The sequence below is a fragment of the Cornus florida genome, unplaced genomic scaffold (genome assembly GCF_030987335.1).
Source record: "Cornus florida cultivar Cherokee Brave unplaced genomic scaffold, ASM3098733v1 CherokeeBrave_3.0.0_Hap2_Chr02, whole genome shotgun sequence".
NCBI lineage: Eukaryota > Viridiplantae > Streptophyta > Magnoliopsida > Cornales > Cornaceae > Cornus > Cornus florida.
In genome coordinates, this window is record NW_026775572.1 from 91,361,864 (window position 1) to 91,482,736 (window position 120,873).

At 37.7% G+C, this 120,873-nt stretch overlaps 6 protein-coding genes across 6 annotated transcripts; 4 read left to right on the forward strand and 2 right to left on the reverse strand.

The window, feature by feature from the left end:
- Window positions 1-48,701: 48,701 nt before the first annotated feature.
- Window positions 48,702-49,214, reverse strand: LOC132296531 (secreted RxLR effector protein 161-like). The gene has a single exon (XM_059794722.1). It carries the CDS (start codon window positions 49,212-49,214, stop codon window positions 48,702-48,704), a length of 513 nt encoding a protein of 170 aa, XP_059650705.1.
- A 524-nt stretch (window positions 49,215-49,738) lies between these two features.
- Window positions 49,739-52,931, forward strand: LOC132295459 (F-box protein At3g07870-like). Its single transcript, XM_059793735.1, has 2 exons — window positions 49,739-51,080; window positions 52,660-52,931. The coding sequence occupies exon 1, from the start codon at window positions 49,887-49,889 to the stop codon at window positions 51,057-51,059; it is 1,173 nt and encodes a 390-aa protein (XP_059649718.1). The 5' UTR covers window positions 49,739-49,886; the 3' UTR covers window positions 51,060-51,080; window positions 52,660-52,931.
- Window positions 52,932-71,699: 18,768 nt separating this feature from the next.
- On the forward strand, window positions 71,700-75,628 carry LOC132296532 (jacalin-related lectin 3-like). The gene is made up of 4 exons (XM_059794723.1): window positions 71,700-71,858; window positions 72,585-73,028; window positions 74,866-75,303; window positions 75,440-75,628. Exons 1-4 carry the CDS (start codon window positions 71,700-71,702, stop codon window positions 75,626-75,628), a joined length of 1,230 nt encoding a protein of 409 aa, XP_059650706.1.
- A 4,650-nt stretch (window positions 75,629-80,278) lies between these two features.
- Window positions 80,279-80,788, forward strand: LOC132296533 (F-box protein At3g07870-like). The gene has a single exon (XM_059794724.1). It carries the CDS (start codon window positions 80,279-80,281, stop codon window positions 80,786-80,788), a length of 510 nt encoding a protein of 169 aa, XP_059650707.1.
- A 425-nt stretch (window positions 80,789-81,213) lies between these two features.
- Window positions 81,214-81,726, reverse strand: LOC132296534 (secreted RxLR effector protein 161-like). Its single transcript, XM_059794725.1, has one exon. It carries the CDS (start codon window positions 81,724-81,726, stop codon window positions 81,214-81,216), a length of 513 nt encoding a protein of 170 aa, XP_059650708.1.
- A 2,381-nt stretch (window positions 81,727-84,107) lies between these two features.
- LOC132296535 (F-box/kelch-repeat protein At3g06240-like) lies at window positions 84,108-84,975 on the forward strand. Its single transcript, XM_059794726.1, has 2 exons — window positions 84,108-84,123; window positions 84,410-84,975. Exons 1-2 carry the CDS (start codon window positions 84,108-84,110, stop codon window positions 84,973-84,975), a joined length of 582 nt encoding a protein of 193 aa, XP_059650709.1.
- The last annotated feature ends 35,898 nt before the right edge of the window (window positions 84,976-120,873 follow it).

Genomic DNA, 120,873 nt, shown 5'->3' on the forward strand with positions numbered 1-120,873 from the left:
TCTAAAAATGGCAGAAATCTAGGTGGAAGAAAGAATGTCGGCTTATATCATGTTAACAATCCTAATAACATAGCCGCCAAGGTGAAATCTTTATCTCAAAGGTTTGATCAATCTTTGATCAACTAAAATTCGATGAATCAAGTGTCTTCCTCTCCTAATCATGTTCATCATGCATCTAATGAATCATGCATGACTTGTTCTAGTGTCTTACATTCTACTTCCAATTGTCCCCATGGACATGTGCAAAGTGAAAACCATGAACAAGTGAATGCCGCATTTGTCAACCAAGGGAATAATCCCTATGGACACTATAATCTTGGGTGGAGGAACCATCCAAACTTCTCTTGGAAAAGCCATAGGGAAGGCTCAAACCCTCCCCAATGTGGTTTTCAAGGCAAGTATGTTCCACCCCCAATACAAGGCCAAGGTTCCCAAGGTTATAGATCATCTTTTCAATCACATAGAAATCAATTTTCTAATTCTCATTTCCCTAACCAATCATCTTACTCTCAAGGAAATTCTAGGAGTCCCGCTTTTGAGGAGAAAGTGTTGACCGCTTTGGGTACTCTAGAGGCAAACACTCAATTGCTTCACTCTCATTCCTAATCCATTGCGAAGCTAGAAACCCAAGTCGAGCAAATAGCTAGCACATTGAATGCTAGGAAAAAGGGAGGATGCCTTTAAATGCCCCACTAAAGCAATAATTTGTAGTGGAGTCAAATTCTTCATCGGAAAGTCCCACAATTGAATATGTCAATGCGGTGACAACCTTAAGAAGTGGAAAAATTATTGACAATCAAGTTGGCGTCCAAAATGAAGTGAGTGAACCGATGTAACCAAAAGTTGACACCCATACCTTTTCCTCCTTCATTGCATGTGCATGATAATCTTGTTGAGAAAATTGTGAAACATGATTTGAAAAATAACTTGAAAAATTCTTGTGGTGAAAATTTTGTGAAGAAAGATTTTGACAAAGATTTTGAGCCAAGAGCTCCATTTTTGGATGCCTTGAAACGATCCAATTCTCTTGAAAAACAACAAGGCAAAGCCAACGAAATAATTAAAATGTTTAGGCAAGTGAAGATTAACCTTCCACTCTTGGATGCAATTAAACAAATTCTGGCTTATGCCAAATTCTTGAAAGATCTTTGCACCCAAAAGAGGAAGAACAAGAGCCAAACACCAAAGAAAGTGGTTTCGACCGAGCAAGTGAGCTCCATTTTACAACATAATACACTTTCAAAGTTCAAGGACCCTCGTTCACCTACCATGATGAGCGCTGAAAAGTGTGTATTTAAACCCCTTAAGCTTAGGTATTCTAGAACTTTTATCTATCTTATTTTCCCGCTTTGTATTGATTTCGGGTTATTTCCATTTTTAGGTACTTATCCCTAAAATAAGCTAACTCAGCCAAATTAGAGCAAAAAGGAAGCAATTTTGGGATGAGTGAAAGAAAGGAGCAAAGTAGACCAAAAGGAAGTAAAGGGTGGAATTTCAGCAACTTCGATCGATCTCAAGAAAAGATCGATTGATCCAACTTTCATTGATCTCAGCACTTTAACATAGATCTGAGCCATGTTTGTCCCTATTCAAAGATCTCAAAAGTTCGATCAATCCAACTTCATTCTCTGATCGATCGAACATTCTTGTCCTTATCCAAATGATTGATTTTATCCAGTTGTACCACCCTACCAACCGCTTTTGTCCTTTTCCCAAAAAATATCTCTCAAAATATCTCAGACTTGTCCTTATCCAAAAAGGCGCTGCCATCATGATCGATCCAACCTAAGTTTGATAGATCCCAGCCATGTTCGATCAATCCAAGTACAAGGTTCGATCGATCGAATTTCCTCCAGTGCGAAAAAGTTAAATTTCCAGCTCATAAAAAGTTGTCCTTTATCCAATCATTGGGGAATATTTGTTGTACGACCCCAGCTCATTTTGTGTGTCATTTGACCTACTTATATAAGGATAAGGATTACTTTTTACATCATATCATATCATACCTTGTAGATTCATCTAGAGAGGATTTTAGAGAACTCTTAGGGAGGAAGCAAAGGAGAAGAGGAGGCAAGAGACACCATTGGAGGCTTGATAAGCGCTGAATATTGCATATTCAAGCGCCCTTTCTTGTTTGAGTTAGGTCCGTTAATGAAGTATAATGTACAGTTTTACTTTCATTGTGTATTTTTGTCTTGTTTCAGGTTGGTTTCCCCGATTATGATTAAAGAAGCGGTTTTGGTATCATTCTTCTTGAAGTAGGTGTGCCGTTGCTGAGGACCGTCTTTTGGGCCTGGCCTCTTGAGTCCTCATATGCATGGAGTTCGTGCCTTAATGTTCAAAGTGGAGACCGCGTCAGCGCTTTGACTCGAAGAGGCTTACAAGAAGCCTTGATGAAGTTGCAGCCACAAGGCCTCGCGGGAGCCCGCAACTCCTCAACTCTCTGCTTAGTTTCACGGGGCCCCGCCACAGGCTCGCGAGCCCCCGCCTAGCTCCAGTGGGCTCCTGCCGTGCCACCGTAGGGGCCCGCCAAACATGCCAGTAGCCATCTACGAGGTTGAAAGCCCACGAGCGCCCGCCAGCGCACCACTGGCGCCTGCCGATCTACAGAGAGTAACCCACCTGCTCTTTTTTTGTGCTGAACGTATCCCATCTGCATTTTTTTTGTGGTTCTACTTCCTTAGAGTGGTTGGAGCTCATGATGGAGGGTGAGGAAAGGGGTTTTTGGCTAGATAAGAGCCTTGATCATTATTATTAGATATATCTCATTCTTGAAAAGTTCTAGAGGGAGAAAATAGAGTTCTTGAGGTTTTGGGTATCTTGGGTCCTCTAAGCATGAAAATTGAGGGGGTTTTCATCTCTTCTCCTTCATTCCTTGCATCTATGAGCAACTAACTCCCTATCTAGGGAGGTGATGAAACCCCTTTTTGTAAGCATGTTCTAATTTTGATTCTATTTTGGGGAAAATAATGTATTTTTGTGGTTATTCTATAGTCTAGAACTTATACTTGATGTAATGAACTGCTATTGATATAAATAACCATGTTAAATTTATTTTCTTGTCTTATAATGTATATTCTCATGGTTGTATGGCTTACATTTTCATGGTGACAATGAAGATGAGATTATGGAATGGTTTTAATGGCATATTGTTGAGAAATTTGATAGGCCATAACTTAGGTTTCCCCTTTTGATGGTTTATTCTTGATTTTCAGCTCCATGTGCTCTTACTATGTGATTAAGGACTTGATGATCTCTAGCTTAGTGAGCATGTATGAAACTACACTTTAGTTTAGGTGGCTAAGCATGTACATCTTTGAGAGATTATTCTTGCCTATTGATTTCATGAATTTCTTGAGGATAATGTGGTAACAATGAGTAACTACATGTCATGGCCATTAATTTATGTTGTTCTTCCCCAACTGAATCATATTCTAGCATGTTTATATTGTAGGTGGTGAATTCATTTCCCTAGTCCTCTCTACCTAGATCTCCTTCTTTTAAACCAATTACAAATTAGTGTTTATTGCATTCTTCAATTTATAATTTTAGTGACAAACCAACAAATCTCTATACCCCTTCATCATTCTAAAAATGATTCTAGACACCTAGGTTGCCATAAACTAGTAGTCCCAGTGGTTTGACTTACCTGACCAATAGCCCTATTTTACAATGATTTGTGCTATTGCAAAGGCTGATGTATAATTGTCATACCGATCAATTTTTGGCGTCGTTGCCGGGGACTGCAAACGGTTTTGCAACCGAGGTTTTAGGATTACCTTTGGATTGATTGTCAATATTGTGTTTTGTGAATATTTTCTTGTGTTGTTTTGATCATTGTGACATTTTAAGTGTTTATGAGATTCTAGATATTCAAAGCCTGCGGAGGAAAGCTAGCAAATTTGTAAGTCTAGACGACTTCATGTAAGTTTTTGAAACTCAAGTTTCAAAGTTGTGAATATATTGCATTTGTTAGTTTAGAGATAGTTAAGTTGTGAAGCCCTTGTCGAGACTATTTATTTTTCTTTTCAATTGCAAGCATTGGTCCTTGTCATGGCCATTTACATTTCTGTCTTGATAGTTGAGGAGAAAGGGAACATCGTATGTGGAGTTGATGGTGATGAATTGTTGTCTTGATTATGCTATGTGTTGTTGATGTTTGGCTGTAGGTCACTTTCCTTACCAACTCTTGACTTGCCAGTTAACATAAATTCACTTGAAAGAACTCTTAAAAGAAACCTTAGGGAATCTACTAGCATAAGAGAACTTAAAACTGAATTTAACACAAGGGCTGAAAATGTTGGAGATGTCGGAAATGAGGGAATCCATAATAATAGAGCTAAAATTCCAAACACGGTCCCTATAACTCTTCGGGACCATTTCATCCTTACCACTTATGCTTCTCCCTCTTGCATAGTGATACCAAATATTGAGGCTGCTCAATATGAAATCAAATCTAGCACCATCCAAATGCTTCCATCTTTTCATGGTTTTAAAAATGAGGATCCTTATAAGCAGCTTGATGAATTTCTTGAAATATGCTCTACCATCAAGCTGAGGGGCTTCCCTGACAATGCTCTCCATTTGCAACTTTTCCCATTCTCCTTAAAAGATAGGGCAAAATATTGGTTGAACTCCCTTGCTGCAAATTCTATCACTACAAGGGCTCAATTGCAATAAGAATTCTTAAAAAAATATTATCCAGTGAATAAGACTAATCTAATAAGGCGTTCTATTCTTAGCTTTTCACAAAGCGATGGGGAATAACTCCATGAGACTTGGGAAATACTACAAGACCTCTTTAGGAAATGTCCGCGCCACCTAATTCCAAAATGGCAATTGGTGCAAGCTTTCTATGCTAGTTTGACCGACACCCATAGATTCATGGTTAACTCATCATGTGGAGGGATGTTCATGTCTAAAAGTGTGGATGAGGCATGGACCTTACTAGAGAATTTGAGTGAGAATTCATTGCAACACAATTCTCATAGAGCTCCAGCCTCAACCAATGCCAAGAACACTAACCCTTGTCAACCGAAGACAATGAGGGAAGAATCATCTCAAGTGGATGCCATAGCTCATAAATTCTATCAATTGATGGCACCACATCTATCTCCTTCCTTGTCTCAAAATTCAGCTAATATGGTGTGTGCATCAAGCACTAGTCCTTTCCATCTCTCGGAAGATTGTCCCACACCGGAGCAATTTTTTAATCCCAACCAAGAGTAAGCCAATGCCATGTTCTCAAGACCCGAAAATAATCCATATTCCAATACTTACAATCCGGGATGGAGAGATCATCTGAATTTCTCGTGGAGGCAACAAGCCCCAGAAAATTTTCAATTTCAAAATCAAGGGCATCAAAATCAGCCCTCTTCTCAATTTCAAAATAGGCCATTTCAGGCCTTGTCAAGCTACCGCCCTCCGTATAATCCAAATGTCCCTAATCAACCTCCTGCTTTCCCAACTGATGAGATTTTGGCTGCAAACAAGCAAATGATGGAATCTCTAAACAAGCAAATGATGGAATCCAACAAGCAACTCTTGTCATCTTTGCAGCCCACTCTCCAAATGGTTCATTCCCACACTCAGTCTATTGCTAAACTTAAGAATCAAGTGGGGCAAATAGCCACTTCAATGAACCAACTCCTTCAAAGAGATAAAGGGAAGCTTCCTGCTCAACCATTTGAGAATCCTAGAGGGATTCATGTGATTGACAAAACCCCTCCTCGGAGTGGGCCTACTCATGAATAAGTCCAAGCAATCACCACCCTAAGGAGTGGTCGAGTTGTGGACAACAAGGTTGATGGAGAGAAAGATGGAACAATCCTTCCTTCCAAAAATCTAAATCCTCTCTCTTCTAATCCAAAGTTCACTCCGAAAAGTCCAAATTCTAGCACTCATGAAAATCCCAAGCTTGTCAACCCAAATGTGGAGATTTCTCATGAGCCCAAGGCTCCGTTTCCTCAACGTCTCCAGAAGTCGACACATTTTGGGAACAAGAATTGCAAAATTCAAGATATGTGGGAAGTTTTCAAGCAAGTAAAGATCAACTTGCCTCTCTTGGATGCTATAAAGCAAATCCCTCTCTATGCAAAATTTCTTAAGGATTTGTGCACTCAAAAGCGTACTTCCAAAAATCATTTGCCAAAAAAGGTGAGATTAACTAAGAATATTAGTGCAATCATTCAGCACAGCACTCCTCTCAAGTATAAGGATCTGGATGCCCCACAATATCACGTGTCATTGGTGACAACAAGATAGAGAGGGCCCTCCTTGACTTAGGAGCTAGTGTGAATTTAATTCCATACTCAGTCTACTTATAGCTTGGGTTGGGAGATCTTAAGCCGACTTCCGTGGTCTTGCAACTTACCGATAGATCGGTCAAGCATCCACGGGGTATTCTTGAAGATGTCATAATCAAAATGGCCAAATTCTACTTCCCGGTAGATTTTGTGGTTCTTGCATAAAACCGGTCCATGATCCAAAAAAGCATATTCCTGTGATCCTTGGTCGGCCTTTCTTAGCTATGGCTAATGCTTCCATCAATTGGCGAACCGGGGTAATGGACATTGCTTTTAGAAACATGCAAGTCAAACTCCACATTTTCCATGCCACTCAACATCCTTCCAATGAGGATGATTGTTTTCTTATCGATGTGGTAGATGAAGTGATTGAGGAATCTCTCCCCTTCATTCTAAGCAAAGATCCTCTCGAAACTTGCATGTCTCATTTCAACTTCTCGAACTTTGATATTGATCAAGCCATCCAAGAAGTAAATTCGTTGCTTGACATAGGTGCTATCATGGATTTTCCTCCTTGGAAGATGCCAAAAGAACCACTTCCTCAACTCTTTACTATTCCTCCGGTCCCTTCCTTGAAATCTCCACCATAACTTGAGTTACAGCTGCTCCCGGCCCACCTCAAGTATGTGTTTCTTGGTGTCAATCAAACTCCTCCGGTCATCATTGCATCGAACCTTTTACAAGACCAAGAAAATAGCCTTTTAGCGGTGCTTTAAGAGCACAAAGAAGCTATTGGCTGGGCATTGGCTGATTTGAAAGGAATCGACCCCTCTATTTGTATGCATCGCATTCATATGGAGGACGACGCAAAGCCTACTAGATAGGTCCAGCGCCGGTTGAATCCTAACATAAAGGAAGTGGTCATGAAAAAAGTGTTTAAATTGCTAGATGCGGGAATCATCTACCCCATCTCTGATAGCAAATGGGTAAGCCCCACTCAAGTTGTCCCCAAGAAATCCGGTCTCATTGTTGTTGAAAATTTAACGGGTGAGCTTATGCCACAATGAACCACCACCGAGTGACGTGTGTGCATTGACCACCGGAAACTCAACTCTACCACTAAGAAGGATCATTTTCCACTCCCATTCATTGATCAAATCCTAGAAAGGCTAGCCGGCCAAAGCTACTATTGTTTTCTTAATGGTTATTCTGGCTATAACCAAGTGGCAATCGCCCCCCAAGATCAGGAGAAAACAACTTTCACATCTCCCTTTGGAACCTTTGCCTATCGACGCATGCCTTTTGGGCTATGCAATGCACCGGCAACGTTCCAAAGGTGTATGATGTCCGTATTTTCCGATATGGTTGAAAAGTTCTTGGAAGTTTTCATGGACGATTTCTCTATCTTTGGCTCCTCCTTTAACTCATGTCTCCACAATCTTTCTCTTGTACTCCAAAGATGTAAGGAGACAAATCTAATTCTAAGTTGGGAGAAAAGCCATTTAATGGTCCAAGAAGGCATTGTTCTAAGACATATCATTTCTAAACGGGGAATTGAGGTAGACAAAGCCAAAGTTGAGTTAATCTCTAACCTCCCTCCTCCAAATTCTATCCGTCAAATCCGTTCCTTTCTTAGCCATGCCGGCTTCTATCGTCACTTCATCAAAGACTTTAGCAAAATTTCTCGGCCCTTGGGTAATCTTCTTTCCAAGGATGTTCCGTTCAATTTTGATGAAGCTTGTATGGACGCTTTCGTGAAACTTCGCACTCTTCTCTCATCCGCCCCAATCTTGAAACTGCCTAATTGGTCTCTTCCATTTGAAATCATGTGTGATGCATCTGATTATGCATTAGGTGCGGTTTTGGGCCAACGTGTGGATAAACTTCCATACGTCATCTATTATGCTAGTAAGACACTCTCTGACGCCCAGTTAAATTACACCACCACTGAGAAAGAATTGCTAGCTGTGGTGTATGCCTTGGATAAATTCCGTTCCTATCTTCTTGCATCCAAGGTCATTGTTTTCTCGGATCATGCCGCTCTTAGGCATTTACTCTCTTAAAAAGAGACCAAACCCTGCCTAATTCGATGGATACTTTTACTTCAAGAGTTTGACATCAAAATCCGAGATAAAAAAGGGACCGATAATGTTGTCGCAGATCATCTTTCTCGCTTACTCATTAAGAAATCCTCTAAATTTGCTACAGTCCAGGACTCCTTTCCAGATGAGCAACTTTTTCAGATTTCTCATTCAAGTCTCCCTTGGTTTACAGATATTGTCAACTATCTAGCGGTAGGCAAAATTCCACCCAATTGGTCCAAACAAGAGAAAGATCAGTTCTTCTCCTAAGTCAAGCATTTCTTTTGGGAAGATCCTGAATTGTTCAAGTACTGTCTGGATCAAATCATCCGGAGATGCGTTCCTGACAATGAAACCACAAGTGTCCTAAATTTCTACCATACTCTTGCTTGTGGGGGACACTTTAGTGCTAGAAGGACCGTTGACAAAGTCCTTCAAAGTGAATTTTATTGGTCATCCTTGTTTCGGGATGCTTACAGTTTCTGTAAATCTTGTGAGTATTGCCAAAAGCTCGGATCCATGTCTAGGAGAGACATGATGCCCTTCACTCCCATTCTCATTATTGAAATTTTCGAAGTGTGGGGGATCGACTTCATGAGACCATTTTCATCTTTTTATGGCTATGAGTATATCCTTGTAGCAGTGGATTATGTTTCCAAATGGGTTGAAGCCGAGGCTACCAAAACTAATGATCATAAAGTTGTGATCCAGTTCATTCAATCTAACATTTTTAGTCATTTTAGTACGCCCCGAGCAATCATCAGTGACGGTGGATCTCATTTCCGAAATCGTTACCTTAAATCCGTCCTCTCCAAGTACTCGATCATTCATAAGGTTGCCACACCTTACCATCCTCAAACGAGTGGTCAAGTGGAAGTATCTAATCGGGAGATTAAGCATATCCTAGAAAAAATGGTTCGACCAGACCGCAAAGATTGGTTATTGAGACTAAACGATGCGCTTTGGGCTTACCGGACAGCTTATAAGACACCAATTGGCATGTCACCATATCGACTTGTCTTTGGTAAAGCCTGTCATCTTCCCGCCGAACTAGAGCACCGTGCTTATTGGCCATAAAAAGGCTAAACTTTGACCTCAAACAAGCCGGCTCTACTCGCAAATTGCAGCTCATTGAACTTGAGGAACTTCGCAATGATGCGTATAAAAGTGCCAAAATCTATAAGGCAAAGTCTAAAGCTTTTCATGACAAGCACATTATCAAAAAGTCTTTTACCCCTGGACAAAAAGTTTGCCTTTTCAATTCTAGATTGAGACTCTTTCTCGGTAAACTCTGTTCACGGTGGGATGGTCCATATGTCATCACCACCGTCTTTCCTCATGGTGCAGTCAAACTCCAAGATCCTACCAATGGATCTTTCTTCAAGGTTAATGGCCAACGACTTAAGCCTTACGTCGATGGCATAGTCCCTATTCGAAAAGTTGAGAAAGTCTTATTGACGGACCCAATCTACGAGGATTAATGCGCCATGCAACGCCTAGTTCGTCTAGCTATCGACATTAAATTTAGCATTCATGGGAAGCAATTCTTCCATCTTCCGAGCTTCCCTCTTCCAAGTGTCAATTGCCTAGAATTTTCTGGGAATTTGCTAAGTTTAACCAAATTGTGCATTTTTTCGGAATTGTCTAATCTTGCATTCCGTGGTCACATTCAATTTTCTTAGTCGTTTTCAGGTCTCCGTACCACGTCCAGAATTATTCATGGTCATTTAGGCATTTGGCTCTTCTAATCCAAAATTTTAAATGCCATTCGGGTTTCGTGACTCTTTCTTGGGCCGTTGATACCAAATCCCATTCCGACACAGCAACTAGAATCCTCCACAATTCAAATTTCCTATCTAAGTTGCTTTTGATCCCAACCTGGACCTTGCAAGCAAAATTAAGCAGCACAAGGCAGCTGCTGAGTAGCCCTGCGGGCGCCAGCTGCAAATCCGCGGGCGCCCGCCGTAGATCCGCGGGCGCCCGCCAAAATAGGCAGTGGCCATCGATCATCCATGGAGCCCCCATAGCATCCGCGGGGCCCCACAGAGCCCCTGCTCCTCTCCCGCGGGCGCCCGCCGTTCCTCGCGGGAGCCCGCTATTCTTGACAGTGTGTGCGTGCCATCCCGCGGGCGCCCGTCGCTGGCACATTAAAATGGGTTTCCAAGCCATTTCCCCCCCCCCCCCCGGCCATTTTATTTCATTTTAAACCCTCCCTTCTCTCAACCCTCGCCCCTAACTTTAATCTTGCCCTCTCTCCAACCTTCCATCTTTTTCCAATCTTTCTCTAACTCTCTCATTCATCCATCTCCCCATTCATCCTACCATCCCTCATCCCTCATTCTCTCACCATTCAAGCATAAGGGGATTTTGTTTCTCCAAGTTTGGGTACGTCTTTTTCCCTTTCTTTTTCTTTAAATTTTCCATTTCTTGTGCATGCTAGGTGTTTGTAAAAAGTCCTGAACCAATTCTCTTCCTCCCAATGGCTTTTAGAGTGGCCTCCAAGCGTGCTAGATTGTCCGAGGGCCCTTCTAATGTGCCTCCAACCCCAAATTGGGCTGAATGGCCAATCGTTCCCGAAGCCAAGTTCGCTATCAAAGATGGTTTTGAGCATAATCATGAGACGGCGTGGTCCGTCCGCAAATTGAAGAAGCGTGGTCTTGAAACTCTCTTCAAACTACGTGCTCACTCCTACTACCCATGCGTAGTCCGTCTCTTCTATGCCAACATATTCTATTCATGTGCGGAACCGGACAAAATCAAAACCACCATTGATGATTATGAGTATGAGCTCACCATTGATAACCTTGCTATGGCTATGGGCTGCCCATTGGAATCTCCCGTGGATGGGGCGGGCTTGCCTCTCTATGTTGCTCCTCCCGATACCACCTTGTCTAACATTGTGGGGGAGATTTGCCACAGCCAATTCACCGGCACTCGAACCACAAGCACCCACAAGTCCTTTTTGCCATGCCGGTTGTGGTTTCTTGATTCGGTCCTCACTAAAAATGTCCTTCCCGTGCCGGGCCATTCCGAGCGTAAGGGGGATTTTCTGAAAACCCTCTACAATGCTGAAAAAGGGTATTGGTTTTGTGTCCCACAGCTTGTCTGGGACCAAATGCTAAAAATTTACAATGAATTAATCTTGGTTAGGTCGCGCACTACCACCACATGGGCATTCCCTTTTCCTTACCTTATCACAAGGATGCTTAAAGATGCCGGATTCAAAGCACCCCGGGGTGAAGCTAAAGAAAAAATGGTTCTTGATTTTTCTCTTGGGGTCTGGAAGTCGAGCACAGCTCAGCTTCAGACATCCCGTCAGGCCCGCATTGGGGGCGAGTTGGATTGGGTCCAGCACCCCCTGTGGCTCCTGCTTCGCCTGTTCATGATGCCCCTGCGTCTCCGCCGTTAGATGTCATGACCCGAGCTGACTATCTTGCCCTGAATGCTCGTCTTGATGCATTTACCTTATGCTTCGACGCCATAGAGGGCACCATCCAGAAGACTCAGGAGAATCAAGAGATTTTACAGGCTATGCTCCAGTCATTGATTGACCGTGCGCCTAGCGCACCTGGTGCTTCCTCCTCCACTCCGATGGTGGAGTGATTTTATGCTTTCAGTTTGATTTCCCTTTTCTCGTAGTACTATTTTAGACTTCTTTTAGGCCGCGTTTGGCATTTAATTTCCAGTTTCTTTTGAACTTATAATTGCATTCCATTTTGCTTCTTTGCATGGATATTAGCTTTGAAATAAATTACAGTTATCGTAGTTGATTTTTGGATTCATATGATTTCTTGCTATGTATAGATGCTTTTGACAGGTTTTTGAATTCAAGTTTGGGGGTATGCTCATGGAATTCATGAAGTGGCCTATTTTTGCACCGCTGCTCCATTCCTCCTCAACTTGGTACTATTGTTCTTGGCACTCTCCTTTTTTGTTTTTCTTTTCCTTTGTCGTCTCACATTGAGGACAATGTGATATTCAAGTTTAAGGGTGCATATACTTACATTCTTATGATTTTTGTTCATTTTTTATGCATGTTAATTATTAAAATCATGTTGATTGGGAGCGATGATAGTGTAATTTGGAACTTTTGGAATCGAAACATGTGTTTAATACTTTGCATATAGAAGCCAATAGATTTTTGAAAATAAAGAAAATTTTTGAAATAAGCATGTTGGTTCATATCGGTCTGTATAAGTACTTCAATTAGATTTTCGCGGGACTTCATACTCTTTTACGCTTCACATTACACATATGCACATAGGAAATCTAATTGTGAGGTATGTAACCCAATTGACCTTGACCGGGACTCAGTTGATCTGAATTGATGACCCTAATAAATGGATACCCTTGGCAAAAAAAAAATAATAATAATAATAATAATAATAATAATAATATGACCAGTTTGAGTTCATAGCCTTTCCAATTCGAGTTATTAAGCCCTAGGAGTGTCTCTACACTTAACACCCTAAAGCCATTTGGTTTAGGAGTTGTTAGCCTAACACTTGCTACATGGGTTGGTTAGAAAGCTTAAAGGACTTAGACATTGCACGGTCATTCAAAAATAAATAAATATGGTTCGTCGAAGTTCGTAGCCTTTCCAATTCGAGTTATTAAGCCCTTGGAGTGTCTTTACACTTAACACCCTAAAGCCATCTGGTTTGGGAATTATTGGCCTAACACTTGCTACATGGGTTGATTAGAAAGCTTAAAGGATTTTGACATTACACTACCATAGTAAGTGATCTTTTGAGTTGATCAATAAAATCGTCATTAAGCAACAAAAGTTATTTTGTGAGCAAAGTTAAGCCTTGGGGACCTCATTTAGAAGAAGATTTAAGGATTTGAAAGCTTGTGTTTTTGGGATTGGAAAAAGAGAGTAAAAGCCACATATTGGGAATCTAGTTCACTTTCACTGAAGTGAGAGTTAAATTCCATTTTAGAAATGACAATTGAAGTGTTTATATAGGTCTTAATGAGTAGTGCGTAAAAGTTGAAACTTATTTTGCCATTTTGAGTATCAAGGCTTTATATATGTAAGGTAGTTTGCTTAATGAGTCTATTTCCAAATTTTTGTTGTTCCAAGTTACATTTGAGCTTCTTAGATAATTTCTTGCTCCATGATTGATGTGGGTTGATGGCATTTCATTTGTTGTCATTTTGGTTAGGTTCTATATTTTGCTTTACTAAGGGACTAGCAAAATGTAAGTTTGGGGGTGTGATAAGCGCTGAATATTGCATATTCAAGCGCCCTTTCTTGCTTGAGTTAGGTCTATTAATGAAGTATAATGTACAGTTTTACTTTACTTGTGTACTTTTGTCTTGTTTCAGGTCGGTTTCCCCGATTATGATTAAAGAAGCGGTTTTGACATCATTCTTGTTGAAGTAGGTGTGCCATTGCTGAGGACCGTCTTTTGGGCCAGGCCTCTTGAGTCCTCGTATGCATAGAGTTCGTGGCTTAGTGTTCAAAGTGGAGACCATGTCAGCACTCCAGCTCGAAGAGGCTTACAAGAAGCCTTGATGAAGTTGCAGCCACAAGGCCTCGCAGACGCACACCGCACCACCGCGGGCGCCCGCCAACTCCTCAACTCTCTGCCTAGTTTCGTGGGGCCCCGCCACAGGCTCACAGGCCCCCACTGAGTTCCCGCGGGCGTCCGCCAAACATACCAATAGCCATCTACGAGGTTAAAAGCCCGTGGTGGCCCGCCGATCTGCAGAGAGCAGCCCACCTGCTCCTGTTTTTGTGCTGAACTTGTCCCCTCTGCATTTTTTGTGTGGTTCTACTTCCTTAGAGTGGTTGGAGCTCATGATGGAAGGTGAGGAGAGGGGTTTTTGGCTAGATAAGAGCCTTGATGCATTATTATTAGATATATCTCATTCTTGAAAAGTTCTAGAGGGAAAAATAGAGTTCTTGAGGTTTTGGGTATCTTAGGTCCTCTAAGCATGAAAATGGAGGGGGTTTTCATCTCTTCTCCTTCATTCCTTGCATCTATGAGCAACTAACTCCCTATCTAGGGAGGTGATGAAACCCCTTATTGTAAGCATGTTCTAATTTTGATTCTATTTTGGGGAAAATAATGTATTTTTGTGGTTATTCTATAGTCTAGAACTTACACTTGATGTAATGAACTGATATTGATATAAATAACCATGTTAAATTTATTTTCTTGTCTTAGAATGTATATTCTCATGGTTGTCTGGTTTACATTTTCATGGTGACAATGAGGATGAGATTATGGAATGGTTTTAATGGCATGTTGAGAAATTTGATAGGCAACAGCTTAGGTTTCCCCTTTTGATGGTTTATTCTTGATTTTCAGCTCCATGTGCTCTTACTATGTGATTAAGGACTTGATGATCTCTAGCTTAGTGAGCATGTATGAAACTACACTTTAGTTTAGGTGGCTAAGCATGTACATCTTTGAGAGATTATTCTTGCCCATTGATTTCATGAACTTCTTGAAGATAATGTAGTAACCATGAGTAACTACTTGTCATAGCCATCTATTTATGTTGTTCTTCCCCAACTGAATCATATTCTAGCATGTTTATATTGTAGGTGGTGAATTCACTTCCCTAGTCCTCTCTACCTAGATCTCCTTATTTTAAACCAATTGCAAATTAGTGTTTATTGCATTCTTCAATTTATAATTTTAGTGACAAACCAACAAATCTCTATACCCCTTCATCATTCTAAAAATGATTCTAGACACCTAGGTTGCCATAAACTAGTAGTCCCAGTAGTTCGACTTACCCGACCAATAGCCTTATTTTACAATGATTTGTGCTATTGCAAAGGTTAATGTATAATTGTCATACCGATCAAGGCTTTTCATAAATCAAGGAGCAGATTTCTTCCATGGAGCTTGCCCTTGAGGGTTGGAGGACATCATCCATGAGTGGCTAGACATCTTCTTGGGGCTAGAGTTAGCCCTAAGCATGCTTTCTACATCTTGATTTGTGTATTATTGAGGGATTTGTATTGTGACATATGTTTTGACACTTTTATATATATAGATTTTATTTATTCAATGATTTGTATGGTTTAATGCTTCCAATTGATCATTTTATTCTATCCATACGTCTATGTATGCTAGAATAAATGTTCATATGTTGTCTCTATTTCTTGTGTTGTTAATGCATGTCTATGTGTATTGATGCTATAGATCTAGAAATTATCAAGACATAGTGCTTAATGGAATGCTCTTATGGTTTATTTGATGGTTCATACTCATTTCTTGATGGATTGTGTCTCTCCCTTAGGTTAATTAGTTTAACTTTATGTCATTAACTTAGTCGTAGTGTAGTTGTTAAATGGGAGGACAATCCATACTTGTTGTTTGATGTTCCTTCCTTTTGAATGCAAGTAGCATATGTCTCTAACCTTGTGATGCGTTTGGTTGTGAGCTTAAAGAAGGGATTAATGGCTTCATTTGATATGTTGTGCTATCCACCATGTTGCTTAGACAATATATGCTTAATTTGTCATCCATGCTTATTGAAACAACCTCACACACACTCTTTGTTGCAATACATGTTTTTCCCCTCATTATTCATTCATTAAGGGTGTAGAAAAAGTATGCTTAGTGGTGATCTCTAAACCCCAAGATCTCTCTCTCTTTTATTCTCCTTATTGCATTATTGTTTACTTTAGTTTAAATTGCATCTTAGTGTAATTCAACCACCAACCACTATTTTGATCACTCGACCTACTAACCCTAATCTTGATTCCTCAACCTAGTACGACCCTCAATCCCTTGGGATGATCCCTACTTGCCCTAGTTATATTTTTAGTAAAAGGTAGTAGTGGCAATTCTAAATGTAAAGCTTGGCTATATTCATCATAAGCTCCACATCATTATCTTTTGGTGCATAAACTTTGGGTTTGGATTGACGACACACCAAGTTTTTGGCGCCGTTGCCAGGGATTGATTGATTGGCAACGTCGTATTTGTGGAATCAATTAGGAATTAGTACTCTTTTGATCGTGTCTTTACTTTGTTTTCAATTTTTGTTACTCATTGTATTTGTTTTTGTTTGACAAGGTGCATTGGGCTAGGAAGGTGAGCAAAGGAGCTAAACAAGCAAGGAAAAAGGCTAAAATCATTATAAAAAAAAAAAAAAATTGCTAAGCTAAATGCTAAAATTTGGAGTTGAAGTGCTAAAGGACCTTTGTGAGCTTTTCTTTACCCAAACCCTTAGTTAAATCGTCGGCTCGCGTGGAGGCTTGTATTTCAATTCTTAGATAAATCGTGAGCCCACGTGGAGGCATTTTATTGTTCTTTGCATATTATTAAGGCATAGGAGTATGGGAACATTGTATGTCGAGGAAGTTTGTTGATTATTGACTTGTTGTGAAGGTGAAGTGTTTGTCATTATTTCTTGTTGTGTTGCATTGTGCATGCATAGTCGTAGATCATTGAGACCCACTCTTGTCCCTTTAAATTTTCATATTGAATCCATTGTTCGAAACCCTAGGGGAAGAGGAAGTTCTAGTCAATCCATTTCATCAGTGGAAGTTAACAATGAGGACCATGTGGAGGATCTTGGTCACATTGACCAATAAGGTATCCTCCACCCCAATGTGCATCATGATAACATGCAAGTTCCATTAGGCATGCCAAGGCCATTCGTTCATCCACCACAACAACAATGCCAAGTTCCATTGGGAATGCCAAGGCCAATTTATGCTCCACCACCTCCCATCATTCAAGGCAACCAAGGTGCCCATGTTGCACCTCCAATTGCTAATCCACCTCTTGTTTTAAGAGATCACTATGTGCCTAATGAATATAATGCACCCATATACATTCAATTGCCACCATTTAGAGCACACCACTATGAAATCAAACCACAAACCATTCAAATGCTTCCTAACTATCATGGACTTCCAAGTAAAGAACCTTACAAGCATTTGGATGAGTTTCTTGAAGTATGTTCCACCGTGAAATACACGGACATGCCAAAAGAGGTCTTAAGGCTTAAACTTTTTCCATTCACCCTTAAAGACAAGGCAAAATATTGGTTTAACAATCTTAGGCCTTTTTCAATAACTTCTTGGGTAGAAATGCAACAAGAGTTCTTGAAGAAGTACTATCCAGTTTCTAAGACCAATGCCATGAGAACTTCAATTAGGGAATTTTCACATGGGGATGGGAAAACATTTCATGAGGCATGGGAACGCTTTAATGAATTACTTAGGAAGTGTCCACATTATGATATGCCTAAATGGCAATTAGTTCAATATTTCTTTAAAAGTTTATCGGATAATTACAAGGGCATGGTTGATGCTTCCATGGATGGCTCTTATATTGATAGGCATGAGGATGACGTGTGGCATCTTTATGAGAGCATGACTGAAAATTCTTTGCATCGTACTTTATCTTCGAAGAATGGTAGAAATTTTAGTGGTAGGAAGAGTGTTGGCTTACATCAAGTCGACCACTCCAATGAAATTGCCGCCGAAGTGAAATCATTATCTCAAAGGTTTGATCAATTTTTTATCAACCAAAATTCGGCAAATCAAGTATCTTCCTTCCCTAACCATTCTCATCATGCATCTAATGAGACATGTATGACTTGTTCAAGTGTTTTACATTCTACTTCCAATTGTCCCCATGGACATGTGTAAGGCGAACATCATGAACAAGTAAATGCAATATTTGTGAATCAAGGGAACAATCCTTATGGCAATCATTACAATCCTAGTTGGAGGAATCACCCAAATTTCTCTTGGAAAAACGAAGGGGAAGGCTCAAACCCTTTCCAAGGTGGTTTCCAAGGGAAATACATTCCACCTCCACTACAAGGCCAAGGTTCCCAAGGTTTTAGATCATCATACCAATCACAACGAAACCAATTTTCTAATTCTCATTTTCCTAATCAACCATCATATTCCCAAGAAAATGTTAAAATTCCCGCTTTTGAGGAGAAAGTTTTGACCGCTTTGGGCACTTTAGAGGCAAACACACAATTGCTTCATTCTCATTCTCAATCCATTACAAAGCTAGAAACCCAAGTAGGGCAAATAGCTAGTACTTTAAATGCTAGAGAGAAAGGGAAAATGCCTTTGAATGCCCCACAAAAGCAACAATGTGTTGTGGAGACTCATTCCTCATCGGAAGGTCACACAATAGAGCACGTTAATGCGGTGACTACCTTGAGAAGCAGAAAGATTGTGGACAACCAAGTGGGTATGTCCAATGAAGAGAGTGAACCGGTGCAACCAAAAGTTGACACCCGTCCCGTTTCATATCATATTCCTCCTTCATTGCATGTGCATGACCATATAAATGAGAATGTATTGAAAAGTGATTTGAAAAGTGATTTTGAAAAGAAAGATGTGCAAAATTATTTGAAAACTTCTTGTGTTGAAAAAACTTCAAAGAAAAATTCTGAAAAGATTTTTGAACCAAAAGCTCCATTTCTGGATGCTTTAAAAGGATCCATTTCAATTGACAAGCAAAAGGCCAAAACAAATGAAATTATGGATATGTTTAGGCAAGTGAAAGTCAATCTTCCGCTTTTGGATGCAATCAAGCAAATTCCGGCTTATACCAAATTCTTGAAAGACTTGTGCACCCAAAAGAGGAAGAACAAAAGCCAAGCACCTAGAAAAGTGGTCTTAACCGAATAAGTTCAATTTTGCAGCATAACACTCTCCCCAAGTTTAAGGATCCCGGTTCACCCACCACTTCATGTATCATTGGTGATCATATCATTAATCGGGCTCTTCTTAACCTAGGAGCAAGTGTTAATCTTCTTCCATATTCGGTATATGTCAAATTAGGCTTAGGAGACTTGAAACCGACGTCGGTAGTTTTACAACTTGCTGACCGATCCATCAAAAAGCCTAGGGGTATCATTGAGGATGTCTTTATTAAGATTGATAAATTCTTCTTTCCCGTTGATTTCGTTGTCATTGACACGAAACCAGTCCCAAATCCTAAGAGCCAAATTCCCATTATCCTTGGCCATCCTTTCTTAACAACCGTGAATGCCAACATTAATTGTAGGACGAGGATAATGAAGATTTCATTTGGCCACATGAAGGTAAAGTTGAATATTTTTAATCCAACCCCCAATTCATTTGACAAGCATGAAGAAGTGAATGTTGTAGAGAAATGTCATGACCTTAAAAATGAAGGAATTGAATTTTTGTGTGAGACCAAAGTTTCAAAAAGTCCATCTTCAACCTTGAAACCAAAGAAAATTGTTTCAAAATCATGTTTTGAAAGGGCGTGGAAGCCCAAAGATTGTTTTGACCAAGGACCAAAAACATCTTTTGAGCTTAATCCAACAAGTTCCTTAAAGAACCATTTGTTGGGTGGAGTTCAAAGCACTTATCACCCCATTGAGGAGGGGATGCATTATAAGATGTTTGATCCGGGCTAAAAGAGCCCAACGTCTTACTAGAGACGTTAAAGACTAGCAATACATTTCGTAGGGTATCAAAACCCTATTCCTCCCTCATTTCTATCTTCAATTTCATTTCTTGCGAAGTCTAGATACTTGTTTTTTATTCATATGCATTGTTAGGAACAGTGATTAGGATTGCATGAGCTTTCATGTTGGAATTGAGCATTTTGTATAAATTCGATCGATCTCCAAGGAGGATTCGATCGATCGAATTTCTACCTGCATCCAACACTTAGAAAAATTTTCGCCCTGCATTCAACCTGCATCCAATCACCTCTCTGTCAGATCGATCTAATTTGTTCCCAGATCGATCAGAAGTAGTTAGATCGATCTAAACTTTAAGTTAGATCAATCTTCAGTTCCAACACTTAGAAAAAAATTTGAACCCAAAAACCTGCATATTTTTACCTCTCTGTCAGATCGATCAAACATTTTATTCAGATCGATCTCTATTCTTCATCTCACTATCTTTGACTTTGTTTTGACTTTCAATATTTTCCATTTTTAATTTTTTTTTAAATTCTATTTTTTTTTTTTATTTAAAAAAATTCAAAAATTTCAAAGGAGAGATCATTTCAGTTCGATTGATCTGAGGTCTCAGTTCGATCGATCGAACTGGTTCGGGGAAGTTTTAAAAAAATAGAACCGAAGGTTTATAGATCGATTCCAAAGATTGATCTAACCCTCTCAAAGCACTAACCCTCTCATTGCCGCTACACCCATCTACTCTCCCATCTCCGGCGAGACCTCTGGCGAGCATCTAGAGCGTCGTTTCTCTCTCTCTCCTCTTGGATTTCGCATCTCACCCCTTTCGATTCTCCACTTCTCTCTCTCAGTTTTTAGGTGAGATCTGAATCCCCCTTTGTGATTCAAGCATCCATTTGATACATACATGTTTTAAATGTTAGATCCATGTTATTTTGATGATGAAAATCTCCATTTATGAAGCTTCGACTCACTTTGTATATATATGTATACATGTGTATATATATTTTGGTTAGATTTTTAATTTTCAATTTGATTTTGGGAGTATGGGCCTCATTAAGTGATTAAGATTGATGCTATGTTGTGTTGATAGGCCCATGACCATGTTCGTGAAGGCCCCGTGCCATCCACGTCACCGATCTGTGACTGTCCACGTTTTTCGTAGAGTTCGATCGATCAAACATATTTCTCAGATCGATCTAGTGAGATCGATCTCAAAATTTTCTGTGATCAATCGAACTTCACAGATTTCATATTCACATTCCATTCATCATATCTTGTGTTCATGCTATCTCATATATGCCCAATGCTTGTGATTTTCCACATTAGATGCATTTCATACTGATACTGCTTAGCATGTTTCACATCCTGTCACTTATATAGATTCATGTCTTTATCTGTTTTGTCCATCTTACTTGACATGCATGCTTCTATTTTATACTTTAAATTTCTTATTCTAGCACTGACTTCCATTGCAAGTTTTCTTTTTCTTTTGCAGGTAATAACTCGATACAAGACTATTGCCAAGAGGCAACACAGCCCATAGAGACGAGTCAGGCCTCGGACAATGGAATAAGCAGAGCCCTCACATGTTCAGGAGGAGCAAGCAGAGCCCACACAGTCTCCACATTCTGATAGCAGAGTACATTCATCTGCTGAGGCTTCACCTTCTCATTCAGCTGAGGCTGAGCCCACACCATCACCATCTCCACCAGCTCAGCCAATTCAGGAGCTCGACCAGCCATTACGTAGATACACACGCCTTGCAGTGGCTCACGAGTCAGTCTTCGACACAGATTTCTTTTCCCGATCGGTGCTTACCCGATCCGCATATGACGATATACTACGGAGGGGCCTTGCAGCCATTCTTGCCCCTGTCACGTACCCGGTGTACCCGAGGCTAGTACGGTTGTTCTTCCAGAACCTCCGGCCTGCCCCGCATAACATGGCGAAGCTGAGGACCTCCATTAATGGCCATCTGATTTCTATCACTGTGGACACATTATCCAGATCGTGCCATTATCCACATGACTACCCTCTAGAGCTACAGGAGACATATCCCAGGCTATACCAGCCTTCATATGCAGATATGGCCATTTTCCTTACATGACATTATGCCGATGGCAAAATCTTCGCCACCCGCCCCTATTTGCCAGATGACTTGTGGTTCTTTGACTCAGTCTTGTTCCGCAACGTCTTCATAGCTGGCCATAAGATTCAGCGGAGAGGCGACTACTTGACAGCTCTATACACTTTCTATACAGGGCATTGGCTGTCTATCCCTGTGCTCATCTGGAACGTGATAAGGAAGCTCTATGATGATCACATTAGCAAGGAACGGCTCAAAAGGGATAAGTTTCTCCCATTTAGCCACCTCATCACCCAAATCTTGCTAGACCAGCGCTATCCTTTCCATCCACAGGAGTGCCCTGAGAGAGGATCCTCTTCCTTCAAGAAGAAGGATTGGGATAAGAGCTACAAGGCTTTTATCAAGAGTCTTCAGGATTATGCGGCACAGGCGGCAGAGGACCTTGAGGCCGAGGCAGCAGCAGCAGCAGACCCGGTAATGGACGATATACCAGTCAATCCGGCTACCGTACACATGGACATTGATTTGGAGCAGCCTGCTGAGGACCCAAAGCAGTACTCTCTAATTCGATCGCCCATTCACGATGAAGAGTAGGCTCAGGATCATTCTTCAGATCCAGCCACACCTGAGGCTCCTGCTCAGACACCCAGTTTTGGAGAGCAACTCCAGGCTTTCAAGGATACTGTAGTATCTATCCGTGCTGACACGGTCTCTCTCCGAGAGGATGCTGTCTCCATTAGAGCTGATATTGCTTCCCTCCGTACGGATGTCATGACCGCATTTAGAGATCTATCCAGAGACATCCGCGGAGCGCGACCTACCCGTCCTACCTCTTCTTCCTGATCTCTCTATCCCTTTCCTCCTGTCATTTTATATATCTGTCATCTCCGCATATTTTTGATACTGTTATACTATTTTTACAGCCGTGTCTGTCGGCTCTAATACTGGATGTACTATACTTTATTTTTGATTTCTATATGCTTTCTTTATGGATGTCTTATTTCCATATTCTTATATCTATCTATTTGACTCCCTTAAGTGCATCCCAGTGACTTCAGTGAGAGAGAGTACTTCCCAATTTTCAGGACCACCCCTTTTACCTCTCTCTATTTTCAGTTGCTATCCCATTTACACTTGCATGTCCACTGTGCACTGTTATTATCCCTTTTGTTATCTGATGAGTTTATCCAAGTGCCAAATTTCAGGACCACCGTTCATCCTAAGTTTGGGTGGGCTATGCCACCTACTTTAGATACTTTTGTCCTAGCCATTCTTTGTCTTAGTTGCACTGGTATACTCTTTCTTTGTGTTCTCTTTGCACATTAAGGACACTATGCCATTTAAGTTTGGGGGTAATGGTGCTTTGCAATGTTTGTTGTCAAATTCAAAATTTTGAGCATGACTTGTGTATTTGAGAGATTTTATATGATTGGTCCATGCTAGTTATGATTTTGATCTTTTGAGGACTATATTGCTTAAAATTTAAAAATTACTTGACTTGAGAGTCTAATACTCCTTATATGCCTTATGGATACCATTTAAGAGTAAATTTTTTGAAAGATTGATATCTTGCTTGCATTTGTGGTCCACATCATCCTGATTTTGTGATTGTTTTGAGATTCATTCTAGGATTCTACACTAGCACAGGCGCACACTAGCATTCATTTATGGGGTACATGCTTTGTTGATTATTGAATTGGTTATATCCCAATTGGGCTAGTAGTGCATTGAAAGCTTTCATTCTTAATAAAGGTGGATAACAAACCCTTTTCATTGAGTATCCGGGATTCTAGCCTCATCAAGCATTGAATTTCTCACACCGAAAGGTGGAGGGCCCAAACTTTAGGTTAATAATTGAATTCAAAAAAAAAAAAAAAAAAAAAAAAAAAAAAAAAAAAAAAAAAAAAAAGAAGAAGTTGCAAAAGCAATAAAAAGTGAGGACTTCTCCCAAAAGGTGAGACGTGGGAAATGATTAGATGGCGGTTGTTTTGATTTGTAGCCTAGTTGATTTGAGCTTGTAAGTCCGCAAGGGTGTTTGAATGCCTAATGCCCTAAAGCCATCTGATTTGGGAGTCATTGACCTAACGCTCGACCTCATGAATCGCTAGAAAGCTTAATCGATTAACACATTGCACCATGCTTCCATCTTTAATCCTATAAAAATAAAAATAAAAATAAAAATAAAAAATCGAGTGAAAAGAATAAGCGCACCTAGAACAATAAAGCTTTAATAAAAGGTCCACTCTTTGTCTTGATGATCAGTACTAGATTTGTGTGCTAGTTTGAGGGTAAGGATGTGATTAATTCTTTAGTTGGCTTAGATAGCAACACATTTTATGCTGGTCCACTCAAAAAGGATTCTAGAGTTGTTTTGATTTGCATGATCATTTTCTTGATGTATGGAGGACCATACTTGCTTGCTTGATGTTGAGATTTCGGGAGATTACTTGGAAATGGTTGAAAAATTGCATACTTGAGAAAGTTTTCTCCCAATGCTTGTTTGCAATATTGGTGCCTCTTTTGTGAAAATAAGCTTAATATTTATGGGTATCATTTCTGGAAACCCTCACGAGACTTCACTCGTCCACTAGGGGTAACCTAGGGGTTTAAAAGGCTTGTTGCATGTGCTAAGGGCAATCGTGTTCCCTACTAAAGTGGCACTATCCATTTATTGCTTCTAGTTCATAGTTATATAGTTGTTCATTTCATTCCTTTACTTTCTAGTTCATTGCTAGGGACTAGCAATATTTAAGTTTGGGGGTGTGATGAGCGCTGAAAAGTGCGTATTTAAACCCCTTAAGCTTAGGTATTCTAGAACCTTTATCTATCATATTTTCCCGCTTTGTATTGATTTCATGTTATTTCCATTTTTAGGTACTTATCCCTAAAATAAGCTAACTCAGCCAAATTAGAGCAAAAAGGAAGCAATTCTAGGATGATTCATAGAAAGGAGCAAAGTAGAGCAAAAAGAAGTAAAGGGTGGAATTTCAGCAACTTCGATCGATTTCAAGAAAAGTTCGATCGATCCAACTTTCATTGATCTCAGCACTTTAAGATGGATCTGAGCCATGTTTGTCCCTGTTCAAAGATCTCAAAAGTTCGATCGATCCGACTTTATTCTCTGATCGATCGAACATTCTTATCCTTATCCAAATGATTGATCTTATCCAGTTGTACCACCCTACCAACCACTTTTGTCCTTTTCCCAAAAATATCTCTCAAAATATCTCAGACTTGTCCTTATCCAAAAAGGCGCCACCATCGTGGATCGATCCAGCCTCAGTTCGATAGATCTCAGCTATGTTCGATCGATCCAAGTACAAGGTTTGATCGATCGAACTTCCTCCAAAAAGTTAAATTTCCAGCTCACAAAAAGTTGTCCTTTATCCAATCATTGGGGAATATTTGTTGTACGACCCCAGCTCATTTTGTATGTCATTTGACCTACCTATATAAGGATAAGGATTACTTTTTACATCATATCATATCATACCTTTTAGATTCATCTAGAGAGGATTTAAGAGAACTCTTAGGGAGGAAGCAAAGGAAAAGATGAGGCTAAAGACACCATTGGAGGCTCTTCATCAATCAAGGAGCAGATTTCTTCCATGGAGCTTGCCCTTGAGGGTTGGAGGACATCATCCATGAGTGGCTAGACATCCTCTTGGGGCTAGAATTAACCCTAAGCATGCTTTCTACATCTTGATTTGCGTATTATTGAGGGATTTGTATTGTGACATATGTTTTAACACTTTTATATATATAGATCTTGTTTATTCAATGATCTATATGGTTTAATGCTTCCAATTGATCATTTTATTCTATTCATATGTCTATGTATGGTAGAATAGATATTCATGTGTTGTCTCTATTTCTTGTGTTGTTGATGCATGTCTATGTGTATTGATGCTATAAATCTAGAGATTGTCAAGACATAGTGCTTAATGGAATGCTCTTGTGGTTTATTTGATGGTTCATACTCATTTCTTGATGGATTGTGCCTCTCCCTTAGTTTAATTAGTTTAATTTTATGTCATTAGCTTAGATGTAGTGTAGTTATTAAATGGGAGGACAATCCATGCTTGTTGTTTGATGTTACATGCTTTCGAATGCAAGTAGCATATGTCTCTAACCTTGTGATGTGTTTGGTTGTGAGCTTAAAGAAGCGATTAATGGCTTAATTTGATATGTTGTGCTATCCACCATGTTGCTTAGACAATATATGCTTAATTTGTCATCCATGCTTATTGATATAACCTCACACACACTCTTTGTTGCAATACATATTTTTCCCCTCATTAATCATTCATTAAGGGTGTAGAAAAAGTATGTTTAGTGGTGATCTCTAAACCCCAAGATCTCTCTCTCTTTTATTCTCCTTATTGCGTTATTGTTTACTTTAGTTTAAATTGCATCTTAGTGTAATTCAACCACCAACCACTATTTTGATCCCTCGACCTACTAACCTTAATCTTGATTCCTCAACCTAATACGACCCTCAATCCCTTGGGATGATCCCTACTTGCCCTAGCTATATTTTTAGCAAAAGGTAGTAATGGCAATTCTAAATGTAAAGCTTAGCCACATTCATCATAAGCTCCACACCATTATCTTTTGGTGCACAAACTTTGGGTTTAGATTGACGACAAACCACTACCACTTCTTGCATCATTGGTGACCATGTCATTAATTGGGCTCTTTTTGATTTAAGAGCAAGTGTGAACCTCTTTTCATACTCGGTATATGTTAAATTGGGCTTAGGAGATTTAAAACCAACGTCAGTAGTTTTGTAACTTGCCGACCGATCCATCAAAAAGCCCCGGGGTATTATTGAGGATGTCTTGATTAAAATTAATAAGTTTTTCTTCTCGGTTGATTTCATTGTCATTGACATGGAACCAGTCCCAAGTCCCAAATCCCAAGAGCCAAATTCCCGTCATCCTTGGCCGTCCCTTCTTGGCAACCTCTAATGCCAACATCAATTATAGGATGGGGATAATGAAAATCTCATTTGGCCACATGAAAGTGAAGTTGAACATCTTTAACCCAACCCCGAATTCAATGGATAAACATAAAGAGGTTTATGTTGTTAAAAAATGCTTTGAGAATGAACTTGAAAAACATGAGTCTTTGCTTGAATGTGGAATTTCCAAAAGTTCACCTTCCACAATGATTTCAAGGAGTGTTTTTGTGAAAACAAGTGTTAAAAGGGCATGGAAGCCCAAGAGTTACATTAACAAAGGATCATCAATCTCCTTTGATTCAAATCCGACAAGTTCTTTAGGGAACCATTTGTTGGGTGGGATTCAAAGTGCTATTCACCCCGTCAAGGAGGGGATGCCAAACAAGATTTTTGATCCGGGCTAAAAGAGCCCAACGTCTTGCTAGAGACGTTAAAGACTAGTGCCTCGTAGGGTTTATAACCCTATTCCTCCCTCATTTCTATTTTACCTTTCACTTCTTGCGTCGTCTAGATATGTTGTGGATTCATACACATTGTAAAGAACTTTGATTGAGAATGCTTGCACTTTCATTTTTGAACTAAGCATTTTGTGCCTATTCGATCGATCTCAAAAAGAGGTTTGATCGATCGAACATCATCTCTGCATGCAATCACCTCTCTGTCCCATCGAGCGTAAATTTCCTACATATTTCAGTTCTCTGTGTATCGTGCGAATTTTATTTCTGATTGATCTGAGTGTTCCAAGATTAATCTAGATTTTCCTCAAATCGATCTGTGCCCCATACTTATAAAGTTTTGAACCATGAAAAATTCACCTCTCTGTGTATCATTCGAACATGTCTACAGGTTTTTCACCTATTGGATCGATCGAGTTCAGATCGATCTATATTCGATCGATCTATGTGCTTCCTGCTAATTTTGACTTCTTTTTGAATTTTGAATTTAATTCTAAATAAAATTAATAAATAAAAATCCAAAAATTTTTTTTTTTTTCAAAAATACAAAAAATTTCAAAAATACTGTGTCGTTTTGTAGGTTCGATCGATCTGAGTTCTTTTTGGATCGATCGGAGTTGGATCGATCTGATTCCCAAGTGATCAATCGCACTCGTCGGAGATCGTTTTTAAAAATGTGACCCAAGGGTCATTTGGATCGATTTCAACATTGATCTTAGACCCTTCTTCTCTTCCACCACTATTCCATCTTCTTCTCTACCTCTAGCAAACCTTCGGTGCCTTCCCACGACTTCAAAACTCCAAACTCGATCCCGATCTTCTTTCTCTCTCGGTGTCTACTTCTCTCCTTTCGATTTAGTAAGTTTTGGATTTTGTTTTCAATTTTGAGCTTCAATCTCGAGTTTTCCATGTTTTCCATATTTAGATCTAAAAATTCCATGCTAATTATTGCCATTTTTGAAGCTTCGAAAAAAAAAAATATATATATATATATATATATATATATATATATGTAAATATTTTTGTATATATTTTGTTCTGATTTTGATTTCGGGAGTCAAGTGCCAATTTAAGTGACCAATATTGACTTGTTGAGGTGTAGAGGGGCCCTTGAGCACATTCGGGTGCCCCCGTGTTGTCCACGTCACAGATCTGTGACTGTTCGAGTTTTCTATAGAGTTCAATCAATCACACTCTTTCTCTGATCGATCAAAGAAAGATTGATCTCAACTATATCCTGATCGATCAAACTTAGATCGATCCCATCTTTTGCATGATCGATCAAATTTTAATACTTTGCATATTCATACCCCTGCATCCTCCATAGTGTTCATGCTAGTTTATTTATGCCCAATGCCTGTGTTTTCCACATTAGATGAATTCCATACTTATAATGTTTAGCATGTTTCACTTATTTGAACATTTGATGTTTATCCTTAGCTGCATTTTCATTTGCATAGATTCATGTGATTCATTCTGAGTTGTCTATCTTAACTTGACAAACATGTTTCTATTTATTATGCTTTAATTCTATATTTCACATGTTATTTCTTTTTACTGACTCTAGTTGCAAGTGTTTCTTTTCTTTTTGCAGGCCATGTCTCGAGTAAAGACAGTTGTCCGCCGACAATATCAGCGCCGAGTGAGACAGCGAGTAGAGGAGCCTAAAGAGCCAGCTACAACTCAGTTCGAGCACTCCGCTTCTTCTGATTCTGTATCTTCTTCTTCATCAGCCGAGGAGGCTCAGCATATCCCATCACCTAGTCCACCACCAGCACAGCCCAGCCAGGTCTGAGATAGACACTTCAGGAGATATTCACGCCTTTCAGTGGCGCATAAGTCTGTCTTTGACACTACTTTCTTCTCCCGGTCGATTCTGACCAGGGCAGCTTATGATGATATTTCTCATCATCGCATTTCAACTATTCTAGCCCCGATGGCCAATCCGGTTTACCCGCAACTCATCCTGTTGTTCTACCAAAACCTACGACGGACCCTGAGTAATCTGTCGGAGTTGCAGACCACCATTGACGGCCACCTCATCCGCATTACAGTTGAGACATTGGCCATATCTTCTCGATGCCCACACGTCTGCCCTCCCAGCCTTGACTATCCTATTCTCCGGAGGCCATCTGACGCAGACATAGCAGCAGCTCTGACTGGCCCTTATAGTAAGGGTGAGACATTTGCTACTCGGACTTACTTGCTGGATGATTTATGGTTCTTTGATTCGGTACTATACCGAAATGTATTTATGGCGAGCCATAAAATTCAGCGCCACTCAAATTTTCTTGCTGCCCTCTATGCCTTCTATACAGGCCATTGGTTTTCTGTTCCTACACTCTACTGGTGTGTCATAATAAGGCTGTACGCGAGCTATATTAGCAAGGCAAAGCCCAGGTGATCCACATTACTTCCATTTACACATTTGATTACTCAGATCCTCCGGGACTAGCACTGTCCTTTCCACCTGGAGGAGCATCCTGAGTCAGGGGCTTGCCACTATGGCAAGAAGAATTGGAACAAAAGTTACAATGCTCTGATAAAGAGTCTTGAGAATAAGGCTATATTGGAGGCTAAGGAGGCAGAGGCAGCAGAGATGGAGGCAGTAGCAGTAGCAGCAGCAGCAGATGATCTGGCAGACCCACCGGCGGCTGCGAATGCACATATGGATATGGACCTGGAGTGGGAGCCTCTAGCAGAGTCACCACATCTCCCTCCGGCAAGGTCACCATTACATTCTTAGGAGCAGAGTTAAAATGAGCCTCAGTTTTATGATCCAGTTATCCCTGACACTCCAGCTCCGACACCCAGCCTAGGAGAGCGTATCGAGACCTTGGAGGATACAGTTGTCTCTCTCCGACCGAACGTGACTACTCTCCGCACAGACATCTTGACTGCACTGAAGGGCATTTCCAGAGACATCCGGGGATCACGCCCTGCTAAACCAACTTCCTTTGCTTGATCTCTATATTTCTTCCCTTATTTTATATCTATGATATTTAACTATTATTTTGAGACTGTTACTATATTTTTGTGGCCAGTCCGTTGCCCAATACTGTGTTGTACCTTATACTGCTTTTATTTTCTTTATCATATGCATGCTATTTTTGGATGTCCGGATATTATATTGATATATTTATCTGTGATTGACTTCATTATCAGGTACATCCCCGTGACTTCAGTAAAAGAGTGTTGCCCAAATTTTTCAGGACCAACGATACTTTTCTCTTTACTTCATTTCCTATCCCATTTACACTTGTATGTCCACCGTGCACTGTTATTATCCCCTTTGTTATTTGATGAACTTTTATCGCAATGCCATCTTTTCAGGACCACAGTCTATCCTAAGTTTGAGGGGGTTGTACCACCCACTTTGGATATTTATGTCCCAGCCATTCTTTGCCTTAGCTGCACTGGTATACTCTTTCCTTTTGTTCTCTTTACACATTGAGGACACTAGGCCATCTAAGTTTGGGGGTAATGTGTGTTCTTTACAGTGTTTACTGTCAATTCAAAATTTGGAGCATGACTTGTGTATTTGAGGGATTTTCTAAAGATTTGTCTATGACTAGCTATAATTTTGATCTTTTGAGGACTATATTGCTTAGAATTTAAAAATTGCTTAACTTGAGAGTCCAATACTCTTTGTATGCCTTGTGGATCCCATTTAGGAGTAAATTTTTCAAAAGATTGATATCTTGCTTACCTTTGTGGTCCACATCATCCTGATTTTGTGATTGTTTTGAGATTCACTCTTGGATTCTACACTAGCACAGACGCACACTGGTATTCATTTGTGGGGTACATGCTTTGTTGATTATTGAATTGGTTATATCCTAATTGAGCTAGTAGTGCATTGAAAGCTTTCATTCTTGATAAAGGTGGATAACAAACCCTTTTCATTGAGTAGCCGGAATTCTAGCCTCATTAAGCACTGAATTTCTCGCGCCGAAAGGTGGAGGGCCCAAACTTTAGGATAATAATTAAATGCTTACAAAAAAATAAATAAATAAATAAATAAAATAAAAAAGAAGAAGAAGAAGTTGTCGCAAAAGCAAATAAAAAAAGTGAGGACTTCTAAAGGTGAGAAGTGGGAAATGATTAGATGAAGGTTGTTTTAATTTGTAGCCTAGTTAATTTGAGCTTGTAACTCCTTAGGGGTGTTTAAACGTCTAATGCCTTAAAGTTGTCTGGTTTGGGAGTCATTGTCCTAACGCTTGACCTCATGGATCGCTAGAAGGCTTAATAGATCAACACATTGCACTATGCTTCCATCTTTGATCCTTAGGATTAAGGGAAAAAAAATCGAGTTAAAAGAATAAGCGCGCCTAGATAAATAAGCTTCAATAAAAAGTTCACTCTTTTTTTGATGATGGGGACTAGATTTGTGTACTAGTTTGAGGGTAAGGATGTGATTATTTCTTTAGTTGGCTTAAATAGCAACATAAGTGATGCCGATCCACTTAAAAGAATTCTCGAGTTGTTTTGATTTGCATGATCATTTTTTTTATGTGTGGAGAACCATACTTGTTTGTTTGATGTTGAGATTTTGGGAGATTGCTTAGAAACAGTTGAAAAATTGCATACTTGAGGTCATTTTCTCCCAATGCTTGTTTGCAATATTGGTGCCTCTTTTGTGAGAATGAGCTTAATGTTTGTGGGTATCATTTCTGGAAACCTTCACGAGACTTCACTCGTCCACTAGGGGAAACCTAGGGGTTTAAAAGGCCGATTGCATATGCTAAATGCAATCGTATTCCCTACGAAAGTGGCATTATCCTTTTATTGCTTTCTAGTTCATAGTTGTATAGTTGTTCATTTCATTCATTTACTTCGTAGTTCATTGCTAGGGACTAGCAATATTTAAGTTTGGGGGTGTGATTTGTGCTGAAAAGTGCGCATTTAAACCACTTAAGTTCGAGTATTCTAGAACCTTTATCTATCTTATTTTCCTGTTTTAGTCTAATTTTAGGTTATTGCCCTTTTTCAGACGCTTACCCCCAAAATAAGTCAATTCAGCCAAATTAGAGCATAAAAGAAGCAATCTCAAGCTAAATGGAAGAAAGAAGCAAAGTGGTGAAAAACAGTAATTTTCGATCGATCAGACCTAGCCCAGATCGATCTCATAGTGATCGTTCCAACCATTTCAAGATGGATCAAGCCTTTTGTCATTTTCCTCACCAAAGTACCTGCTTCGATCAATCCAAAAATTCTCTGATCAATCGAACCTCTTTGATCTTATCCCCACATACCACTTTTGCCTTTTTCCTAAAATATCCCAAAAATATCTCAGATTTGTCTTATTCCAAAAAGGTGCCGCCATGGTTAGATCAATCTCATCAGAATTCAATTTATCTCACCAAAGTTCGATCGATCTCATAAGAATTCAATCGATCGAACCTCCTCAAATTCGAAGAAAAACATAGTCCAGCTCATTAAAAGAGGGCTCGTGGTGCAATCATTGAAAAGCCCTAGTGCACGAGACCTGACCATTAGGTGTGACACTTGAGCTACCTACATGAGGATTTTGAGCCATTTTTACAAAAGAAGAGATAGACAATCATAGAGCTACACAATCTTGGAGAGGAGTCTGGAAAATTAAAAAGATATACACCATTTGGGAGTTCTTTCATTCATCTAGGGTTTCCATCCAGAAGAAGATCATTCCTACTATGGAGATAGCCCTTGAGGGTTGGATAAATACATCAATGAGTGGCTAAACATCTTCTTGGGGCTAGAGTTAGCCCTAAGCATGCCTTCTAGATCTTGATGTTTTGTATTTTGAGGGGATTTGTGTTGTAATTCTTGTCTTGACATTTGATTTATATATAAATCTTGTTTCTACAATGATTTATGTTGCTTACTACTTCCAATTGGTCATTTTATTCTACTCATATATCTATGTATGCTAGAATAGATGTTCATGTGTTTATCTCTAGGTTTTGTGTTATTGATGTATGTCTATATGTATCGATGCTATGGATCTAGAGATTGTCAAGGCATAGTGCTTTAATGGAATATTCTTATGGTTTGTTTGATGGTTCATACTTATTTCTTGATGGATTGTGCCTCTACCTTAGTTTAATTTTCATGTCCTTAACTTAGTTGTAGTGTAGTTGCCTTACTTTCTTAGATGTGAGAACAATCCATGCTTGTTATTTGACGTTCCATGCTTATGAGTGCAAGTTGTATAATTCTCTAGCTTGTTAATGTATTTTGATTGTGAACTTAAAGGAAGGAATAATGGCTTAGTTTAATATATTGTGCTATTCATTAGGTTGCCTAGACAATGTATACTTAATTAGTCATCCATGCTTGTTGATTCAATCAATTATACCTTTTAGTAGCAACACATATTTCCCGTCATTCATTACACATTGAGTATCTAGAAAGGTGATGTTTAGTGGTAACCTCTAAATCCCAAGATCCTTCTCTCTTATTCTCTACCATTTATTTACTTTAATTGCTTTGTATTGAATTTGTTTACATTGTAGTTTAATTAACCAATCAAACCACCTTTTGATCACTCAACCTACTAATCCGACCTTGTTTCCATTTCAAATACGCATCCAATCCCTTGAGACGATCCCTACTCACCCTAGCTATTTTAGTAGTTAGAGTTAGTAGTGGCATTTTATAAATTCAAACTTGGCCACACTTACACAATTTGGTGCATTGACACAACCGCACACCAGGTAGATGCTTTGTTGATTATTGAATTGGTTATATCCCAATTGGGCTAGTAATACATTGAAAGCTTTCATTCTTGATAAAAGTGGATAACAAACCATTTTCATTGAGTAGCCGGGATTCTAGCCTCATCAAGCACTGAATTTCTCGCGTCGAAAGGTGGAGGGCCCAAACTCTAAGTTAATAATGTTTTTACAAAAAAAAAGAGTCCTTAGGGGTTATAAGAAATGATTAGATGGAAATTGTTTTGACTTGTAGCTTAGTTAATTTGAGCTTATAAGTCCTTAGGGGTATTTGAACACCTAATGCCCTAAAGCCGTCCGGTTTGGGAGTCATTGACCTAACGCTCGATCTCATGGATCGCTAGAAAGCTTAATAGATCAACACATTGCACTATGCTTCCATCCTTGATCCTTAGGGATAAAAAAAAAAAATTAAAAAAAAAATTTAGTGAAAATAATAAGTGCACCTACATCAATAAAGCTTTAATAGAAGGTTCACTATTTATCTTAATGATCGGTACTAGATTTGTGCTAGTTTGAGGGTAAGGATGTAATCATTTCTTTAGTTGGCTTAGATAGCAACATATTTGATGTCGGTCCACTTAAAAATGATTCTAGAGTTGTTTCAATTTGAATGATCATCGTCTTGATGTGTGAAGGACCATACTTGCTTGCTTGATGTTAAAATTTTGGGAGATTGCTTGGAAATGATTGAAAAATTGCATACTTGAAGTAGTTTTCCACCAATATTTGTTTAAAATATTAGTGCCTCTTATGTGAGAATGAGCTTAATATTTTTGGGTATCATTTTTGAAAACCCTCACGATACTTCACTCGTCCACTAGGGGTAACCTAGCGGTTTAAAAGGCTTATTACATATGCTAAATGCAATCGTGTTCCCTACAAAAGTGGCATTATCCATTTATTGTTTTCTAGTTCATAGTTGTATAGTTGCTCATTTCTTTATTTCCTTTGTAGTTCATTGCTAGGGACTAGCAATATTTAAGTTTGGGGGTATGATAAGCACTGAAAAGTACGCATTTAAACCCCTTAAGTTTGAACATTCTAGGACCTTATTCTATCTTATTTTTCTGTTTTAGTCTAATTTCATGTTATTTCCCTTTTTAGGAACTTATCCCTAAAATAAGTCAATTCAGCTGAATTAGAGTATAAAAGATGCAATCTCAAGCTTAATGGAAGAAAGGAGCAAAGTGGAAGCAAAGTGGTGGAATTCAATATTCTTCAATCGATCGAACCAAGCTCCGATCGATCACATAGTGATCGTTCCAACTATGCCAAGATGGATTAAAGCCTTTTGTCCTTATCCTCAGAAAATATCATCTTCAATCGATCCAACATATTCTTCGATCGATCGAACCCTTTTGATCTTATCCCCACCTACCACTTTTGTCCTTTTCCCAAAATATCCCAAAATATCTCAGCCTTGTCCTTATCCAAAAAGTGCGCCACCTTAGTTCGATCGATCGAACCAACCTCGTAATCGATCGAACCGCCTTAAGTTGCGAGAAAAGTTGGTTTCAAGCCAAATTAAATATGGGCTCGTGGTGCAATCATTTGGAGGTCCTAGTACACGAGGGCTAACCTTGGGTGTGATATTTGAGCCATCTATATAAGGATTTTGGCTATTTTGAGTAAAGAAGGTTGATTGTCTTGAGAGACTTGGCTAGAGATTAGAGAGAAAAATACACAAATTGGGAAAGTTCTTCCTCTTCTCTAGGGTTTTGACAAGGAAGAAGATGAGCTCTACCATGGAGTTAGCCCTTGAGGGTTAGATGACAACATCAATGAGTGGCTTAACCATCTCTTGGGGCTAGAGATAGCCCTAAGCATGCCTCCTAGACTTTGATGTTTATAATTAATGGGGATTAGTGTTGTAATGTTGTTTTGACCTTTGATATATATAAATCTTGTTTCTATAATAATTTGTGAAGTTTATACTTCTAATTGATCATTCAATTCTATTCATATGTTTATGTATGCTAGAATAGATGTCCATGTGTTTAACTCTAGATTTTGTGACATTGATGCATGTCTATGTGTGTTGATATTATGAATCTAGTGATGGTCAAGGTGGTGCTTAAATGGAATACTCTTGATGTTTATTTAAGGGTTAATACTCATTTCTTGATGGATTGTGCATCATCTTTAGTTTAATTAATGTAATCTTCATATCACTAGCTTAGTTATAGTGTAGTTGCCTTACTTTCTTAGATAGGTGGACAATCCATTCTTATTGTTTGATGTTCCATGATTATGAATGCAAGTAGTATTATTCTATAATTTGTTGAGTGTGTATTGATTGTGGGCTTATGGAAGGATTAATGGCTTAAATTGATATGTTGTGATATTCACTAGATTGGTTAGACAATGTATGCTTACTTAGCCATCCATGCTATTATTTCAATCAATGACACACATACTTTCATTTACAACTCATATTTCCCCTTAATTGATTAAACATTGAATGTATAAGAAGGTGGTGCTTAGTGGTGAACTCAAGGTCCCAAGACCTCTCTCTTATTCTCTACACTTTACTTACTTTAATTGTTTTACATTGCCTTTATTTAGTTTAAATTGTAGTTTAATTAACCAATTAAACCATCTTTGATCACTAGACCTACTAATCCGACCTTGATTTCCAAGCATAATACACTCCAAGATCCCTTAGGATGATCCCTACTCACTCTAGCTATATTTTAGTTGGAAGCGACAGTGGCATTGTCTAAATTTAAACTTGGCCACACTACACATTTTATTGCAATTTGGTGCACACCCGCGACACCACACCAATACCAAATCTGTAACGACCTAAACCCGGGGTCTGGATCACTAACTGGGTCCTTACCCAGACCCGAGATGACACAGGGGTACTATGGCCATCCCACACTAATTTAATGATTTAAGGCCCACAATGGGTAAAATCGTCATTTACTAGAGTTATTCCAAGAAGTACATGAGGTCCGGAGGCCTTATAGCCATACCACGTCATTCTAACTCTCCTAGAGTTCATAGGGGTATAATGGTCTTTTTGCATGGTCCAATAATAATAATAAACCCAAAAGGGTAAAATAGACTTTTACCAAATTCAAATAGTGATATAAAAGCCCTTGGGGGCAAAATAGTCATTTTCTGGTCAAAATACAACAGTCACACCCTTCAGGGGTAATTATGTCATTTTATAGGGTCATTCTGCACTTTGGTTAGGGTCTGGTGGTCATTGGGTAATTATATTGAATTATGAAGTCATTATGCAAACATCAGTTCATCTAACCGGTTAGAAGATTTCTTTTAACCGGGTAAATGAATGGTCCAAAAGGCTTACAAGAATTCAGATCAAATCTAACCGGTCTTCTAACCGGGTACATGAATGGCCAATAACTAAGCGAAGTAACAAATCTCATCTAACCGGTTAGAAGACGGACACATGAATGGTCCAGTGGAAAAATCGTAAAAAAAATCATATCTAACTGGTTAGATAACTATATCTAACCCATTCTCTACCCCATACATCTAACCGGGTACATGGAATCTTCTACCTGGGTAGATGAACACCCCAAATCCTATCTAACAGGTTAGAGAACTCTTTCTAACCGGTTAGATGGGAAAACCCCATCAAACCAACACACTGTCCATTCATCTAACTGGGTAGGTGTTCCCATCTAAATGGTTAGATGATGCCCAAAGATGAATCTAATGAAATTCCTACTTCCCAAACCCAAACAAGTGCAATCCCCAAACACCTAAGCATGAAATTAAAGCTCCATGAACATCATCAACCCTTAAACGTTTAATAAAATCTACAAATATCATCATTCATACATCTTCAAAACATTTATACAAGTGCAAAAGAATATGCTTACAAGATGATAAGGCCTCCATGGCCATAATTACAAAGGCTTCGCTTGAAGCTCACGAAAGAATATTGTTACCTAAGTAATGACCCTAGAGGGGGGTTGAATAAGGTCATTGGCAAACTATGGAACTTTTTCCATTTAGCTTCTCTAAGCTCATTTTCTTTATCTCTAAACTTTAGAGCCTAATATGATTTATTGTGATGAATGCTTTTCTAATGAGTTGTAGTGTAGATATCACCAAGTACTTGAAATATAATCCAATGAGATTACTACACATGAGTAGATTGCTTTAGCAAATGACCAATTCATTTTGTACATTGAATCATGGTTATTAGTCATGCATCTAAGTGTGATTATCATTGATTCAAATAAATGAATTACTTTAAGCTTCATTGCATTCAATTCAACTAACCATTTAGAATTAGCATTTGCACAATATTGATGTGATTAATGTTCAAGGTGCAAATAACATGAAACACATAGTTATAGAGTTTATTACAAATTTATCAAACACTTGGTATGTATATAAACTCTAAAGATGAAGGATGTGTTGAATATGCATTTTGTCAAACACTTGGTATGCAACATCATTTTAGCTATATATGAATCAAATATAGGACATATAATCTAAGCTAAAATCAATCACTCAACTCAATTTAATCCAAGCATTCATCCCATCCTCCTCATATACAAATTAATATATCCATCTCATAGCATTCATAAATAAAGCATTAAGATTATGAAATGGAAAATGCTAGGGAAATAAAGAGAGTAAGAGTTAGAGAAATTGCAAACCAAAAGACACACGATGTACATGGTTCGGCACAACCTCGGCCTACGTCCATGCCTTGAGAAAACCTCTCAAGGATTCCACTATGGCTCCTCCTTACGGGTGGAGAGCAAACCTTTACATGTTCTTGCTTGCGGGTGAAGAACCGACCTTGTAATGAAGCCATCTCGCTTCTCCTTCTTTTGACGACTAAGAAGGAACCATTGCTCACTCTTGTAAGTGGAGAACTCTACCAAATCTTCTCATTAGAGAGACACCTTCTTTCTTTTATGGGTTGAGAAAGAGAATCCTTGCAATAGCTTAAACAAGCTTTCCCTTGCCAAGAGCACCTTTTGGTCTTCTTCTCTCAAGAATGGATATATAATGAAGCTTACATTGAATGTCTCTCAAATAGACAAATCTACAAATCAAAGCTCTCAAACTTAGAGTTACAATTGAAATAATCAAATGAAAGCTCAACTCTAAGTTTGCAAGATGAATCACATGAATGATATGCAATGTATTTCAATGGTGATTCCTTGTGTGGACATCTAAAGCAAAAGTAAGAAGAGGGAGGAACTAGAGCAAAAGCTCTGTAGAAGTTCCTTTTAAAAGCCTCAACCCGAAACCAGAAAACCCCAACTCTATTTATAGAGTTTCAGCAGTTAAATCAAAAATATAGCTGTTGTGCACACTGCCCGAAAGGAAATAGCCGTTCAGATTCAGATCTGTGCAGGTTCGGTCGACCAAAATGAAACACCCTTGTGTTTCGGTTGTCTGAAATGGTTTAAAGGTTGGTCGTCATTCTCAGTATCTCTGTTTCGGTAGACCGAAGTAAAACTCAGAGTTATTTCGGTCGTCCGAAATAACTAGGAGTTGGATTTGTGTATTCATTTCGGTAGACCGAAATGAATTGATGTTCTATTTCGGTAGACCGAAATAGCTTGAGGCTTGGTTCCAAGCTCCTTGTTTACATCGGTCGACTAATTCAATATTGCCTATGCATTTCGGTCTGCCAAAATGAAACTGCAGATTCATGAATTTTGTTCTAAGTTAACAGATGAAACAGTCTGTGCACAGGACATCTGCACATACCTTATTTACATTGAAAACATTCATTAAAGTAAATGTCTAAAGTAAATGTCTTTACTTTAATTTAATTTAAAGTAAATGTCTTTACTTTAATTTAATTTATATGTCCATTTACTTTAAGTTTACAATGTAAATAAGGAAGTACCCCTCATTTGGATTCAATAAAAAATACTAGAAAATTGAAATCCAACTAAATCAAAATGTAGAAATTCAGTTTTAGTACAAATTTGGATTTCTGACAGTTTTGGTAAAATTGAATCCTTATGTAGACCAATGTAGACTTGGTCAAAAATTCTGATAAAATCAGTTTAGGCTAGTTTAAGTATAAAGAGTTATTACCGGGAAAAATTATTTTGAAATAATCATTATTTTAAAAATCCATTTTTCACACTTAGCCAAAAACACAGTTTTTCATGACGCGCATTCTGGGGTCCTAATGTCCGTTATCAACTCATGGTAATGAAGGCTTCTTATGCCTCAATTGTTAACCAATATGAATAATATAATTGATGTGTATGGTCTTAGTATTTCTAGCACAAGTGATGAGTTCTTTCAAAGCTTATGCAAGCTTGAACTAACTCACTCTTTAGCAAAGACTCCATATGTTAATTGTATATGAATGAAGTGCATAGTCTATTGCTAATGGATATAGGAGCATATGAATGATGATGTGATATGTATGGTCCTATAGAGATGAGCTTTCAAATGAAGTTACTTCAAAAATAACTTTACAATTTAAGCTAACACTCACCAAGCTATCTACCCCTTTCTTCAAGTTTTGTTAATGATCTTTTAGGCTTTGAGGCATTCTTGCTTTCTTCCTTTCTTTAAGTTGTTTTCTTGATCATTGATGTCCAAGCTATCTTTGGATAGACTTTGCATTTGGTTCCTTGCAACTTTATGTTCCTTTTGTCTCCTTTGCTTTCCATAAATGTGATCTTGAACTAATGGAATACTTGGAATTGACTCTATGATCGTCATTGAGGTCATCCTCTGAATGTGAATAATCTATAACACTTAATGTAAACATTAGTCCTTAAATATCATTAATGGTTTGTTATCATCAAAACCTCTAGATTGTCCTTGGATGGAATCCTTAAGGTCAACAAATATAATTACATTACAAAATCATCGTCTTTGCTAATCTATTACAAAAGATGTCAAAAGTCCATTTTACACTTCTAAGCTTGTGAGGGTGCGTCGTCTACAATATCCTTGCCATGTCCTGAAAATGATAAATATGGGGTGAGCACGATGGCTCAGTAGGGGATGCCTAAAGCATTAGCTTTGGGCTCCCTTGAGTTAACATACAAAGAATAGTTAAAAGAAATTAGGGTCATGCGCGGGAATACCAATAAGCCACAATCAATACAAACACACCATCATGCTATGAAATGTCATGCTTTCCAGACGACAATCCCAGCCCAACTCAACTCACACCGAAAATCGCTAACCGACTTTACCGAGGCAAGATTGATTAGTTATCCCTAGTTCCAAATCCGGCAACTATTTGGGGCCTAGCAATCAATGTTACACATCCAAATCCGGCACGTGCTCCCTCTAGGTCGAATTAGCCCCGGGCTTGCGAAACCTGGTTCATTTCATAAAATCACTTTCCCAACCATTCCCAAATTACTTTCTTTTTAAAAACATTTCAACCACTATTCCCCAACCATGCTCGTGCCATAAATGAAATCATGCATTATAGAGATCAATATTTTCATGTTTTTAATGTCATAGCAACCGAATTACACATATAATCAACATCACATTTAGATATGTTTTTTCTATTCAACATACAACACCATTTCAACTTAAAATTTAACATTTAGAGCAAGTAAAACATGGAATCAAGAAAAGAAACTCAACAAGAGATAAAGCATGATACTTTAAATATCTCTCCTCAAAGATACAACCCAAAGCCTCTAGCTCCCAAGCTCGAAAATCCCCAAATGGAAGCAAGACCGGAGTAAAAATGTAAACCTTGAAGAGTAAAAAAACATTTCCTTCTCGCTCCCCACCTAGATCTTTCTTTAGCTAGCTCAAATCTTAGATAGATGCTTGAGATTTAAAGAGAGTAAGTGAAATAGATGAGAGAGAGAGTGTGGCCAAAAGTGAGGGAGAGGAAATGAAATGTGGTCTAAGCTTAGCCAATTTTCTCTTCAAAATGTATGGCCTAAAATGGGTCAAAAGTCCACCCAAGCTCAAATACCATAAATGCCCTTTAAAGCTCACTAAAACTACACAATGCCACATAATATCCATATCCACCCACATGACACATATATCTATATACACATACACAACTAATACATTAACTCATAAATAGATAAATGCATGGTAATGGAATAATAACACCGAGACCCACACGGCACGCAAAACGATGCACAAAAAATAAATAAAAATAAAAATAAATGCCGAAAAAATCTGAAAAAAATTCGTGATACTACACTTGGTTCCTTTCGCGATGGCATCGTGCTATAAAACAAGAAAACAATTCAACAACAATAACACTAAGGCCCACCTGAGAACAACTCAACACAAAAAGATATTATACTAACGCTTAGCATGCAAGGCTATGCAATAAGCACATTAACATAAACACATAAACACGTAAGCAAGTAGACAGTTAAGCATGCTTTTTTCACGTAGCAAAACACTTTAGCAAGTAATCAAATAACAATGCAAATGACTTCCCAGACAACCCTAGGTAGGCCTCTACCCGTCGTTCTAATGGTTTTTCAACCATGGCTCTGATACCAAGTTTGTAACGACTTGAACCTATGAGTCCGAACCGCTAACCGGGTCCTTACCCAAACCCGAGGTCACCTAAGTCAATCCCCATCATATCTAATGTCCAAACATCATCCTTATATCCTAATTATGTTTTGAGAAGGCTTTAAATGACTATATAAGGCTCGGGGTTAATTATTCCAAAGAAGAAAACAAAGTGCACCAGACAGCTATAGTTCAGTCGACCGAAATGGAGTTTCAGTCTGCCGAAATGATCCCCCTATACCAGTCGACCGAAATGGCCATTCCGGTCAGCCGGTTATGGCCCAATTTTCAAGTGATGCTACTGGAAGTTTCGGATGATCGAAATGCCCATTTCGGTTGGCCGAAATGGTCCTACGAAGTATGGTTCAGCTACTAGACTGCAACAAGTAAGAAAATGATTAATTACCTATGCAAAAGTTTTGTAAACTACACAAAACATGATCTAACACCTTATGAAGATGGTATACTACATCCCATGGTTAAAAACATCAACATTATACCACAATGCAACTTCAGTAACTCCATTAAATTAAAAACAAGGTATAGTCTTTACAATTAGTCCAAGTTACATCAAAATAGAGTCAAAACTCATAGTTAAATTACATGGCCAAGCTATATGATAAGCGCCGAATATTGTATATTCAAGCGCCCTAAATTGCATTAGTAAAGTCCGTTGTATGTTAATTTATGTAGATTATCTTCATTTCTATGTTTTTATGCATTTTCAGGTTCCTTGGCCCAAAAGGAGCAAAAATAAGGTGTTGTGGATTTTTGACCATCAAAAGGCACAAGGCTGAATTTCTGGCAGCAGTGGAGTCAGGACTTTGATCGCCATTTTGACCTTGCAAACTTGAGAACTGGACTTCTATTATAAAATGGCATAATAGCTCTGAATTAGCTTTCTAAATCTTCAAACAGTTTGTCATTCGGAGCTCGGAGAAGAGAGTTATGGCCTTGTTACCAGAGGTGCGCAGAACTTCCTGGCAGCAATGAAATTCTGCCTTGATCTTAATTTTCGACCAACCATACTTGAGAATTGGATCTCCACCAAAACATGAAGTATTTAAAGCTCGGAATTAGCTCTCCAAATCTTCAAACGGTTCATTATTTGGAGTTTGGAGCGCAAAGTTATGGCCATTTCATCAAAGTAGGTCTGGGCGGAGCAAGTGAAGCATGGAGCTTTTTACACTAAATTTGAGTGCTCGAGGCCTTGCTTCGAGTGCTCGAATTTTGGGCAGAATGCCCGTCGGAAATGGCTCATTTCAGCCCACTTGCACCTTGGTTTCTTCATTTTGTTTTCCTCTTTAATGAAGTGGTTGGAGATGTTGGTTGGTAGCCTCTTTGAGTGGATAAGATATCTAATAAAGGGAAGCAAGGCCACACAAAATCATTAAGCTTCATTCTACAAGATTAGAGGAGAGAGAAGAGAGCAAAGGGGAGGAGTTCTTGAAGCTTCAAGGAGGAAGCTCGAAAATTGAGGGGAAAGCCTTGCTTCTTCCTTCATCTAGGGCCACCATGGGTAACTAAACCTCTTTTAGGGAGGTGATGAAGCCTCCCCTTTTGTTCATGTTCTAGATTAGGTTCTATTTTGGGGATTATAATGTATAAACTTTGGTCTTTTCATAGTTTAAGAGCTTATTACTTCTTGTAATGATTATTCATGTTTAAATGATTGATGTGAGTTATTTAGCTTGTCTTGATAATTCTTACATTAGTCTTATTGCTTTTATTTTCATAGTGACAATGAAGATATTAACTATGAATGGTTTTCAAGGCATGTTGATTTTGAAACTTGATATTCCATTGCTTAGGTACCTCCTTTGATGGACTATGCTTGATTCTTACCTTCATGTGCTTCATCATTTGATTAAATGCTTGATGGTCTTTTGCTTAAGTTAATGTATTTGATACTACACCCTAGTCTAGGTAGTCCAAATGTGTTGTCTTTTGATAGACCATTCTTGTTTTAATCTCATGAACTTTTTATTGGTTATGAAGCAACTATGTGTTGCTACATAATTTTTTATCATTGCTTATATAGTGTTTATCCCCAATTTAGTCTTGATTTAGCATGTATTTAGGGCGTAGGTGGATTCACTTCCCTAGTTTCCCCTTTTATTATCTCTAACTCTCATTTACTAGCACTATTGTTTTATGCACATTTGAATTCCAAGTTTAGTGACAAACAAAACAAACCCTCTATGAACACCCCTTATCACTCTAAAATGACTCTAGACACTTAGGTTGCCATAGATTAGCGCAGTCCCAGTGGTTCGACTTACCCGACCAATAGCCCTATTTTACAATGATTCGTGCTATTGCGAAGGTTGATGTTTAATTGACCAACCGATCACTATACAAGGTTTATACATTTTTAACGTGATGCTATACAAAAGAATGGCCCAAAATACAAAAGGTTACTAAACACCCTTCTAACCCCTTCATGCTTGTAGTGGATTGTCATCTACCACCTCCTTTCCGTGACCTGAAAAATGTTAAGATGAAGGGGTGAGCATAAGCTCAGTAGGAGGTGCCTAAGGTACACCTCTTGAGACCCCGTGAATCCACACAATGAATAGGAATAAAGGAATTGGAATCATGCCACTTCCGGGAAGAATATAACTATAATATCAATATCAATAATCTGAGTCATGAATGAATTATGCCGTGCAATAGGATGCAATGCCATGTAATGTCGCTCCTCATTTCCAAAACCTTGTCCATCATCATTTCTAAACTGTTTGTGAAACCCATCCCTTGGCAACTCCATGGCGACACGAAAGGAGAATTGGCTAACTGTCCCGACCTATGCAACTCCATGGCGTCATTTGGGCCCAGGTAACTCAACCACGCTAAGGTAATCTCCCTAATCCCCTCTAGGCCACACTAACGCCACGGTCCCTAGGCAACTCCTAGGCGGCCTGGTTTTCGCAAACCCTTTCAAAAGCTTTTACCCAAAACCCATTTTCATTTCTTTCAAAACCACATTCCCATTTCTTTCCCAATGCTTATGCATGAATGCATTATGCCATTTCATGCCATGCCAATACTCATTATCATACATTTAATTCAAGTATAAACCACTTAACATGCTTTACATGAAATACCAAAAATACATGCTTTCATTCATCAATAATTCTAGCATGATTAGCTTATAAAACATGAATTTATTTCATATAAGCATGCATAATCATAATATATCATTTAACACATAATTACACATTTCATATACAACATTTAAACAATTTTGCAAGAATTCATACCAGATAGGCATACTAGATAATAATTCATACAAGGAAAATTTACAAAAGTGCAAGAAAATGTGAATTAGAAACCCCTACCGCAAGCTAGATGAAAAACCCCCAAAAATTCCTAAATTTTTAAAAATCCAATGGTTGGCCAAACAAGGAATTGCTTACATCAATGCATAGATCCCAACGAGCTCTCCGATTTGCCGCAAACGGCTCCCACAAACTCCCAACTATTAAAGATTAATCAAAGCTTGAAGTTTTGAAGAAAAAAAAAAAAAAAGAAAAAAGAAAAGAGAAGAGGAAGAAAGAGAGAGTGTCGGGGAGAGAGAAGAAAATGAGGCCAAAGTGGCCTCTTGGCCACTAAAAACAAATGTTAGTGGTGGTGGGTCCCACCACTAAAAAAAATCTTTTTAACTTTTAATTTCCACCACATATATATATATATATACATATATATATGTATATATACACTAACCATACCACATCCACATAAAACACAATAAATAAAAATGAATGAGATGCAAATGGATCCAAATAAAACTCCCGTACGCGACAATTTCGGTAGCGGGTCCCCCCGGGACTTTCCGGCCCGAAAGACGGAAAAATGCCAAAATAGCAATCGGTGCATTTCCAAGAATCCTAAACTCAAGGAAATGTCCCAACCAACTCTCGAACACACCCGACATACCCCACGATGTATGGCACGCAAAATGAAAAAATACGAAAATACCCTTGCAAAAACAGAAAATTCTAGAAAAATAAAAAATGGTGAAAATCGAAAACATTACAAGACCTTCCTTTTTTCCTTCTTCTTCTTCGCCTCAGACCGCTGTTCTTCAATTCTTCTTCTTCGCCCGCCTCACAGCCTCACATGTAAGTAAATGTAAAAATGAGGGAAGATGTAAATGTCAAAATGAGGGAAATTACCACCAATATACGGTATTATACACTATTTATTATATAATATATGGCCCTATACCGTATCAGTTAAAAAAGTTTCAACCCAAATTTTAAATGACGTGGCCAGTTCTGAGCCACTTATTTTAAAATGGAGGAAATGAGCAACTGTTGGACTAGAGGTGATTTTTACCCCAGTATATAATATATAACAAACATATCTTTGTCATTTTTCCATGTGTGTAATCTAAATATTGGGGCGCAAATCATCTGCTGTGCGATTCCTATGCGGTCCTCTGTTGTGAGTTTTAAGTGGCCTATATTTTGCCACATCATTCTTCATTTAATAGCTCTTAAGGCAACGTTTGAGTGGAATTGAGACAGCATTTGGATCCTTCTTCACCACCATTTATAAGTATCTTTACACACAAAATAAATTATGCACATAATACAGACTAAGTAATGTCACATACAAACGTTACTCAATTCAACATACTGTGTTTGTCAATTACACTACCATTTATAAATAACATTTCACCACCACTATTTGTAAGTATTTTCACCCTTAAATTAAGGTATGCACATAAATGGTGATGTTACTTTTAGATTCTTGTGATGTTATTTTTTAGATCCTGTAATGTTATTTATAAATAGTAGTGAAATGTTACTTATAAATAGTGATGTAATTGTCAAATACAGTCTCAATTGTCAAATGATGGTGAATGAACGTGACCAAATATACACCACAAAAAAATTTACTACAAGAGACAGTTTGAGAATCTACAGCTGGGATTTGCGCCCTAAATATTGAACCTAAAATTGGTCGACATTTCAATGTTGGATTGTTTGAAAAATAAATTTAAATAGATTAGCGGCAGGAATCAAAACAATTAAAAATCAAAATACTCCTAGGGAACAACGACACTTGGGTTTCGAGACGAATCGGAAGATACATAAAAGATTTTATTGAGACGAGATCACAAAGAATGAGACGTTATAGAACGGAGAGAGAATCAAACGACACATCTTTACGAGAGGATCAATTTAGAGAGAGAGAGTGTAGCTTTTCACCTGGTAGCTAGGGTTTTCTAGAGAACAGAGAGAGAACAATCGAAGCAAGGATACAGGGTAGTGTTCTCTAAGATTGTTGCTGGATCATTTTGACACCGCGCCTTGGAAAGGCGCAGAAGAAGACGCAGAACTGGAGGTTTAGCGACAAGCAATTGCAACGAAGAACAAACAACCTCTGGTGTTTGTGTTGGTGTTGGTGTTCATCTTCCTTCGCCCATTATTGTCGATATTCTTTCAAGGCTTCCAACCAGGAGCCTCTTGAAGTGCAAGTGCATTTGTAAAAACTGGCAATACTTAATTATGCATTACCTTTATTTTCGTAAGATTCGTCTCGCGAGGGCGGACATTTTAGATGATATTGTGATATAGGTTAACGGTTCTCGTTCTCGAAAACTATTCTATTTGTTGGAGCTCGGAGAAGACTCTAATTATGTTCATCGAACTCACTGGCCAATGAGGTTCAAAATCAAATCTAATAAAAAATTGATGGATTCTTGTAATGGTTTGTTTTGTTTATGGGATGACGATAGAGACACTGTTCATATAAGCAATCCCATTTTAGGAGAATTTGTTGCCCTTCCCAAACCCAAAACTCTTGAAATTCAAAGATAGAATATGAGAATTAAAAACTGTATTTGATACTTTCATTGATGGTGTTACACTCAATTTATAGAATAGAATTTAGCTAAAATAGGTAACTAATTACCTACCAAGTAGCCCTAAATTAAGGAGTAAATAATTCAATCATACAGCTGTATTATGAGATAAAATCTCAACACTCCCCCTCAAGTTGGTGCATAGATGTCACACATGCCCAACTTGTCTAAAAATTTTGAAAACACTTGATTTGAGACTGCTTTTGTGAGAATGTCGGCTAGTTGATTCTCATATCAAATCTTAGGCAACTCCACAATTTTCCCATCCAACTTCTCCTTAATGAAGAATATGTCTATTTCGACATGTTTCGTACGATCATGTTGAACTGGATTATGGGCAATATCACATGTTAATTTATTGTCACAATATAGTCGAATAGGTTATCCAGGTAGATAACCCAAAGCCCGTAAGAGAAGTCTTAACCACAATGTTTCACAAAGTGCAAGCGCCATACTTCTGAATTCAGCTTCTGCACTCGAGCGAGCAACAACATTTTGTTTCTTGCTTCTCCATGTAATAAGATTACCTCCTACAAAAGTAAAGTAACCAGAAGTAGATCGTCTATCATCAATAGCTCCAGCCCAGTCAGCATCAGTATATGCATCTATGTTTTGATAACCAGCATTTTTAGTGAACAAAACTCCTTTTCCAGGATTAGATTTCAAATAACTCAAAATCCGCATAACTGCATTCATATGTTGCTCTCCAGGATCATGCATAAACTGGCTAACAATGCTCAATGCATAAGCCAAATCCGGTCTCGTGTGTGCTAGGTACATCAATTTCCCTACAAGTCTTTGGTATCTTCCTTTATTAGTAGGTACTTGGTTGAACTCAACACATAACTTCAATCCTTCTTCCACTTGTGTCTCAGCTGGTTGACATGTTGTCATGCCAGTCTCTTATAATAGATCTAAGGCATATTTTCTTTGAGATAGAAAGATTCCTTTATTAAATCGAGATACTTCGATCCCAAGAAAATATCTCAAAGGACCTAGATCTTTCATTTTGAATTCTCTGGATAAGTACTACTTGAGAGCCTTCATTTCTTCAAGATCATTCCCTGTAACCACCATGTTATCTACATATACAATGAGTGCAATGATCTTACCCTGTTGTTTCTTCAGAAAAAACGTGTGGTCTGAATTGCTCTGACGGTAGCCAAAGGCTATCATAGACTTAGTGAATCTTCCAAACCATGCTCTTAGAGATTGTTTGAACCCATATAATGATTTCTTTAACCTGCAGACCTTCCGATTATATTTTTCGGGTATCATGCATCCTGGTGGGAGATCCATGTATACTTCTTCAAATAATTCACCATGCAGAAGGCATTCTTCACATCGAATTGTTGCAATGGCCAATCTAAGTTTGCAGCTAAAGACAACAAGACTCAAACTGTGTTGATTTTGACACATCTTTATGAGAGGATCAATTTAGAGAGAGAAAGTGTAGCTTTTCACCTGGTAGCTAGGGTTTTCTAGAGAACAGAGAGAGAACAATCGAAGCAAGGATACAGGGTAGTGTTCTCTAAGATTGTTGCTGGATCATTTTGACACCGCGCCATGGAAAGGCGCAGAAGAAGACGCAGAACTGGAGGTTTAGCGACAAGCAATTGCAACGAAGAACAAACAACCTCTGGTGTTGGTGTTGGTGTTGGTGTTCATCTTCCTTCGCCCATTATTGTCGATATTCTTTCAAGGCTTCCAACCAGGAGCCTCTTGAAGTGCAAGTGCATTTGTAAAAACTGGCAATACTTAATTATGCATGACCTTTATTTTCGTAAGATTCGCCTCGCGAGGGCGGACATTTTAGATGATATTGTGATACCGGTTAACGGTTCTCGAAGACTATTCTATTTGTTGGAGCTTGGAGAGGACTCTAATTATGTTCATCGAACACACTGGCCAATGAGGTTCAAAATCCAATCTAATAAAAAATTGATAGGTTCTTGTAATGGTTTGTTCTGTTTGCTGAATTATTACAATAGAGACACTGTGTACATAAGCAATCCCATTTTGGGAGAATCTGTTGCCCTTCCCAAACCCAAAACAGATGCAAAACCCTTTAGAGTGACTTATTGTTTTGGATTTAGTCCAACAACAGAGGAGTATAAAGTCTTAAGATTTAGATTACTTCCCGCTGATTACTCAACTGTTGATGTTCATACTCTTGGAACAGATACATGGAGAAATGTTGGGGATGCCCCTTATCCAGCCCATGATTATGGTGTTAACCTAAATGGCGCTGTACATTGGATAGACAAGAGGGGTACAAGTATCTATCCGTTTGATATTGATGAAGAGCAGGTCCATCCTATCCCACTTCCTCTTGAGTTGAGAAACACCTATTTGGATGAGGTTGATTTGGGGGTGTTGGGAAATTGTCTCTCTATATATCAAAATTCCATTAATTATCTTGATATGTGGTCCATGAAAGATTATGGAGTAGCTGAGTCTTGGACTAAACTCCGTATTCTAAAAACCTCAATTCTACACGAGGCGCGGCTTTTTCCAGTCACATTTTGGAGAGATGGAGAGATCTTGATTTCATGTATGAATGGCCTTCTAGTTTCCTATAATCATGAAAAAGGGAATTTTACTGCACTCAAGGTTTATTACCCAAAAGAAAAGGTATATGCGTTCCATGCGTTTTCCTACCGTTCAAGCTTTTTCTCACTTAAAGATGTTGCAAGCAAAGGAGGTTTGAGGGTTGTGAATGTCAAGTCCAAAAAGTAATGTACCACTCCCAATTCATCAGTAAGTTCTATTAGTGCTTAATAAGCCTTACTTATATCCATTTATGTGTAGTGGAGTTCGCACTATCAGTTGAGTCGTCTTAGAATAAGTCTACTTGAAAAGTTTTGATTGCAACAATGTCTAAAGTAGTATGCTTTATTTTTTCTTCATTTATTGGGTTCCAAACTTGGATACAGTTGTGAATAATGTTGTGATTGAGAAAGTTTTTACTGAACTTTTTTAACCAAATCTTATATTTATGGTTAATATGGACACTCAAAGGAAACTTTATAATTAGTAGCTCTTAGGATTTAGAAATTGAGAAGAGTATGTTGTGCTTTTACAGCATTTAAATATGAATCTGTTTTTACATTTCTGCTGCTACTTTTTTTAAAGGAAGACATTGGAGGATTTCTTTTGCTGTGTTGGTGTCTCTCTAAGGTCTCATGTCAAATATATATTCAATCATTCTTAGTCCCTAGCACTCTCACATTTTTTTGGTTTTCGATGCAAACCTTCTGGGTTTTTTTTTTTTTTTTTTTTGCTCTTTTCTTTCTTTCTTTTGTTTCTTTAACTAAGAATTTTCTTGAATACTTGTTAAAAAACATGCTTATTGTACCTCTTAATTTTCAAAAGTATACAATATTATATGTAACTATGCACTCATAATTTTATATTGAATTACCATTTGAAGTTCCATCAATATGTTCTCAATTTTTATTGCGACTTTTTCTGTTACAATTATTGGCCTTGTTTCCTTTCATACATTTAAATATATTTTTTTATTGAATTTTAAACAAGTCATACACTTAGAATCTTTAATAAGACATTGAAATTTCCAGGTAATGGAATATTTGTGAAGTTGCTCTTAGAATTTGAGAAGTGAGATGAATCTATTGTTCTTGTCATACACTTCTTGCAGGATTGTGTGTGTGTTTTTGTGTTTTTTTCCCTTCTTCATACAGTACTATTTTAAAATAAGGTATTTTCTTTTTGGTTTTCTTGGTTGTTCCTAATGTATCATACTCAAATTAGATTCAATTCTGTTTGGTGCAAAATATGATTAAAATCCTCTTTGCCTTTTGATTAGAGTTTGTAGTTTTCAATATTAAAGATTTTCCTAAATACTAGTCAAAACATATTTACGTAATTTATTTATGTTTTATATAACTCTATGACCATAAGTTTCTACTAAATTTTGTTTCCTTGTCGGGTTGAAAATCTCAGTTGTATATATTGTGCATTATAATTATTTTTATCTTTTGATTTCATGCCATGCTTATTTCAGAATTTGAATTATTGCGTCACTTTCTCTTTGCACCAAAAGAGGGTAAAGGAACTCTTGGACATCTATATATTTCTCATTGTTCTCTAGTCTTGTTTAATTTCATCTTTGCTTTGGCCCCTCAACTCTTTACCCTTTGTCCCACCCCAACTCTCACCAGAAAGGGCAGGTTGGGTGGTTTGCGGTGGGGAGGGGTTGAAGGAAAAATTCCCAAAGTATCAAGGTTTTGTGCTTTCGAAACTGGATTAATTTGCTTAACAATTTTTACAAACTTAATGCTCGAATATAACGTTCTCAGCTCTTTGATTGCACCAGGAAAGAATAAAGGAGATTACTCTACAAAGAAGCGATTTTTTGTGCGCATGCTCTTGCAAAGGAAGAATGTGTTCTTGTATAAAATCCGTCATCTATGTGGTTGCTAGAGGTCCCTGTATGTTCTTTTAGATTACTTTTGTATACCCTTAATCTGCTACAAGGCAAAGAAAAATCTTTTTGCAACTACTATAACTGCTGGTAATATAATCTCTTGCTTAATTACTTGAATGCACATTCTTTGTTTTTCATATTTATATATATGTTTCCCCTTTTAAAATGGCTATTGGGGCATTTTTACTCTTTTGCATAGGTAGGCCTTTGAATTTTTTTCATTTTAATCTTTCTCAATTATTTGTTGCCTACTTCCTTATTTCTTAAAGAAAAGACATCATTAAAGAAAATGATGTCGAACCTCAGTTGTAATATTTTTTTTCATATGCAAGAGACAAACACACCCCTTTTGCCCTCACCTGGGCTGGAACCTCTCCCCTCCTCTTTGAGGATGGGAAGGTTATACCATTGGGCTAGATTAGATGCCCTTTGGTCCTCAGTTGTAAAAATAGAAATACGTATCTTTTTTGTTTTCCGAGAAATTGGGGATGCTTGGCTTTTGTAGAACGACATTTCTGCCTTACTTTAACTTGAAGATACTGCCCTACAGACATAGAGTGGGTTGGAGAAGACAGATCTACAGAGTTATTTATATTTCAAGTTTCTTTCACTCAGGGATTTTCCAGTAGCACAATCTTTGAGTTGATGTTTGAATAAAGTACATGGAGATAAAGTAGGAGGCCAAAGGCCACTAAAGAGAAAACAATATTGTAGTCTTGGGCATACCCTTGACTAGAAAAACAGAAACCTGCTAGAGCATGGTCTCTATACAAGCTTCCCTAGCAAACTTTGTAGCAGTAGATGGATCCCCTCCATGAAGAACTCTGTTTCTGTGACAACAAATGATGGAAGTGAAAAAACCACCTTGCTCCTTATTGAATTATCAGCGCTGATAATGAGAACTAAACCGCTCTACAACTGCTTCAAATGATGTGAGCCCCATCCCATTTGCCGAAATCATAAAACCAAAAAACCATTGGTGTCTTCCCCATGATAGCAGCCGTGAGAAATGGACGTGTTGATGCACCAAAGGAGATTTATTTGGTTCTTGCAATACTAGGAAAGCAAGTATACATACCCTGGGTCTGCTGCCATTCCGGACCAAAGAAACTTTGTTGTCTACACAATTCCAAGCAGCCTTGAAACTGAATTGCCCGTATTTCCAGCTTATAGCATCCGGATTGTTGTTTGCATTTAACCAATTAGAGTTTTCTGTAGGCCAAGTAAGTAGGTAGGTTGGACCATGCATCAGTCTGCCACAAGACACTCACAGTATCTTCTTTATGGTTGAAACCTGCAATGAGTCTTCTTAACCCAAACCTAACCTCCGTTGAATAGCGACTACATCCATCCATTGTTCACTCTATAAGCCAGATGTGGAAGTATGTGGTTTCGAACACACACTGGGTCTTTCCAAACTGAACAATACTCGAAGATTTACACCATATTTACCGTTAATGTAGACTAATAATAAATGAACGCCAGATGTGGAAGTATGTGATTTCAAACACACAAAGTGTATTTTCAAACTGAACAATACTTAAGGTCCTCACTGGTAAGGATTTATACCATACTTACTGTTGATGTGGACCAATAATAAATAAACATATCATCTTTAATTTTCAAATCAAATATGGTGGGATAGATATCCACTTATTAAATTAGAGATGGTGATTTGATTATCATCTCTGATTTGATAATTAAAATAGGATGTATCTATTTATTATTGGTCACATTCGAGTATGGTGTAAATGTTCACTAGTGAAGACCTAAGTATTGTTAAAACAAACTCTGCTCCTGGATCTGAAGACAAAGAAAAATTGGCAATTGGGTAATCATTTTGCGATGGGATTTATGGTCTTGGCTATTAGTCTCACAATTTATAAATTTTCACTACATGTTTGTTTCTTTATTTGAAATAATCATCGGACAGGAAATGATATTAACTAATTCACATTTCATAATTGCAAATTCTACCAGATGTTGTCAGCCTGTCATTTAGAATATTTGCTTCAAAAGTGAACAAACTACTTTCATTTAGATTAATGCTATACATGTCATAATTTTGTCGAGATGCCATAAATTTATAAGGGAAAAGTGTAAAAATTTCTCCTGAACTATTAAAGAATCAGCAATTAACCCTCTGAACTATTAAAATTACAACTAACTCCCTAAATTATGCATTTTTGTGACAGGTAGCCTCATCCTTCACTATTCCGGTTAAATCCGTCACTATTCCGATCGGATCTTACCCATGTGATGGCACATGACATACACTATAATTTTAATGACTATATTACCCTCCTGGGCATGAAAAGACACTAATATCACTTATTGTAACTATTAAACCCAAACAACTTTTAAACACCCCAAACACACCCTTATGATATATATATATATATATATATATATATATATATATATAGTTACTGTTTATCTTCTTCACAAAGCACATGATTGAAAAAAAAATTAAATAATTCCTGTTCTCCTGTTCACACCTTTATCCCTTATATCTACAGACATAAAAACACAGAAAGAAGGGGAGAGAGATAAAATACTGAGAGGGGGAGAGAGATAAAATACTGTTCATCATCTTCTTGGCATATTTTTAATAAATTAAAAAATCTTTTTTTTTTTTTTTTCCAAAGTTTTTTCTATAATTCATAAAATGGGGACAAGAACCCTCCGGCCGCTTCAAGGGGAGGAGCTACCAGGTCGTGGGGCACCACCGTTTCGGGCCAATCGGTGTCGACCAGTGGCAGCGTCGGGTCTCCGTCGAGCCGGAGTGAGGCAGCTTTGGCGACGCCAGCCAGTGAGAACACTTTTCATAGGTTAAACCATCTAGATATTCACGGGGATGATGCCGGGTCTCAAGGGGTTGTTGGGTGAGCCTTCAATTCTATTATTTTCTTCCAGTTCTGTAACAATTCATATAATGTTGTGTTAATTTTGGGCCTGACTTCTTGTTGTGGGTTTTGGATGGAGTGGTGACACCCCATAAATTGTTTTTTTATTGTAGATTGGGGAATTGTTGAAATGGGTTAGTAGTTTGACAGATTTCGCCCTTCAACACAAAGGTTGATAAAGTAAAAAATCTTGCTGAGTCGTTGCAGAATTAGGAGCGCAATAGATTAACGGGAACTTCATAATTTTTTTTTCCACCATTCGAATTGAACCTTGTTGGCCAAACTGAATCCATATATACATATATACACACACATCGATTCGACAGGGCAAACTGAACATCTCTCTCACACTGTCTATAGAGATCTATATATATTGCTTATCTCTCTCCTTCTCCCTCTGTATATATATATATATATATATATATATATATATATATATATATATATATATATATTGGACATACTTGTGATCGTTGAGGAATAATCGGTGATGACCCTGTGGGCGGGTGTGCCATGGGCGGGTGCGAGAGACACTGTCAGGCTACCACACTAGCGAGCTACGAGTGCACAGTCCCACATCGCCTGGGTAGAGGAAAGGTGAAGTGCTTATATGTAAGTGTGTCACCTCCAATTGGTATGAGGTCTTTTGGGGTGAAACCCAAGAGCAAAACCCTGAAGGCTCAGGCCCAAAGTGGACAATATCATACCATGTGGTGGAGTGGGTCGTTACAAATGGTATCAGAGCCTGATCCAGCCGGAAGTGTGCCGACAAGGACGTCGGGCCTCCAAGGGGGTGGATTGTGATGACCATGTGGGCGGGTGCAAGAGACACTAACAGGCTACCACACTGGTGAGCTACGGGTGCACAGTCCCACATCGCCTGGGTAGAGGAAAGGTGAAGCGCTTATATGTAAGTGTGTCATCTCCAATTGGTGTGAGGCCTTTTGGGGTAAAGCCCAAGAGCAAAACTGTGCGGCCTCAGGCCCAAAGCGGACAATATCATACCATGTGGTGGAGTGGGTCGTTACAAATGGTATCAGAGTCTGACTCAGCCGGAAGTGTGCCGACGAGGACGTCGGACCTCCAAGGGGGGTGGATTGTGATGACCCTGTGGGCGGGTGTGTCGCTACCACACTGGCGAGTTACGGATGCACAGTCTCACATCGCCTGGGTAGAGGAAAGGTGAACTTACTTATATGTAAGTGTGTCACCTCCAATTGGTATGAGGCCTTTTGGGGTGAAACCCAAGAGCAAAACCGTGAGGGCTCAGGCCCAAAGCGGACAATATTATACCATGTGATGGAGTGGGTCGTTACAAATGGTATCAGAGCCTGACCCAGCCAGAAGTGTGCCGACGGGGACGTCGGGCCTCCAAGGGGGGTGGATTGTGATGACCCTGTGGGCGGGTGCGAGAGACACTGTCAGGCTACCACACTGGCGAGTTACGGGTGCATAGTCCCACATCGCCTGGGTAGAGGAAAGGTGAAGTGTTTATATGTAAGTGTGTCATCTCCAATTGGTATGATGCCTTTTGGGGTGAAACCCAAGAGCAAAACCGTGAGGGCTCAGGCCCAAAACGGACAATATCATACCATGTGGTGGAGTGGGTCGTTACAAATGGTATCAGAGCCTGACCCAGCCTGAAGTGTGCCGATGAGAATGTCGGGCCTCCAAGGGGGGTGGATTGTGATGACCCTGTGGGCGGGTGCGAAAGACACTGTCAGGCTACCACACTGGCGAGCTACGAGTGCACAGTCCCACATCGCCTGAGTAGAGGAAAGGTGAAGTGCGTATATGTAAGTGTGTCACCTCCAATTGGTATGAGGCCTTTTGGGGTGAAACTCAAGAGCAAAACCGTGAGGGCTCAAGCCCAAAGCGGACAATATCATACCATGTGGTGGAGTGGGTCGTTACATAATCGATCAATCTCTACTGAGGGATCGAGCGATGGTGAAATCCCTTTTCCTGATTACACTGTTCGACTCTAATTACAGGGCAGCAAGAATAAGAGATATTGTAGTTGCGAATTGATTAACTGAAACTGAGTGGTCAATTTCAAAGTTGGGTGAGAGGGATTGTGGTGGTAGTGATGAGCACAAGCGGAAGATCCACTTTGTTAGGTCTCTTAATGGCTGAATAAGAAATCCAGATGTTTCTACTGTGGCGACGCCATCCACGACTTGATCACTCCAAAATTCAAAACGAAGGAGTACAACGCCAGCAACCCAGAAGAAGAAGATGATGTGATTGAAGAGGCTGATTCGTACCAAGAGAGTATGGATTTGTGGAGGTTCTATAAAAGATGATGATGGTCTCTCATAGATGTTGCCTCTTTGTGGTTCTTTTTCTTCTGCCATGGACATCGTTTCTTGATTTCTCTCTCTGATCCCTTCTTTCTCTCTCTATCTTTACGCATTTCTCTGTCTCTCGATCTCTCCTTCATGGCAGTACATAGAGGGCCTCTTGAATTTTTCCAATCATTCTGAAAATTGGTGAGTTATACATGCCAATCAGCTTTTGAATTCTGCCGACGCGGGAGATTTTGGAAAATCTGGTGAGTTTCGCCGTTGAAAATGGCGGTAAAGGATAAGTTTGACGGCAAAATGGGTTTATAAGGATTTGTTTTCCCTTTTTTTTTTTTTTTTTTTTTTTTTTTTTTTCTCTCTGAAGATAAGGTTGCTTTGTTGTCGCAATTTGATTGGTGTCTGAAATTATCATTGCCATGTCATCAAGTTAAGGGTATAAGTTTCAAAACTACGTAGTTTTAAACAAGGGTAAATTAGTCGTTTACTATTTCCGTCCAACTTAGCTACCGGAATATAACAAATCAATAGTTTTGGGGTTTCTTGTAACAAATTAATAGTTTAAGAGGGTTTTTTGCAGTTCAATGGGGTTTGTTGCGATAGGTCAATAATTGGGTAAAGTGCAAAAAACCCCCTTGAAGTATTGGCCATGTAGCAGAAAACCCTCCCGATCTAATAATTTGACAATTAACCCCCCTGAACTAGGGATTTGGTAGCAATTTACCCCGTCCGGCGATCTGCCAGTGGATTTTGAGCGCGTGCAAGTCACCTAACAACCCAAATATAATTAAATGACAATATTGCCCTTTAATATATAATTCATTTTAATAATAAAAATAAAAATAATATCTAAACTAGGCCATCGCCGTGAGTCAACCATGGCCGAACCAGCCCATCACCGTTCAGCCCACCATCCAAGCTCGTCCCCACTGCCGTCTCTTCATCCGCAAGCTCACCGCCGAAGTCGCAACCAACCCATCGCCGTTCAGCCACAACCAGCCCATCGCCGCGAGTCAACCATGGCCGAACCAGCCCATTGTCGTTCAGCCCACCTTGCTCGCCGGTCCTCTCCACAATCCGAGCTTATCCCCTCAGTCGTCGCTTCATCTGAGCGCCGCCGAGTCATCCACGGCCGAGCCACCGCTGAACCAGCCCGCCGAGCTCACCGCTGTCTTCCCCACCGCTGCTGCCGCCACTTCACTGTCGGTCCATTCCACCTCCGCCGTTGTGCAGTACCTCCATCACCGGCCGATCTAGATGAACCGCATAAGAAATCTAGATGTTTGGATAGTGGTGACACCATCGACGACTTGATCATTGCAGAATTCAATTAAAACTAAACAAATTGCTCCAGATTTAATGCCCGCTGCCGCCATCGGCGCCAACTACAACCTCTTAATCATCGACGAGTACCGATCCATCATCGGTTCCAAATGCAACACTGTGTATGCCCTAATTGACATCATTTTATAGCTATTATTCGAATCTTTCACCGGATTTAATGGTAGTACGTTGTTGGGTCTTGCCGGAACTGTTCTCACTGGTTAATTGCTGAAGTTTCTAGGCTCACACCGGCAATACATTGATGAGCTTTCTGGTCTCTCACAGTTATATGTATATATATATATATATATATATATATATCAATTTAGTAGCGACTCTTAAATCTATGCTGCGGCTGTCACCAGTTGGATTTGTCTTCACCGAACTGAGATGTGTTCTAAAGCTCTCACCGGAACTGTGTGGACAATCGCTGTAGCTATTGGATTTATTTGGAGCCCATGGTTGAGGTCACTATAGTTATGTGCTCTCATCGAATTAAATGGATCTTAAGTCCGGCAACAATGGAGACTTCAACTCCGGTCAATTCTCAGTCCGATCAGGCTTCTTTCAGGCAACAATTGAGACTACAACTACTCCGATTGATCTTCAATAATAGCTTTGGCTGACTTGGGTTCTCTATATGGATCTCTTGTTGCCAAAGAGAATAGATGAAAGGGTTATGTTGTGTCTGTATTTAATCTCTGGACCTATCAACATAAACAACTCAAATTGCTCTGAACTTGCCCCACCTCTTACCACCACGCACAACCACGACAACGACCACCACTACTCATCACCCTCCATGTCAGACCATGATTTTTGTTGCTGATAATTTAACTGAAACGGCGTAGTTTTTACAAGGGGTAAAATTGTCTTTTACTATTTTCGTTTTCATCAATTGGCCGGAGATGTTACATTGGGGGTTAATTGCACCAAATTTAATAGTTTAAGGGGGCAAATTGTAGTTCAAGGGGGTTAATTGCACATGGTCAATAGTTGAAGGGGGTTTTTTTTGCACTTTACCCTCAATAATTTAAGGGGGTTTATTACACTTTTCCCAATTTATAATCAACCGGTCTCATGTTATATAAAATTTCCAACTTTAAAACACTCAAGTTCAAGAAGACAACATACAACACCAAACTTGAAGAATATACTCAAATTTTTAATTTCTTTTGTAGTTTGGATACCGAAAAACCCAATATAATAACAATTGGTAGGAAAAAAAACTTGAAGAATATACTCAAATTGAGACAATATCCAAGCAAGTAATGTTACAAGCTGTTTGAATAGTAGTTGCATTAATCATTTTTCTTTACCTTGCTGCAGGATAAACTCAACTTGGCAAATTATCCATTACCTAGAAATGTCCATATGCCCTATTCATATATAACTAGTTTAAAGTTCAATAAATATTCTCTAAACAATTGCATCGTCATTGGAAAAAAGCTTAGTTTGCAATTTAATCAATTAAATTTAACCCTTGCTAGCTAAAAGTTTGTAGACTATATATTTTCGTGTTGAAGGCTAGAATTTAAAGTTTAACAAGACATTTGTGAAAGGATATTTTTTGCAAGCAAATAGGGCAACGACCTATATAATACATATGGATTTTTTAAATTATTTTTACATATATATAGAAATTTATATAACATTCACCCCTTAAAAATATTAGTTTTCAAAATTTTCTTAACTTTTTCCCTTTTTCTCCCTCATTTACTCTTTAAATTTCTTTAATTTCCATTTTAAAAAATGTCAAAATTTCATTCTACTTTGTTTATGTCATTTTTCTTTCCCTTTTTCTTCTTCTTTGATTTTTCCTTCTACTTAAAATTATTCATTTTCTTCTTTTATTTTTTTATTATTATTTTTGCACTGTACAGTTATACCCCTGAATCTAAATCCTGGCTTCGTCCCTGCATAAAGGTCTTGTTTCATAAGAGGTACACAATAAGCTTGTTTCATAACCAGATTTCAAGAAACAATCCCAAAAGGTTTACATCAATCGAAGACCAAAAAAATGTGATAGTCGTGGAGACTGAGAATTACTGAAAGTTAGCAATTGTACCTTTTGTGTTGAAGGCTATAATTTAAATTATGTATTGACCTGCCTTCCCAACGCCAAACTTGAAACCTAATTGGGCTTTCTAGAATCCAAGTAAACCACCACAACCAACAACCAGAATGGAGCTGATTAGGAAACCACATGTCTTATCCAAATTTATGAACACCCAACTAGTTATGAAACATAAAATTTACAAAAAAAAAAAAAAAAAAAAAAAAAAAAAAAAAAAAAACTCTTTCTGATAATTAATACATTTAACAAACGGATCTCTTGGTCACGGTGAACAAGATCTTATCCACACCTTTTATAGTGATCGTTAGATTAAATCTAACGATCACATTTCAATCTCACTTATCTCATTTCCAAATACAATAAAACCACATTCTCTCTATTCTAAATTTTCAAAATTAATATTACTACTTAAAAAATATAAAATAATTACCAAAAATGCACTAGAATACTTTCAAAATCTTATTTGTGTCAAACCTCTTCTCATCCAAAATCTTCATTCTCAAAATTCATGGTCACAATAAAATTAGAATTATGAGAATTTTGAGAAGAAGTTCTTTTCTCACTGCAAAAATGTTGGTCCCAGCCTTATATGAGGGCTTGTTCTTTAAATGTCAAAAGTGAACTCACAGGTCCATTACTATGATATTCCATCCTTTCTAGTGTGTGCAAAATGAATTTGACATACACAGGGGTAGTATGGTCATTTTCATATGAGAGAGCTCATGTTACATACAATGAGTAAGGTATATTGTATTACAGATCATATTTTCTGGCCATCAAAGTCACTTTTCTGGTGTATTGTGTGTAGTGTGGATTTTGTCATACTCAAGGGCAATTTTGTCATTTCAAGCATGAGTATGATTATTATATATATGATGATGATAACGCTAAATATTTCATATTCGAGCCCTTAAACGTGCGTATGTTAATGCTTTAGCGATACCTTTATCTTGATTTTTATGTTTATTTTTGTTTATTAGCTATTCGTAGGTTTTTACCCGGAGATTCAGACAATTCCTTGGATTTATGCTTGGAATGGTTTTCTCGATGCTTTAAGAGATGCTCCGGACTTTTCAAGTCAATTTGGGATTCAACCGGGAAGTTTTGAAGAAAACAAGGCTTCAGGGCTCAAGCACAGCTTCTGTGATACCCTCCACTTTCGGAGATATTGGTTGATCAAATCCGCGCTCAAAACCAAGAGATACAAAAACAAATTGATATTTAAAACGAACACAGAATACAAATGGAATAAATAAGAAATAAATAATACCGCTAAAAATGGAAAATAAATAATTCATCCTCTGAATAAAATTCAATAATTCCCAAATATAAAGAATCCTCCAAAATACAAGGAATTTGTATCATAAACCCCTAATAAAACCCCATAACTGAAATAATAATAAATGTCCAAAAAAATAATAATAAAGACAAAATGAAGAATCCTATGTCGACGACACCGGAGGAGTGATAAAGAGTACTCTCTACTCAGCACGAACAACCTCTAAGTCTGCTACTGACGAGTACTTGAAAAAATATAACAAAGGCAAAACTTATGAACAAGTCCTTTCTACTACAACCCAAACAGAGGTCCGATGAACTATACATCCTTAGCTAACTTATGCAATATCTACGTAGTCGATAGATATATATATACACACACTAAAGAATCTCACTGGACTAAGGACAGACTCAACTGGATGGTAAGTATCTCATGCAAAGCGCACACAAGGTGGTCAAGAGTCATCCTTCTAACAGAGCACACACATCTCTATATCCAGCTACCCATCTCAACCGGTAATATATGTCTCAATCCTAACCACTGATCATGAGACCTTAAGCTCGTATCATGGCACACTAAATAATACATATCTATCTAGCCACACCCTAACAATGGCACAACCCCGTAAAAACTACGGTAACTATATCCTGACAATGGCCCAGGCACATATAATATATTGTAATCATATCTCGACAATGACACAATAAAATATCATAGTCATATTGTAATACCCCGATATTTTAAATGATTTATTAATTGTGATTAATTTATTTTATTTTATTTTTAAATGATTTATTTGTTTTAATTTTAATTAATTGCGTTTATTTTAATTTTTAATTGATTTGTGTTATTGAGTGCTTAAATTAATTGTTTTATTTTATTTATATTTCGTGAATTATTGATATGATGATTGTTGTGTGTGTGCTTAATTAGTGATTGAATTATTGGCGTATTGATTTTATTAGTATGGTATGACTTAGTTATAAATTCTTGTTTGCTTATGTGCTTTAGGTAATTAGTTATTTTAATTTAAGTGGTTATTTAATTATTTTATTTATTTAAATTAATTGGTCTGGGTTTAAGGGAAGTTGGACCAAAGGATATGGTCTTGGGCTTGAAGGAAACCTTATTGGGTTAAATAATAAAGGCCCATAGTTATTTGATTACTAGAATGATCATTTTTTTATAACTATAAATATATGTATTTAATTATATATAAATATAATTAATTAATAAATGTTATGGAATGATATATATATATAGATATATATATGATTTAATTAACCATTGTTAATTATGAAAGATATATATATATATATATATATATATATATATATTTATATATATATTATATTATTTAAAGATAATAATTATTATTTTTATTTGGTAATTCTAATTGGAATAGGATTAGGTAATTAATGTGTATAAATATACACATAAGGTTTAGGGTTAAAAAGTTTACACGTTAGAAAAATAAGAGAGACAGAAAGAGAAGAAGAAGAGAAGGTTGACAAAGAGGAGTCCGGATCGTAGAAATAGGATGCCGAAATTGGAAGAGACAATCAAAACTTGAAGCGTCGGTTTCGTTTCGAAGCCTTCAGGCAAGTTCTTTTCTAACTCTCCTCTTAGGATTTATAAGTTTATCACCTTGAGTATCAATGTTTAGATTAAATTTATTTGTTTAAAAATCATGGTTAGATCGGATTAATTAAATGAATAAATTATTATAATTGATCTTTTGGAATTTTGGATTTTAAATTGATATATATATATATATTAGGTGCTGTATATATATTTTAAAATCAATGTATAGGTGAATTTGTGACTCAAAATGATTAATTAGTGTTTCTATATTTTCTGGTATTTTTCTGGAATTTTCTGGTATTTTTTTTATATTTTTCTGGAATTAATTGGATTGTTTTTTTTTATATTAATTGCTTGGAAAAAAAAAATTACATTATATATATATATATATATATATATATATATATATGCACGCTGGGAATTTGGATTCGGAGCCTCCAATAAGGGGCGCGCTACAGTGCGGCGCGACATACAGTGCTACAGTGCGCTCAAAATCAAGACCTTAGGATGGTCCTGATAATAGAAGGAGGATTCAGTGTGGTGCAACGCATTGATTGAGGGTGTGGATGCCAACCTGGGCCGTGGATGAAGATGAATAGATGAGTGACAGTCTCCCAACTGCGGATCCTCAACCTCGAGATTGGAACCTCTAATAACCTGAAAAATAAATTGTGGGTTAAACCCTACGAGCAAGTTATCTCTACCAGACCTCTGAAAACCAATAAGTAGATCATCTCTGATCAAAACCAAACCTAGTAAAGTTTTAAATTTAATATAGCATGATATACGTATATATAAATAATTATATATACTACACTAATTACATCCATTAATAAATTTATTAAATTTCCAAACCTATTAAACAATGATTAAGATAATAATCATACCTAGACCAATCCACCATTTCTTTTTTAAAAAAACTCCTGTAACCTTAATCCCATCCTAGTCAGTTGCTTAATCATTTAAATAATAAATTATAATAAAAGGAATATTATATTTATTCCCAAAACCCGATAATGATTTTAGTTATTTAAATCGCATAACCAAAACCTAAGCTTAATTTGACAAATCATCCATGTCTCCACCAATATTATTTTATTAATATAAAATAATATATTAACCAATAAGTACTAGATTATTCTAATTTAAGAAGATCTAACCCTAATCCAATATATACATACAGTAACCATATATGATATTTTAATCAATCTAACACATAGGAATTTAATTACGTTTTGGCAAATCAACCATGCCATTATAAATATTTTCATTTATATATTGGCAACTCAACCATGCCTCCTTAAGTATATTTATTTATAATTTGGCAATTCAACCATGCCTCCATAATGTATATTTATTCATACACTTAATTAGCAACTCATCCATGCTTTCCATGTATGTATTCTATTCATACAAATATTTAGGTAATATATTTAATCCTTTGGCAATTTATCCATGCCTACACTTTAACCATGAATCAACTTTAAACTTAACAATACGCTAAATCATACATAGTCATCTTATGCATATTATACGTATATCATTAATTTAATAACCAACCTATCAAGATATACCAAATAAGAATGATAATATTAATCCTCTTAAATGATATATATATACATACACATATGTTATACAATATATATATATATATATTACCTTCCATAATAATTCTTAATTATTTAAAACATATACATATATATGTATAAATATATATATACCTCCCTCCAAACTAATCGCATATTAGTTAATTCATACGTATACGTATATAAAAATATATATATATGTACACTTCCTTCCATAATCAAAATATTAATTAATTAATTACGCTAATTAAATGCACCTAATTATTGTAGTAGCATCATATAACCCTAAACACCTAAAATATATCTTCTAATAATTAATTTTAATATTTAAAAAACTTGAAATCAATTATGGGACATCACGGGACTCCACAGTAACTTCTCGAGACCTCAAACACATCTGCACGAGCCCCCACGCTCCGCCACACTCACCTAGAGATGTTGTACGTGCCTGAACGCGCTTTCACTCCTTGGCAGGCGCGTCCACGCGCCTACACACGCTTGTTGTACTCGCGGAGTGTGATGGCTTGCTCCTATTGGCCATCCCTGTGTGTTCTGGTGCGCTTGGCCGCACCAGATTATTTTAATGATGACTGGACCACATCTATGGTCCAAATCAATGATTGCAACCCCTTCCCATGCTTACGCCCCTATTGAATTATTCCATCATCCATCATCTTCATCCACAACCCAGGTTGGCGTCCACACCCTCACTCCATGTGCCGCACCACACTAAATCCTCCTTCTATTATCAGGACCATCCTAAGGTCCTGATTTTGAGCGCACTGTAGCACTGTATGCCGCGCCGCAGTGTGGCGCACCCTTTATTGGAGGCTCCGAATCCAAATTCCTAGCGTGCATATATAAACCATATATATATATATATATATAATGTAATTTTTTTTTCCAAGCAATTAATAAATAAATAAATAAACAATCCAATTAATTCCAAAAAAATATAAAAAAATACCAGAAAATTTAGAAACCCTAATTAATCCTCTTGAGTCACAAATTCACCTATACATTGATTTTAAAATATATATATACAACACCTAATATATATATATATATATATATATATATATATATATATCAATTTAAAGTCCAAAATTCCAAAAGATCAATTATAATAATTTATTCATTTAATTAATCCGATCTAACCATGATTTTTAAACAAATAAATTTAATCTAAACATTGATACTCAAGGTGATAAACTTATGAGTCCTAAGAGAAGAGTTAGAAAAGAACTTGCCTGAAGGTTTCGAAACGAAACCAACACTTCAAGCTTTGATTGTCTCTTCCAATTCCGGTGTCCTCTTTCTACGATCCGGACTCCTCTTTGTCAACCTTCTCTTCTTCTTCTCTCTCTGTCTCTCTTATATTTCTAACGTGTAAACTTTTTAATCCTAAACCTTATGTGTATATTTATACACATTAATTACCCTAATCCTATTCCAATTAGGATTACCAAATAAAAATAATAATTATTATCTTTAAATAATATAATATATATATATATATATATATATATATATATATATATAAACATATACTATATCATATATATATATATATATATATATCTTCCATAATTAACAATGGTTAATTAAATTATATATAGATCTATATATATATATCATTCCATAATATTTATTAATTAATTATATTTATATATAATTAAATACATATATTTACAGTTATACAAAAATGATTATTCTAGTAATCAAATAACCATGGACCTTTATTATTTAACCCAATAAGGTTTCCTTCAAGCCCAAGATCACATCATTTGGTCCAACTTCCCTTAAACCCAGACCAATTAATTTAAATAAATAAAATAATTAAATAACCACTTAAATTAAAATAACTAATTACCTAAAGCACATAAGCAAACAAGAATTTATAATTAAGTCATACCATATTAATAAAATTAACAGGCCAATAATTCAATCATGAATTAAGCACACACGCAACAATCATCATATCAATAATTCACGAAATATAAATAAAATAAAATAATTAATTTAAGCACTCAATAACACAAATCAATCAAAAATTAAAATAAACACAATTAATTAAAATTAAAACAAATAAATCATTTAAAAATAAAATAAAATAAATTAATTACAATTAATAAAACATTTAAAATATCGGGGTATTACATTCTTCCCCCCTAACAAAAGGAATTCCATCCTCGGAATTCACGAATCCATGAAATGAAAAACTTTGACTATGTAATTTCAAATTTCCATGTTACCTTTATTCGTGTGGAAATTAATCCATCCACACATACTCATAATTAGCTGGCATATCACGTAATTTATTAAAACGATGCTAAGCTAATCCATACTTGTTGCATTTATTTGCAACCTAAACTCACCAACTTACATGCATCTTGTGTACTTTTAAGTAGCATTGGATTATTGGATAATGTTTTAAGGGGTCCTTGAGTTATGGGATTCTCGAGTTGTAATTATTGGAGAATTATTAATTAATATTTATTTATTAGTTTTCTTCAACGGTTTATTTACTTCTTATTATTCATCTTTATATTATGTGTTCGTTTTAAATACTTTAATTATTTGATATTCCCTCAGGTTCGGACCTAGGCCTGATCAACCCGTGTCTCGAATCCGAGGGGTATCACACATATTCTGACAATGGCATAAATAAATAGGGATCTAACTTAATAGCCGGTCCATCTATATTAATACAATACTAAAACCATATCCTGACAATGGTCTCTCATAACCACAGAGATGGATAACATATTAGATCATACAAATAGCCATGGATACCAAAGGGCCTTTGACCAAATGGTATAACCTCCCCATCTTTAAAGAAGAGGGGAGGGGTTCGAGCCCTGGCGTAGGCTAAAAAAGTGTGTGTGTGTTTGTTTTACCATCCAAAAAAAAAAAAAATAGCCATAGACTGATTAAAATAACATTAATTTCTTAATAAGAAAGAGGAAGGAGAAAAAAAATATGCTGATATGGTTGGCTGTAAGATTGTCTAAAAAAAATTACACATCATATATGACTTTATATATTTTACATAAAAAAATTATTTTAAGAGACTCGCGGAGATACTCTTAAGCCTTTTTTAAAAATTAAAATGAGAAAGTGTGATATATTGAAGCTTGTTGATAATAAATAATATTATGCGGTAAGGGAATCTTGCGCACGTGTCATTTTCCGTCCAATGTGGATCATGTCTAGTTTTAGCATCGTGGCTTGTGTTGGACCGACCTCCTTGTGAATCATGTGATTCGCTCTGAATGTTGGACGTCATGTCTTGTTTGGCTTTTTGATTCTTTCTTTTAACTCTGCAAATATTGGTACTTAATTTCTTTATTAATTTTTTTTTTAAAAAAATAAAAATAAAATATCATCCAACGTGAATGTTAAAAAATTAAAAAGATTCTCACTTGTGACAAATTGTTAATAATAAATAAAAAGTAAAAACTCAACCACGTGAATGTTAAAAAATTAAAAGGATTCTCACTTGTGACAATTTGTTAATAATTGATGCTTTTGTTTATTAAGTACAAATTATGGTGGTTGGTTTTATTTTATTTATTTATTTTTTTAATAGTCAATTTGGGGTGTTCGGAATGACATGAACTCTTAGAGCCCCTCGACAATTCGATTAATTTCTGAGGATCTGAAAGGGCACCTACTTATCCGAACCGGGTAAGTCACAGCAGGGCAGCCGGGTAAGTCACTGCGGGGGCAGTCGGGACTAGTCACAAAGAACACCTAGAGGGACTCGAACTCCAGACCTTGAGCTTACTAAGTTTCAAAGTTCAGTGAGTAAATCGCTGGGCATATCCGAAGTGGATTCTTTAAGTCGAAAGTTGCTGGCTTTTAATCAATGAGCCAAATAAAAAATAAAATTTTAAAACGAACCCAATTAAAATATTGAGAAAAAAAAAAAAAATTTGCACTGAAATGGGATCAATAAAGTTTTTCGGAATAAAAAAATGTAAAAACGAAATCTTCTTCGTTCCACCTTACATCTGGCAATGTGAAATTAAAATTTACTTAAGTTCGATGTAGTTATTGAAAGCCTAGAAAATTTTAAATTCCTTAATTAATACGTTTAGAACAGCATCATAGAGCTTCACTCTGCTGATTTTGAATGATCAGAAGTGATGAAATCTAATTATGAAAAATAAAAAGAAAAATAGAGAAGAGGAGGCAATAAATTACAGGTAACGAAGTTGTAAAGAAAAGCACTATTCAAGAATTAAATTTATCAAACAATTTTTAAATTTTTCAAAAATTCAATTTTTGAATTATTATTTTTTATTACTTTGATTCTACTTTAATTTTGAATTATTATTTTTTATTACTTTGATTCTACTTTGAGAAATATATTTCATTATTATCATAATGAAAGATTAAGAGAAAATATGTAACATTTTATTGAACTGGTGTTTTTTATATATATAATTTGTCATCTAACATGTGACAACTAAAAATATTAATATATAAAATATTATTGTTATTGGCATTCTTGTCATCTTGGTCTAATGATATTATAATTTTTGTACTTTCCAATGCTCCCACGACTCGGCCATAGAAATTGGTATAGATTTTTAGTTGATTTTTTTTTTCTTTTTTGTAAACATCATTAAACGAATGACTGGCAAAGAAAGTTCATGTATTTTTATTAATTATAAGGACCTATTAATGTAATTTTTATTTATCTCATTTGATTTCATATGTTGAATATTGAAAATTATAAGTTTGTATATATAAAAGAACTACTATAACATATTTTATTTGACAAGATTGGAACTTTTAAAAGTAATTTGAAAAAATTCAAATTGAAAATTTTTATAAGTTTTGTGGGACACAAGTTATACTTATTTCTAAACTCATTTTATTCAAGCAAATAAATAAGTGCTTTGAATTTATTAAATTTTTTTTTTTTTTAAAATCAAGAGGCACTGGCACGTTACCGCACTGTATGAGCTACAAGTGCACAATCTCATATCGCCTCAATGTAGAAAAGGAAAAATGTTATATATGTAGGCGTATCACTCCAATTGGTATGAGGCCAGTAAAACCCAAGAACAAAACCATGCAAGTTCGGACCCAAAACGGACAATACTATACCATGTGATGGAGTGAATCTTTACATTAAAAAAATAAATAAAAAATTATGAGACTTGGGACCATTTTTTTGGCATTTTTTTGGAGGCATAAAGACGAAATTTGAAATTTTTTAGGGGCTTAGCTTCGCCACTTATGATTCCATTGGCTATATATTCCCATGCCATCTCCCTTTCATTTCAAGACAATTGTTCCTTCTTTTCCTAGTAGCTATTCATTTTGTTCCCTTCATCTCTGTCCTTTCCAATCTCTTCCTTTTTGGTATGTAATTGTTTTTCATGTTTTTGGCTATTACATTCTGCAACCTTTTTCTTTTCTATTTTTGTTTTATCTATATTGATCCTCAAAAATATTTACTTATCAGCAGCAATTTTATAGCCAGAAATGAGTAACTAATTGTTGTTCATAGTCACACCTGCAATAAATAATTCTCCACCTATAATATTCTTGAGTGATCTTGGTCTTTCATTTTAGCTTTTTATTCCATAATCTTTACGCACTATTCTATTCTCGAGTGTCATTTTGTGAAAAGTTAGCAAGAAGTTAATGTCCGATAAGGGGCGAATATGTTGTGGATAATGAGTGTGTGTTTATTAATTAAAAATTCATATACATCATAAAAGAATTATGCCTTTCTACATTTTAATGAATTGCATGCTTGCACACATATAATATACAATTTTTGATCTAATTACTTTCTCATGCAAACTGAAGTACTATTTACACTTCTATATCTAGAGCTTTAAGGACTCCATGGCAAAAGAGCAAATTGTTCTTTCTGGACCATATGGTGGTGGAGGAGGACAGCAGTGGGACGACGGAACTTACAGCACGATAAGAGAATTAACTATACACTCGGAATTAGAAATTATTTCCATCCAAGTCGTCTATGATGATATTGAAGGAAAGCCAGTACTATACACTCGGAATTAGAAATTATTTCCATCCAAGTCGTCTATGACGATATTGAAGGAAAGCCAGTACTGGGGAAAAAGCATGGTGGTGACGGAGGAATACTGAACAAGGTAAAACACACACACACACATATGTGTGTGTGTATATATATATATATATATATATATATTTGTTTCATTTGTTGCTTCTACGATTGGTTATTTTAATCATTGAACATATATGTGTATTATCTTAAAGAAAAGATTCAAATCTTATCCTATAAATGATATACGCATATCTGAACACTCCACCATCTATATTATGAAGCACACAAACTATATATACATATGATAACATAGAAACCTGCAAATTTGTAACCCAAATTTTGTTTTGACTCATGTCCCGTTGCAACCTAGTTTAATCCATTCTTGGGCTTTGCCTTCAATGTATATTTTTTTCACACAAATTTTTTTTTTACGTGGACCCCAATCCTAGTCTCATTGTAACCGAGTTTTTCGTGTCATATGAGAAAACACTGAAAGACGGAATAGAGAATCAGAAGAAAGATTGGGGGCTTGAAAACTTGTAATTTCTGTTATTTTTCGCATATTTATTAACTGATCCGGGAAAAAAAAAAAATCTTCACCATGAACATTACGTTTTTCTGTCATTTTTTATTGTGTTTGTGGTTTGCCGTATTTGTCACAATACTTGTTATACCAGTTGTTAATTGAAATCTTACAGGTGGAATTAAGCTATCCTACTGAGTGCATCCTTTCAATATCAGGGCATTATGGGTACAATGCTAAAAAATATCTTATAGTGAAATCCCTTACAATCCAAAGCAATATGAAGCAATATGGACCATATGGCAAAGAAGAAGGAACACGTTTTACAACCCCGGTAGCTGCTGGCAAGGTTGTTGGACTTTTTGGACGTAGTGCTAATCTTTTGGATTCGATTGGAGTATACCTTGAGCCATCCCACCAAATCCATGCCACAACACCTTTTGGTCCATTTGGAGGTGCTGGTGGGCAGCACTGGGATGATGGAATCTATAGTACGGTGAGGGAACTAATTATACACTCAACAACGGACATTATTTCCATCCAAGTTGTCTATGATGATATTGAAGGAAATTCAATATCAGGAAAAAAACATGGTGGTGACGACGGAACACCAAACTCGGTAATTTATATATCTATGTGCAATTTGATTTTCAAATCTGAAATTCGCTATTTCATTAATGACTATACTACATTATATGGGTATATAAATTTTGAAGAAATCTAGTAATCAAGCCACATTAGCATTTCAAGTTTCTAAGTATAATAATTAAGCCAACATAGCATTTCAAGTTTCAAATCTTCAAGTGACATTCTCTCAGGACTCGCTCACCCTTTGTAGATATTATCCGTTTTGCACCTTTTTAGTGCTCATGGTTTTCAACACGCATATACATAATTAGTAAGTGTCTACACATGTTAGTGCCATCAAAGCTCTTCCCCTTGGCGACATGGGACGTCACAATTACTTCCTCTTGGGACCTAGCATCCTCGATGACGTGACCCTCATAGGCTTGTTTACGCTATCCCATTTTTAGCTGGGGATTGGATCTTAATCCATATGTTACGACTGACTCCACCCTGTGTAGACATTTTTTTAAAAAAACCGTGAGCACCTAGAGATATGTAAAAAAATTGTCAAATTACCACTAAAGCTAATTAGGTTGATCCTCCCCATTCCTTATGTTCTCTTTGTCATGCTCATCAGGAACAAAAAAAAATGTTGGAGATTTCCATGGACGTAGCCTAGAGGTTGGGTGAATCATGTAAAATTATTGCGTCCTAAGCTTGAATGTTGTATGATTGTATCTCCATGCTACGTGTGATTCATGATGTAATGATTGTATGCTTTTGTTGTGACTGAATTCCTAGTAATCGGTATCAGAGATTATGGTTGTTGTGTCTCTGTCCTAACAACTCGTATCAAAGCTAATTGGAGGGGTTAAGTTCCTTACAAACATGTTAATTTAACATGGTACTAGATCTTACATTTGATGTTAAATGATGTAGTATAATGGTTAATCAACCCTGAACTATGGTATAACTTGTATGTTGAAGTTCGGGTCTGACACATTCACATCACATTACTCGTGAAAGTTACATCAATTAATTATTGCTACTACAATGATTTTTTTATTTGTTTGCTTTTTATTTTTATATTTCACTTATATGCGTATGAACTGCAAGTATTAAAATAAGTTCCAAATCATACTGGGGGCATTTGCTTCCGCTCTCCCAGCCCAGGCCCCGTCTGGTAAATGTATGTATGCCCTTTTTCTATGTACATATATCTATAATTTTTTTTTTTTACAAAATATCTCCCTAAAATTTTCAATTACTGAAAATATCTTAATTTTCGCTTTCATTTCTCTTTTACTATTCAAATTCCTTTAATTTTCTAAGAAGAAAAAGTTATAATTTCCTTTTTCAATCAAATCCTATTTTCTTCCAATCTAGTTCTCTTATTTTCTCTCCTCCTTCTCCTCCTCATTATTATTATTTATTTTATTAATTTATATTTTTGAATTTTTCTTTATTGTAATACTTTTTTATAAATAATGACGTAATATTTGAATGTTGACTAAATGCACTGTTATTGCACTTCTATTTTTTGGATTATTACGAGTGTAATGTTAGTTGTCATGTTAATCTAGTTGTAATGTTAGATTTATGTCTCCATTACTGTTTCTATATTCATTCATGTCTCCGTCACTGTTCTTATTTGTTTTTCATGTTAGTTGACTCTTTTTTTTAATTGACAAAAGATTTGGGCTTGAAAACTAGTATTTTTTTTTTTTTTTTTTTTTTTTTTTTTTTTTTTTTTTTTTGGCATAGTGAAATCTTTTTGCCGAACTTCAACTTGAACTTTACATTTTTTTGTCCTTTCGTTATTGTGTTTATGAATTTGCCGGTGTTTATTGTAATACCTAAGTTTATCCTTATTAATTGTAATCTTACAGGTAAAATTAGACTATCCTTCCGAGTATCTCCTTTCAGTACCAGGGTACCATGGGTACAGTACTGCCCATAAATATCATGTAGTGAAATCCCTTAGAATCCAAAGCAATATGAAGCAATATGGGCCATATGGTGAGGAAAAAGGAACTTATTTTATAACCCCAGTAACTACTGGCAAGATTGTTGGATTCTTTGGACGAAATGGTAGTCTTTTGGATTCAATTGGAGTATACATTAAGCCATTCCAAACTTCAACACTTGTTGGTCCATTTGGAACTACTAGTGGACAACAATGGGATGATGGAACCTACAACACAGTAAGGGAATTAATTATATACTCCGGATGGGTAATTGATTCCATCCAAGTTGTCTATAATGATATTGATGGAAAGCCAATATCTGGAAAAAAACATGGTGGTAACGGCGGACAACGAAACGAGGTAATATATATTTACTACATAATGGTAAAAAGTTTCCTCTTTTTTATTGAAGATTTTAATATTCAAGCTTATATTAACGCAAATATGAATGCCATGCATATATACTGACCCTTCATCATCGATATAACTTATGTAGGTCAAATTCGACAAACCGGATGAATTTTTAATTTCAGTTTCGGGATACTTTGGACAAGTAGATAACATGGTTGCTATCCGATCGCTTGAATTTCAAAGCAACAAAACAAAGTATGGACCGTTTGGCATGGAGAAGGGAGAGAAATTTGAAGTCTCATCCACTGGTGGCAAGATAATCGGATTTCATTGAAGGTCTAATGGGTATCTTAATTCAATTGGAGCATATCTCGACAAGTGAGGATAAATTTTAGACAATGATCATATGCTATCTTGTAGTAGTTTTTCAATCATTAATAATTAACTGCATTTGCATTCAATGCAATTACAATAATGGATATGTTGTCCTTAGAGCTTGGTGAAAGTGGTTAAGGCAACACAAACTTAGTCTGTGTGTAATTTCATGTAATTTTTATTATTTCTTGTGCTAAGCCTAAGAGTTTGGGTTGGTTATCTCTGGTGTTTCCTTATAAGAAATTGGTGGTTGTACCTACAAACAAGAATCTTGTTGATTGGGAAAAAAATTATGCTATCTATTTGGAATAATAATTATTTTTATTTGGTTTAAATTTATGGTTTATTATTTCTTGTGCTAAGCCTAAGAGTTTGGGTTGGTTATCTCTGGTGTTTCCTTATAAGAAATTGGTGGTTGTACGTGCAAACAAGAATCTTGTTGATTGGGAAAAAAATTATGCTATCTATTTGGAATAATAATTATTTTTATTTGGTTTAAATTTATGGTTTGATTAATCATCATACGTCATTGGATATATTTTGTAGATGGATAGCTAGTATTGCTTTATCCGAGATTCCAAACTCTATTCTAGTCATAATAGATCATTCATATCTCAGAGAGGAAAATATATATTTGATATTAAGAAAAATTTGAATAATTCTTGTATTTTGGATAAGGTTGTAAACAAAACTTTCACAGAAAAATTGCAACTAACAATGATAGTTTACTAACACCATTAAAATGTTACTATAACAAATTCAAAATCATGAGTAGAGTGAGTGTCACAACCCAATTCGGTGGATCCGAGTCATGACCGGAAACGGTTATGAATCGGACTCTTACCTGATCCGTAAGGCCATCTAAGGGTTCTATATTAATTCAAACAAGGAAGGAGGTTGAAAGGACTTAAATTAAATCAAATGAGGTTTATTCAGGTCATTGTGAACATTTTAAAACACGAGGCCCTAAGTGCTGCTACAATAGTTTTCCTAAAATTGCACATTTTTAATTTAGGAAACTCATGACCTTGCCTGACTCAAACAATCAAAACTCCTTGTGTGATTATAATTTTTGAGTGAAACCAATTCCATTTGAAATTAGACTTAAAAACCTTGACATTTAGCTCAAAGTTGACCTCATTTGGATAAAAAATGAAGGAGTTACGGCCATTTGAAGCTAGCAAAACAAATCTGAGGGAAGTAGGAATGTGAGTCAGCTCAAACTGAACGTGAACTGGCTCAAACTGAAATGTGAGTCAGGTAACATCTCTGCATGAGCTGTGATGCGTTCATTATGGGTGCGTCAATAATAAAACCACTGACTAGCACGAATTCACAAAGAAAGCGGCTAAGTAGGGATATCGATCCACGAAGATTGCGAAGCTTATGGCAATCAAGTTTCAAAGACTAATTTCGTGTTTGTTAATGTCACAAAAGATGATTGGTTTGTTTGTTTGTCGCTTGCATAAAAATTAAAATAAACTAAATTGAATTCAAAGAACAATTAAAGGGAGGCTAGGGAATTGAGTTCACCAAGATCTCGTAATCATGCATACTTGTAAGTAACTTGGGGATACATTTACGTGTGATGTTTAAAGTGTAGAAGTATAAAATAACCACAACAATTTTTCAGAAATTCATGTAAGACAAGACTAAGCATAACCCATCTGCGGTTGGCATGACACATCCACCTAAACTAGGGTGTGGTATGAGTCATCTTCCCTAAGCATGACCTATCAAGGTTTTGACATTACAAGTTTTAGCATATGAAATCAATTCTCTAGCATAGATTATCTTTGGTTGGCATGGACCATCTACCTAACTACATTAATTTAGGAGTGTAGCATGGTCCATCTTCCCTTGGCATAATTTATCTAAATTCATATATAACATGTCTATAATCCCATTTCATGAATATCAATCTTCATTGTCACATATGAAAATATTAAGAGTATAAGTATATAATCATGCTTCTAAGACAAGAGTTGCTTGGTGTATACACCTAAACATATAAGTATTTGGCCTAGATTGTAAATCAATTCAATGTAAATACACAAATTGAATAATACATCATCATCTTTATTCATGAAACACATCACATACAAAAGTTTTCCCCAAATTAAATTACAAAACTAGATGATTACTTAAGTTTTCCAATGGTGTGCACGGTAACACCCATTTCTGGGTGAATTGACTATTCTACCCTTGGTCCTTTTCTTGTATGGTTTTGAAACCCTTGTCCCCATTTTGTTTCCGTTGAGTCTCAAAACTCCTCGAAAAGCTACTTTTGTATCTTAGGGATGACGTACATCTCCACGTATTTTGGGATCCGTATCGGGTCATCTTTCGGGTCATCACTGACACACCGAGTTTGCAAAACTTGGGTCGTCACAGGTTACCCTTTCTCTCTTGTGAATTTTTTAAATTCATTTTTTGTGTTTTGATTTTTTTTCTTTCAATAATTTATTAGTAACCTTTTCTCTATTATGAATTTTTTTACTCAAAAATTTTAATTTTTTTCAATTAACAAATTTAATTTTCTTTTTTTAAAAATTTTAAATTTCTCTTATTTCAATTCATTTATCTATTTTGCTTCTAGGGTTTCAAGAGAGAAAAGAATAAATAAAAGTTGGTTCATGTTACCTTTCTATTCCATACAAAGTGTGGATTTTTAATTTTTTCAATTCTTTTTCTCTATTAAGAGAATTTTTGTAATTAATTAGCAACTTGATAACAAATTAATTCTTTTTTTAGTAATTTAAAATTTTCTTTTAAGTTTTAATTTTTCTTATTTCTTTTCAATTCTTTTTCTGGTACCTTCTATTTGTTATGAATTTTTTGAATAATGGATTAGCAACTTGAGAACAAATTAAAATTTTTCAATAAATTAAAATTTTTGTTTAATTTTTAATTGCTCTCATCTCTTTTTAATTTGATTTCTGTAATTGATTAGAACCTTAATAAATTACTACAAGTACAATTAAGTTTTTCCACACATATAGAAGCTATATTATTTTTGCTTCATTATTGTTTTGTTTAGTTTTGGATCACAATGAATTTTTTACGTATGATCACAACAAGTTTTTTACATATAGAAACTATATTATTTTTGTTGATTATTGTTTTGTTTAGTTTTAAATCACAATTAAAATTTTATTATTTTTACAAATTTTTTTATTAAAAGAAATAATAAAACCGCAATTTTAATTAATTATTTATAAAAATAATTTTTTATTATAAAAGTTATAAATTAAATTTTAAATTTTGACTACGTTCATACCACTTATTTTTTACTAGTGTCATAAAAGTCATTATAACTCTTAGTATAAAAATTAAAAATAAATTAAAATTTTATAACACTATTATTTAATATATGTAACAAACATATCTTTGTCGTTATTTCGTGTTTGTAATCTAAATATTGAACCTAGAGAATTGGCCGACATTTCAATGTTGGATTGTTTGAAAAATAAATTTAAATAGATTAGCGGCAAGAATCAAAATAATTAAAAAATCAAAATACTCCTAGGGTCAGTTTGGTGCAATGGAAAAAGGAGGAAAAGAAAGGAAAAGTGATGGAGGGTGATTAAAAATGTGTGTTTGGCATAAATGGCTAGAAGGAAAGGAAATAGAAGGAATGATTTTGGAAGGATAACACAAGGGTTGCACAGTAACTTTTTTATCCTCCCAAAAATGGGAGGAAATGGAAGGCTAGGGTTGATGTATAATTTCTAATGCCAAATTTACCCTTACACAAATTAAGATTACACTTGATTTTAGGATTTAGTTTGCAAAACAAGAATTACAGACCTTGATTAGTTGATTTAGAAAAAAAAATTAAAACAAAACCCATACATACAAGTTAGCAGTTGCAGAGAGAAAGAAAGGGGGGCAAGCTTGAGAGTTGAGAGACAGCGGCTGAAGCTTGCGAACGGAGAACCCAAACTGGAACCGCAGCGATGGAAACTGAAAGATATGGGTTTTGATTTTTTGAACAATATGAAAGATATGGGTTTTGATAATAGGTAATAAGTTTTGAACTTTTGATTCTTGCAGACGCAAACGGATAGATAAACTAAAATATATGGGTTTTGAACTTCTAATTCTTGTAGATTTTGTAGTTTGCAGTTGGAGAGAGGGAGAGAGAGGGCAAGTTCAGAGTTGAGAATAGGAATAGAGATGGAGGCGATTGGGGAGACTAAAATGATTTGCCCTAAAAATATTATTTTTATATTAGAGAGTTAAATCAATAAATTTATTTTCAAAGTTGAGAATAGTAATAGAGAGGGAGGCGAATGGAAAGGCTAAAATGATTTGCCCAAAAAATATTATTTTTATATTAGAGATTAAATCAATAAATTTATTTTTTTAAATATAAAAAAGTATAATAATAAATTTAATTAAGTAATTTTTTTCCTTCTCTTTCTATCCTTTAAGCCTTGGGTTTCGAGAAGAATCAGAACAAACATAAAAGAATTTATGAAAGAGAGAGTGTAGCTTTTCACCTGGTAGCTAGGGTTTTCAAGAAAACAGAGAGAACAATCGAAGAAAGGATACAGGGTAGTGTTCTCTAAGATTGTTGCTGCGAGGATCATTTTGACACCGCGCCATGGAAAGGCGCAGAAGAAGACGCAGAACTGGAGGTTTAGCGACAAGCAATTGCAACGAAGAACAAACAACCTCTGGTGTTGGTGTTGGTGTTGGTGTTCATCTTCCTTCGCCCATTATTGTCGATATTCTTTCAAGGCTTCCAACCAGTAGCCTCTTGAAGTGCAAGTGCATTTGTAAAAACTGGCAATACTTAATTATGCATTACCTTTATTTTCGTAAGATTCGTCTCGCGAGGGCGGACATTTTAGATGATATTGTGATACAGGTTAACGGTTCTCGTTCTCGAAAACTATTCTATTTGTTGGAGCTCGGAGAAGACTCTAATTATGTTCATCGAACTCACTGGCCAATGAGGTTCAAAATCAAATCTAATAAAAAATTGATGGATTCTTGTAATGGTTTGTTTTGTTTATGGGATGACGATAGAGACACTGTTCATATAAGCAATCCCATTTTAGGAGAATTTGTTGCCCTTCCCAAACCCAAAACTCTTGAAATTCAAAGATAGAATATGAGAATTAAAAACTGTATTTGATACTTTCATTGATGGTGTTACACTCAATTTATAGAATAGAATTTAGCTAAAATAGGTAACTAATTACCTACCAAGTAGCCCTAAATTAAGGAGTAAATAATTCAATCATACAGCTGTATTATGAGATAAAATCTCAACACTCCCCCTCAAGTTGGTGCATAGATGTCACACATGCCCAACTTGTCTAAAAATTTTGAAAACACTTGATTTGAGACTGCTTTTGTGAGAATGTCGGCTAGTTGATTCTCATATCAAATCTTAGGCAACTCCACAATTTTCCCATCCAACTTCTCCTTAATGAAGAATATGTCTATTTCAACATGTTTCGTACGATCATGTTGAACTGGATTATGGGCAATATCACATGTTGATTTATTGTCACAATATAGTCGAATAGGTTATCCAGGTAGATAACCCAAATCCCGTAAGAGAAGTCTTAACCACAATGTTTCACAAAGTGCAAGCGCCATACTTCTGAATTCAGCTTCTGCACTCGAGCGAGCAACAACATTTTGTTTCTTGCTTCTCCATGTAATAAGATTACCTCCTACAAAAGTAAAGTAACCAGAAGTAGATCGTCTATCATCAATAGCTCCAGCCCAGTCAGCATCAGTATATGCATCTATGTTTTGATAACCAGCATTTTTAGTGAACAAAACTCCTTTTCCAGGATTAGATTTCAAATAACTCAAAATCCGCATAACTGCATTCATATGTTGCTCTCCAGGATCATGCATAAACTGGCTAACAATGCTCAATGCATAAGCCAAATCCGGTCTCGTGTGTGCTAGGTACATCAATTTCCCTACAAGTCTTTGGTATCTTCCTTTATTAGTAGGTACTTGGTTGAACTCAACACATAACTTCAATCCTTCTTCCACTTGTGTCTCAGCTGGTTGACATGTTGTCATGCCAGTCTCTTATAATAGATCTAAGGCATATTTTCTTTGAGATAGAAAGATTCCTTTATTAAATCGAGATACTTCGATCCCAAGAAAATATCTCAAAGGACCTAGATCTTTCATTTTGAATTCTCTGGATAAGTACTACTTGAGAGCCTTCATTTCTTCAAGATCATTCCCTGTAACCACCATGTTATCTACATATACAATGAGTGCAATGATCTTACCCTGTTGTTTCTTCAGAAAAAACGTGTGGTCTGAATTGCTCTGACGGTAGCCAAAGGCTATCATAGACTTAGTGAATCTTCCAAACCATGCTCTTGGAGATTGTTTGAACCCATATAATGATTTCTTTAACCTGCAGACCTTCCGATTATATTTTTCGGGTATCATGCATCCTGGTGGGAGATCCATGTATACTTCTTCAAATAATTCACCATGCAGAAGGCATTCTTCACATCGAATTGTTGCAATGGCCAATCTAAGTTTGCAGCTAAAGACAACAAGACTCGAACTGTGTTGATTTTGGCTACAGGTGCGAACGTCTTTGTGTAATCGATTCCATAGGTTTGGGTGTAACCTTTCGCCACCAATCTTGCTTTAAAGCGTTCAACTGTGCCATCAGCTTTATATTTTACAGTGTAAATCCATCGACATCCAACTGGTTTCTTTCCTGGTGGAGGATCAATGAGTTTCCAAGTTTCATTTTTCTGCAAGGATTTCATCTCCTCGTTTATGGCTGCTTTCCACCTAGGGTCAGCTAAGGCTTCCTGCACACTATTAGGAATAGATACAGTAGATAATTGATTCACAAATGACAAATTTGATTCTGACAAATGATGGTTCGACATATAATTGATCATGGGATACTTAACTTTACTAGAAAGTTTGGGTTCATATGCAGGTTTACGAATACCTTTAGTGTGACGCAGTGGTAGTTGTTTCCTGAGTGGCTCAGGCACTAAAGCAGGAACATCCTTAGCAGGCAATTGGTTTGATATATCAGTTGTGAGGAACTCGAACTCGGACGATGATGGGGTTGGCGTTGGCGCCATACTTTCCATTTCTGGGCGTTCATCACCACTTTGATCAAAACTTATACCACTCGAATCCTATTCGCCTGACTCCTAATTGGTTGGTCCAACTCGTGAGTCATCAACACTAGAATCGCCGGCCTCAAAAGTGTGATAATCATAATCTAGAGTCTGAATTTCGTTCTGGTACTCCCCTTAAAGTTCAGACGCAGAGGAAAAATACATTGAGTCTTCATGGAAGACAACATCCATTGTGATAAACATTCGTCGAGTTGGAGGGTGATACAGCAATATCCCTTTTGATGAGTAGCATATTCGAGAAAAACACATCGCAATGCTCGAGGAGTTAGCTTGTTGCGTTGATGTTTATGGAGGTGTACAAATGCTACACAACCAAAGACATGAGGAGGTAGATTTGGGACGGTTGGGGCAACAACTGCGTCAGTGAGAGCCTGTAATGGTGTCCGGAAGGCAATAGAGTTGGAAGGTACTCGATTAATTAAATATGCTGCAGAGGTAAGTGCATCTTCCCAATATGATAATGGCATATGCGCTTCTATCAGTGAAGCACGAACAACCTCCAACAAGTGTTGACTTTTTCGCTCTGCAACCCCGTTCTGCTGGGGTGTATTGGAACAAGTGGTTTGATGAATAGTTCCATGTGCTTCCAAATATTGCTGAATGTCAAAACTCTGATATTCTCCACCATTGTCACTACGGAGAACCTGAACATGTGCATTGTATTGAGTTTCAATCATTTTATGAAACTTCTGAAACAATAAGTTCACTTCACCTTTGGACTTCATCGAGCACAACCAAGTCATCTTGGTATCAGAGCCATCATTGAACCATATTTTTGAACCTCTTTGAATTTTTTTTTTTTTTTTTTTTTTTCCTGTGAAATTCACAGACCCATACACCCATACATACATATAAATTCAGAGACCCATACCCGTACACATACAATCACCATAAACCAGATTCACAGACCTATACCCGCTGTCAAACCGCTGCCGCTCTTGCGGCCTTCCCAGATCTGTCGAACCGCTGCCGGCGATCTTCCAGTGATCTTCCATCGATGACAACGCTGCCGAACCGCTGTACCGTCCATAGCCAGTCGCCGATCTGAACTAGATTTGGACTCGTGGCGCCAATCTGCGCACGACCATTTACGTTCGTTAACTTCGTTGTTGCCGTCGCCGGATCTGCAGTCGTTATCACTGCCGTTATTCATCAATCGGCCATCTATAGTAGCCCATCCACCGTCCGAAGCCGCAGTTCAGCTACCGCCCGCCGTCCGCCGCTGTAATCACAGCCGAACAAGCCACCTCTCCGCTACCGAACCAAAGATAGAATATGAGAATTAAAAACTGTATTCAATACTTTCATTGATGGTATTACACTCAATTTATAGAATAGAATTTAGCTAAAATAGGTAACTAATTACCTACCAATTAGCCCTAAATCAAGGAGTAAATAATTCAATCATACAGCTGTACTATGAAATAAAATCTCAACAAAAACAGATGGAAAAGAAAATCGCTTTGAAGTGACTTATTGTTTTGGATTTAGTCCTACAACAGAGGAGTATAAAGTTTTAAGATTTAGATTACGTCCCTCTTATTACTCAAATATTGATGTTCATACTCTTGGAACAGATACATGGAGAAATGTTGGGGATGTACCTTATCCAGTCTATGATTTTGGTGTTAACCTAAATGGCGCTGTACATTGGATAGATTACAGTCATAAGAGGGATACAAGTATCTATTCGTTTGATATTGATGAAGAGCAGATCCATCCTATCCCACTTTCTCTTGAGTTGAGAAACACCTATTTGGATGAGGTTGATTTGGGGGTGTTGGGAAATTATCTCTCTATATATCAAAATTCCATGAATTATCTTGATATATGGTCTATGAAAGATTATGGAGTAGCCGAGTCTTGGACTAAACTCTGTATTCTGAAAACGTCAATTCTACACGAGGCGCGGCTTTTTCCAGTCACATTTTGGAGAGATGGAGAGATCTTGATTTCATGCATGGATGGTCTTCTAGTTTACTATAATCAGGAAAAAGGGAATTTTACTGCACTCAAGGTTTATTACCCAAAAGAAAAGGTACATGAGTACCATGCGTTTTCCTACCGTTCAAGCTTTTTCTCACTTAAAGATGTTGCAAGCAAAGCAGGTTTGAGGGTTGTGGATGTCAAGTTCAAAAAGTAATGTACCACTTCCGATCCATCAGTAAGTTCTATTAGTGCTTAATAAGCCTTACTTATATCCATTTATGTGTGGTGGAGTTCGCAATATCAGTTCAATAAGTTTGCTTGAAAAGTTTTTTCTTCATTTATTGGTTTCCAAACTTGGATACAGTTGTGAATAATGTTACGATTGGGAAAGTTTATACTGAACTTTTTAAACCAAATCTTATATTTATAGTTAATATGGACATTCAAAGGAAACTTTATAATTAGTTGCTCTTAGGAGTTAGAAATTGAGAAGAGTATATTGTGCTTTTACACCATTTAAATATATATCTGTTTTTACATTTCTGCTGCTACTTTTTTTAAAGCAAGACATTGGAGGATTTCTTTTGCTGTGTTGGTGTCTCTGTAAGGTCTCATGTCAAATATATATTCAATCATTCTTAGTCCCCGGCACTCTCACATTTTTTTGGTTTTCGATGCAAACCTTCTGGTTTTTTTTTTGCTCTGTTCTTTCTTTCTTTTGTTTCTTTAACTAAGAATTTTCTTGAATTCTTGTTAAAAAACATGTTTATTGTACCTCTTATTTTTCAAAAGTATACAATATTATATATAACTATGCACTTATAATTTTATATTGAATTACCATTTGAAGTTCCGTCAGTATGTTCTCAATTTTTATTACCACTTTTTCTGTTACAATTATTGGCCTTGTTTCCTTTCATGCATTTAAATATATAATTTTTTTTATTGAATTTTAAACAAGTCATACTGTCATACACTTAGAATCTTTAATAGGGCATATGGAAATTTCCAGGTAATGGAATATTTGTGAAGTTGCTTTTTGGAATTGAGAAGTGAGATGAATCTATTGTTCTTTTCATACATTTCTTGCAGGACTCTGTGTGTTTGTTGACACCTATTTTGGTAAATTTTGAATTGATGACGTGGCAATAGAGAATAGTGATATTCCACGTGGATTGAAGTTGAAATTGCATGCAAAGATGGGAAGAGTATTTTGAATAAGTTGTGGATAAAGATCATTGTTTTAAGACTAATCTTTTAATTAATTTTAGTTGCAAAATTATGTTATTTATAGGATTAGTTTATTTTGAATTAATAGTTGATTAAGTGATAGAGTTGTAATGCAAGTAAAATACTTGCATATATGAGTTTGTTTTACGTAGTTTTCTATAAATAATATTATAGGCATGCTTTATAAGTGGTCCAGCACCCTCAGAATCATTATATTTCTTTGTTTGCCTTCTCAAGCACTTTTCCCAAATAGCATCCTTGTTATCTCTATCCCTCTCCCTCTCTATTTCAGTCTCGTTCTATTTCTTTCCCTATATCTCTATCTCTCTATCTATTCTCCCTATCACTTTCTATATCTATAGTTTCTCCCCTTTCTATTCTCTCAATATTTACTATAATTTATTCATTGAAAAGTCCTTTTAACTAAGGCAATTTTGAACCCAAAAAGGAGTTTTCCTGTTCCCTTTTTTCCTCGCAATCGCCTGAAAGTCAGCTTACTCAAAGGGACTAACGTTGACTATTTACAATCGAACCACACAAGTGGTTCTGGCATGACTATTTACAATCGAACCACACAAGTGGTTCTGGCACGCCCGCTTTAAGATCGGATCTTAGGAGCCGATTTTAGCATCAACATTTTTGGCACGCCTGGTGGGACATCAAATCCAAATCAGATCTAACGAGCCGATTTTAGGGTCAACAGTGTTTTTGTGTTTTTTTCCCTTCTTCATACAGTACTATTTTTATATAAGGTATTTTCTTTTTGGTTTCTTGGTTGTTGCTGATGTATCATACTCAAATTAGATTCAATTCTGTTTGGTGAAAAATATGATTAAAATCCTCTTTGCCTTTTGATTAGAGTCTGTAGTTTTCAATATTAAAGATTCTCCTAAATACTAGTCAAAATATATTTATGTAATTTATTTATGTTTTATATAACACTATGACCATAAATTTGTACTAAATTTTGTTTCCTTGTCGGGTTGAAAATCGCAGTTGTATATATTGTGCATTATAATTATTTTTATCTTTTGATTTCATGCCATGCTATTTTCAGAATTTGAATTATTGCGTCATTTTCTCTTTGCACCAAAAGAGGTTAAAGGAACTCTGGGCCATCTATATATTTCTCATTGTTCTCTAGTCTTGTTTAATTTCATCTTTGCTTTGGCCCCTCAACTCTTTACCCTGTGTCCCACCCTAACTATCACCAGAAAGGGCAGGTTGGGTAGTTTGCAGTGGGGAGGGGTTGAAGGAACAATTCCCAAAGTGTCAAGGTTTTGTGCTTTCGAAACTTGATTAATTTGCTTAACAATTTTTACAAACTTAATGCTCCAATATAAAATCCGTTGCAAAGGAAAGAATGAAGGAGGCTACTCTACAAAGAAGTGATTTTTTGTGCGCATGCTGTTGCAAAGGAAGAATGTGTTCTTGTATAAAATCCGTCATCTATGTGGTTGCTAGAGGTCCCTGTATGTTCTTTTAGATTACTTTTGTATACCCTTAATCTGCTACAAGGCAAAGAAAAATCTTTTTGCAGCTACTACAACTGCTGGTAATATAATCTCGTGCTTAATTACTTGAATGCATATTATTTGTTTTTCGTATTTATATATATGTTTACCATTTTAAATTGGCTATTGGGGCATTTTTACTCTTTTGCATAGGTAGGCCCTTGAATTTTTCCGTGTTAATCTTTCTCAATTATTTGCTGCTGCCTACTTCCTTATTTCTTAAAGAAAAGAAAATGATGTCGAACCTGAATTGTAATATTTTTTTCTTAGGAAAGAAAAACACACACACCCCTTTTGCCCTTAACCAGGCTGGAACCTTCCCTCCTCTTTAAGGATGGGGAGGTTATACCATTGGGCTAGATTAGATGCCCTTTGGTCCTCAGTTGTAAAAATAGAAATACTTATGTTTTTTGTTTTCTGAGAAATTGGGGATGCTTGGCTTTTGCAGAACGACATTTTCGCCTTACTTTAACTTGAAGATATTGCCCGACATAGAGTGAGTTGGAGAAGACAGATTGTGGGGGTTCGTTTTCGTAACACAATAACATACATATAAATGGTGATATCATACACAAATCTGAGTGATTCAGACAACATAATAGGATCCGAGGTGGACTGAGAGAGGTGGAAGCACAGGCAAACTCGAGAGAGAGAGGGTGAAGATGGCAGTGTCATGGTAGACCATTGACTCCCTTGATGAAGGTGTATGGAGAAAGCATAAAGGTTATTTTCTCCTCCCTTGTTACTCTACCTTTACTTGGTCTTGGAACACATCCTTATATAGGCCAAGTAAGAGGTTGGGTGATGTCATATAACATCATATGCGGGGCCCATTAACATTATAAAATAATGTTAATTAAGATGGGTCTAGAATGTATGGGAGTCAAAATGGTATCTCTCTCTGCGAATCAGGTCGAGTGTTAATTCAACGAGTCCTGAACTTCATTCACCAAACTAAAAACATCCTCGGATCCCAAGTAATCCTGAGTCATGCTCCTAACTCAGGTCTTCTAGTCTTCGATCTTTTGTTCGAGGTATACTGATAACGTGGTAAATGGCACGTATCTTTGACCGTTGACCGTTTAATTTGTGGGCCATCATTGCTGATGTGGCGTAGTCTGTTGACTATTTGACCAAGCTATGTGATCATTGTTGATAATGTGGCATAATTCTTTTACTATTTGACCAAGTTATGTGGGCCATGTGGGCTAACATAATTTGGACACCTACATTTTGTCACCCTGCGCAGATGTTCTTTGCAGAATTCATGAAAGAGTAGTCGTGCATAAATGACTCAAGAGTGGTGTTATATGCGAGGTTTGACGACCTTGTGAAATACTAGGGCTTGGTGACCTAAGGGTGAAGCCTTCGGGTTTGATGACCCGGGCAGGATGCCAGGGTTTGGGTACCTGGGCACGGTGCCAGGGTTTGGGCACCTGGGGGGATGCCAGGGTTTAGGTACCTGGGCGCGATGCCAGGGTTTTAAGTACCTGGGCGCGATGCCAGGGTTTAAGTATCTGGAGTACCTGGGCGCGATGCTAGGGTTTTGAGTACCTGGGCGCGATGCCAGGGTTTAAGTATCTGGACGCAATGCCAGGGTTTGGGTACTTGGGCATGATGCCAGGGTTTTGGGTACCTGGGCATGATGCCATGGTTTTGGGTACCGGGGCGCGATGCCAGGGTTTAGGGTACTTGGGCGCGATGCCAGGGTTTTAAGTACCTTGGCGCGATGCCAGGGTTTTGAGTACCTGGGCGCGATGCCAGGGTTTTGAGTACCTGGGCGCGATGCCAGGGTTTTGGGTACCTGGGCGTGATGCCAGGGTTTTGGGTACCTGTGCGCGATGCCAGGGTTTTGGGTACCTGAGCGCGATGCCAGGGTTTAAGTACCTGGGTATGATGCCAAGGTTTTGAATACCTGGGTGCGTTGCTAGGGTTTTGAGTATCTAGGCGCGATGCCAGAGTTTGAGTACATGGGCGCGATGCCAGGGTTTTGAGTACCTAGGCGCGATGCCAGGGTTTAGGTACCTAGGCATGATGCCAGGGTTTTGGGTACCTGGGCGCGATGCCAAGGTTTTGGGTACTTGGGCGTGATGCCAGGTTTTGGGTACCTAGGTGCGATGCCAGGGTTTTAAGTACCTGGAATTGATGCCAGGGTTTTGAGTACCTGGGCGCGATGCCAGGGTTTTGAGTACCTGGGCGCGATGCTAGGGTTTGGGTACCTGGGCGCGATGCCAGGGTTTTAAGTACATGGGCGCGATGCCAGGGTTTTGAGTACCTGGGCGCGATGCCAGGGTTTAAGTACCTGGGCATGATGCCAGGGTTTTGGGTACCTGGGCATGATGCCAGGGTTTTGGGTACCTGGGCGCGATGCCAGGGTTTTGGGTACCTGGGCGCAATGCCAAGGTTTTGAGCAGGATTGTGAGGGTTTAAGTACCTGGGCATGATGCCAGGGTTTTGGGTACCTGGGCGCGATGCCAGGGTTTTGGGTACCTGGGCGCAATGCCACGGTTTTGAGCAGGATTGTGAGTGCGCCAGTTAGAGTGCGTAAAAGTATGCTAGCCAAGTGGATGGCAATGGACACTGCAAAACAAATGAGAAGCGCGAGTTAGGTTATGTTAGCACGATCAAGTGTGACTGAGGATTTGCACGATGAAGTGTGATATAGTAATGGCACAAGCGAGTACAAGTGAGTACTAGCAAGGGCGAGTGTAAGTGAGTACTAGCATGAGCAAACTGCAAGTAAGTGTGCGAGTGAAGCGGCCAATTTGATGTGTAGTGTCAATAGTTTATATAGTCCCCTTGTACGGGTAGACTTTGTAGAAAATAGAAGGATAGTTGTGTATAAATGATGTGTCGGCCTGGTAGCCTAGGTTGGAATGTTTTATTTTGCAAAATTTCTAAGTGTTTTAATTCGAGACATGTTTGAAATGAAAACATTTGATGAGAATCCAATCTTTCTAAGTGTGAGAACTCGAGAAAGGTTTAAAGGGCCGGCCTTGTTGCCTTGGTTTTAGTACTTCAGGACTGATTGTTCATGGTTTTGGTACTCGAGGGTGGATTGCATCACTTGAGGTTTTAGTACTTGAGGATAGATCGCTCAAAGTTTTGGTACTCGATGACAGATTGCTCGAGGCTTTCATATAAGCGTAATATACTGATGAAATGTGATGACCATGTGAGGTGCCAACGTTTTGTGATTTAAGTAAAGTGAGAAAGATTAAAGATAAGTAAGTTTGCGAGCAAAATGACTATCATGAGACACTATTGCATAAGTGAGAGTATTTCTTGTGTCGAGGAGATATGATGTTTTTCCTGACATTGAGTGTGTCCATTAATAAGTAGATTTTTTATTTCGTGTATAAAGTTTCGGACCTCGCATGTGAGATGTCGCGAGAGTAAGGTAAGATGTCCCAAAAGTAATCTTTCCTTAACTTTAGTTAGTAGTTTTTTTTTTTTTTTTTGAACCTCAACGGTGAGGTGCCTCGAGAAGTGCTCATCGGATAAGAAATTTTTTCTAAGTATTTTGTACTTGGAGTTGCTAGGAGCTTAAGAGAGAGAGAGCGCCCACAAGTTAGCCAGCATAGTGTCACGGACTTGAACCTTTTCAAGCTCCCATGCGGCCTTAGACACTTTCAAGCCCCCTTGAAGCGCTAAGTCAGCCTACCCGAGTGTGCTAGCTTAGTGAAGACTAAGGCTAGACAAGTGTTTTGCTTACTTGGGTGTGTAGGAAGAGGTTAGGCAAGTGAGCAAGAGAGTTTGGGAATGTATAGAACTTGTATTACTTGAGAGGAGAGATTACAACTTGGTTGCTTGGTGAGGAGCAAATGAACTCCCACCTCCTATTTATAGGCCTTTGGCCTTACAAGAACATTCTAGATGTCTACAAATGTGTGGCCTAGATTTAGTGTCTAGAATCCTCCAGAAATATCTACACAACTCTAGAACTATCTATTATGTACAAGACAAGTCTAGAGAATTCTAGAGAATTCTATACAACTCTAGACAAGTCTAGAAAAGGCTAGACAACTCCACACTAATCTAGAGAATTCCGGAAAGTTCCATACTTGTGTAGAGAAGTCTAGAAAGCTCCAATCCATGCAGGCTCCATGTCATCGTCTGCTGGGCGTCTGCGTGGCGCCTGCGTGGCATAGCCTCTTGGTAGCGGGGTGTGACATTCTCCCCCACCTAAGCTCGCGACGCCCTCGTCGCGTCTTCTTGCTTGAACCGCTGGATATGCTCTGCGAACTGCCATAGTGTATCCTCATGCTCCCAGCTCGCCTCGCTATCTGGCAGGTTCTTCCACTTCACTAAATACTCTGTATATTTGGGCACACCTCTCCTGCTCATCACACGATCTGCAAGGATGCAATCAACTTCCTTGTCAAAGGATGTGACAACGGCCGTGGGTGCCCTATGCGATATGCCCCGAGTAAGGTCTTCCGTGTCTTCATGATAAGGCTTGAGCATGCTGACATGGAAGACTGGATGTATCTTCAACTTGGGTGGAAGCTCCACCATGTAGGAGACCTTGCCTACCCGCTTGACGATGGGGAACGGGCCCTCGTACCTCCTTACTAGCCCCTTATGCACGCTCCGGAAGGACTTGAATTGTTGGGGTAGTAGCTTAACCATCACTTGGTCTCCCACTATGTACTCCACCCGCCTTCGCTTGGTGTCGGCCCACTTCTTCATCTTCTTTGCCGCCTTGTCAAGGTATGCCCTAGCCAAGTCGGACTGCTCATGCCACCTCTTGGCAAATTTGTACGCCGCCGGACTCTTACCATCGCAAGTTGAAGCAATGGCGTTGGGTGTCATAGGCTGCCGTCCGGTGACAACCTCAAATGGACTGTGATTGGTAGCCTCACTCCGCTGCAAGTTGTAAGAAAACTGTGCCACCCCAAGGAGTTTGGCCCAATCTCGCAGATTAGCACTCACATAGTGCCTCAAATAAAGCTCCAGGAGAGCGTTGATGCGCTCTGTCTGCCCATCTGATTGGGGGTGGAAACTCGTAGAGAAGTTGAGATCCGTCCCCATCTTCTTGAAGAGTCCCGTCCAAAATCTACCCGTGAAACGCGGGTCTCTATCACTAACAATATTCTGCGGAACTCCCCAAAGCTTGACCACATGGTCAACAAATAACTCTGCTGCCCTCTCTGCTGTGCAGTCTGCTGGTGCGGGTATGAAGGTGGCATACTTGCTGAATCGATCTACCACCACTATAATGCTCCCGCAACCCTCTGACTTGGGTAAGCAAGTGATGAAATCCATAGAGACGCTCTCCCATGGTCTCTCTGGAATAGGCAGTGGCTCTAGTAGGTCTGCAGGATGCTGTTGCTCAATCTTATCTTGTTGGCACACAAGACAAGTCCTCACATATGTCTCCACGTCATCTCGCATCCGAGGCCAATAGTAAGAATCTTCAAGGAGTGCTAGTGTGCGCCGCATACCTGGGTGACCAGCCCATTTGGTGTCGTGGCACTCCCGTATTAGCTCCTTCCGCAAGCTGCCCCACCTGGGCACAAAGAGTCGGTCCCCCGTAGTGAGAAGTAAATCATCCCTTAGCCAAAAGCGCCGAGTCTTCCCTTCCTTAGCTAGCTGAATAAGGCTTTTGGCTAGAGGGTCATGCTGCAACCCTTCTTTGATTCGCTCCACAAGAGAGTGTTGGGGCCGACTAATAGCTGCAAGCTCGGCCTTGCGACTAAGTGCGTCTGCCACAACATTGGCCTTGCCCGGCTTATATTCGAAATGGTAAGTGAACTCCGCTAGGAAGTCCTGCCAACGAGCTTGCTTGGGGCTAAGCTTCTTCTGTGTTTGGAAGTAGCTGGTGGCAACATTATCCGTCTTGATCACAAATTGTGCCCCGAGCAAGTAGTGCCTCCAAGTACGTAGGCAATGGATGACCGCCGTCATTTCTTTCTCTTACACAGTATAGCGCCGCTCAGTGTCATTAAGCTTGCGGCTCTCATAAGCTATGGGGTGTTCTTCCTGCATCAACACACCCCCAATAGCGAAGTCTGATGCATCCGTGTGCATCTCATATGGCTTGGAGTGGTCGGGCAAGCTAAGTACCGGCTCCTCTGTAACTGCCCTCTTCAAGTCATCAAATGCCCCCTGGCACGACTCTGTCCAATTCCAAGCACGCGCCTTCTTGAGAAGGTCTGTCAATGGGGCTGCTCTCGCCGAGTAACCCTTGATAAAGCGGCGGTAGTAGTTGACAAGCCCAAGGAATAAGCGTAGCTCTGTCACCTTAGTGGGCGGCTCCCACTCTTGAATGGCCCTCACCTTTGCCTCATCCATCATCAGCTTGCCATCCCGTATCTTATGCCCTAGGAACAACACCTCCTCTTGGGCAAATGAGTATTTCTCCATCTTCACATATAGGTCGTTCTCCCGTAGGACTTGGAAGACCGCCCTCAAGTGCTGCACGTGCTCCTCTAGAGTGGTGCTATACACAACAATATCATCCAAGTACACCACCACAAAGCGATCCAAGTAGGGATGGAAGAGCTTGTTCATCAAAGTACAAAAAGTAGCAGGTGCATTGGTGAGGCCAAACGGCATAACAAGAAACTCATAGGAGCCATACCTCGTTACACACGTAGTCTTAGGCTCATCCCCGTCTGCTATCCGCACCTGGTAGTACCCCGAGCGCAAGTCAAGCTTAGTGAAGTAGCGTGCTCCACCAAGCTGATCAAAGAGATCGGCAATGAGAGGAATGGGGTACTTGTTTTTGATAGTCACCTTGTTGAGCGCCCGGTAGTCGATGCACATGCGCAAGGACCCGTCCTTCTTCCTCTGGAACAACACCGGTGCGCCATATGGGGCCTTCGATGGTTGAATATAGCCCGCATCTAACAGTTCCTTAAGTTGCCTCTGCAACTCCTCCAACTCTGGGGGTGCCATCCGGTAGGGCACCAAAGCAGGGGGTTTAGAACCCGGTTCCAGCTCAATCTTATGATCCACCTCCCTCCTAGGTGGAAGCTTCTTGGGCAGCTCTTTAGGCATCACGTCCGTGTACTCGTCTAGCATGGCTCGTATCTCCTTAGGCACCTCTTCTTGTGGGGAAGGGACTAGCTCATCTTCGGGTGTCTCCAGTAACGTAGCAAGGTAGCTAGTCTCTCCCTTCTTGAAGCCCTTCTTGAACTGCATAGCTGACAAAGCTTGGGCTTCCAACTTGGCGCCTCGCTCCACTGGCACCATGCATGTTGTGTTGCCTTCCATAATACACATAGTGTTAGCAAAAGGGATGGGGAAGGCTCTCACCTTGTCTAAGAACTCCAACCCAAGGACTAGTTTGAAGTCGTCCATAGGTACCACCGATAGATCTATGTGGCCACCCCACTCGCCAATGCATGCTTGGACGCCGTGTGCCATGCCATGTATGGCCTTTGCCGCCGAGTTAACTGCCTTCATGGAGCCCCCTTCTTTGCTATACTTGAGGCCCAATCTCTTGGCCTCGTCAAGGCTCACAAAGTTATGGGATGCACCCGTGTCCACCAAAGCACGTGTGGGTGTCCCATTGATGCTCGCCTCCACGAACATTAGCCCTTTAGCCGCCGCCTTAGGGACTTCAGTTTTAGCCTTAATGGCATTAAGGATTTGCAATGAACCCATCTGCGCCTCCTCCTGTTGTTGCTCTTCATAACGGCTCGTCATGGCATTGAGGGTCTTCCGCTTTGGGCAATCTCGTACCCAATGTGGTCCATCACATATGAAGCAAGAACCCTTAGGCTTGGGTGCTCCTTCTTTGTTCTCCCTTCCCTCTTTGCCTCCATGGCCACCACCTGGCTTACGGGACCAATCCTTGTGGGGTGCAGCGCCCTTGTCTCCCCCACCTTTGCCGGCATACCTCCCCTTGTCCTTGTCTTTGTCTTTTGGCTTGGACGAGGGTTCCTTCTTGGAGCTGAAATCAATAAAGGACTCCGCCTCTGCAATAGCTGTGGCAAGGTCTTGCACGTTGCGCCGCCTTAACTCCGTCTTAGCCCACAACTGCAATCCATCCATGAAGAAGAAAAGAGAGTCCTTGTCGGATAGATCCGGGATCTCAAGAGTCAAGTTAGTGAATTCCTTCACATAGTCCCGAATCGACCCAACCTGTTTTAGCCTTCGGAGTCTGCCCCTAGCTTCATCCTCGGCATTCTCAGGATAGAAATGTTTCTTAATTTCCCTAGTGAAATCAGCCCAAGAATCAATAGAGACCGTACCTTTGCCTATGTCACCATACTTTTTCCTCCACCATAGCATGGCATGGTCAGTGAGGTAGTAGGTCGCCGTGCGTATCTTGATGGTCTCATCGGTCATGCCTGTAGCCTCAAAGTATTGCTCCATGCTGAAGAGAAAGTTCTCCAACTCCCTCGCTACCCGGTTCCCACCATAGCACTTAGGCTTGGGAATATCAACCCGGGGTGCTACTACCCCCGTAGTAGCTGTGCCGGACGCCACCGCCCGTTTGCACAATGTCCAGTCCGCTCGCATTTCCTCCACTTGCTCGCGGAAAGTGCCAAGCTCCTGATCAACATAGCCACGTAGGGTGGCAAACTCCCCCAACATAAATTCTCGAAGTGCTTGGAGCTCCTGCCGAAAGTCACCACTTAAGGCATTGAGTGACCCTTTGACAGCATTCTGGACCTCAACGTCCTCCGACTCCAGCCCATCCATGCGCTGGTGAGCATCCTCAAGCTGCTCCAACACGTTGGCTATGAACCCCTCCATCATTGCCACACGTGCCTCTAAGCCCGCCATGATGTCCTTCGACCTAGCCCTCGTCCTCACTCCGCCTGGAGGGGGATTTGTTTCCCTTCCACGTAGAGTCTCCTCTTGGGTGCCAGTCACGTCTGATAGCTCCGCCATAGCTTCCTCCACACAAAGTGTGACGCCTCACGACCTTAGCTCTGATACCAACTGTCACGGACTTGAACCTTTTCAAGCTCCCGTGCGGCCTTAGACACTTTCAAGTCCCCTTGAAGCGCTAAGTCAGCCTACCCGAGTGTGCTAGCTTAGTGAAGACTAAGGCTAGACAAGTGTTTTGCTTACTTGGGTGTGTAGGAAGAGGTTAGGCAAGTGAGCAAGAGAGTTTGGGAATGTATAGAACTTGTATTACTTGAGAGGAGAGATTACAACTTGGTTGCTTGGTGAGGAGCAAATGAACTCCCACCTCCTATTTATAGGCCTTTGGCCTTACAAGAACATTCTAGATGTCTACAAATGTGTGGCCTAGATTTAGTGTCTAGAATCCTCCAGAAATATCTACACAACTCTAGAACTATCTACTATGTACAAGACAAGTCTAGAGAATTCTATACAACTCTAGACAAGTCTAGAAAAGGGTAGACAACTCCACACTAATCTAGAGAATTCCGGAAAGTTCCATACTTGTGTAGAGAAGTCTAGAAAGCTCCAATCCATGCAGGCTCCATGTCATCGTCTGCTGGGCGTCTGCGTGGCGCCTGTGTGGCATAGCCTCTTGGTAGCGGGGTGTGACAATAGGATGAGTTTGAGGGGCTTCAAGTGTATGGGTACAAGTGTGATATGAGGTATATAACAACGTGTGGGTTTGGGTAGAACACACAGGTTCCATGTTGTTTACTTGAAGTGCCGTAAGTGAGCTTGGCAACAAATTAAGTTACAAGGCTTCATTTTGAGACGGGTGTCGGGATGTTTGTTGCGGACACCGAGTAGCTAAAATGTGTTTTGATAGCTAAGGTCAAGTGTCATGTACGTATGGATTCAAGTCAACTGTAAATGTGAGAAGTTTATTATAAATGAGATGTATCCAGTATGTATGTTCATGTATGACATAAGCTTGCCAAATGTAAGAAGATGCAACTTTGGGCCTTTTCAATAACTTTGGGCCTTTTGTTAGAGAGGTGCAACTTTATATGCACACACATAACTATAGAAGTATAATCTGGTTGTTTCGTGTGTATAAATAAATATTCTGTTTATTCATTGTAATGCTTACTCGATATGAATATCTCGAGGAGAGGGGGAGTATAACAGACTAAGCTGGTCGAGAGGGGCCAAGGTGTTGGGTGCGATCTCTCCTTGGATACCCAACCAAGAAACGACAAACCTCACTCGCGAATAATGACTGTTCCTCGCGGGAGATTTGGCCGACGTCGTTGCGAGATGTAAACATATTACCTGTGAGATATGACTATATCACGAGAGAGGTCTGATATTGCCGTCGTTTGCATGAATTCGACGTGGTTGCGAGACGTCGTTGCGAGATGTCGTTGCGAGACGTCGTTACCACCTTGACGATATCACGAGGACTGATATTGCCGTTGTTGCGAGACGTCGTTTCCAACTTGACGATATCACGAGGACTGATATTGCCGTTGTTGCGAGACGTCATTGCGAGACGTCGTTGCCAACTTGACAATATCACGAGGACTGATATTGCCGTCGTTGCGAGACGTCGTTGCCACCTTGACGATATCACTGGGACTGATATTGCCGTCGTTGCGAGACGTCGTTGCCACCTTGACGATATCACGAGGACTGATTGCCGTCGTTGCAAGACGTTGTCGTTGCGAGATGTAAATAAATCGCCGTCGTTTGCATGAATTCGACGGTATTGTATCAACAAGGTCTGATTCCACAAAGTCGAAGAGTCAAACATCGACGGCTGATGGTGAGTTTTTCATTGGCATGCTGACAGCAACGGCGATTGGCGAAACCTACATCTGTCCAACTTCGTCCTTGTGGTCGGCTATCCAGTAAGCGTGGGCGAAGTCGACAAACATAGTCGTCGATTAACCAGGTGCGAATGATACGGTATCGACAAGGTCAGCTGGTTGCAACAGCGATCGACGAGCTACGAGCTCATCGACGATAGGCTGACGGCGAGTTCCTCGACAGTAGGCTGACAGCGAGTTCTTCAACAATAATCTGCGAAACTTGTATCCATCCAATCCCGTCCTTGTGGTCAGCTGTCCAATAGGTATGGGAGAAGTCGACGAGCATGGTCGTCGATTAACTAGGTGCGACGAAGGCGATGGGTTAATACAAAATTGACGGTATTCGTCGATGCAAAAGTTCTGCGTAAAACCGAGAGATGGTGTTTTGGAATCGACGGGACTCGCAGTGTGAAATTGATGGGACGAGATGCATGAGGTCGCGGTATGAAAGCGAGATGCCGATAAAAGTTTAGATGCTCGAGAGTCCAAACGAGACGGGACTAGTGGTATGAAATTGACGGGACGAGGTGTGGAGTTGCGGTACGAAAGCGAGGTGCAGTTACGGTTTAGATGCTCGAGAGTCCAAATGAGGCAGGCGCGAGGGCAGTCATATCCTTAGATCGCGTTTCATACCTGACCCTTATTGTACTGGCCTACACGTGAATTATGGATTACACACTAGTATAAGGAGAAAGCTGAGTTAAAGTTACTATGCAAGACTGTGTTATGGAGCTTGACACACGTCACAATATATATATATATATATATATATATATATATTTTAAGAAGGCGTGTAATTCAGGACCTGCAGCCATTTAAATATGAGCCGTCAGAAGCTAGTTGTATCGAGCTCTATGCCCATGAAAAAATGTGTAAGTTGACATAACTTGATTGAATAGACCGAAGTAGGAAGCCAGTTATGAAAGCAACTTGGTAACAAGTGTACTTCTTTTAAGGTGTGTCATGTTGGCAGCCAAAAAAGAAAGAAAGTCTTTTATCTATAATTATTTGGAATAATTTAATAAGGATTGTAGGAATAAGAGATTTGTCACAAAATTTAGGGCGTGTGAAGGTCACGCACCCTATATATAGATTGAGTGCGCAAATCTTTTAGTCTGTATGTTACTGCACCTATATGCGATACTAGTAAGAAGTATAGTCAATACTAGCTGCTATGTTTGTGTGATGCAGTCTCCAAAGTGAAATGAGTTTATTTTACAGTGAAGGTGTGGGGCTCAAGTTTGTGAGAGATTTTTCCACAGACAAAAAAACATCTTATTGATGTTGATCGTGCCGTGCGAGTTGTGCAGAGTAATTTATTGAGAAGTCAGTATACCTTTGCCAAAGACACATACATGTGTGTATATATATACATATGGTCTCAAAAAAGATTTAGAAAATATTAATTCTTTTTTCATGAACATTGCATTGGTCAGAACGATTCAGAGCCGAATATATAATATCATTGGTGTCGACCAAATAAATTTTGAAGAATGTGTAATAAAATCATGGCAGTATGTAGACTTGTAGAGTTGAACTTATTGTCCATGAATCTCATAATAAATAAATTATTTATTTATTTATTTTTAAGGAACGTAATATTAGATACTGGAGAAGCTAGAGAAACTCGAATACAGCGTAGTCATGTGTGTCAAGCATATATATATATATATATATATATATATGTATGTATGTATGCTTTAATGTAGTCATGTGTGTCGAGCATATATGTATATATATATATGCATGTTTTAATGAAACGAACTACTAAGGAGGGATTGTATGAACAAAATATATGAAACCAATTATTAGGCAAATTATTTGTAAAACTGTTAATCAACAACAGGCAGCATGTGTAGCATTTAAAGGGAGCTTGAAATCCAATGCCAAATTAATAGTGTATGGGCATGAGTCATTTAAGGAATATGCTCTAACTTTAATGCTAAATTGATTGTGCATCAGGTATAAAGGAAGTGCGAGAAAGTAATGAGCATGAGTTTTAGAGCAATATCACCAGTGTGGGGGTGGTGAGTGAAGTTGTGAGCCCATGTAGAGGTCGTTCTAACCGCATCAGCTAATCGCCTGAGTCCATCGGTTTTGTGCTGATATCCCCAGCGGAGTCGTCAAATTGTGGGGGTTCGTTTTCGTAACACAATAAAATACATATAAATGGTGATATCATACACAAATCTGAATGATTCAGACAACATAATAGGATCCGAGGTGGACTGAGAGAGGTGGAAGCACAGGCAAACTCGAGAGAGAAAGGGTGAAGATGGCAGTGTTATGGTAGACCATTGACTCCCTTGATGAAGGTGTATGGAGAAAGCATAAAGGTTATTTTCTCCTCCCTTGTTGCTCTACCTTTACTTGGTCTTGGAACACATCCTTATATAGGCCAAGTAAGAGGTTGCGTGATGTCATATAGCATCATATGTGGGGCCCATTAACATTATAAAATAATGTTAATTAAGATGGGTCCAGAATGTATGGGAGTCAAAATGGTATCTCTCTCTGCGAGTCAGGTCGAGTGTTAATTCAACGAGCCCTGAACTTCATCCACCAAACCAAGAACCTCCTCGGATCCCAAGTAATCCTGAGTCCTGCTCCCAACTCAGGTCTTCTAGTCTTCGATCTTTTGTTCGAGGTATACTGATAACGTGGTAAATGGCACGTATCTTTGACCGTTGACCATTTGATTTTGGGCCATCGTTACTGATGTGGCGTAGTCTGTTGACTATTTGACCAAGCTATGTGGTTATTGTTGATAATGTGGCATAATTCTTTGACTATTTGACCAAGTTATGTGGGCTAACATATTTTGGACACCTACACAGATTTATAGAGTTATTTATATTTCAAGTTTCTTTCACTAAAGGATGTCCTAGGAGCACAATCTTTGAGTCGGCTTAGTTATTCAATTGGATGTTCGAATAAAGCACATGGAGATAAAGTAGGGCAAAGGCCATTAAAGAGAAAACAATACTGTAGTGTTGAGCATACCCTTGACTAGAGAAACAGAAACCTGCTAGAAAATAGTTTGTAAATCTACTAGAGAGATACCCTAGCAACCTTTGTAGCACTGGATGGATCTCCTCCATGAAGAATACTGTTTCTGTGATTCCAAATGATGGAAATGAAAAAACACCTTGCTCCTTATTGAATTTTGCTGATAATGAGAACTCTACAACTGTGTTTTTTTTTTTTTTTCCTAGTTGGTACTCACACACATGTCTCTTCTGAGACTTAAACTTCTGACCTCCTTTTGGGAAGTAAGAGGCTGATACCGCTAGGCCATTGACCCATTGGTTGTTTCAAATGATGTGAGCCCTATCCCATTTGTAGAAATCATAAAACCAAAACCATTGGCGTCCTCCCCATGATTGCAATTGTGAGAAATAGATGTGTTGATGCACCAGAGAAGATATTTATTTGCTTCTTGCAATACTAGGAAAGCAAATATACATACCCTGGGTCTGCGTTGCCATTCCAGACCAAAGAAACTTTGTTGTCTACACAAATTCCAAGCAGCCTTGAAACTGAATTGCCCATATTTCCAGCTTATAACATCCGAACTGATGTTTGCATTTAACCAATTAGAAATTTTCATAGGCCAAGTTGGTAGGTAGGTTAGACCATGCATCAATCTGCCACAAGACACTCACAGTATCTTCTCTATGGTTGAAACCTGCAATGAGTCTTCTCAACCCAAACCTTTGTTGAAGAGCGACTCCATCCATCCATTATTCACTCTATAAGCCAGATGTGGAAGTATGTGATTTCGAACACACACGGTCTATTTATTATTGGTCCACATCAGCGGTGAGTATGGTGTAGATCCTTACTAGTGAGGACCTAAGCATTGTTCAAACAAACTCGAATATGAAGATGGAGAAAATTTGACAATTGGGTAATTATTTTCCTATGGGGATTTATGCTCTTAGGTATTAGTCTCACAAATTCTAAATTTTCACTACACATTTGTTTCTTTATTTGAAATAATCATCGGACTTGAAATGGTATTAATTAATTCATATTTCATAATTGCAAATTTATCTACTAGATACAGTCAACCTGTCATTTAGAATGTATGCTTCAAAATTGAACAAACTACTTTTATTTAGATTAATGCTATACATGTCATAATTATTTCGAGATACCAAAAATTTATAATGAACCGTCTCATGTGTCAAAAACATTTTAAAATAATTAATAAAAATTATTTGGATTTTTTTGCGAATAATCTAAAAGGAATTTTTTTTTTTTTTTTTTCCTTCGTATTATAATCTGTTACCAAAGAAGTTAAACAATTAGCCCAAATATAGTAAATTAATCACAATTATAAGACTCCAATTATCAATGGAGTTTAAGGAAATCAACTAGGCACCTTCAGATTGCAACATGTGGTGATAAATCTCAAAATTTTGAATGCAACTAGCGTATTTATTATTGGTTTGCCTCTTGAGTCATTCTGGATATAGGGTTGCAACAGAGATGACAGGCAACGAATGTGGCAGCTTGAATCTTCTGTAAAGATTGGATGTAAAAGATTAGGTTTTGGGAATGGAGGAGGTGGCAAGCAATGGAGGTGGTGGAGGTCGGTTGGCTGAAGAGAGGATTAATATTAGGGTCACACATGCGTGAGAGAAAATTCTTTTTCTTTTTGAATGACCCGTGAAAAGATCTGAATGATTCATGTTTAATTTTTTATTTTTTTTTTTACATTTGTCATGTTGTTATTGGTCTATATCAACATAACAAGGAGAGTTGTACTTATGCGGCCCGAAAATCCAATATAATTACAATCGGTAGGAAAAAAACTTGAAGAATATACTCAAATTGAGACAATATTCAAGCAAGTAATGTTACAAGCTGTTTGGATAGTAGTTGCATTAATCATTTTTCTTTACCTTGCTGCAGGATAAACTCAACTTGGCAAATTATCCATTACCTAGAAATGCCCATATGCCCTATTCATATATAACTAGTTTAAAGTTCAATAAATATTCTCTAAACAATTGCATCGTCATTGGAAAAAAACTAAGTTTGTAATTTAATCAATTAAATTTAACCCTTGCTAGCTAAAAGTTTGTAGACTATATATTTTCGTGTTGAAGGCTAGAATTTAAAGTTTAACAAGACATTTGTGAAAGGATATTTTTTTGCAAGCGAACAGGACCACGACCTATATAATACATATGGATTTTTAAAATTATTTTTACATATATATAGAAATTTATATAATATGCACCCCTTAAAAGTATTAGTTTCCAAAATTTTCTTTACTTTTTCCCTTTTTCTCCTTCATTTACTCTTTAAATTTCTTTAATTTTCATTTTAAAAAATGTCAAAATTTTCTTCTACTTCGTTTATGTCATTTTTCTTTCCTTTTTTATTCTTCTTTGATTTTTCCTTCTACTTCTTAAAATTATTCATTTTCTTATTCTATTTTTTTATTATTTTTTTGCAATGTACAGTTGTACCCCTGAATGTAAATCCTGGCTCCGTGGTTGTGGCCTTGAATCATTCTGGCTCCGCGTCAAAGATCTTGTTTCATAAGAGGTACAAAAAAAGCTTGTTTCATAACCAGTATTCAAGAAACAATCCCAAAAGGTTTACATCGATCGAAAACCAGAAAAATGTGATAGTTGTGGAGACTAAGAATTACTTAAAGTTAGCAATTGTACTTTTTGTGTTGAAGGCTATAATTTAAATTAAGGTAAAGTGCATAATACCCCCCTTAACTATTGTTCATTTGCAACTAAACCCCCTAAATTAAGAATTGCCCCCCTAAATTATTAATTTGTTGCAAGTAAGGACACTCCGGCTAGTTGTAGGTAACGAATATGTTGAAAGACTATTTTACCTATACAAAAAAGGCCACTGTTTCACTCCACAACCACTTAAGTTAATGAGATTAAACAACCAAATCAGCGAAGCGTATATTGCTTATATATATATATATATATATATAGAGAGAGAGAGAGAGAGAGTGAAATATAACGGTGGACCCAGAATCAACGCCTCTTCTCTTCTTCGTACGACGAAGCAACAACGACAACGGATAGATCTAACGACGGCAAAGATTTGGTGACAGTAAGTATCAGTCTAGAGGTGACAATGGTGAAAGGCTCAACCAACAACGATGAAGGCCTGGTAATTGGCGATGACGATGGTTATGAGAATGCTTTGTTGCTGTTTCGAGACCCACTAACGTGGCTGTTGTTGCGACAGGGTTTACTTGTGATTGGGTTTGGCGATGGATGGAAAATTTTGCGATTGGATTTGCGGTGACAAAATATTATGGGGGGTTTTGCGAGTGGGTTTGCTTATGATTGTGTCTTTCAAATACGTTATTGTGATTGGGTGGTGGCGATGTATTAAGAATTTTGCGATTGGGTTACTTATGATTGGGGTGAGAATTTTGCAATTGGGTTTCCTTGTGATTGGGGTTGAGAATCAATTCTATAAAATCAAATTTCTCTCTTCCTGATAACCATTGCCATGAATACGGATGATGTGAACCAGAGTTTAATATAAAGAGAAAGACAGCGGGGGAGAGAGGGGAATTCAGTTAAGAAGATTTTTTATTTATGCATCTGCACATGCGTGGTGAAGAAGATGAACATAATATATATTTTAACTGTGTATATATATAGACAGAAGGGTGTTATTGTCATTAAATAAAAATTAACCCATCACATGACAGGCATGTGACTAACTTTTCATCGGCATATTGCCGGAATGGGTATTGTGCAATGAAATGAGATAGTTTAGGGGGTTTTCTGTACTAAATGTAGTTTAGGGGCATTTGTTGGGAGAGAGAGTATAGTTGAGGGGGGTTTTGTGCACTTTACCCTTTAAATTATGTATTGACCTGTCTTCCCACCGCAGAACTTGAAACCCAATTGGGCTTTCTAGAGTCCAAGTAAAGCACCACTACCAACACCCAGATTGGAGCTGATTTAAATTAAAGTAGGAAACCACATATGTCTTATCCAAATTTATGAACACCTAACTAGTTAATTAAACATAAAATTTACAAAAAAAAAAAAAAAAAAAACCCTTTATAATAATTAATACATTTAACAAATTGATCTCTTTGTCACGGTGAATAAGATCTTATACACACTTTTTATAGTGATCGTCAAATTAAATCTAACAATCACATTTCAATCTCACTTATCTCCTTTCGAAATACAATAAAACCACATTCTCTCTGTTCTAAATTTTCAAAATTAATATTACTACTTAAAAAATATAAAATAATTACCAAAAATGCACTAGAATACTTTCAAAATCTTATTTGTGTCAAACCTCTACTCATCCAAAAACTTCATTCTCAAAATTCATGGTTACATTAAAATCATTATTCTAAGAATTTTGAGAAGAAATTCTTTTCTCATTGCAAAAATGTTGGTCCCAGTCTTATATTAGGGCTTGTTCTTTAAATGTCAAAAGTGAACTCACAGGTCCATTACTATGATATTCCATCCTTTCTAGTGTGTGCAAGATGAATTTGATATACACAGGGGTAGTATTGTAATGTCCCAAATTTTTTGGTTTTTTTTCAAATTTTTATTTCATTTTTATTTATTTTCCGTACATCGTTTTGCGCACCGTGTGGGTCTCGGTATTATTTTCCATAGCATGTGTATACTTAGTTATATGATGATGTGTTTTATATATGTTTATACATATATAGTTTTATGACTTGAGGTGGAGAAGGATATTTTATGGCATGGCAAGAGAATTTTGTGAGCTTAGAGGGCATTTTTGACATTTGATGTAGTGGTGGACCTTTGACCACATGAGAGCCATTCAATTTGGAGGAGACAAAGTCAATATATGACCACAAATTTCATTTCCTCTCCCTCACTTTCGGCCACACACTCACTCTCATCCATTTTACTTCCTCTCTCTAAAATCTCAAACTTCTCTCTAGATTTTGAGATAGCTAAGGTGAGATCTAGGAAGGAAGCAAGAAGGAAGGTTGTTCTACTCTTCAAAGTCTACATTTCTATACTGGTCTTGCATGCATTTGGGGATTTTCGTGTTAGAGTTCTTGGCTTTGGAATTACTTTCTTGAGGTTGGGAGGTCTAACTCATTATGCTTTGCCTTCTTTTTGAGCTTAATGTTTGATTTCTTGAAAAGCATGATCTATGTGCTTATGTGCTAAAATTATGTGTAAACGTGATGTTAGTTGTGTATTTGAAGGTAAATTGTTGAGAAGCATGGTATATGTATAAGTGTTTTCTTGAGAACATATTTATGATGATGTTGATGATGATAATGGTGATGAGCATGATAGCTTAAATTAATGGATTGTAAAGCATGGAAATTATTAATATTAAAAATGCATAATTTCATTCATGGCATGGACATGGTTGGGGAATTTAGGGTGGAAAGGTCATCATACGATTTGTGTTGGAAAGTGTTGACCCTAAAGGTCATTCAAAGACCGTCTAATGATTTTGATGATTACAAAACATTAATAAGTGTTCTCAGACTAATGTTTACATTGAGCATGTAGAGAAAAGGAACCAAATGCATAAAGCAATTACAACCAAGCAAAGACGAAAATACCATTTCAAGAGAAGACAAGGTTCACCTCAAGCTCAAAGCATTGTTGATCAAATTGAAGAAAAAGGGGTAGATAGTTTGGTGAGTGATTAGGATCTTTGTTAAAGTAATTTATGAATCAGTTGGAAGCTCATATCTATAGGCTCATGCATTATCTTCAAAAAAAAAAACATTTTCCAAAGTCTTGCATTTAAAAGAAAAATCAAAATTTTCCTAGTTCTTGTAACCGGTTAGATGAACAAAGCAGTAAGCTCAGCCTGACATAATGCATCAAGTAACCGGTTAGAAGGCTGGATCTAAACGGTTAGATCAACACACACAGAATGATGTTTCCTTTCATGATCCTTCATAACCGGTTAGGAGATTCCATGTAACCGTTTACATTCACTCAAATAGAATAACATTTTTCTTGGCCACTAATGTAACCGGTTAGAAGAACCTATGTAACCGGTTAGATTCACTAAAATAGAATGACACTTTTGTTGGGTAACCATGTAACCGGTTAGGAGGTCCCTTGCACTCGATAAGTTAAATAATAAACTGATAGCCCCCTAGTAGATGTAACCGGTTAGATGAAAACTTATAACCGGTTAGATGAGATCCAATCTCATTCACTCGAGCTTTTTAAAGAAGCTAAGACAGATCTGAAATCTGTGTATTTATTGCTCTAACGGTTACTTATGCATTAAATGCTCCTCAACCTACTCTAACAGTCATATTTGAGCATTTAATGCACTTCATCTTCCTCCTTACTCTATATAAAGGTAAGCATTGAAGAAGGTTGGTGCGCGGCTGAGAGAACAATTTGAAAAACCACTCAAGAGCATTTATTCTAGTTCTTTTCATTCAACCATATCAAGACTTGAGCTTCATTCTGATTTATTTATTACTCTAGTCTTGTGAGCTTATATTTGTATATCTATCTTGAGAGAGATTAAATCTTGTATTTCATCTACAATCTTTTCTACAAACTTGTAAGGGTTGGTGTGATCCAAAAAAGCCTAGAAGAAGGGTGTTCTCCTAGCAAGAAAGAGAAGCAAGGATTTGCTTCATGTGAAGGTTTGCTCTCCACTCTTAAGGAGAAGCTCTATCGGATTAGGAAGTCTCAAGAGGGATCTTGAGCCGAAGAGTAGGAATTTCCGAACCTCGTTAAAATCTTCGTGTCTCTGTTTGTAATCTCTTATCTCTATATCTCTTAAATTATGCTTTGTATAATTTATCTATCCTAATTGTTTATTGCATACTAGGTGATTGGTAGCTAAATTTGCAAAGTTGAAAAATTGCCCACTGACTCTATTCACCCCCCCTCTAGAGTCAATTAGTGTTCAACAATTGGTATCAGAGCCTAATCTCTTGTTAAAGATCTAACCATCTTAGAAAACGATCATGGCTAACTTTCATCAAGAAGGTCAATCTAACAATAGACCTCCTTGGTTTGATGGTAGTGATTATAATTATTGGAAAATTAAAATGAGAGCATTTCTAAGAGGCTTAGATATTAATGCTTGGAAGGCCACCGAACAAGGTGATCATGTTCCAACCAAAGTTGTTGAAGGACAAACAATTCCCAAAACCGATGATGAGTGGACTCCAAATGAGCGTAGGCTTGTTCAATGTAATGTCATGGCTATCACGAATCTCTATTGTGCTTTAAGCAAAGACGAATTCAATAGAGTTTCGGATTGTGAAACAGCGAAAGAAATTATGGATAAACTTGAAATTACATATGTTGGTACTAGTCATGTTAAGGAGTCTAAAATGAACATGTTTGTCCACAAATATGCACTTTTTACCATGAACAACAGAGAAACAATAAGTGAAATGTATTATCGCTTTATTAACATTGTCAATCCTTTGAAGGCTCATGGGAAGGCATATACAACATCTAAAAATGTGAGAAAAATTCTCAAGTCTTTGCACAAGAATTGGGAAGCTAAGAAGACAGCAATTCAAGAAGCCAAAAATCTCAACACATTTCCTATTGATGAGCTCATTGGTTTCTTGATGGCTTATGAACTAGAAATGAATGTTGGAGATGATAACAAAGAAGTCCACAAAAAAGATCTAGCTCTTCAAGCCACTACAAAAGAAGTTGAAGTTGAGAAAGCTCTAGACAATGAAGAAGAAGAAGAAATTGCACTTATCACCAAAACAGTGAGAAGAGTACTTCAAATGAAGAAGTATCAAAAGAGCAACAATCTCAAAAGAAGTGGTTCAACTAGTGAGCAAAGAAAAAGAGAAGCACCTACTTGCTTTCATTGTGGAAAACCGGGGCACTTCAAATCAGATTGCTTTGCTTACAAAAATAAAAGGGAACAGAAAAAGAAAGCTGAAGCCATGCGTTCTACATGGGAGGATGATGATTCAAACGGATCCAGAAGTGATGATGAACTTAATGAATTAGTCAATCTTTGTCTCATGGCCAATGAAGATGAGGTAAATTCTAACCATGACTCATTTGACTTAGAAACTACTTATGATGAATTAGTTGATGCTCACAATTACTTACTTGATGCTTTTAAAGAATTGCATGATGAATTAGGCAAAATGGTTCAAAAATGTGCTAGTCTTAAAAGGGAAAAATATATCGTTGTTCAAAAACTTGAAAAATCCCTTCTTGAAAATGACGCCTTGAAAAAGGAAAAAGAATGTGAGTTAGCTAAAGAAGTGGCATCGAGTGATTTAGTCTCCGAAAATAAATCTTTGAAAATCATAATAGAAGATCAAATCGAGACTTTAGCCAAATTCACAAAAGGGAGAGAAAATTTAAATCTTATGCTTGGTGTGCAAAGAAATGCTTATGCTAAGGATGGGCTAGGATATGACCCTTACAGTAAAGATTCTTGTTTAATAAAGGAGAGAAAACCCTTGAATAACTACTTTGTCAAAAATTCCTCTCAAAATCCAAAATGCAATTATTGTAAAAGGGTAGGACATAAGATTAATTGTCCCACTAGACCGTGCAAGACAAAAGAAATTTGGGTTATTAAGGGAACATATATGCTTCTTCCTAACTCCCATGGACCCAAGAAAAGGTGGGTACCGAAAGAAGATTACCTAAATTCCTTTTGTAGGGTTCCTTGAAAACTTCATCATCATCCAAGGAGAAATGGTTCCTTGATAGCGGATGCTCTAGACACATGACGGGAGATAGTTCAAAATTTCTATCTATCAAGCCTCACAAAGGAGGAAGCGTCACATTCAGAGACAACTCAAAAGGCAAGGTTATTGGCATTAGATCCATCAATATTTCTTCTCCCCTCTCTATTGATGATGTGTTATTTGTGAAAGGTTTAAAACATAACTTGCTTAGTATTAGTCAATTATGTGATAAAGGTTATGATGTGTTATTTAAGTCAGACAAATGCATTGTTAAAAAGGATAATCATGAAGTGTTTTATGCTTTAAGAAATGGAAATGTTTATACTTTGCTCTTATGTGAATTGCATGATCAAGATGTTAAGTGCCTTGTTTCTTCAAATGAAAATAGTTGGTTGTGGCATAGAAGATTAGGTCATGTTAGCATGGATCTTATTTCAAAGTTATCTAAAAACGAGTTAATCAAAGGCCTCCCAAAGACTAATTTCGCCAAAGATAAAACTTGTACTGCTTGTCAAATTGGCAAGCAAGTTAAGTCATCATTCAAAAGAAAAAGGGATATAACATCATCAAGACCTCTTGAACTAATCCATATGGATTTATTTGGTCCAGAGAGAGTAGCTAGCCTTGGTGGCAAACTCTATGCATTTGTCATTGTTGATGATTTCTCTAGATTTACTTAGGTATTCTTTCTCTCACACAAAAATGAAACTCGCACTATTTTCTCAAAATTTTGTAGAAGAGTTGAAAATGAAAAGGAATGTAAAATTAAGACCATTAGGAGTGATAGAGGTAGAGAATTTGAAAACCATGACGTTGAAAAATTCTGTGATGAAAATGGCTACAACCATAACTTGTCGGCTCCTAGAACTCCTCAACAAAATGGTGTTGTTGAAAGAAAGAATAGGTCTCTTCAAGAAATGGCCAGAACTATGCTAAATGAACATAAATCTCCTAGATCCCTATGGGCTGAAGCCGTTAGCACCTCATGCAATGTCATTAATAGAGTTGTCATTAGAAAACTTCTTAACAAAACTCCTTACGAACTTTGGAACAAAAAGAAGCCAAATATTGGTTATTTTAAATTTTTCGGGTGTAAATGTTTTGTGCTTAATGATAAAGATAATCTTGAAAAATTTGAGCCTAAATCGGATGAAGGAATTTTCTTAGGATATTCCTCTCGTAGTAAAACATTTAGAGTGTTCAATAAAAGGACGCTTGTGGTTGTCGAGTCGATACATGTTGTTTTTGATGAATCTCTTTTGCCCCCTTCTAAATGTTCATTGGATGATAATGAGGACATAATGGAAATTGAAAAGAGAATTAAAAATCTTGTCATAAACAATCCATCTTTTGATGATCCCGTCAAAAATGATTCAAAAGAATGTGATCCTCATAAAGTCACGCTTCCTAAGGATTGGAAGCAAGTACCAAATCATCCAATAAATTAAATCATTGGTGATCTATCCAAAGGTGTTAGCACAAGGTCTCAAATTAATAACATTTACAATTATGTAGCCTTTGTTTCCCAACTTGAACCAAAAAATATTCTTGAAGCTGAAAATGATGAATCTTGGATTATAGCTATGCAAGAAGAACTGAACCAATTTGAAAGAAATAGAGTTTGGGAGTTGGTTCCTAGACCCAAAAATAAAACTATCATTGGCACAAAATGGGTATTTAGGAACAAAAAGGATGAATCGGGAACAATCGTGAGAAACAAAGCTAGACTTGTTGCTCAAGGATATAATCAAGAACAGGTATTGACTATGATGAAACTTTTGCTCCCGTAGCAAGGCTTGAAGCCATTAGAATGCTTCTTGCATTTGCTTCCCATAAAAACTTCAAGTTATATCAAATGGATGTTAAAAGTGCATTCTTAAATGGTTTCATTGAGGAAGAAGTGCATGTGGAACAATCACCGGGGTTTGAAAGCTATGATCATCCCAACCATGTTTACAAATTGTCAAAAGCCTTATATGGTTTAAAACAAGCTCTAAGAGCTTGGTACGAAAGACTAAGTGGCTTTCTACTTGAAAATGACTTTATTAGAGGAAAAATTGATAACACCCTCTTCACTAAGACCATTGATGGAAATCTTTTAATTATACAAATTTATGTTGATGATATTATTTTTGGATCATCTAACAAAGAACTTTGTGAAAAGTTTGCTTCTAGCATGCAAAACGAGTTTGAAATGAGTATGATGGTTGAACTTACATTCTTTTTAGGATTACAAATCAAACAAACACTTGATTGCATTTTTTTTTTTGTCAATCCAAGTATGTCAAGGATTTGCTAAAGAAATTTGGCTTGGAGCAAGTCAAACATGCTAAAACTCCTATGAGCTCTACCTTGAAACTTGACAAAGATGAGAAAGGTAAAAATGTAGATATCAAAAAGTATAGAGGCATGATTGGTAGTCTTCTATATTTAACAGCAAGTAGACCAGATATAATGTTTAGCGTATGCTTATGTGCTAGATTCCAATCTTGTCCTAAAGAATCACATCTATGTGCTGTTAAAAGAATTTTTCGTTATTTATGTGGTTCTATCAACTTAGGATTATGGTTTCCTAGCCATACTTCCTTTGATCTCATTAGTTATTCGGACGCCGACTTTGCCGGGTGCAAAATTGACAGAAAAAGTACTAGTGGTACTTGTCATTTTCTTGGTCATTCGTTTGTCTCATGGTCATGCAAGAAGCAGAACTCCGTTGCTTTGTATACGGCAGAAGCCGAATATATCGTTGCTGGAAGCAGTTGTGCACAAGCCCTGTACATCAAGAGGTAACTTGAAGATTATGGTATTTTCTTTGATCATATTCTAATGAAGTGCGACAATACTAGCGCAATTTCCATTTCCAAGAATCCCATTCAACATTCACGAACCACGCATATAGAAATCCGATACCATTTTCTTAAAGATCATGTCACAAAAGGTGACATTGAACTTGTTTTTGTCAATTCCGACAAACAATGGGCTGATATATTTACCAAGCCACTTCAAGAAGATAGCTTTCTTACAATTCGAAGAGAACTGGGAATGACAAATTGTTCTGAAATTTGACCTTTCTGTGGTAGGTCATCTAACCGGTTACATAATTCCTTCTAATCGGTAAGATGAGTTGAGTCCAGTAACTTAACCTTTGATCTCACTATTCATCTAATCGATCACTGAAACCCATTCTAACCGTTAAGATTAACGCAGTCCAATAACGAAATTTTTTTTTTAACATTCCTCTTCTAACCAGTTACTTAACCATGTCTAACCGGTTACATGATCCTGTAAACTCCTTCTAATCATTTAGATATAGAAATATAACCGGTTACATCAGATCTAGATCTGAACTAATCGATCGGATCCTACCATCTAACCGGTTACATGCTCTCAAATGTCAAAACTCCTAACTCATCTAAATGGTTACATGGAGGTTTCTAACCGGTTACTTTAGATCTAGATCTGAAGTACTCGAGTACTTCTCACCTTCTAACCGGTTAGTTATTCTTCTCCTATAAAAACCATCCGTCACTTTCAAGCATTTTAATCGAACACAACCTTTCTTCTACTTGATCACTCAATCATCTTCTTCCTCAAGTCACTATCCAATCACCATGGTTAGAGTTCGAGGTGGTGGTCTTCATTCTAAAAACACTTCAATCCGAGGTGGTCACAGTGGCCGTAGCTCTGGCAGAGGAGCTTCTCAATCCTCTTCCTCCTTCTTCATCGAGGAACCCTCTTCAGGAGAAGAATACAATCCCTCTTCTTCAGCGACCCAACAAAGAAAACGAAAAAGGGTTGAATCTCAAGAAAGACCATCACAGGATGATGCCCCTATCCTTGCTGTGTCCTATCTCACCCAAGAGATGGAGCTACGGTTCAATACTCGCTTTCGAAATAGAGGAGTGGCTCAAGGTCGAATCTTTGAAGCGGAATTTTGCATTTGAGAAAACCTATCTTTTTATGAAAAATTCCAAGCTGTGGGTAAGGCTTCCTTCATTGGGATTGAGGAAACCTACTACCCCACCCTCATTCAAGTTTTCTACACTCACCTTACCCTCCGAAATGGGTATCTTCACTCCAATGTCAAAGGAGTGAGCATAAAGTTCAACTACAAAACCCTAAATTCAATCTTGGGGCTTGAAAACAAAGGAAATAAGATCTACGCCCACAAGTCTGAGATCGAGGTTGACTGGTACAGTGAGATGATGGCAGTAATGCATCTCACTGAAATTTCTTTCGCACAAAGGCATTTCCGCTCACCAGCACTGACTTCACAGTTGAAGCTCGGCTCATTCACAATGCTCTCTTCTACTGTGTCATTCCTCGAGGTAGCGGAAGAACCCATGTATCCCATCTTGACCTGTTCTTGATATAGTGCATCACAATGGGCATAAAGCTTAATTTAGGGTACATTATTTTTCAGCACAACCTGCTGTTCCTTGCTGACCCGGATGACTCCGCCTCTGTTCCTGGCCAAACCACCAAAGCAGCCACTCTGCCCTATGGGATGTTTCTCACTCGACTCTTCTGGCACTTCAATGTACCCCTTGACTTAGAATTCCACAAAAAGGATCCAACTCGAGAAGACAAGCTATCATTGAAAATCCTGAAAAACATGCAGTGTCACAAAGTCAATGGAGTCTAGGAACGACTCCCTACAGCTCCTGGTCCTGAAGCTCTTGCACCTGCTCCTGAGGCTCCTGCACCGGCAGATGCTCCTGCACCAGAGGCCGATCCATTTCAGCACAATCCATTTGACTTCACTCATTTGGATGACTTCTTTCCCAAGGTCCCTATAGAGCCTTAGCACCAATCTCATGTTCCTCCCAATATCACTCAGCTCCTTCATGACCAACATGCCAAGACCATGGCAGCTATCCGAGCTCTGGGTGACCGAGTCACAGCTCTTGAGACTCAAGCTGATAATGTTGGGACGTCGCTCATTTCTCGCTTCTATAATCAGTCATCCGACTTAAGTGTCGTCATTAAGCGAGCCATGGAGACCTATGATCTCATTGATCGCTGGCTGGCTGTTCACAATGCCAATGCCGAAATTATGAAAGATTTCCTGAAGTTGGTGGCTGAGCGTATTCAAATTATTCCTCCCGAATTTGTGTTTCCAGAACAGCGCCGTAGGACAGATGCTACACCTCCACCCCCACCCCCATCTCGTAAGAGTCGTGACCCTCCTGTTGAGATCATTGATTGATTGACGTTTAGTTAGTTTATGCCGTTTTGTGGACCCCCCCCCCCCCCCCCTTTTGAGATGTCAAAGGGGGAGAATATAGTGAAGTACATGATGGTGTGTTAGTGAAAATTTTTGCAACCATAGTAAAATGAAAAATATGAATGATGTGCCTACTCTTGCAATCATTTGAATTACATATCTATCATGTACATTGAAGCTACATTTATCCTATGCACCATGACAGGGGGAGAAATCTCAAGAATTGCATTTAAGCTATGTCATATGAATATTTTCTGTATATATGAACACATCAACGTTTTGCGATTATCAAAAAGGGGGAGATTGTTGACCCTAAAGGTCATTCAAAGACCGTCTAATGATTTTGATGATTACAAAACATTAATAAGTGTTCTCAGACTAATGTTTACATTGAGCATGCAGAGAAAAGGAACCAAATGCGTAAAGCAATTACAACCAAGCAAAGATGAAAATACCATTTCAAGAGAAGACAAGGTTCACCTCAAGCTCAAAGCATTGTTGATCAAATTGAAGAAAAAGGGGTAGATAATTTGGTGAGTGATTAGGATCTTTGTTAAAGTAATTTATGAATCAGTTGGAAGCTCATATCTATAGGCTCATGCATTCTCTTCAAAAAAAAAAAAAACATTTTCCAAAGTCTTGCATTTAAAAGAAAAATCAAATTTTTCCTAGTTCTTGTAACCGGTTAGAGAGACACCATGTAACCGGTTAGATGAACAAAGCAGTAAGCTCGGCCTGACATAATGCATCAAGTAACCAGTTAGAAGGCTGGATCTAAACGATTAGATCAACACACACAGAATGATGCTTCCTTTCATGATCCTTCATAACCGGTTAGGATATTCCATGTAACCATTTACATTCACTCAAACAGAACAACATTTTTCTTGGCCACTGATGTAACCGGTTAGAAGAACCTATGTAACTGGTTAGATTCACTAAAACAGAATGACACTTTTGTTGGGTAACCATGTAACCGGTTAGGAGGTCCCTTGCACTCGATAAGTTAAATAATAAACTGATAGCCTCCTAGCTGATGTAACCGGTTAGATGAAAACTTGTAACCGGTTAGATGAGATCCAATCTCATTCACTCGAGCTTTTTAAAGAAGCTAAGACAGATCTAAAATCTGTGTATTTATTGCTCTAACGGTTACTTATGCATTAAATGCTCCTCAACCTACTCCAACAGTCATATTTGAGCATTTAATGCACTTCATCTTCCTCCTTACTCTATATAAAGGCAAGTATTGAAGAAGGTTGGTGCGCGGCTAAGAGAACAATTTGAAAAACCACTCAAGAGCGTTTATTCCAGTTCTTTTCATTCAACCATATCAAGACTTGAGCTTCATTCTGATTCATTTATTACTCTAGTCTTGTGAGCTTATATTTGTATATCTATCTTGAGAGAGATTAAATCTTGTATTTCATCTATAATCTTTTCTACAAACTTGTAAGGGTTGGTGTGACCCAAAGAAGCCTAGGAGAAGGGTGTTCTCCTAGCAAGAAAGAGAAGAAATGATTGGCTTCATGTGAAGGTTTGCTCTCCACTCTTAAAGAGAAGCTCTATTGGATTGGGAAGTCTCAAGAGGGATCTTGAGCCGAGGAGTAGGAATTTCTGAACCTCGCTAAAATATCCGTGTCACTGTTTGCAATCTTTTATCTCTATCTCTCTTACATTTATGCTTTATATGATTTATCTATCCTAATTATTTATTGCATACTAGTTGATTGTTAGCTAAATTTGCAAAGTTGAAAAATTGCCCATTGAATCTATTCACCCCCCCTCTAGAGTCAATTAGTGTTCAACAGAAAGTTTTATGGAAAGAAAGAATGTTTTAAATGTTTTGAAGGAAAAAGGTTTGGAAAGAAAAAAAAAATGGTTTTGTGAAAGGAATCGGGTTTCGCGAGCCTGGGGTTAATTCGATCTAGAGAGAGTGCGTGCCGGATTTGGACATGTAACGTTAATTGCTAGGCCCCAAATAGTTACCGGGTATGGAACTAGGGATAGCTAATCAATCTCGCCTCGGCAAAGTCTGTTAGCGATTTTCGGTGTGAGTTTAGACGGGTTGGGACCCTATCGGGATGGTGTTGCATTTATGTCATTATTGCATTGATATGCATGGCTTAATCTTGTGAAGAACGTGTTATGAATGAATTATATTGATTGCGGTTTTGACATCCCAATTAATGATCCCGACTTCTTTCCTTCCCATTTCTTGCTTGTTGACTCAAGGGAGTCCAAAGCCGGTGCTTTAGCCACTTTTTACTGAGCTGTTGAGCTCACCCCTTATCTTTAACATTTTCAGAAAAGCCAGAGACGATTTGGCGTAAGGCTTGCAATTACGGACTTAGACGACGCTAGGATTTTTATTGTATTGTATTGTAACATTGTATTTACAGCCATGGCGGCCTCGTTTATATACTTAATTCCTTGAAATTGTGTAAAGACGATTCATATATTTTGATTCACAAGCAATGTATAAAAGATATTATTTTGACGATTCTATGAAATGTTTTGGTGTTGATGATGTCCATGGAGTTTTCATTTCATGTTTAGACGTTTTTAGGATTGCACTGGAATGGGTTTGGGAAGCAAAAATTTCGTTATTTTCATTATTGGGCATCATCTAACCGGTTAGATGGGGTATCTACCCGGTTAGATGAATGGGCAGTGTGTTGGTTTGATGGGTTTTTCTCATCTAACCGGTTAGAAGGAGTTTCCTAACCGGTTAGAGAGGTTTTTGTGTGTTCAACTACCTGGGTAGGAGATTCCTTGTACTCGGTTAGATGTATGGGGCAGAGAAGCGGTTGGATGATTTTTATTATCTAACTGGTTAGATTAAGTTTCCTAATCGGTTAGATATTATTTTTTTTACGATTTTTCTACTGCCATTCATGTACTCGGTTAGAAGAAATCTTCTAACCGGTTAGATGTGATCTGAATCTTCTAACCGGTTAGATGTGATCTGAAATCTTGTAAGCCTACTGGACCATTCATCTACCTAGTTAGGAGAAATCTTCTAACCGGTTAGATGAACTGATGTTTGTACAATGACTTAATAATTCAACAAAATTACCCAAAGACCCCCAGGCCCCAACTAAAGTACAGAATGACCCTAGAAAATGACAGAATTACCCCCGAAGGGTATAAATGTTGTAATTTGACCAAAAAAAGACTATTTTGCCCTTGAGGGTTTTCATATCACTATTTGGCCATAGTAAAAGTCTATTTTACCCTTTTTGGGTTTATTATTATTATTTAATAAAGTAAAATGACCTTTATACCCCTAATGAGTTGTGAAGCTATAATAAATGTACCAAATAACTGATTTACCCTTGTTAGACCTTAAACCATTATTTAACCATAGGTGATGACCATTTTACCCCTACGGACTCTAGAATTATTAAAATGACATGAAATGACCATAGTACCCTTGTGTAACCTCGGGTTCGGGTAAGGACCCGGTTAGCGATCCGGACCCCCGGGTTCAAGTCATTACAAGTATGGTTATTTTCATATGAGAGAGCTCATGTTACATACAATGAGTAAGGTACATTGTATTACAGATCATATATTCAGGCCATCACAGTCACTTTTATGGTGTATTGTGGGTAGTGTGGATTTTGTCATACTCAGGGGGCAATTCTATCATTTCGAGCATGAGTATGATTATTATATATATGATAACGCTGAATATTTCATATTCGAGCCCTTAAACGTGCATATGTTAATGCTTTAGCGATACTTTTATCTTGATTTTTATGTTTTTTATTTTATTTTATTATTGGCTATTTGTAGGTTTTCACCCAAAGATTCAGACAATTCCATGGATTTATGCTTGGAATGGTCTTCTCGATGCTTTAGGAGATGTTCTAGACTTTTCAAGTCAATTTGAGATTCAACCGGGAAGTTTTAAAGAAAACAAGGCTTCAGAGCTCAAGCACAACTTCTGTGATACCCCCCCCCCCCCCCCCCCCCCAATTTCGGAGACACGAGTTGATTAAGTCCACGCCCAAAACCAGGGGATATAAAAACAAATTGATATTTAAAACGAACACAGAATACAAATGGAATAAATAAGAAATAAAAAATACCGCTGAAAATGGAAACTAAATAATAATAAATAATTAATCCTCTTAATAAAATTTAATAATTTTCAAATATAAAGAATTCTCCAAAATATAACTGGGGAATTTGTATCATGGACTCCTAATAAAATCCCATAACTGAAATAATAATAAATGTCCAAAAAGGGAATGATAAAGACGAAATGAAGAATCCTACGTTGACGACACCGAATGAGTGATGAAAAGTAGTCTCTACTTAGCACGAACAGCCTCTAAGTCTGCTACTGACGAGTACCTGAAAAAATATAACAAAGGTAGGTTAAAACCCACGAACAAATCCTTTCTACTATAACCCAAACAGATGCCCGATGAACTATACATCCGTAACTAACTCATGCAATATCTACATAGTCGATAGATATATATACACACACCCTAAAGACTGTCACTGGACTAAGGACAGACTCAACCGGATAATGAGTATCTCATACAAAGCGCAAACAATGTGGTCCCGAGTCTTCCTTCTACCAAAGCACACACATCTCTATATCCAGCTACCCATCTCAACTGGCAATATACGTCTCAATCCTAACCACTGATCACGAGACCTCAAGCTCGTATCATGGCACACCTAATAATACATATTTATCTAGCCACATCCTAACAATGGCACAACCACGTAAAAACTATCGTAACTATATCCTGACAATGGCACGGACACATAAAATATATTATAATCATATCCTGACAATGGCACAATAAAACATCATAGTCATATCCTAACAATTGCATAAATAAATAGAGATCCAACTTAATAGTCGGTCCATTTATATTAATAGAATACTAAAACAATATTCTAACAATGGTCCCTCATAACCACATAAATAAATCACATATTAGATCATACAAACAGCCATGAATATGATTAAAATCACATTAATTTGTTAATAGAATGAAAAAGAGGGAGAAAAATGAAAATATGCTGATGTGGCTGTAAGTAATTTTACACCGTTACCGTGACCGTGTATCTTATCTGCACTTGTTGATAATAAATAATATTTTGCAGTAAGGGAATCCTGCGCATGTGTCATTTTGAGTCCAATGTGGATCATGTCTAGTTTTAACATCGTGGCTTGTGTTGGACCTCCTTGTGAATCGTGTGTAGGATGTCATGTCTTGTTTGGCTTTTTGATCCTTTCTTTAACTCTGCAAATATTGGTACTTAATTTCTTTATTAATTTTTTAAAAAAAATAAAAAATCATCCAGGTGAATGTTAAAAAATTAAAAAGATTCTCACTTGTGACAATTTGTTAATAATTGATGCTTTTGTTTATTAAGTACAAATTAGGGTGGTTGGTGATTCTTTCTTTAAGTGGAAAGTTGTTGGCTTCTAATCAATGAGCCAAATAAAAAATAAAAAATTTAAAACCAACCCAATTAAAATATTGAGAAAATAATAATAATAATAATAATTGCACTGAAATGGGATCAATAAAGTTTTTCAGAATAAAAAAAATGTAAAAACGAAATCTTCTTTGTTCCACCTTACATCTGGCAATGTGAAATTAAAATTCACTTAAGTTCGATGTAGTTATTGAAAGCCTAGAAAATTTTAAATTCCTTAATTAATACGTTTAGAACAGCATCATAGAGCTTCACTCTGCTGATTTTGCTGATTTTGAAAGATCAGAAGTGATGAAAT

Bases quoted from the DNA above. Each gene is read 5' to 3' on its own strand.
- LOC132296531 (XM_059794722.1), bottom strand. From the start codon at position 49,214: ATGACAACATGTCAACCAGCTGAGACACAAGTGGAAGAAGGATTGAAG.
- LOC132295459 (XM_059793735.1), top strand. From the start codon at position 49,887: ATGGAAAGGCGCAGAAGAAGACGCAGAACTGGAGGTTTAGCGACAAGC.
- LOC132296532 (XM_059794723.1), top strand. From the start codon at position 71,700: ATGGCAAAAGAGCAAATTGTTCTTTCTGGACCATATGGTGGTGGAGGA. The intron at 73,029-74,865 runs GTAATTTATATA...GTAATCTTACAG, and splicing joins ACGACGGAACACCAAACTCG to GTAAAATTAGACTATCCTTC. The intron at 75,304-75,439 runs GTAATATATATT...TAACTTATGTAG, and splicing joins ACGGCGGACAACGAAACGAG to GTCAAATTCGACAAACCGGA.
- LOC132296533 (XM_059794724.1), top strand. From the start codon at position 80,279: ATGGAAAGGCGCAGAAGAAGACGCAGAACTGGAGGTTTAGCGACAAGC.
- LOC132296534 (XM_059794725.1), bottom strand. From the start codon at position 81,726: ATGACAACATGTCAACCAGCTGAGACACAAGTGGAAGAAGGATTGAAG.